Source organism: Stegodyphus dumicola, chromosome 6 (genome assembly GCF_044657685.1).
Source record: "Stegodyphus dumicola isolate Sdum_Otavi_A_Nest chromosome 6, ASM4465768v1".
NCBI lineage: Eukaryota > Metazoa > Arthropoda > Arachnida > Araneae > Eresidae > Stegodyphus > Stegodyphus dumicola.
In genome coordinates, this window is record NC_140773.1 from 16,379,553 (window position 1) to 16,523,731 (window position 144,179).

The following is a 144,179-nucleotide window of genomic DNA, read 5'->3' on the forward strand; positions in this document are numbered from 1 at the left end:
TCCATTCTATTTCATTTAGCAATCGTGCATAGAAACAAAATCCATACATTTCTAATGTTGTTTATATTTACATTTGAAATTGTCATTTTCTGAGATGTGATGATTAATGTCCTTTAGAAAAAAGGACATTAATTAGCTTCTTTTGTGGGTATGTCAGAGCGTTCTTATATACGCGTTACATATGTACTTTTGGCTGCGTACCAGAGCTATCTGCGAACTCAATTGGAATGTAAAGACTGCTGAAATATTTGCGAGTGCTTTCCTATTTTATTAATAAAGAATGGGTTAGATTTCGGCATATACGTTCCGTCAGCATTTAAGCCGACACTACGCAGCCATCCAACCACAGAACCAGGCTCAGGATCTCAACCCCTGTCTTCGCACCTTGGAGAGGATGGACACCATCGCCATATGGCGATACTGGTCGGCAGAATTTGCCACCTACTATTCGGACAGGCTGCCCGTCGCCCAAGGACATTACCTAAAAAACCCGGGACTCCACTCCGGGCTACTACACTGACTTACTGAGCAACTTCCGACCTAAGTTAGCCTAAAGGCAACAAACGGAATATGTTGCTCGGAGGTACTATCTACTGGCCACAACCTTAGGTCGGGGCCACGGGCATTAATTGTCAAAGTCAAAGAACCTTAAGCTCTCGGACAGTGATAGCCTAATCGTCGATCGCCAGCTACTAGTAGCTCGCGAGTACATTTTCGGTAGATCGCGTTAACGCTCCACTGAGCTGACGACGCTGACGACAACTGCTTGTCTCTCCCGCGCAACTGCCATTGTCAGCCTCATCTCATAGTTGATTGCATTCCCGTGAGGTTGTGCACGTTTTTCGTGTCTTTATTAGACATGTGCTAACTTGGATAGTTTGATTTACGAATCGGTACTAAGCTAGGTCTATTCTAGCAATGGCGTGTTCAAGCAAAAACAAAAAACTTATCACTTTCATTCGGAATAGAAAACCGATTACTTCTTTACCCAGGTAAAGGACAAATGTGTGCGTTTACTGTGCTACGCAAGTGCATTAGTTAGTAAGACAGTAGTGAATTCAAAAACCACTTCCATGATTTCAAAAGGATTTTAAGTGTTTGTCAAATTGCCTTTTGTAAAGATTAATGCTGAAGAGCTCTCTACTTGTGTTACGAGGCATTTTGATTTTCAAGAAGATAATGCTGTAGTGGAGTTGGAACTGATTGGTTTTCAAGATGACATATCCCAGGTTTCTTAGCATGCCTTCGTAGTGTAGTGGTCAGCACGTTCGGCGCCTATTTGAGTCCCGGCGAGGGCATTGCTCATTTTTCATTGCTCCTGCTTTCAAAAAATACTTAATGTTTCTTTATAGTTAGTAACTCACAGTAGGATTTTAAAATGGTACTGTAGCTCAGAAGGTACCAGGCTCGTTATTTGTATACCCCGTGGCCGGGACTGCTTAGGTTTAAATCCTATCCAGTAGCTTCTCAGAATTCTCTACATAGACTCCCAGGAGGGATGAATAACAATGAATTTTTGCTATATTGAAGTCTGTAAGCCCTTATAATATTATATTAATATTATATATATATATATATATACATACACATACTAATGTATTTACTAAAGAAATACGAGCCACATAGAATTGCTTCGGCGGCCATTAAAACGGCCAGTTAACAACAAACGAGTTTGTAGTTTCTGTCAAACGAGCATATTCAGGTATCTTCTCGATTTTTCCCGGAAAGTAAAAGCGTGCAATTACGAGATATCTATTTATTAAATGGGGAAATGAAACAATTTAATAACAATTCTATTAAAAATAGCAAACTAAATAAATCAATACAAAAACCGTAACAATATAATCTTTAAGCACTAATACACAACTGAAATGTACTGGCGGGCCACATAAAATTGGTTCGGTGGCCACTTTCGGCCGGCGGACCGCCAGTTTGAGATCACTGGCATAAATAACTAAGTAGATATCCCTGTTTCAACTATAATTTCCTTAATCTTATTTTAAACTTTAACCCAATTAGTGTCACAAGGACACACGGCTGAATAAAAAGCTGGCACAGTTGCAAGAAAGGAAAACGTGCAAGTGGTTAATGATCTTTCAGTAGAAGATGCTTGCCGTTTCCTCACCTTATGTCACCAAATAAGAGCAAGTTAATAGCTGGTTGATTTCCCATACAAGATGCAGATTCAGCTACTGTGATGTATATAAATAGTGGAACAAAGGCTACATCAGCAGAGCAATGAAAGTAACGATTAGTAACGCGAAACTGCAGATGCTAGACACAAATCAATTCCGGTATAGATATCGGAGGTCGGACTCACCTTACTTTATTAAGTGTCATGTGATTGACAGCACTAAGTATGCATTTACTCATTGTAAAAAGTATCATAGAACCAGAAGTATACCATAGTACCACCAGAAGTACCATGCTAGAGAAGATGACACTGGGAGATAATCGATATAATGGTGGAACTTTTGGTTCACTGCAATAAGAACCTCTGGAGATATCGAATCCTGGGAAATTTTATTACCAACTGCATTCAGAAGAATTTTTAAATGGTTTTAATTAAAGGACAAAGGTCATTACTGGACTGACGTTCCATTTAGAGAGGAGCGAATACGTCCTCATTTTTAATTTTTTGGAAGAACATTGCGCATGCGTAGGAGCACAAGGCACCAAAGAGAAGCTAAACTTCACAAGGTAGAAGAAGAAGACGATGATGTTACAATAGTATGTCCCTGTGTATTCATTACATCATCAGAAAAAAGAAACTGAGCTCAGAACTTTCTCATTTTCCTTCCTATTCAAGAACGGCGCGTAGTTCTTCCAGAGGTAATATGATATTAAAGTACCCTTCTTTTCCTCCTTCTGTATTCGTTGTCTTTGCTCCTATTCATGTCTTTTCAAATAAGACAAACAGAAAAATGTGTGACGATACTTGTTTGGGTTCGCAGTACAGAGCCGAATTCGTTGTGACTTTTCGGTCCGAGCACAAATTCAGTATGAGTGATTTCATTATACGAGGCATCACTGTACTATAATAAAAACAAGGGAATTTCATCTTTTGAATATTAAATAAATAGATATCTGAAGATAATAGATTTTCAAACTTGTGGAATAAAAGTCAATCATTGCATTTAATCATTGTTATTGAAAAGTATCAAACTACTGCCCAATCCCAGTGGCGTAGCGAAGGGGGGGCAAGGGGGTGTATGATGCTCCGGGCGCCGCTCGCAGAGGACCGCCAAATGGTCTTCAAACAAGATTTTCATCAAACAACTGTGTTTTTTTCGGGGAAGGAGGGCGCCAAAAAGGCATTTTACCCCGGGCGCCAGTTATGCTCGCTACTCCACTGCCCAATACTAGCAGTTCTGTAGCTAATATACGTACCTTTTTAATCCCATGCAACAAAATGTTCAGTCAAGACGCTAGTTATCTATGTTAATGACGGAACACACGCAATTTTTTGTATTATGTAAATATGTAATAAATAAAGCAAAAAATTTAGAAAAGAGAATTATTCTACATTGAAACACTTTGTCAGTAATGTCAGTAAAGCTACTTTATGTAATTTGGGATGATTACTTTTTCTAGATGTTTAGAAGTGTAGCAAATCTAAGAGGTAATGATTCAAATTCTGGTTTGGATTTTGGAATAGGATTATGTTGCATATGGATTAGGATTTTTCGTATAAATTCTAGTGGAAAATAATATTTAGTTATTTAAATACAAAAAACGATAAAATTATTACCCTAATTATAAACTGCGGTATGGAAATCGGTTACTCATCAGTAGAAATCATTACGCAATTATTCGCCGATGATCAATGAAAGAGTTAAAAGAAAATGGTAGAGGTAAACAATATAGTAAACTTCTGTGAAGAAAAGCATTTCGACGTGTTGGTAAAAAGGTTAAATTCTCGAGCAGTCACTTACGGGATTATGAGCACAAATTAAAAGTTCAATGCTAATTTCATTATAAAAGTTCAAACAAAAAACTCTTCTAAACAATGAAATTACCATAATTTCAGAAAACATAAAAAATAACTGCCATGATATTCATACGTAATATCAAAATCTGGATGACTGATTATCTCCCACTCTGTCATTAACAATCATAAAGATAGAATTAATGGGTCGGGTAAATGGGGTTTTGTGGCAACTATTTATAACATGAATATGATCCACTCTGTCTTAGAAAGTCTTTCATGAAGGAATCCTTCTTAACGCAAATAACCATAAGTATTCCGCTCCAAGCTCTCCTCAGGTTTAGAGCACATTAAATAGTGCTGTCTTAATCTACAGGTAGTGCTTAGAAGACTACATTTTGACACATTTTTTAATGTCATTCTTGAGACAAATTGCGTAGCCAAAGTACACCAGAACACTGCAAAAGCCCGGGAGGATTATGGTTCTGCTAAAGCATTTTTGGGGGGATTTTTAAGGAACCCAATCGCCAAATCTGGGTGCGGATAATCATCATCCACAACCCTTTTAGTTCGGGGACCACTGTAGAGACATTAGGATTTTTTTGGAAGCAGGAAAGATGAAAAATTAGCAAACGCCTTCGCCGGGAATCGAACCACGGACCTCTGGAATACCGGCCCAGCGTGCAGAACCACTACACCACGAAGGCGACAGAAATACCTTACAAGTCTTTCAGTGTTATATCTGAATTTCATGAGAATTTTATTAAATTTAAGCAAAGCATGAATGAGGAAAAAATTTAAAGCTTCAGAGTATAATAAATTTTAAGACTGTCATGAAACAAGAAATTTTATTTATTTTAGCTTTTGAAACACTTTAACAAAAATGCTGATGGATTAGAGTACAGTTAATGAAGAGTCAGATAGTTATATAGCCATCTGTCTCTCCTCTTCCCCCACCCTACGAGTAACTTTAAGCAGCTGAATACTGGGAGTTCGATCCCATGTGAACAGGATGGCTGCATAACTAGTTTTCGTGGGTTCCCCTAGAAAACCCTCCAGCAAAGCCTTTTTCCCCTTAGGCAGATAGTTCTTACGTTTTTCGCTATATTCAAATAGCCAACCCTGTCCACCCTCCCGCTCCCATATACAAAATCTGCCTTTTATTTTTATAATATACCATTAAGTTTAAAGTAGTTTGCGTTTGTAATTTCCTAAATGAAAAAATGTATATAGACACGTATAAGATTTAAAGCGTTCAGAGACATACCACTTACAATAGAACCCTCAATTATCCAGAATTTTATTTATCTCGGATGTTTATTGGTTTTCTTTTTTGAGTAATTAGAATCAAGCTAATTCTTAAATTATTTACAATTTTTTCACTATTTTTTATAAACAAAAAATAAAATTCCCTTATTTTTATAACACTAAATATATATTTGATGTATAGAAAAAACCCGACCTAATTATCCAGATTTTCGAATATCAGATGGGCTGCCGGTTGACTTAGGCCAAAGTTTCAGAATTCTCCATCACATTATTAAAAACATTACTTCCTTTTTATTAAATTAATTACTTTTATGATTAGCACACAAATATTTTCTTAAAAAAAAAAAAAGGGGGGGGGAGAGATTTTATTAATTCTTTTGAAGTACGCTTTCAGTAATTAAGGTTAAAAAAATAAAGATATTAACTTCAAAGAAATTTATCGAGGTTAAAAAAATATATAATAATTTCATTACGTCTACCACTTAGACATTATTAACAACTTCAGTGTTACCTGAAAAGCTTTTAAGTTTTCATAAAACATTGGGAGAAAAATAATAAAAGATATTACCTAGCAAAAAAAATATATATATAATTCCACAAACTATAATTAGATAATTTTTACATACATCTTAAAATCTAATTAAAATTCATTAAAATCTTAACTTATGAAACTTTTTCACTGCTTACTTAAATTGAATGAAATGCCATTACGCTCCAATATAATGCTGAAAAATTAATAATCGAAACAAAAATAATATGCACTGCTCTTGAAGTATATTAAAACGTCTTGTTTTTATTTTCTTTTAAATCTTTTCCAAAACAAACAAAAAAAATATTATTTTGGATTTAAAACTTCCAATAAAAATGACTGTTCATTCTTTACCTCTGTACCGGTACACTTATATTACATGCAGAGTAATCTCATTGCATCTAAAAATATTCTAATATGTTCAAACATTTTCAAAGATTCCTAATTAGGGTATTATCATATTTCTTTAATTCTGAAAACAAATCTTTTTTTTTTTTTTTTTTTCTGGTACCTTCTTTATTTTAAATTTCTGATTCTAAATATAAGCTATTATTCACTGCAAAGCTGCGTATTTCAAATAATCAGATTATACGATTTCATTAAAAAACAACAACTCCTCTTTCACAATTTTAAATTTTAAGTCATGTACCCCATGTTTAAGACAATGCAGCTTTTAAAACAAAACGAACTGGGCGCTACCATATCGCCTTTCTTTCTACCCAGAGACTACACCAGTTAACGAAATATTTTACACGGGCATATGGAACTTATTCCTTCGCCTCCTTTCCTTCCACTCAACGTGCCGGACTGGTGTAATTCGCGTAACTGCATGTGGTCTTTTTATCGTTGAAAGACAGCATTAGTTGCTTAACATTTAATTTCGTAGTTTATTGTTATTTTTTTTAAGACAAAGGCTAGTTTTCTGCTTCGAGATTTACACTGTACTGCACATTTAGTTAAGACTGGCTTATTTGAGTTTCTTTCATAGTTCCATATGATAACGTATTAAATCTTAAAATTAACTGGAGTACCTTTTCTAAAAAATCTGAAACACTGCTGAAATAAAACAGAGGTGCTTTCAAAAGACATATTCAACAGATGTTTAGTTATTTCTACGTCTCTGAAGAGGAAAACTGCTTACACTTTGCAAGGCATGAGTTGAAAATATAGAAAATCAGTACTTTATAATGCATATGGAAGTGTAATATTAACAGAAAATTCTGTTACTAGAACATCATTTTACTTAGCATTAGTAAAAGTGGTACTGAATGAATGCCTCAATTTCATTATGAAGAACAAAAAGGAAAAACTGGAGTAGTTAAGATAAAAATCCTTTCAGGAAGAGGAAATTTTAATGCCTGCTCAAAATGCCTTTAAACAGATTAAAAGCCAAAACAAAGATATAATTTCCTCTGAATGCAACTAAATATTGAACAAACTACTTACCTTTCTTATATCCTCGGTACCATGAGTCGTTTCTATTTATTTGTTTTATTATTTCACTTAATTTTTAGAACTTTTTAAAACTTTATTATTCACTTGCATTTTATGATAATTTAATTAACTTATTTATATACCATTCAATAATTTAATTCATTAAAATTTTTATCCCTTTATGATTTGCTTGGTTTCAATTATTCATTATTAGCCCAAAGGGGCAATTTGTCCAGAGGGGGGATTAATTTCACTTTTCGAATTGTTGCCGCGAAATATTAGAGCCCTGTGTTACATTTAAAGAAATTAAATAATGAAGAATCTGCATGAATGTATGTATGTTTCTTGCACTGTGATAAAACAACTGTATCTAGAGCCATCAAATTTTGAATAACGTACGTCTCCACCCGAATATGGGCATCTGGAAGCCCAAATTTGCAGTTTGTTTTATTATCTATTTCATATTTTGTTAAGCATTTATGAGTTTTTGATTAAGACACCCAACGTTTTCAAAGCCAGCAATGGCAACACTGCACGTGAAAAAAAAAAAACTATTATCTTCAGCACGAGAGATTGTGTATCAGAAATTCTAAAGATATGCTCTTCTCAATTTTTTGTGATATTGCTGTTGAATTGAATTTTATGCTTTAAGTGTGAAGAATATGATATTTAATAAAGGTAACGCACAAAACGTTAAAAAACACCCTTTGGGCATAATATAAAATCTGAAAGCTTTCATATTTTTTTTTATTTATTATTTAATTAATTTACTTTTGTTTACAGTTTCTGATGGCTTTCCATACAATTAGGGCATTTCTTATTTCACACATTAAGCGCTAGCTCTAATACTGGAGCAAGTTTAGACCTTTTAATATACAAGCCATCAAGAAAAGATCCTTAGTTTATAAGGTATTTCTCCCGCCTTCCCGCCCTAGCGTGCCTTCGTGGTGTAATGATTCTCCACCCTGGCCCAGTATTTCAGAGCTCCGTGGTTCGATTCCCGGCGAAGGCGATTGCTCATTTTTCATCTTGCCTGCTTCCAAAAAATACCTAATATCTCCTCTACAGTGGTGCCTGAACTAAAATGGTGCTGAATGATGATTCTCCTCACCCAGGATTTGGCGACTGGATCCCCTAAAAAAAAAAGTCGCCCTTTAAGAGGGGGAGTATATAAGGTATTTCTCCCACCTTCCTAGCATGCCTTTGTGGTGTAGTGGTTCTGCACGCTGGGCCAGTATTCCAGAAGTCTGTGGTTCAATTCCCAGCGAAGGCGATTGCTCATTTTTCATCTTGCCTACTTCCAAAAAATACCTAATATCTCTACAAGTTACATAAAATAAAATTTAAGAATAGAAAAAAAAGCAGAAACACCTTTAAATAGAAAATAAACTTGAGTGTGAACTTATACCCCGTACAAACACCAACAGTATTTGTAATATTAAGAGTGAAACTTAAAAACTCATTCACTATTTTTAATACATATAAAGCTAACTTAAATTCATTAATATAATTTAAAAAAAAATTAAACAGCACTACCATTACGAAAATGCAGGCTGCACCTGAAAGAAGTTATGTCTGGGTAGTAAGATAGATGAAATGGGTGTTTTCAGCCAAAGACTGTGATATTTTTGCTTCATAAAGAATAAGGAATCACTACAAAACAAGATTATTTTTCTGATGGCTTTGGTAGGTGGCTTATCCAATTTTTGCATACAGATAAGAGCAGTGAAAAAATATATATATACTTCTGAATTTATAGCTTTAGCACATTTGAACAGTTTTTAATGAATTACACTTTTATTCTCTAGCAAGTGCACAATTAAATTCTATTCCCATGAATATCTGATTTTTTAAAGGTAGGATTAGCACCTGATAGCCATTATTATACAAGACTGGATTTTTCACACAACAGTGTATTAGAAGTACAAATACGTCTCTGCGGTTTGACGAAAATGGTGCCACCGGTATGTTATGGTTAAAACTGTCTGATGCAAAACATCATAGTGTAAGGTTGGACATTTGCTAACTATATAACCTTGAAATATTAGTGACTGTGTATTAGCATCATATATTTTTTCATTTGGGGGGGGGGGGGGGGGAATGTTGAGTTTTGAGCTGAATGAGCATCATTTGCTGGAACTTTTTATTTACTTCTTTAATTTGAAGAAATCTGTCGCTGAGACACATCAATTGTTTACAAAAGTATATGGTGAAGCTGCATTAAGTGAGAGAAGCTATCATTAGTGGTTCCAGACGTTTAAGAATAGTGAATTTCAAGTCAAAGAACACAGCGGAAGGATAAAAGATGCAGGATTCGAAGCATTAGTGGATGAAGATTCTTTACAAACATAAGTAGAACTTGCACTAACACAAGGAGTGACTCAACAAGCAATTTAACATCATATAAAATCATTCAGAATGATTAATAAGCAAGGAAATTGGGTTCCATATGAACTGAAGTCGAGAAACGATGAAAAACAATTTTTTACATGTGAAATGCTGCTTGCCAGGCATAAACCAAGGGGTTTCTTGCATTGTATAACCACTGGTGATGAAAAATGGATCCACTATGAAAACCCAAAGAAGACGAAATCATGGGAACCACCTGGCTATGCTTCACTATCGACATTCGTGGGAAAAAATCCTACTGTGTATATGGTGGGATCAACTTGCTGTCATATAATTATGAGTTGCTCAAACTCAATGAAACTGTTACTGAGGCTCTCTACCAAACACAGTTGATGAGACTGAGCTGAGTACTCAAGAAAAGTGCACCCACTACTCTACTACTACAGACATGACAAAATTATTCTTGTCCACAATAGCACTCACCCACATGTTGTGGCACCAGTCAAAACTTACTTGGAAACACTCAAATGAGAAGTCCCCCCCCTTGTTTTGAGTGATGATGCATGGCCTATCAGAGCAGTGCTTCACATCATATGAAGATAGCAAAAACTGGATTCACTTGTGGATAGCCTTAAAGAATGAGGCATTCTTCCGACACCATATCTGTATACTGCCAGAAAGATGGGGAAAAATAGTGGTTAGTGATGGATAGAATTTTGAATTAAACATAACATACTGTTCTTTCATAATAAATGGCCAATTTTTGACAAAAATAACACAGACTTATTTGTACTCCCCGTATATTATTTTGGTACCTAAAAAGAAATGAAGAATACCAAACCGCAATTTACTACAATTCCTATACATCAAAAGGAATTCATGTTCCATTTTTGCTACACTTTTTTGCATTGCATACAGTTGACAGAAATCTTAGTAAGTCTAATATTCTGGTGATCTGATTCAGTATGTCCTGAAGATTTTTTCAGCTATAGCTTGAAGAAGCACATTATAAGCATGTAAAGATATTATGGACCTGTCTTTAGATTTTTCGGCTAAATAGTAAAACTCTTTTAAATGTTCATAAGCAAATTTCACTGAACATCAAAATTAATTATCTCTGCAAAATATCGCAAACATTATTGCGCAATGCAATTCTTCCTTACGTGATATTTCGAAATCGGAAATCAACAGCTGCCAGTATTCAGAGAATAAAAAATAAATAAAGGAAAAGAAAGAGACTTACTAATCTGGGGGATTTTTCATTCTAATTTTGAACAGACTGTGTTAAATTTCCAGAATAGAATCATTCTTCTCTTGGGTTGGTAGACTGCAGAACTTTTAATCCTATTCAATCCAAATTGGAAAGTGACCAAAAAAAAAAAAAAAAATCCGTTGCTTGTTTTGCAGCGAGCTGTAACGGTTTCAATATTCGTGATTTTGTGGAGAAAGGGGAGGACCTCCCAACTTCCATACTGTATAATGTATTGGAAAAAAAAAATTAAATTATTTTAACTATTCGATTACTTTCTCCTTAAACCATTCCGAATATTATTCCTTAGAAAGCTAACCTCTGTTAAAATACACTTACCCATTTCTGGAAGTTTATATACTTCAGCAGTTACTGCAACTATATTATTATAAATATTAATATAACGATCATAATAAATGTGAATATGTACCGACCACGTGGAAGAAAATTCAAATTATTAAAATCTTGATAGAAATCCAAACATGTGTAGTATTTTTGGGTGGGAGGAAAAGAATACGAATGTACCGGAATTTTCTACCGCTTTCGCAATTCTTTGACCAATAGAACGACATGCACCTGTCTGTACTCTCGCCCGCACCAAAGTTTACGTTAATGCAGAGAAAGGGGATAAAGCTATTTCCGGGAGTATGATTTACCATCTGAAGTTCCATCTAAGGAAGAAAAGTTGTTTATTTAGTTTCGGCTTTGGTGCGGAGAAAAAATGCACGTTCATAAAAAAGAGGGGGGGGGGGCTTTAAAGAAAAAGTAAGCACTTATAAGGGCCTTTATATTTTATTTTCATATATAAGGACTTATAAGAACTTGTAAGGACCGCTACAAACCCTCTTTCACCTATACAATTAGGTGGATCATAACTTAAAAAACAGACTTTACAGGAATTTAACTCATCAAAAGTAAGGACTCAACACCAGGGATTAATGAATTACAAGATCATTTTGTAACCAACAGCTATCCAAAAATTTCAATTTATTAATCATTTATTTACCTATCAAATAAAAATATCTGTATGCAATTTAATATGTGTTTCCATACATGTAATTTTTACAGCCATGAAAGGGAAATGTAGAAGTCAAACACTAATTTTTAACCAATGAAAATATAATTTATTTTCAGCGCACAGTTAAAAAACATGAATGAACATAAAAAAATGAACTACAAGAATTTTAATTTAGACACTTAAGCATAATAGTTCAAATTAGCTTTCTTTTTAGCTTGAACTTCCAGAATAGCATCCATAAAATCTTCATGTGTTACAACAGTAGCTCCCCTCCTCAGTGCAATCATTCCCTAGGAAATCAAAGAACAATTAACATATAATTGTGTTCTTCAACAAATTAGATGCATTACACATGCCTTCCTACAATAAATTTTTATGACCAAAAAGAATGTATCCTGTTTATGAATGACATTATGTGATACAATAAATAGTTATTTGCTCAGCATGATAAAAGAAACATTATGATTTCCACTAAAAAATTCATTAACATAAATTATATTTTTCTTCTGTGACTCTTGCTATGCAGTTCTGCACATTAGGAAATGCATCAAATGCATTTATCACTATCAATAACTAATATAACTGTTGTCATGATAGAAAATGATGACATCAATTGAGTATTCTGAAGGTAAACAAACTTATTAATACACATTTTTTGAAAAATATGTTAAAATAGAATATATACAGTAGTATCTCCATATCCATAGGTAATATCAGTGTACAGTGCATAACGTAACTGTTCTTTTTAAGCATACTGCCATAGCCCTAATTCAAAGTGTGATCGATGGATTATTACAGGAATGAAAGAAAATTATTGTTGTGAGATGATTATTGTAGTCTTTTATAATATGGATATAAGTGCAAATGAATTAGCGAAGAAAAGTAATGTTCTTGATTCACTGCATTTACTGAACATGCATTAGAAAAGGAAATAAAGAACTGCTTTAATCATGCCAACCTTTTAATGAATTATGAAATAAAGGAATCTAAAGAAGAAAAAGCAAAATCAATCTCCTACTAATATGAATTGTGAGGAATTTAACACATGTAAGGATAGAATTCAAGTTGCAACATTGACCATAGAAGAAAATATTGAAACACATCATGAGATAAACTTTTTGAAGATGAAATTGATGAATTTCCTATAAATACTAAGAAGTGGGATGCCCTATAAGTATTCAGATTAGAGGTATTGTCTACAGCATCAGTCAAATAATTTCCAGAAACATTATCAGCAGGTAATAAATTAAACTTTGAGTAAAAGATTTATAAACTTATTATAATAAAAAACTTACTATTTATATTTATGCATAAAAGGCACTATGACCAGTTCATAAATGAACCTTTGCATTTTCTAAATTAAAATGTTGTGAAAGTATTTATTTATATGTTTCTAGTTATATTTAGACCAAATTAGTCATACTGTACTACTATTTTTAAGATTTTTTTAATCGTTTGATACTATCACTTAGTTAATGTAAGGAAAATAGCCATGGATAAATGTGACCACATTAAATGGTGCTCACTGTACAATACGTGTTACACCACTTGGATATTCACATGATTTTCAGAGTGTAGAGACAATATTACAGTTTGCTTAATAAATTATGTTAAGGCATGCAAAAGCTTTCTTTCTAAGAGGAAGCCAGTGCTTTTGTATAGCACATTTTAAGGGAAGCTGGCTCGTATTCTCATTCACTCACAGCTGAGCGATTTGTATGAATTTCAGAAATGTATTATAAGTTATATTTTCAAACTTGCAAACAAGGCTGCAGAGTACAGATAAAATAAGCATGTGTTATAAGTTTTGTTGGTGCCTTTATGTCAGTTGCATTCAAGCTGAACTCCATATAAATTAAAATTTTAGTTACGTTACAAAAAAATTATACACCAAACAGTAACTATGGCAAACTTAATATAAACATATTACAAAAGGTTATAAAAATTAATGCAGCATAAACATACAGAAAACAAATTTCATTACTATGAATAAAAAAAGTAATAGTATGAATTTGAATCGAGAGATCTGAAACAAAGAAATTCAAGGCAATGTACACTATAAATTAATAACTATTAAAAGTGCAATAATTTAGTTCCTGGAATGTTTATACCCTAAATGTAACAAAATTACATAAATATACAGGTTTGAACATGTCTGAAGTAATATGTGGAAAAATTTCAAGTAACTGAAATCTGTGCTAGTTTAGTCATTAGACATAACATAGATATCTATATGCGCCATTTTGCATAAAAATAGATGACTGAAACCAAAAGTACTATATTAACATTAAATTTCGTCTGAAAATTGGGGAATGGGAAGATGTTGAAACATCAGACTTACTGAATACTGCATATGGTGAATATGCTATTGAAAAAAAACTAAGCACATTAGAGCATAAGAGATTAAAAGGTGGTAAGAAGATGTAAGACAAACAGCGAATATAAATTATGGACATTAAATATTAACAGACACTGAAATATTATATGACCTGACAAATAGTTATGCCTAGTATTGACAGCTAAAGAATTACAAGTTAATTAAGAAACAGTTAGGCTAATTTTAACTGAAGAAATGATTTGGAAATACAAAAAATTTCCAAAAGTTTGTGTCTCTAAAATACTCTTTGTGAGACAATTTTTGGTTAAGAAAAAAGAAAAGAGAGGGAGAGACACACAGAGAGAAAACATGCTATTATCAGATTAGCAAATCCTACATTTTCAACCGATTTAGCTCTGTAATTTCTCGCTATTTCTAAATTTGAAAGGTTTGTTGAAGGGGTAAAGATTTTCTCACAGAACCATCTATCAAGACTGTGAGACAAGTACTGGCAAAGTTAATCACTAATATATAATATTTTCATTCAGTTAAATTAATTATTAAATCTACAAATCTTTATTATGATTTTCCACGTAAAAGAAGGAAAACCCTATAACTGTATAACACTTTTTTTTATTTTACTAATACAATTATTTATAAGCATTTGTGCACTACTTCAAGTACTCATATCAACCTTTTCCACAATTTGTTTATTTTTATACTAAAATTTATAATCTTATTTGTTACTAAACATATATATTTTTTACTCTGAATGTTTTTGGCTGAAATTACTTTCATATATAAATATTATGCAAATTAACCAATAATATCATTATAAACGTTCACCGTTAAAGTGCCAATTTCTGTTTCTTTATGTTACAAATTTTAAAAGCCTGGAATATTATACATTTGCCTGCACACAGCTATTCTTGCTTTGAAATGAATTTCTTTCTTTCATTTAGTTCGTTATTGAATACATTAGCACTAAAAATAACAGGGGTGAGGAAAAGTCTTGTCACCTTTTTCATTCTTTCCCATTTTTTTTTATGCACGTATGGAGGGGGGTAGATTAATTACTAGCATAAATCTCTGTTAATTTATGCAGAATAGTAATGATGTTTCAAAATTAAACACTTTAAATCACTGATAGCAATATATTCATGTTCTTCCAAAACATATCTGAAATGCTAAACATGATCCAAATATGTTTGATATATTCACAAATGATTATAATTGATATTATTACAAAAATATGCATCCAAATATGTGGAAGCATCATTATCCTGAAAACTTGTGTTGTCTCCTCTAACTTTTTTTCACTTGTTTTACTAACAGTTTAACATTTAAGTTTCTGTAATGTACACTAAAGTCTTGTAATTTTACTAAATTACATTTTCTAATGAATTCTACTAAGTATAGAAGGGTACAAAAAATAAATCATTGACAAGATTTAAAAGTTCTACAAAATTCTACTAAAGTTTCTAAGTTGGACTTAGAAATCCAACTTATATTGGATTACTAAAGTTAATTCTAAGTTGGAAAAAGAAGTTAAGCTGTTGAATTACAAAAGGAAATGCACATTTCAGAACCAACATCTATAACTTAGAGTAATAATGAAAGACTTAAGAGGCTCGACTTATGATAAAAACAACTGTTTAAATTTGATTGGAGCAAATATAATGCAGACTTTTAAGAACTTCACATTCACTGCGGCAAAAAAAAAAAAAAAAAAAAAAAAAAAAAAAAAAAAAAAAAAAATTCAAAAGCATTTATTTAAACTAACCATAACTAACTTCCACAACAGCAATTTTAGATTTTCTGGTCTTCATATAAACCTATATTATTGTTTTGAGATGAAATTATCAGATATCTATTATACTAACTGTCTGATAATTTCATGTGCTGACAAGGCATTTCTAATTGTCTTTTGTGTACTTTTTATTACAATTTGTTGACATTTAGCCTCAATCATGGTTCAAATAAATGAATATGAAAAGTGCTTTTCCTGAATACAAATTTACTGCCCAAAACAAATAAGGTTCATTGCCACAATAGATTAAATATAATTTTTAAAAAAACTTAACAGCAGAATGTTTTTTCTGAAGATTGTAAGATTTGTACCATCTGCTAATTTACAGTTTATGAGGTAAATAATAATAAGAAAAAGAAGAAAGAAAGACGAAGCAGAAAGAAAAACTATTCAAGCACTTTTCAGATTATGATTTAAACAGCTGAGCATGTGAACCACTATTCAGGTTCTCCTATTTCAGCTATCATGCAATATGAATATGGTAACAACCTTCAGCTCCACGACATGCAAATCCACTCAGTTGCAATTTGTTTTTCATAAGCAGCATTGATGATTTTTCTGAAGACAAGATAGTATAAAATAAAAATATACTAATGATTGTAATAAAAATGTTGTTTGTAAATATTTAAAAAAAATTTTTTTTTAATTTTATTTGGTTTTCCTTTAAATTTGTGGTGAATTTGTATCAGATCAATGTACTGATTTATAGAACAAAGGTGTGGTGAGGTAGTTAATTAAGTATATTCTAACATATCAGTAATCCCCCCCCAAAAAATTTATCTGACCCCTTACAAGTCTGTAAGTGTTCAATTAGTGTGCTCAACTTATATTGGATACTGGAAATAAATTCTGCTTCTCCAAAGATGGAAATGTTTATTATACAAAAGATAAGATTTGAATATAAATTTTAGAAAAATGGAGAAACAGAAAACACTTATTAAGTGAATTTTTCATGCATTTTAACATCAGAGTTAACCACTGCAGAACAGAAACTATAACTTGATATTTGCTTAAATCTGTTAAGATTAACTGGAGAAGGTAGCTCGATATTTCATTTAATGCAAAAATTGAGTAGTTAAAATATTCAAAAAAAAAAAAAAAATGATATACTGAAGTAGCATGAAATTCACAAAGCAACTTTCATACATAAGGAACTATTTATCAACAAACTTACAGCTTCTACACAAACAGCTTTGCATTGCGCACCATTGAAGTCATCTGTGCACCTAGCCAATTCTTCAAAGTTTACATCAGGACTAGATTATAAAAAAATAAAATATTAAAAATTTTATAACATTAAAAAACACAAATGTTATTAAAAATCTGTGAAATGAAAAACAAAAACTAACACTAAAACAAAGTCGTAGAGTTACAAAGAGAGGCAAAAATTAAAAAAATTATATACATTACAATCATTAGTATTATAACAGCTTGCTAAGTTACTAAAACATTTTGCTAAACCGGAAAAGCCTAAAATCATTACAGTCTTAATAAGTTTAAAATTACAGAAAGAAAAAAATTATGATAAAGAATTAGAATTTTATGTGCTGATTTAATGTCATACATTAGATATTCAAAACAGAAATACACTAATATCTGCATCCTTAAAAAAGAACACATTACCTTTTAGGAAAATAAACCTAATTTATTAGAAAGCAAAACGAATTCAGAATTATTTAAAAAAGAATATATATTTTTCAAAAAAAAAAAAAAAATGTTTTTTTAACAGGCTGCTAGCTTGGTTCGTTGGCAAAAAAGCTATGAAAATCTGACACAATCATAACTCTTTACTTTAGACATCAAATTCTGGAAATTAGTTTTATTTAACTACCTAGCATCATTTTTTTTTTTTTTTTTTTTTTTTTTCAAAACTAAGTTGAAAACAATGTGCAATTATCCTATCTACATATGTCAAATTTAAGTACCAAAAATTAGATCAATACTTGTATTTAACCGCTTGCCTGATTATCCCAAGTTATCTCAGGTTCGTTTATATTGCAGTTAATTATTATACCGAGAAAACTCGGGCAAAGTAGAATTTGTTAGTACGATTTGTTTTATCATGGTTTTACTCGAGGGTTTGTACGCTTTTCTGCACACGGAAATTAAGTACTTTTAAGAACTTTTAAGGACCATTAATGAAAAAATTAAGGACCTATGAGCAAATGAGAACTGAACAAATTCAATTAAAAATACTATCCGTGCCTGAACTTCATTTTTGTAATACCATCCTAAACATAAAAGTAGGATGCATTACTATTAAACATAACTTAATTAACATAATTATTAAGAAGTTATAGAATAAAATAAAACTTATGAAATTTATCAAGTAGCATTAAATATTTTACACTTATAATAGTTGGACATATTAGAAAGAAGATAAGTGACATTTTATTTACGTTTTACTAACAGTTAGACTTATTAAGATTGTTGTTTTACTTCTAAATTAATAGTTAGCTTTATGTTGATTTTTTTATGTCTCATTTTGGACAGGAACTAATGCAGCAAGTATGTGGAGAACAGAAACACACTCTGTCTTACACTACATACACCTCAGTTTAAAAACTATCTAAGTGAATTGCATTCTGGTGAGAAAACAGAAATGGGAAATTATAGTAAAGGCTGAAATTATAAACAACTGGGTAATTTACATAATAATAACTGTACATACTAATAGCAGTCCATATCTTTGAAGAATCTTTCTTCAGCACGTTTCCTTTTCATTTTAGAATTTAAATTAAAGATTTCTGTTATTTTAAAAACACTAAATTTAGAAAGCATAGAAAAAGCTGCTAATTTTATATCTTTAGTAATATGAACATTCAGAAGCAATATGAAATATATATGGTAAGGGCTGGTTACAGAGACGGTGTGGCAGAATTTTTAGAATTTAGTGACACACCAAGCAACAAAATCTAGAAATGGCAAAACTTTTAGAATTCAGAGCAGGCATTGGAAGCAGAATTTAGGATCCGCAGAGATTGCATCAGGTGGGAAAATGCCTAGTGCCAGCCCTGAGTATGATGCATTCAGACATATAATATGAATCATTTAAATTTTCAGTTTTCAATTTCTATACTAAAAAAAAAAAATTCTTTCTATAATGCCTGTCCTTCTGATAAGAATAAAAGCATTTTTTATATTTTCCATGTCTGTGTCTAGTGAAAATTAGAGAAAATAAAGGGAAGATAAACGTGTTAAGAAAAAGATTCTAGTATCAGAAGTAAAACATTCAAATATTATGTTTTCTTTATTCTTCCAGACCTTCTCCAAAAAGTAAGAAATACATTGTAAACTTTCTGCAAAATACATTCGTTACGTGTTAATAGCATGGATACATGTTTCTGTAATTTTCTAGAATCTTGGGTCTATAAATTTTGCCTTCAAATCCTTCTAAACTTTCTAAGCTGCAATGTCTAAAATCCTAAAGAAAAATTCTGTAACAGTAAAAAGCCAGAAATATTTTGAGAAAAAATATCAGTGGGAAAAATGTAAAATTAATTTTATAGAGAAAACTGAATATTCTGATAATTTTGAATACTCTGAGACAATTACATTGGAAAAACTCTTACCATGAAAAAATTTAAAAAGACATTTTAAATTATTTACATAGCTATTTTGCTTTTGCTAAAACTGTTTCGTTAATTGTTTCGTATACCTTGCTTATTTTGCAGATTCAAAATATTGTATAATAAGTGGCCAAAATGAAACTTTATAATATGACAGCGAAAATTAAAAACTTTTTATTTTAATGTTATTTTTTAAACATAATTTCAATATTTTACCACTATTTTAATGAAAATTATCCATGTTACAATGGAAAAAAAAAATGTCAAAAAATTCCCAGATCTCAAAATTAAAAATTTTCTACAGAAACTGATCTTAAAATCGCCAAAATGCTGAGAAGTCACCGAATTCAGAGTCGTTTAATAAAAGAATTCACATCGCGAAAAGCCAAAAGTTGTTTAAGAGCTCTTCATTAGAAAAAATGAAATCATTTCAAAATACTTATGCTGCACTTCTTTTACTATAAAACTCGAAAATCCCACAATTTATATTAGAAATAGGAACGAATTATAACCCATTCATTCACCCATTCAAAAGATAACCATATCTGTCAGTTGAATCACCAAAAATATTCCTCCAAAATGCTAATTCACACTCAAAATGGCAGTCATAAAAAAACAGACAGCTATTTCCGATGATTAAAATTAAGGACCTTCTGCTGATTTTGGCCGAAATTAAGGACTTTTATGGACCAAAAATCGATTCCAAAAAACTTAAGGACTTTTAAGGACTCTTAAGGACTGTACGAACCCTATTGGCAGTTTGCCAAGTTTTGTTGGTTGTGCAGTTCTTTCGACGGGACTGGTCATGTGTTTCCCTGTTGTATAGTATGCATTAGTAATGTATAAAGAAGGATACCTGCGTTGTAAAAAAGTAAAATAATGGTGGTGATGCAAGACAGCAAAAGCGATGATTTTTCAGATAGTGATTATGAAGAGCTGGAAAAAAAAATTTAAATCCAACGAGGCAGTATACTCTGGCTCCTATAAAAGAGATTCCAGCACTAAGACAGTAAGAAAAGAGACCAGATACCAGTGTACAGAATGTCAGGTATCACTTTGTGTTCTCTCTTGTTTCAAAAACTATCATACAAAGACTAATATTTAATTTTTTTTCGTTTGCCCGAGATAACTCAGGATAGTAAACTAAAACTAAATGCTTTTTTACACCTTCAAAAAATTTTAAATTCAACTTAAAACCCTACATATTTTGATTTGTTTCGTTGTATTTAGTAATAAAATAAAAAACATGATGGTTTTTTGCAATCTTTTTCAAAAACATTTGTAAGGGAAGTGGTTAACACGTAACAACAAAAATTAGCAAAGCTAGTAACTAAAGAAAAAAATTACAATGAACTCTTGCATCTCAAAATTTCTAGAGATGAAAAAATATTTGAGATAATTCAGATAATATTTGAAGAGGGAACTCCTTTTCAAGTAATGCCTTATATGCTATATTATGGAAGGGATTATAATGAAAACCAGAACTCAAAATGCAAATAAAACTGCAAAGAATGTTGCTTATAATAGAGTTTAAGAAACAACCCCCTTTCATAATATATTTCAGTTTCCCGCTGATATACAATTTGCTTTTACAAAAAAATAAAGCTTAGGAAAAAACATGTAAAGTAATCAACTACCTAATATTTGTGAGTAGAATTAACTAGGTTGCGAGTTAGTAGGGTCTTGTCTAAAAAAAAGTTTAACCTTTACAGAATGACAAAAAAAAAAAGTATTATCACAGATTATCTGCAAAATAAAACCAAGTATAGAAAATGGAAAAAGAGAAAGAAAAATGTATACAGGCAAATAGCAACAATAACAGACAATGGCATAGTATTTGGATTTTGTTTTTATTCTCAACAATATATAATTTAATTGTACGTAATCCTGCATATAAAATTATTGTGAGATTATGCATTAAAAGTAACTTTCTTAATAGCAAGACTAAATCATGTGTAAAGCATTAATCTTCAGTTTCATATTGAATTCACAACTGAAATGCAACAGCAATGTACACAAAAACAAGCAGCATATGCACTGTGAATTAAGGAAGAAACACAGACATCATTTGTTATTGCTGCTTTCATTCAGCAGGCACAGAATGAAACCAAAAAATGAGGGAGCATGGATATGCCAAAGACAGAGAATTTTTATACTGATTTACTGACCACATGATTCTTATTCCCCAGCTTCATATGTTCAAAAATACAAGTAAATTTTTAATAGTGAATTTCTGTCAATAATAATATGGGTTACTTCTACTTCTCATTTTTTTTAAAACACATTCGCTGCCGAAACTGATGTGGTGCATCCGTTTCCATGTGCCAAGACTTTACTTGCATTTTTGTGGTTTTAAATATTTTCTGTTGTTTTATTATTTAATTATAAATACAACAGATTACTTTCAGCAGTAAATAAATTCACATGAGTGTACTCATAACTGGAAAATGAAATAATATTTTTGCTCCCTGTGCCAACTACCAGATAACTTGAAACTAGATAAACAATACTCGCACATTCTGTGCATTCGCACAAGATGCCTGCACATGTGATACGTTAATATTCCTTACTAAACTGTGGGAGCGTCACTGAACAAGAACTTGAGCAGTCCGTTTATAAAATTTCAAATGCAAATAAACCAATAAATAAATGAAACAAAATAAGAAATAGTTTTGCAATCTAAACATTTAGTTTTTGTATCTACTTTTTGAGAAATAAATGATCTATTTCAATATGTTAAGCATATTAACCCCTTCCTGCATGCCAAACACCTAAATACTGCATATATTTGTTACAGTAACACTTGTACTCAGTGATTTATACAAGGCGACAGTAACGAACTACCTTATCGCTGGCAAATAAACTCACTTTGCCAACAACGAGTATTCTCGTAACTGGCAGTGAACATGTTAACTGTCATTATAGATGTTCTCTCTGGCATAACTCCAGTTAATCAGGAGCTGCCAGTAGTTTATACATTGCTGTTTGTGAAAACTGCACCACCACGAAAATCGAGCCAAACTTACATAAAATATAAAAACATGCAAATGATTAGAATTACACAGCACCTGCACATGCGTGGAATGAGAAGCGGCTGCTTGCTCCATGTACATAAAGGAATGCCAAGCTGCATTGAAATCTGTTTATTGTTCTCTATCTGCTGTGAACATTTAATTAGTGCTCAATATGCCTCGCCAACTGTGAAGGGTGCCAACACCTAATGGAGTTCGAAAGAAGCTACATTACCAATAGTGAGAGGGAGGACTTTCATACCTAGCACTCACAGCCCCCACGCAGAGTAATGCCACAACAGTGATGCGTATTTGGAAGACATGGACAGAGGAGAACCAAACAAGACAAAATCCTAACAGTGAGGCATGCAACAGCATGGGACGACAGACACCTCATTCACCAAGCGGTGACGGATCGTACAGTATCCTTCACGTGTTGTCTTTTCTAGCTTCAAGGTTCATCTTAGTCTGCTGCAGCATGAACTGCGTGCAAGGTTTCCTCTACATAGGGTTCCCCTGTCAATGAATCAGATGCCTCTGACTTCAATTAGCACGGCAATACAATGCGTGGCATGCCATGTGGCAACAGTGTTTTTCTTGCTACAGACTGGAGTATACAATGATGGAAAAGTACACATCTGATGTTACAGAAAGGAACATCTGCTTCCACAGTCTATTATCCAACGCCATACTGCATAAACGCCTGGCATCATGGTGTTGGAAGCTATTGGGTATAATTGTCGATCTCGCCTAGTGCATATTGCAGGCAACCTCAACAATGATCGTTACATAAGGGAAGTTGTGGAGCCAGAGGACCTCCCAATTCTTTGACATATTCCGGACACTGTATTTCAGCAGGATAATGCCTGTGCACGTTTCTCAGACTGCATAGACCTTCTTTATGCCACAACAGGTTTCACTTCTTTCATGGCCTACTTACTTATTCCCTGGATATGTCACGCACTCAGCATGTTTGAAATTTCAGTGGTCGGCGACTCACTCACACAGCTGGTGGGGCACATACTAAGACTGAACCTTGGCATTAAGTCAAAGTCATATGTACATTTGACACTAGCCAGTATTAGATTCAGCACCTGTACTATTCAATGCTATGACATGTACAGGCTCTTAATTCTCAGCATGGCAGATACACAAAGTACTGATTTCCAATTTTTTTTTTTTTTTATCTTGTAAATTTGATTGTTTATTTGTACCACAGGTAACATGCAGTCTGACAATTCCTTCATGGTGTTGCATTTTTCACAAACATATGCTCTTCATCCCTTGTAAAAAGACATTCTGACCTACATGATTCCTATATCTACGTATGACTGTAACAGGAAACACATGAGCATAAGTTAATGCTTATTCATTTCAATATGGAAAAAAAAAAAAAAAAAGTATTTAAGCATGCTTTACAGGTAAGAAAAAGACTCCCTTTCTTTAAATTAAAATCGGGTGGTGGGGGGGGTGAATTCATCAAATTTTAAATTAACCACAACAAAATTCACAATTTCTATATATATATATTCTTCGTGTAAATTACCCTGTCAAAATTTAACTTATACAGAAAGCTTTAGTGGGATCAGTAATTTGAAACAAAGACCGAAGACATCAAAAGCTAATTTAAAAGTTTTACATATTGCATGTTTAACAATCACCCAGCAGTAACTCATAAGGCAACATACTTCAGTGATAACTGAAAATTTTCAACACAGAAAGGTTAAATTTTAAATGACACATACTCAACATTCATCTTTCTTGAATGGATTTGCATAATTCTTGCTCTAGCTTCTTCATTCGGATGAGGAAATTCTATCTTTCTATCTAATCTTCCTGATCGAAGAAGAGCAGGATCAAGGATATCAACCCTATTTGTAGCAGCTATAACCTACAGAACAATGAATGTACAAAGAGAAATCATTAAAGGGGGAAGGGAAGAATTTTTGTACTTTCTTATTAAAATGATCTAGTAAGCCTCTACAGAAAATTGAAATTTTCACATTAGAGACCAGGAGATTAAGTTTGCCAGTTTTGGCAACTAAGTGTAACAAGAAAGAATCTCAACAAGAAAGCACTAAAATTTAACAAGAGAGCACAAATTTATAACATTTTACTACTGCACATTGCAAAAGTATTTATGATGGGATAATTTTAATCGTCTGAAAGCAGAAATAATTAAGAAGTGTATGATGGATACAAGAGAAAATGTAATTGAAAATTTTTGCTAACTAAAAACTATTAAAAATCTGCTGGTTTAAGGTAAATTATAGTATAACATTACTTTTAGATTACATGATTATCTGCAATCTCTAAATGCCCTAAAAATAAAAGATTAAATACAATAAAGTTCTAAAAACCTGTATTAAAGAAGAAATTTTAAGGTTAGGTAAGCTTTATTTATTTATTTATTATTATTATTATTATTATTATTATTATTTTAATCTGAAGGAAGAAAACTATTTAAGGGGAAAATATTCTACTATTTTAAGAAGAAATCTAGGTCAGAATTCTTCAGAATAAAATAAATTTTTCATTAAAATGAATCCTTATCTAATGTTTAATTCTTCTTAATTTAAAAATAAATTAGATAAATGCACAAAAAATTGTTAATATCAAAAAAGTAATAAAGATCTATAGAGAAATATAGTTAGTAATCACATAAAAAATTATTAATTTTGATTCTACTTTAAACAAAATCTTAACTAGTTTTTTAATTTTCTTATCTTACAAATATACTGAAAATTATATTTTGTGGTATAGCAGAAAATATGAAATGTTTAAAATTTTTCAAACAAAAATAAATATTACCCTTAAAAATATGAATTAAAAATACCTTTATATCTGTACTGGAACTGAAACCATCTAGCTGATTTAAAAGCTCCAACATAGTCCTTTGCACTTCCCGATCACCAGCCTTTTCACTGTCAAAACGCTTAGTACCTAAACCAAAACAACTTTATGTTTCAATTTATTTTTGAACACATAAAAATTACACGTAAATTATGACTTTTATATTCCCAATATGTAAAAATAACCATTCATAAAGCAGCAATCATCATATGCTGAAAATAATATATACCAGAATTGTAATAAATGTGCATTCAATTATTCATAATTACTTTGACACATTCTAACATACAAAACTTAAATAACATCACTAAATATTGAAATCAATATATCAACACGTGTAACTTTTATACATTTCTTACCTGTTAATAAAATTGTATTAAATATTACAGAAGATAATTTTAATTTACAAATATTAAACACTTAACAAACTAGACAAAAACTTGGCATTTTTTTTACTAGAAATACACTACTTACATAAGCTATAACAAATCCTTCTACATATATTATAGAAGGTTAGGATTTTGCTATTTTGGTACCATCATGTTTTAAATATCACTTATGATAGTTATCTCATGACTAAACACATTAATTCAGTCAAGACAGCAATGTTGTCAATATATGCTGGAACACCACCGTGAAATTCACAGCATACTTACATGAACTCAGTCATTTAGCTCAATAATGATATGAGAAATGTTTACACTAATTTGTCTCTGAAGTAGTCATAAAGGAAATGATCAGCTACTACTAAATTTGGCGCAAGTGTGATGATCGGATAATGCTTCCTTAATATGATGACAAGTATGCGGGAGACAACCTCTGAAATATGGCCACAGAGGTCCTATTTGTTTGGGCCTTACTTCATTTATTTCAAACTATTAATCTTGATGGCATGCCCCTATGGTAACTTAAAGAGTTTTTGAGCATGACCATATACCAACACATATTAAAAATACAGCTACGTAAAAAGAAATTGCATCACATGCTGCAGTTGATGTTTGTTTAGGAAAACAATAATTAAGCTGCATAACACTTAAGTGGACTACTGTAAATAATAACACTACTAATGAATAAAACCAAGCATAACACTTTGATTCTGAAACTATTAACAAAAAGTAAAATGATTAAAAAGTAACGGAAAAGATTCAGTTTCAATAGCATACTTCATAAATGGCACATCTTTATTTAGAAACAATGATTATTCGACCTGCTTCATTTTTGTGCTTCATAAAAGGGCTTTTATCTATTTCTACTGTTTTGTTAGGTACTCCAATTTTATAGAAAGCTCTGTTTAAAACACTATGCATACAAACTTCCCACAGGTAACTGTTCCAATCTATCAATGTTTTTTTGCCATATTCAGCTGACCATTAAAACTCACACTTTTTTTACTCATTAAAACTCGTACTTTTTTTACAGTAGGATCTCATAATTTTGGAAACAATCCGCTGCTTATTGTTCTATAGAAGGCAGATCCTACGTTTTAATGATTTTTCTCAAAATGCAAAGACAAAAATACAACAGTAACAATTAATTTATATCTTTGTTCATAAAAACAAAATGCAGCCTATCGAGAATCAAACACGGTTCCTCACACAAAACTGCAAATATTATGAGTGTTATTAGGTACACCTGGAGCTAAATCGTACTGCTTGGTCACAATTTTATAGTCAATGGGATAATATGTCAATACCAATAAATAAGAAATTTATAGCAGAAGGTTTTCAGAAGTTAAAGTTTTCATGCAGATCTGGTAACGATCCACATTTCACTTCTTAAACTGTTTTCAAATAAATTCTTTTTTAGTGAATAAAGAAGAGAAAATATAATTGAACAAAACACAAGCATTAAATTTTGATTTTAAATGGAATTTCCACAATAAAAATCTGTGAAATGTTGAAAAAAGCCTTTGAAGACTTGTTATTAAAAAACTTTGTTATTAAAAAACGGGAGAGACCTTTTTGAATGATATAAGATATTTACAGAAGGTGGGAAATATATCGAAGATGAACAGTCCAATAGACCAGCTACTCCACCTAATGAGAAACACATTGAAGAAATCAGAGAACTAGTCAGAGAACTAGTGCTAAGCAATATCAGCTTAACAGTTAGGGATATTACTGAACAAGTTACTATATAAAAACTTGATTCTATCAAGCAATTTTGAAGATCATTTGAACTTGCAAAGCATGTCACTTCTCAAGTTATTCGAAAAATGGTGACTGGCACTCAAAAGGTGAAGCAAAACCAAGAAGACCATATTTGATAAAAATCAAGTGAATGTTGATGGGCATTGTCAATGTGGCTTCAAATCTATGCCACAGTTTACCATCGTACTGGATAGCAGGTATTGTTGTGCAGCTTATCTGCTATCACTGACCATATTTTAGTCGGAAGAATGTGTTAGCCAAGGCAGAAGATAAACACCCTAATGTGTTGACAAAACATAAGACAGCATAAAAAACAAAGGATTTCACACTGTTCTGCTGAAATGTGAGCCTCAATGATACAACATAATCATATGCATTAAAACCTCAGAAATATAATGGTGTCTGGTTAAAGATATGCAGACCAGAGGTGCGTGGGATGGCACTCTGTAATATCAATCGAGGTGTTGAGCCTGTATGATGATGAAGAATGCCAGCTCCTAGCATGCATTTCCCTTAGTGCCTCCACATACAGATCCAGGACTTGTCAGAAAAAGACACTGTGCTACTGCTATGTCCATACATTGTAGACGTCCCCACAGTAGGTCCTAATCCCTCAGCAACAGTGTCAAGGAAAATGAAAGCAATGGTGCCTGGCTGACAAACCAAGGTCTTGCAGACATTGTTGCACCATACTGCACGAATACTTTATGCTGTGTGCACATAAATGTCACTGTATGATCCTCAACAGCAATGTTAACAAGATATCCTTTGTCTTAGACATTGATGAGAGAGCACTGAGATCCCATTCTTCACTCTATGTGATCTTCCTAGATCTATCAAGTACAAATTTTTATAACAGCCACTGGATCTTAAACAACAGAAGCAACAATTAAATGGTACAATAATATGCAATCCTGATAAGATATAATTCTTCCATGATTTATCAAAAGAATCCTTCTGCTAAAAGTTCCAACTTGGATAAAACATAACATGACATCCAACAAAAACAAAAAAAGATAGACAGCATTTCTGCATGGTAGTTCAGAATTTTGATGTGCCGTTTTATACTGCTTAAAAATATCATCATTTTTGCCTGCAAACTGTGTATGCTATGAATTGCAAATTGTACACATATCTCAACATGTTTTATCTTTCATACATATTTCAGGTTTCTGATGCACTTCTTTCATTATGCAGCAATTTTGTTGGCTAACAATGTATAATAAATGAGAAAGTGAACAAGAAAGCCATCAACGAAACTTACCTATTGCATCTAATTCATCTATAAATATGATTGCAGGTGCCTTCTCTTTAGCCAAAGCAAATGCATCTCGAACAAGTTTTGCACCGTCACCAATGAACATTTGCACTAGCTGAGGCCCTGCTAACTTTAAAAATGTTGATTTTGTTTGTGCTGCACAAGCTCTGGCCATTAAAGTTTTTCCTGTTCCAGGTGGACCATACAGTAAAACACCTAAAAATAAAAGAAAATGAAATTTCTCTCTAGATGATATGTATTCAGATACATATTATAAAAACTACGAAGTAAATGGAAATATATGAAAGTACTGTCGTTTAACAGGTATATTATAGAACAAACAATATTTGCTAATTAGTTGCACATCTGCCCCAATTTAATCACAGATGTTTAAACTTAACTGAAAGATTTCTCCTTAATTAATTCATGCTTAATTTTGCAATAATTATTTTAATTTCATATAAAACAGTTACCTCTTTCAAGCATTAAAATTCAAAATAATTCAAAGTTTATGAGCTAAATAAATAAGCAAAAGATTTTTTAATGTGTTCTTATTCAAAAGTTTAAACGCAAAAGATTCAAGAAATGCCCAGGAAGGGTGAAATCATTAGGAAATTTTTAAAAGAAATATCTCTTACATGCATTACATATGGAGATCAATGTTAATATGACAATCTTTGGTGGTTAAGAAAAGTTATGATTTTTTTGGGGGGGAGGGGATTGCTACACTTAACTGGTGACCCTTGAGCTGCATGTGGATTGTAAGACCTTTCTGGGAGGGGGCCTGCAGATATGTGAACAAAATTTATTATGATTGACCAGATTTGCATATATTCTCATTTTTCTAATCATTTTAAGACTATCTTCATAGGAAGATTGTTTGGAATTAATATGACAAGAATCTCGAAATAAGAGGTATTTGTTAAGCTTAAAATATAATGCTAAACACAACTTAAATTGGACCTAAGATATAGATGTAAGCATAAGATCATAGAAATTACCATATATCGAAATGGAAATGCAAATTTCAACTCAGAATGCAATGGCAAATAACAACTGAGTCAAAATATATAAAATATCTTTAAGGTATATCACAAAAACATTGATTTCATACACACATGCAAAAAAGGAGGGGGTAATTCAAATTATGTTATTTTATGAAATCATATGTTAACAAAATAGAAATGTACCTTTTGGAGGCTGAATACCAAGATTTTCAAATTTCTCTTTGTGAGTCATGGGAAGAACAACAGCTTCAATCAACTGCAAAGATACCATAAATTGATACTGAAACACATCTGAACTGATAAATATTAGAATGACAAAGTCAAGTTTAGGTACAAACTGAATTTAAAGAATGAAACAAACAATTAAAGCTTTTAAGTCAAATGTGAGGAAGAGAGAAAATATATATTACTTTAACTAATTTTTTATTATAATGTCATTAACAATTTAATGCTTAGGTAATGAAAGGTTAACATTTAAAACATAGAAAATAATTTTTTTGATTTAAAAATACTCAATAATATTAAAAAATTAAAAGTTAAATAATCAATTGGAAACAATTCAATTAAAAATATTTCTATAAAAAAAAGCATGTCATCAATTTTATGTAATAATATTTTAACTATACGTCTCTGACAGAGATTCATCTCTTTTGGGAGAAAAATTGCTTGCTTCTCACAAGAAGGTATACAATGTTTAACAAAGGGTCTGAATCTGTTTTTTAACTCGAACTCCTTAAATCATCTTGAATTTAAGGGATGTTGATTTTAGATTTTCCTTAATATCTATCAGATATTTTTTACTAATTCTACTCACTTATTTAATCATTATGATGTTTATATACATGGTTCTAAATTATAGGCACTCTAAAAACCATGGTCCTCCATTGTTAAATTTAGTTCACCTTCTTTTCATATATGAAATATAAATACTACTGAGCTTAATTAGTCACCTATCTGCTATACCTAATTTTTTAATGACGTATTTATTTAATCATTACTATTCACTAATTCCCTCTAAAATCAACATGAGAAACATAATAGATACAAACTTCATGAAAACTAACAAAATACTGGAATTCCCTCTAAAATCAACATGAGAAACATAGATACAAACTTAATGAAAACTAACAAAATACTGGAACATCTAATATACAAGAATAAATTAGCAGCTGACAGTCTTTTCTTTAAGCACCTAAATATTTCTTCAGATGGAGAGTAAGAGTAGTTCTTTTTTTATTTGTATTTGTACTGGTTAGTAATAATTAGAATATATTTTAAAACTTTCCAGCATACAAGGAAAAATTCTATAATAGATAATCAGCAAAACCAACACTGAACACTGTTTGAGAGAGAGGGAAAAAAATTAACTAACCTCCTGAATTTGTTTATCTAAACCTCCAATATCACTGTACTGTTCAGTTGGTCTTTCGTCAACTTCCATAGCTTTCACACGAGAATCATACCTAGAAAATTAACAAGAGATAAATAAAATAATCTAGTGCAATTAACAATCTCAGGTTTTTTTTTTTTTTTCTTTTAAAGAAGAAATAAACTTACTCTTGAGGTAGTGTTTCAAGAATGAGATAAGAATCTTTATTCACACCCTGAAATAAGTAATTAATAGTATTTTATATGGATACACTTATATATAAAATTTTGCAAAAACTAGCAATGGACAACATATTGCGGTAGATTAAAATATTTTTTTCCCTGAATTAATACATATCAATACACCACCTTTTAAACTCCAGTACTAACAGAAATAGACTTTCCCTTTTGAGACTTTCCGCAAACACATCTATAATTTCAAGATACATTTTTTTAAAAAATATTTAGGTATATTCTCCGAAAATCATGCATCCAATTCTTCACGGAAAAACCTAAGGGATATGTGCAATGCTCGTATCTTTTAAGGTCACTCATTGGAAGATTTGCCCTAGCTTTCAAGCAGTGGTAAACAGCATTGACAAGTGATAAAGAGAACTACTACATGTGCATTGGTTAAATGCTTGAAGGATTAAATATTCTAGCAAAGATGGTGGATTGTATTCAATGCAAATGTCTACAAGAATGCTATTACAGAGCACTTCCAATCTGAAAGAATTTGTGGAATTAGATGTTTTCTTTTTGGTAGTCATTTGAAGCAGTGATTTTGAAGTGAAAATCAAAGGTTTTAGTAAATAGCATTTGCTTTAGTTGAAATCAGTTGATCCTGTGCTTTCTGCAATAAATATGGCTCCCGTGGAAAGAAACAAATACAGTGCTGGTTCCAAATGCAAAGCCATACATTTTGTGACAGAAAATGGAAATCGTGCTGCAGCAAGGATGTTTGGTGCTGGTAAAAGATGGAATCGATAATAATTAGTTATTTACGGATCAAAATAATGATGGTGAAGATGAAACAAAATTCCATAATAAGCATTTTAAATAAGCAGTATTATTTTCGTGCATGTAAAAAAATCTTAAATTTTTTCTTTATTTTTAAGCTATCATTTAAAATTCGGCGTATAATGCACACCCGTAAATTTTGATCCAATTTTTTTGTATTAAAAGTGTGTGTTATATGCCGGAATATATGGTACATAAATTTAATACTTGCATATGTATAAACTAAAATAACTGATAAATTTTAATATATGGATAAACATTAATTTATATAATTGATCTTCCTCCTCCGACCCCCCAAAAAATTTCCTGTTTATGTTTCAACTAAAAATTTTAACAAGATTACTGTCCAAATTAAATTCCCACTATAGTTCTCATTTTCTCAAAATTTCAAAATTATGCTAACAGTATTTCTTACAACAAAAATGAAATACTGTTTTATAGAACTATTTAAACTACTGTTTTTTTTATTTAGTGGCTGAAGTATCTCCTCTTATGATAACAGAAGAAAAAAAAAAATCTAAATGCTTATTAAGAACATCAAAATGAACACTTTTTATTTTACTGTTACAATGTATGAATCAAAGTCCATACAGGCAGGCTTACCAGATGTCCCATTTTGACCAGAATCGTCTGGGTTTGATGATGCGGTCCTCGCATCGCAGCCAATTTATCATTTTGTTCTGGTTTTTTGGTAAAAGTTTAAAAAATGCTGAATATACAAGTAGAAATAGTGCAGCCTTGGTTAAAATGGAGATTTGGAAATTAAAATATATTCTCTGTTACACTCATTGTTACCAGTATTTAGGTCTAAATACTTTTAATGTTATTTTGATCTTTGCCTCAAAATTATAGCATGTGGCCTAATGAATTTAGACACTTTATTTTTTCATCCAAATGTTTCTTCACAGAATTTTTAACAGCATATAACCCTATGGGATCCAAAAAATTTTATTTCATTTTTTGGCAATTTTGTTTCAGTTAAGAGTTGACTACACTTGGAATTTACACTGGCCAAGCACTATTGCTGAGCACTACATTGGCAAAACACACATATCCTATTTCCAGTGGCGTAGCTAGGGTGGGGCAAGGGGGGACATCTGTGCCCGAGCGCAGCATCCAAGGGGCATCAAATTGATGCTAGGAAATTTTTTAATGAAATGTTTTCCATTCTTGGCACACAGAAAAGGGGTGCAAATTCTTCAGTTGTCCCTGGGCTCTGGAAACTAGCATACTTGCCAACCTATGACACTCAAAAATCAGGAGATTTTTTTTAAGAAATCAGGAGATTTTTCACAATGTTAAAAGACTTTTTAAATGATAAAAATATAGTTTTTAATAATGAATTAACTTTAAACAGTAACTAATTCTTAAATGCAAGCAACAAAAAAATACCTTACACATAAAAAACATTTTTATTACTTGCATCGTTTAAGAAAAAAAGAAAAAAAAAAAAAGACACTTTAATCAGTTTTTGTACAAATGTTATAAACAGTGGCAGATTTTGCTTTCTTTAAGAAAGAAACTTCATAATTTTGTTCCCAGCAATTGCCACGTAGGCCTGCTTTCGCTAATAAGTTTTTCTAATGTGTCATCACTAATATTAGATCTAAATTTAGTCCTTGTTTTTGCAACAACATTGAGAATCCTCTCACACTCTGCATTACTATGCGGAACTGTCAAGATGGCCAACACAATTCTAGACAGTTCACTATATTTTAAAATTCCATCAGCACCTTTCAGTTTTCCAATTAAACTCCACTGGGTGTCAATCCTAGCTGATTTTATAATTTCATCCAAGTTTTCTAATTGTAAACTGTTGTTATGCAGCTGTTGGAACTGTTTCAATTTTTCCTTCCTTTTAGAACTCCTTTCAAGATAATAATAAATATCAACAATGTGTTCATCCACATTTATTGGTAAAGAAGCTGCCCCTTTTTCAGCTGCTAAATTTAAGAGGTGACAGGTGCACTTCATAATCTGAAAATCTGAATTTTCCTCTTAAGATGCCTGCAACACCAGTTTTCCAAGTCTACCATTACTGGTGCACAATCGGCACCAAGTGCTAAGCAATTATCCAGAGGGACTGCATTTTCTTTTAAAGTTTTAATAATTAGCTGTGCTATATTACAGCCTGTCAAAAGTCCTTCTAAAGTAGGAACATAAAGTAAACTGCACTCAATTTCTGAAGACTCTGGATCAAAAAAAAAGAAACAACAATTGAATACAGCTTTGAATCGGTATTATTGCTTCCATCCGTAGAGGCAGAATGGAGCTGTTTTAATGCAATCAATAACTGAAGATTTATATTTCAAACCCATTTCTTTAACAATTGCACCTGTTTTGATTCTGGCACCTTGAGTATTTCTTAGTGATTTCACTATCGGGAAACAATTTTCTAAATAAAGCTGCAGCATGATTCGATGCATTCAGTGGCAGGTGGTCCAGTAAAAAGGCAGAGAACAGACATTCTGCATTAATAACTTTCTGGTCCTTTGTTTCCGAAGAAAAATTTAATTCTTCGTTTTTTTAAAAACAACTTATGTTATCCTTGTGTTTTTGTGTACGCACATGTTTGAGAACATCCACCCTTCCACTATGCAAAATCGAAAAATCACAACGACAGGCAGTACACATCGCAAATTTATTACATTTCCTTGAGGAAATAATGGAAGGAAAGTCAACTGTGTACAATTTTTGAAACGTACACGAGTATTTCACCTTCTCGCAGATGTAACAAAACATGATAATTTCTAAAACTAGTTCCCTAAGGCACGTGTACTCACCCAACTCAGGACAAAATGAACGAAATAACTAAAGAACATCCAAATAACAACTTGCTTTGTTCTCATTGGCTAATATATGCCAGCTGACAAGCAGTGGAGCTCGAAGCCCATTGGAGAATTGGAGAACGACGTTTCTGGATACGTATAATGCTCTCACTCACAAAGCAGAAGCTACCTAATTCGCAAGGTTTTGTTTTAGATATAATTTAGAGAAAATTCAATTGCTTTCAGACGTCCAAAATCACTTTTTTTTTTCTTTTTTCACATAGCAAAGTATTAAGCCAAGTTGCATAAAAATCGTGAGAAATTTTAAGAATAAGAATAAGTAGGGAGAAATATATTGTAAATCGGGTTGGCGAGAGAGCGGTCGAAAATTGGGAGTCTCCCGCCTAAATCGGGAGAGTTGGCATCTCTGCTCTAGCTACGCCTCTGCCCATTTCAGTTGAGTTCAAATTGCGTGTCGGCATTTGCAATTATTTTGTTTTATACATTAAATTAATCTTCAAAATGACAGAACACAAACTGTGTTTAATGCTGAATTGAAAAGGAATCATTTGCTATTGAAAAATGCTTATGTCTGTACTAAAGTGAAATGTGAACTGTGCTTTTTTAATACTTAGTAGCTCGCAGTGAGTGTATGGACATTACAGATCACCCGAAATACACAAAACATATGGAAAGCCTAGCCAGCAGCAGAAATTTTCTTTAAACATAGTGATTTAAGTGTTGAAATTCTTAATAGGAGCTAAAGAAGCAACTTTTGCAATCCATGCTGCTATTCACAATTTCAGCTTTAAATCAGCTGCTTGTTCATCTAAATCAATTTTAAAGTTCTTTGAAACACATCTTAGGTTAGCCAAACAAAATGTGAAGCTGTTGTTACTGTGATTGAGCCACTGTTATTTCTGCCACTTTCCAAAGATTTAATTAAAACAAATTTTGTGACGTTATCAAGAGAGTTTTCTAACAAAAAAAGAAATTAAAACAAATTTTGTGACGTTATCAAGAGAGTTTTCTAGCAGAAAAGAAATTAAAACAATGTCAATTGTTGCCTGGTATCTGATACACTACATTAGCGAAACTTCTAAAACTTTCAATCAATTGCCAGTGAAACTGCAGAAACACTGACTGCGAAACATTTAATATCATTAGTGGCAGTTACAAAAGCCCCTCCCCAGCCCCCCAAAAAATCAGATTTTAAGATAATTGCAATATCAATTTTGGAGGTGTTAAACTTAGAGAAGAAAACAATATTTACAATAGATTGAAGAAGGAACTAGGAAGAAATATTGTAGAGTTTTATTAATTTGCAGATGTAGAATATAAAAGACTCTTCAACATGACAAACTGATTTTCTTTTAATACTTCCACCTATTGACAGAATACTTGAAATTTATAAAGGACAGAAATCTTACTTTATTTCATAACAACACTACACAGTAATGATAAAACAGCTTTTTTTTAAAAATAATAATAATGATTGTGACAAAATGGGGTTTAAGGAAGCTCAACTTATTTAACAAAGCTATTTTGATTATGGAAAGTATAAAAGCATGAGCAGCTGATATTATCAGTGAAACTGGAAAATTAAAAATAAACCTTGGCTGAAAGGACTAACAACAAATTGATACCTCACACAGAAAAAAGGAGAGGAATTTTTAAAATACTAGAAATAATGGAATTATAAACATTGCATTGCATAAAATGAGTTAATAAACATTGCATAATTGCTTTTTAATGTGCAAAAGTGTGCTCAGCAAATGCAAAAATAATAAAAAAGTTAAAGAACCTCCCTGATTTGATAGACTATAGGGTACTTTTCCATTTTGCCAGCGCAGGTGATAAAGTCACCAATAATGGTACAACCTATGCCAAACGGAATATCCTCACTGGTAACCTTTTATGCCTCATTTTCCAAACAAGTAGCAGCTATTTCTTATCAGATTGGTTGTTTCTTTCAATACTGGCATACAATTACATAGAATTTTTACCAGATAGTTCAATTTTATACCCTAAGCCCATTTGCAGTAATCAAGTCAATTAGGATGCAATTGCACCACTCAACCGAAGGCAAAAATATAGAAAAGGCAAAATTAAGGGTTAAATTCATCAATTTTAATGAGAATGCACTAGTGAAGTAAAGCACTGCGGTTTTACATAATTTCTGAGTAAGCTATTCGTACAAATTGAAATAATTCTTGCATTTAAACTTGTATTCCAAATTAAGATTTAACTTGAAATTTATGTAGATATTTACTGAGATTTTTGTAGCAGTGAGATGAGATTACTTGTGGTCATGTGATATGAACCGGCGAATCAGGATGTTGAACCATGAAAGCATAGTAAATTCTTAAATTGATGCCTTTTTACAAATTTATTGCCTTTTTACAAAATTTTAAACGATATTAAAATGTTTATGCCTTCAAAATAAAAAATTCTTACAACTAACATTTGATAACATTTTTTATGTGTATACTGTATGTTGTTACCAATAAAGTCTGCCTGGTAAGATTTGTGCAGGCGAAACGGAAAAGCACCAACTATAGTATGTATAATATAAACATGTTAAAAAAAATCAAATGACTCTTTTTATTATTACATTCACTTTCTTTCAATATTATGGAAGTGAACCTATAATAACTTGAAATAAGCCTGCATTAAAAATTTAGCACAGTTATTACAGAAATGTTAAATATTTTATTGGCATGTCTAAATCAGTTCAATTCATAATAAAACTTGGTTAACAGTAATAAGATTAATGACTTCAATGCAATTCAATACTTAAATAAATAATGCTGTATTTTTCTAATTCTTCTACATATTTTAGTCTTCCATAGCCTTCTTTTTAGTTTAACATATAATTCTTAGTGAATTCTTGCAATTAATCAAAATAACAAACAACTAAACTTTTCATAAACTGCTAAGATTAAGTAAGACATGTGGAATGTTACAAATCTATGGAAAAAAAATATTGTTGCACCTGAATTCTTGGGGGGGGGGGGGAGGGGAATACAAAAAAGAAATAACTCTATACTTACAACTAAGTCTGCTGGCTTTAACTTTTCAGCATCTATCAAACCAATAACTGGTAGAAAATATGTCTGAAAACAAAGAAACATGAAATTAATTTACAAAATAAAAAATAAATTAAAAAAAAAAAAACAAGAAGTTAAATATTTTAATTCAAACATAGCTATTCTTAAAGAATTTTAAGTTAAAAATGGATTTTGGCGGTAATCAAAATATAATTCATAGAGAATATGATTTTCTTAAAATGTTTAGGTTCACATTTTATTACACCTCGAATTTCAACACAAAATGATCATTAAAAATCATACTCATGTCAAGAAAAAATTATACATGGTGTAGCTTCTCTGAAACTCACTTAGAATATTTTATGATTTTCAGTACAATGAAAATTTGCTTGCAAAATTTTCATTGTATAAATATTCTTTGATCAGACATTATTTAGTTTTGCAATAAGCTACTATATTAATGTTCCAGTTTATTTTTGCATTCCACTGTTCCATTATTGATTACTATTACCTTTTAGTTATCTCCTACATTGCTTTACCATACTACATCTTGCTTATTTAAGGTTCTTACAGAAATTTAAGCTATCTTAGTAATCAAAGTGAATAATAAATATTCATTGGAAAACTAAAATAAAATCTTGATACAATTTAGAAAAAAACTTTTTACCTAAACTTGAATTCTACTCGTTTGATACTAATCTACTGCATTCACCACAGTGCTATTGGAATAACATGACTTAGCTTAAGTACAATAATGGCCTTAGCTTAAGTATAATAATGACTTAGCTTAAGTAATAATGGTGATAGGATTTCCTACAACATTGCAATCACTTGACCAGAAAAATGCATGGCAGTCAATTAGTAATGTGAAGTGCTTAAAAAGTTACAGAAAACAGCTTAAAACAGCTTTGTTAGCATCATTTAAAAAGAAAATGAAAGGTCAGCTTTTAAACCTGAGGAAGTTTCAAGACATTAAAAAGATTTTGGAATTTAAGAATACTAGACATAAAATCATTTAAAAAAATTGAATGATATGAAAAAATTCCCCTAGATCAAAATATTACACATTTTTAAGCTCCATAAAATACTAAGCATTTTCCTTTAAACTCTCTGTTCTCTTTATTGGGAGAACAAAGATTTCCTATGAAACCAAACTCTTGGAATGTTAAAACATCATTGTGTGTATCAACACAATTTGCTACTAAGCCTAACAGGCAAAAATATTTTTATCAAAATATTTGTACTTTTGCACATATTATTTAAATGCTATTTTTTATCATAAACAGAAAATCCTATTATTTATAATTAAAACAAAAATTTTGGTAATTTGGTATTACTACAACCACCTTGGAAGTCGCCAAATTTCCAGAAGTCGGCAAAATGTGGCAACCACGTGCATAAAAATGCTTCAAGTAACCATATCAATAACTGTAAGTTTGAATAAGCAACATCACCATTTTCATACATGCTGTTTTGATTACATTAGAAGCTAAAGGCAAATTACAATATTTTTGTCTCCAGCTGAATTTGAAATACACACTTGGGAGATTTGCCTGTAAACGTTAGAAAGTTCTGTGGAATTTTTGCAGGGATATAATATTTTGCCGCACAGTTAGGCATGTTCAAATTCACATTTGATATGATGTATTTTAGAAAAGAACCTTTTTTTGGAAATGCAAGATGAAACAGTGTAACGAAACACATCGTCATTTAAAGCGGTAATTGGTTTGAGAGTAGTCATCTGCCACTTACTACAGCAGTGAGATTTATATACTGCTAGAAGTAAAGAATTAATGGTAAGACTATGATGGTAGACTAGAATAATTACATGCAGGAGATACCATTTGTAAATAATTTTAGAAATTATTTTATATAGGCTCAGTATCTAATCCCAATAATCAATCATAATAATACTCAGTAATATTTCAGCAAATTTTGAAGTAAAAGGAACCTTGCACATCAGTTTTACGAATTTTTCTCATGACTCCAAAATCAACATTAGATATCGAAAAAAAAAAAAAAAAAAATTATAACAAAAACTGTTAACTTACCTGCCTAGTAGATGTCTTGATCACAGCACATTTTCCTTTCCGTTGCGAATCTAGATCAACATTTGCTCCATCTTCTTCCCCGAGCTCTTGCGGGTCAACATCTAAAAGCTTCAGGAAAAATGATATAGAAATGACAGCTTAATTGACAGGAAGATAACAGTATTATGGTTATTTTTATTAGATTTTTATATGGATTTCTTTTTCTCTTTCCTTTTTAAGAAGTTGAGAAATATGAAACAGTTCTCATATAATGCAGAATAACTATGGAATGTTTACTCCAACAAAAGATACTACTGCATGTAACAAAATGGGAAGATTAAACTTTTTAAGAATCACTACACAGTTATAAAATCAAAATGATATGAGATTTGACCCAACCAAAAATTAAAAAGAACCCACCTTTATGCTTCCACCATCAAATATACTGGGCATAAAGCTCCAGTGTTATCAGGTTTCAATATCACTCTGACATTTGGCAATGGCTGAGTTAATGTTTAGCTTATACACTGAAGACAGAGTTCGTACACATTTCTGCACATGGAAATTAAGTACTTTTAAGGACTTTTAAGGACCATTAATGACAAAAATTAAGGACCTATGCGCAAATGGGAACTGAATAAATTCAATTGAAGATATTAATCTATGCCTGAATTTCACTTTTGTAATACCATCCTAAAAATAAAATAGATCCCTAAGCATTACTACTAAACATGAATTAATTAACATAATTGTTAATAAGTTTGAGAATAAAAAAAAAACTTTATGCAATTTATCAAGTAGCATTAAATATTTTACACTTATGATAGTTGGTCATATTTGAAAGAAGTTAAGTGAAATTTACGTTTTACTAACAATTAGCGTTATGTTGATTTTTTTTATGTCTCATTTTGTCACATACTTGGTCAGTCTAGAGGTTTAGTAAATAAGCAGGTAGAATTTTATGTCAAACTGCATAGTTTAAAATACGAAGTAAGATCATAATCAGCATGATTTATAACAAAAGACTGAATGTTGTCACCACTGCTGCTTGTCTAGAGAGAGACCTGCTGATTAGAACAAACATTAAAAGCCTGATGTAGGCGAGGTTGACAAGTGTTGAAAGTTAGTCAGGCTCTGTTTGATGCAGTTGGTGTCGTAGCTTCGTGTACAGTTCCAGGGGTTGTAACCCAGTTAATATATTTTAAGGTTCCAATATGCCATTAAAGCACCAGATGTGATATGTCAGTAGATGCATTAGAATATGTTTTACTTGAATTTTTACATTTTTTTATTTTATCTTGTGACCACAGTGAGTATTAATGAAAGGCAATAACTCACTTTTATATGTAGAGATAATTTTTAAGGATAAGCAGTTGGTTATAAATAATTAAATTAGGTAGTTTGATAACCTTAGTCATTATGGATTTACACGACCACTATTAAATTTTATTTTTTAACAATATTTGTTAAAAAAAAGCCCTATTAAAATCAAAATCTAATAAAATTTCACAGTTTAAAATACATGTAATTTATGACACAGATTTTTAAACGATATTAAGATAATTACGCATTGAAACCTCGAAAACATTTATGTTTTGTAACGTTTATATCGATTTCCTTTTCTTTTAAGCATCTTTTCTAACAATTAGAGATTTGTCTCTCTTTGCAAACCAATGCTCTCGCTAGTTTCTGCATGCTTCATCTCCTAACTTGTCAACTTCTCCATAATGTACCAATGAGGGTTTAATTGATCGGGTAAAAGTTAAATAGTCCAAAACCCCCGACAGACATGAAGCATATTATCACTATGTCTAAAATTAACTAAAATATCAGACAAAGGTTTAAATAAGACTCTTATTTAAAAAGAACTTAGAACAAACATAAAAGCATGTTCTGATGCTAACAAAATCAATTACAGCTCACGGTGATGTAATTAAACAAGAACAGTCAAATTCAAACTAATAATGTGGACTAGTTGTCAAAGATTATACAATTTAATTTTAATTTAATCTGACTCAATAACTCTCTCATATGAGAAAATAGAAACAGGAAATTATAGTAATGGTTGAAATCATAAACAATTGGGTAATTTACATAATAATAACTGCACATATCTTTGAAGAATAATTTATTTTACATCAGAGATGTCAAACTCATAGGTACACTTGGGCCAAACAAACAAAGTTTAACTTTAGGCGGGCCGCATGCAATATTTCTTCAAAAATATTCTAACAATATCCCAAAATATCAAACGTTTAGCAAAAATCAATTCAAAACAGAGAAACTAATTCTATCTCACAGCGGAATCGCTACAAATCAATCACAGCATTAAGTAAACAAACAGTTCACTAGAACTACACCTACTACTGAGATGAGTTGTTTGTTCTCGGCTTTTATAAGCTTTATAATTAATTTCTCGAATATACTGGAAACATCTATAAATATCCGGATTTTTGAGGATGGCAACAGAAATTACGAGATATTTATTTATTAGGTATTAAATGCACGCACTGTTCTATTTTTAACCTTCCAACGCAGCTGTCTTTTCAAAAATCGTCTGCGTTGCTAAGGCAACATGAAGCAAATCTAATTACAATTCTAAATAAAAAAAACTAACTAACTAAATAACTATGAAATCCGTAACAATATGAATTAAGTAATAATTAATAATAAAGCAAAGTGCATGCACATGCATGCACCAATATATCGTACAAAACTATGATTGGAAAACTGAGACCATGAGTTCAGCCACATTCGGCTATCGGGGGATGCGTACAAGCTCTGAGTGCACGTGTCACACAAAAGCCGAAGGTAGCTGAACGCAAGCTAATCACACGCATTTGTAATTTAAGTAGTGTGTGTGTCAGCTCGCTGTGAGTAATCTAACAACACTGAATAAATTATCGTTAATTACTTAGCAGTAAACATTTCATTTTTTTCTTCATTGATATGTTATTTTATTATTATATATTATTATTTGCCGATATATTGGCCGGGCTGCAAAAATATTTGTTGTGGGCCGCGGGCCACGAGTTTGACATCCTTGCTTTACATACTCAGTTTCTTTTTTCAACACGTTTCCTTTTCATTTTAGAATTTTTGGATTTAATTAAGAATTTGTTTTTCTAAAAAACAGTAAATGGTAAATGCATTTAGAATGTACAGAAAAATCGGTTAATTTTTCTTCTTTAGTTATATGAACATTCAGAAACAATATGAAATATACATAGTAAAGGCCAGTTACAGAGCTGATGTGGCAGAATTTCTGGAATTTAGTGACACACCGAACAACAAAATGTAGAAATGGCAAAAGAATTTAGAGCAAGCATTGGAAGCAGAATTTAGAAAGGCAATAGGCAGCAGAATTTAGGATCCACAGAGATTGCATCAGGTGGGAAAATGCCTAGTGCCAGTTATGTGTATGATGCAATAAGAAATATTAGATGAATCTTTTAAATTGTAAGTTTTCAATTTCTTTATTAATAAAAAAAAGTCCTTTTTTATAATGCCTGCCCATTTAATAAGATCAGAAGCATTTTTGACATTTTCCATGCTTCTGTCTAGTGAAAAGTAGATAAAATAAAGAGAAGGTAAACATGTTAAGATTCTAGTATAAGAAGTAATACATTCAAATATTATGTTTTCATTGTTCTTCCAGATGTTCTCCAAAAATTAAGAAATTCATTGCAAACTTTCTGTAAAATACATCCAGTACGTGTTGATACCATGGATACATTTTTCATTTTGTCACATATTTCTCGAATCTTCTAGAATCGTGGGTCTATAAATCTTGCCTTCAAATCCTTCTAAACTTCCCAAGCTGTAATGTCTAAAATCCTAAAGAAAAATTATCCCTACCAATTCTGTAACAGCAAAGAGGCCAGAAATATTTTGAAAATAAAAAAGAAGGAAAAAAAGTGTAAAATTAATTTTATAGAGAAAACTCATGCATATTTTGAGAATTTTGAATACTCTGACTGAGACAATTACATGGGAAAAACGCTTACTTTGAAAAATATTAAAAAGAAGACATTTTTAATTAATTACATAGCTAATTTTGCTTTTGCTAAGAGCTGTTTCATAAATTGTGCTTTATAGCATTATACCTTGTTTATTTTTCAGATTTAAAATAGTGTATAAATTGCCAAAATGAAACTTTATAATATGACAGCAAAAAATAAAAATATTTTATTTTAATGTTATTTTCGAAATATAATTTTAATATATTACCATTATTTTAATAAAAATTATCAATGTTAAGATGTTTTTAAAAAAAATCATCGAAAAATTCTCATATTCTGGAATTAAAACGTTTCTATAAAAACTAATCTAAAAGTCGCCAAATTTAGAACCGCTTAATAAAAGAATTCACATCCCCAAAAGCGAAAAGTTGTTTAAGAGCTCTTTACTAGAAAAAATGAATCTCGAAATGCTTATGTTTCAGTTCTTGCTTAGAAACTCGAGTATCCCATCATTCATATTAGAAATAGAAACAAATTAGAACTCATGAACCCATTCAAAAGATAACCATATATACGGCAGTGAATCGCCAAAAATATTCCTCAAAATGCTAATTCACACTCAAAATGACAGGCGTAAAAACAGACAAAAATTTCAGATGATTAAAATTAAGGACCTTCTGCTGATTTTGGCCAAAATTAAGGACTTTTAAGGACTAAAAATCGATTCCAAAAAATCTAAGGACTTTTAAGGACTCTTAAGGACCGTACGAACCCTGTGAAGAGCAAATGAATTAGGAATATCTGTCTAGTAGCTTGTAGCATTACCTTTCACCATGAAGACAGCTGCAATTCATCTTGGCATGGACTTGATAAGACACTGTAAGTGATGGGAAGCCATACATATCCACGACTCCTGAACAACCTCCCGCAATTCATGAAGATTAGATGGAAGGTGGTCGGAGCCTTGAACATCTCTTTCAATTGCATCCCAAATGTACTCGATTGGATTCAGGTCAAGTAAGCTTGATGGCAAGGAAAGCACATACAGGTCTGTGGAATGTTCATCCAACCATTTATATAATTTGAAAGCGATGTCCTGGTGTATTGTCTTGTTGAAAGATAATCTCTGTTGCGGGCTGTCAAAAACAAACATATGGGAGCAGCTGGTCATCAAGCATATCCCAGTAATGTTCACCTATAATAGATATCACATATGCCAGCGGTCCCATTTCAGTCCATGTGAACACTCCCCAGACAAGAATGCCATTTCCACCAGTTTGAAGAGCCCCTGCTGGCAGGAAGGTTCCATTGCTTCATATGGTTTTATGCCATACATGTACTCTGCCATCGGCATATACCAAAGCAAATCTATACTCATCACTCCAAGGAACACTTTTTCGCATGTCAACGGTCCACTGGCAATGTTCCCATGCCCATCCATGCTAATCATTGTGCTACATTTTGTGCAGTCAGCAGAGGGACAGTCCTAGGATGTTGACTCCTGTATACCATTGAGAGGAGATGGTTTTTTATGTTGTGGCAACTTACACATTGCTGTGCACCACTGTTAAATTGGCAGATGATCTGTTGCACTGCAGCCCATTTATCTGCTGTTACTAATGCGGGCTAGCCGATGGCTACTCAGTCATCCACACAATGATGCGTCCATTGGCCCTGACAGGGATGATTTTACTGGAATCAACGCACTTACCATAATCCGAAGATTCACCCTAATTTCTAACATATAAATATTTTGGCGATTATTTTTGCTTTGAATTTTTTGCCAAATCACTAGCTTTTGGCGATATCTGAATTTGGTCCCAATAACAAAACAGTACCAAGATGTGTATGCATGTATGTGTACGTACACACATGCATACAAACACGTTTCTGAATCCAGTCCCGATAACAAAACAGCATAAATTTATATGATACTTTCCGACTGACTGCAACGAAAACATATTCATGAGGCAATGCTGTAAGTCACCAAAATAGTTATATGGCAACTTAGGATGTCAGAAAAAAGTATCTGTGTGACAATCCATATGGGTGAGTAGCACCTGCCTCTGAATTTGCACTTTTGAAATTCAATGACCATTTTTCTGATTAGTTTTTCTTTTTGCATTGAGTGTGTTTGTTTTTCTTGTAATGAGTCGTAATAGGACTGTGAAGTTTGCCAGCAGATGAAAAAGAAAGTATTGCATTTCTTCAGAAAAATGGCATATTGCCTAGCAACAGAGAATGTAAAAATTCTCATTCTATAAAGTTACCCTATAAATTCTTTAAACAACCAAATTTTATGAAAATGGCAATGTGAAAAATTGCATGCAAAATGTTAGAATATGGGTCAAAAACCGGTATAAAGATTGCCATATGTCATTTACAATAACTATTCATTCCTGTCGGCCAGTGCACAATGCCAACATTGTGAAATTCTCCCTCTCTCTTTAACCCTTTGAGTGTTGTGACCGGCTTTATCTGGTCATCAGAAGTTCAGCTACTTGGCATATATTAGCTTATAATTTAAGACATTTTGCTTTCTTATTTTCTTTAATAATGTAAATATCATCTTAATGAATGTAAGCTTATGAAAATAGAGACTAAAATAAATAATTATACAAACTCAATTAATAATAAATGCTATTTTAAATACCGGTCTTCATGACGGACCTAAAATCCTGCGGCGCTCAAAGGGTTAAAAAAGAAAAAGCAATAACAGATTGTGGAACACACATATAGAACAAAAGCACAAAAAAATTACAGAAAATGTTTTTCCAAGAAAAATGACCGATTCAATTTCTTACCAATGTTTCTCCCCTTTTAATTTTATTGTTGACGCTCTTTTATGGAATTCTTATGTGCCACCATTTGGAAAATAGCTCTTGCTTTTAGCATATTACCTCAGCACAAATTTAGCTATGAACGAGTTCACAAATACTCTTCAGAATCACTGAGTTTGCGAATTTTTAGTGGGGCTGTAGATGATCAGGATGTACGGTTTATATTTCACTTAAAAAATATTCAACTTAACCACTTCCGAAAAAAATTCATGTTAAAGCATTTGCTACATATTCCTAAAGATATAAAACAAGATAACTACATTTTTATGGAACTCTAAACAAAGAATTTGAAGAAAACACTGAAAGGTTAAAACTAATCTTAAGTTCCTAGCAATTAACACGTCGACTGCCACACACATTTTACATAATTTGCCCAAGGTGACAACATAAATTTATTATGTGATGTATATTATGTTGAAATATTATCTACAGAGATAAGGTGAGTTATATAATCGTGCTTAACACATTTTTCGTGGTTGGGAAGGGGCTCACTTCCCTGACGCACTGCAGACCATTCGAGGAATTTATTATTCAAATTTTTGTGATTTATTATTCTTCAGACCATTATGGTAACAAGGGTATTATTTAAAAACAGTATTGATTTTTACTCTTATTATGTACTCCTACTATTGGTTACATCACCAGTCACCCCCACTGTCAACGTAGGGGAAATGCCAATTTTAACACACAATGATTGATCAAGCGTTATTTACATCATCATCAACTTGCATGTTAAAAACTACCTTTCTTTGGACTTAAATTCAATAAAATGAAGTTCAGAATGCCTTAAATGATAACAGATTTCAGGTTTTGCTTTGTTTCTAAAGATTAATTAACCATGTTAACAATATATACTAAGTTTTCCATATTGATATTTATACAAAACAGTAATTTTAATTTTTCAGATTAGTTAAATACTAAAATACAAAAGGTTTTGGATTAACTTCTATCACAAAAGTATAAAATTTTAAGTGCATTTTCATAATTATTAACTTTTAATTTTTATGGAGTTGTTTAAAATGAATAATTGGTAAAAACTTACTTCTATAACATTTGATACCAAATATGGAAGGGTCTTATTAACTTTAATTTTTTCATTATTTTCCTTGATCTTCTCTTTCTGAGCTTGAAGTTCATGAGAAATCCTCATAACTTCACTTTTCATTATCTAGGGAGATAAGTAAAATAATGTAAATACATTATGAAGAATTACTGTGTCCTTTCACATTAAATAAAACCATAAAATTAAATTAAAAATTAATCTTTAAGACAGATAACACTACTGAAAATATAATATTTAAGATTTTAAAATGTGAAAATTACTTTTATCTCATTATCCATGAGTCTGGTTCGGCTAATGATTTCATCTGTAGACATTCGTAAAACTTCTTCTGCAACTGCATCTTGTTGCTATAAATTAATTAAATTTATTAAAATAAATATGACTTAATAACAACTTTTATTTGAAAATTAATTAAGTTTGATTATGATTCTAATGCATTAAATACCAGACTGAGACTTTCATAGCATGCTGGTGTAACCACAGCTTGTGGGAAAAAATGACATTTAAAATCTGCATTACCTCACAAAATAGAATATACGTAGCGTATTCGGAAACTAGGTACCGTTTCATTCTAGTGCCTTCGCAGCGCTGTGGTAGGCGTCCCGCACATGCGCACTAGGGTTTCTTGTTCACTGACTTTCAATTGTCGCCATTTTGGTTGCTCTATGTTGTGTTTTCAGTTTGCTGTGCACATTCAAAATATTTAAGACAATTAGTTCTCCCGCTGACTGTAAGATTAGTGCCGTGATTAAATTTCTGAACGCGAGCAATGTTAAACCGGCCGAAATTTATCGTCAAGTGACAAAAGTTTACGGTGAATACGCGATAAGTGATGGAATGGTGAGAAAGTGGGTAAGAATGTTTAATGCAGTTCGAACAAATGTCCACGCCAAGGCTCATAGTGGTCGGCCTTCTGTTATCACCAATGATTTGGTAAGGAAAGTTGATGAAGCAATTCATGAGAACAGACGCATCACAATGGCAATTCTTTCAGAGGCATTTCCACAAATTTCACGTACTGTTTTGTTCGAAATTGTGTCTGACCGCTTGAATTATCGCAAACTGTGTTCCCGAAGGGTTCCAAAAATGCTCACTGATGTTCACAAAACAAAGCGATTTGGTAGTGCCCTGACATTTCTCACGCGGTACAGTGATGAGGAAGAAAACTTTTTAAACCAAATTGTGACAGGTGATGAAACTTGGGTGTGTCATTTCACACCAGAATCGAAACAACAATCGGTGGAGTGGAGACACACTCATTCTCCGAAAAAACAAAAGTTCAAAGTGACAATGTCATCACAAAAAATCATGTGCACTGTCTTCTGGGATAGGAAAGGCATTTTGCTTACTGAATTTCTTCCCAGAGGTGAAACCATTAATGCGGCACGATATTGTGAGACTTTAACAAAACTAAGGCGTGCCATTCAAAACAAACGAAGAGCAATGCTCAGTAAAGGAATTGTGTTGCTCCATGACAATGCTCGGCCCCATACTGCTGGTGTCACTCAATCGTTAATTCGACAGTTTCATTGGGAGCAGTTCGATCACCCGCCATACAGCCCGGACTTGGTGCCGTCCGACTATCACTTGTTCCTGCACATGAAGCGCGAGCTTGGTGGCAAGCGCTTTGGATCTGACGATGACACGAAAAATGCTGTGGAGTCGTGGTTATCGAAACTGGCGGGAAGTTTCTTTGACGATGGCATACAAAAACTGGTCACCCGCTATGACAAGTGTTTGATCATTGGCGGAAACTATGATGAAAAATAGTTTAAGACATGTATTTTCATGTAAAAATAAAATTGGATTCGAAAAAATTGTTTTACCATTTTTTTTTTTTTTTTTAAACGGTACTTAGTTTCCGAATACACCTCGTATTTGGGAGAAGGGAAAGATTTCATGTGCTTTCTTGAAATCATTAAGAATGTGTGATCATCTAAATAAACTACAGCAATTCAGGCAAAATATACAAATTTTAATATAATCTTATAAAAAAATTAAATGCTACAAATGCAGCTATTAGTATAGATTAATTAACTTTTATTAGTTAAATTCATTTTTTGGCCAATGTAACAAAAGTGTAAAAACAGCAGATTCAATAAAATCCGAACATGCGGAAATGTTACTAAATGCTATAAAAGGCATGAAATAAAATAACTTTTTCAGTATCAATACATATTATTATTCATTACTTTTTATTGTGATTTTTTACCTTGTTTATTTAACTTTCACACTCATCTAATCCTATTCTGGCACATATTCAAAAATACAGTACCTCACATTTGTACCAATTCAACTTGAAATTTATTTACATAGATCTTACAGTGAATATGAAACTTAAATTTCAGGTTTTTTCCTAATATATTATTTTTCTCTACTTTACATCTTGCTTTTTGCAAAATAAATATCATCAAAATATGCCCTGTATTAAATTCATTTATTCAGAAAATGTTAATCGGTAACTCATATTAATAACACAGACATTCAATTTTTATTGAGATATTTTGGAAGACCATATTTCTTTGAATAATTTTTTATTAAATGAAAATAACACAAAAATTATCATCTGGATTTGGAAATTATAACTTACTTAGTTTCATATCTGAAGTGAACATGGTAAAATGCTATAAACTAATTTAATTATTAATCATTTTTAAAAATAACAAAAATATTAAAAATATTAAAAAAAATTCTTGACGTAAAGTATTTAACTACATCTTGATGCTATAAAATGACAGCAAACGTGTAGAGCTACTGATAATGCACAAAGTCTAGATCACATTTCAAGCTAAAACCAAGAAATCGGAGATTTATACTATAGAAAAACAAATAACATTAAAAACTTAGTGATGTAAAAATTGCAGCAGATTTAGTAGAATGGTTTAAAGTTAATCCTGAAGCTATTAGACAAGTCATTACAAAACACGGAATGAGGAAGATATTCTTCATCGGAAAGAAAACTAGGAAAATATGTCTGGCATTCACAAAAATCTGCAGTAAGCAAAGATTTATCATACTGCAGACAAAACAAAATTTAAGGTATTCTTCTGTTATTGGGGCTGGATTCAGAAATATATGTTCAGACGTTTCCATTCATATATGCATGCATTTACAGACATATACATACATACAATTTCTGAATCTGATCCCGATAAGAGTACCAAACTTAATATATTTGGGATTAATAAATGAATTACCTGTGTGACAAAAGCTGAATGACTAATTGTATATGAAAAACCTACAGCTAAGCATGGGACTGGAGACATAACTGTTTAAGGATGTTTCAATACCTCTAGGATAGGATATTTTGTTCTGATCATGGTTCTGGAATTTGTTCACAGAAATCATTTGCCCAAATTGTTCATGAGAGTAATTTTTAGTGAATGGTAGAGATTTTCATTTCCAAGAGTTTGCTATTTGGTGGAGTTGTCATTGAGGTGGTTGAAAATTTCAATGTTTAAGTAAAGTACTTGTTCCTTAAAAATGAAAATTTTCTTAATGAAAATCTGAAAGCATCTGCTAGAAAACTTGGAAAGCCAAATACAATCAAATGGTATCAGGATAACAATCCTTAATACACGACCCAAAATTTTCACTTGCATTGTCCTGAAGTTATCAAATCTTGAATTCTATCAGACATATATACAGTTAGATGAAGAAATGAATAAGGAAACATGATATTTCTTCGAAAGCTCTTTGAAAAGAAATTTGTGGAAAGAAATGGTTAAAAAACTGAAAATTTTTACACGAAAAAAATTTATTGAATCCATGCTAACGAGAATGAAGAGCATAATTTTAACTAAAGAATATTCATACACTTACTGATTACCCTAAACAAACTGTTTTAAGTGCCTAATTGTTTACGTAATTCATTTTCAGAACTTTTTAAATAAACTCTTTTATTATTATTATTTTTTAAATGAAAGCATTTTAAACAACTTTTTTTCAAAACAAATGTGAGCCTCTGTATAAGCAACTTAATCAAAATTGCAAAGTCATTCACGAAATTTATATTGCGATCTATACATCAATTTGCTAATAACTTCATAATAATTACAGTAGAAACTTAAGTACGCTTTTTTAATTGTAAGTGATGTTTTATTAATAATTTTAAAAGGAAAAATACTTCATTTTCTTCCATCGGAACGCTAGCCGCCGTCGTAGCCATGTTTATTAATTTCAAGAAATGATGATGCCAAACGCACAAAAATTCAATGAATTTTTTTTTATTTGGCAACAATTTTCTCAGTTTTGCTCTGTAAACAGTTAATTTTAATTTAAAATTACTCAGAGAATTTAAAAACTATCCAGAAAATTAACAGTGGATAGCTGTCAATAATTATGCAACAAAACTTTACACATACTGCATGTAAAGAGAAAACCTTGTTTTATTAATTATTTAGTTGAAGTATATGGCAACAATATTCTTACCGGCGTTTGTAAACAAATAAATAATCACGCCGTGATATGGTGTATCAAATCTTAACTTTTGATCTTTCCAGGTTAAATAATTAAAGCAATGGCAGAATTTCTTGAAGCGATATTTAACTGTGATATAAAGTAAAGAGACAGTATATTTTATTTTTATAAAATATGATGCATATTAACTCTCGAAATTAATCTTTGATATTAAATGTTTTCTTAAATTAAAAGCTATGAACAATCTGATTTTAATTACGAATTAACTTAAACTGAACATGAAATGAGATACCACATAACATGATAATACTGTTTGCGAAATACCATAGCCATGTAATTTTTTATTTTATTTTATTTATTTATTTTTTTTTAATATGTAACAGATGAACATAAGTAAACAGTTATAGTGTACTACGGAGATAAAATGTATGCATGATTTGTATATGAATTATCATGAAATTAATCAAATGGTGGGAAATTGAGCAAATTATTTTTTAACATGTAGGGAAATATTTGGTCAGCCTTCCCCCCCCCCCCAGCTATCAGAGTAAGGTTTTATAAAACTAAAATATATATATATAAAGAAACTTTGAACCCTTTAATTTTCAGTATCAGACTTGCATATTTATTTAATGGGAATAATTATTTATTATGAAAAATTTATATGTGAATATAAATTTATTTGGGGGGAAGTCCACACACATTCTTGGGTGATAAATTTCTACAAAACAACATTGGCATTAATTTCTACATACTTTTGAAAAACCCTTATCATTTACAAAGTTTTAATTTCTTTCTTTTAGTTTCGTTTCAACAGTAAAATATCATAATTATTAAAAGTTAAAGTAAGATTTTCTTCTATTACATTAAAATTTTTTTTTCAAGTGCGTGCCAAACTATGCTCTATCTTTATGACATATTTTTTAATCACTGGTTTTATTTATACTCTGTGGCAGATTTATAAAGATTTCTAAAGTGACACATCTTTTGGAGGCTTCTAATATTAGAACACAAGATAAAATTAATTCTTGTTTTGAAGAGAACTCACAACTGTAAATTGCAGAACCTCATACAAGTAACTCTGTTGCAATTAATAATTGAAAAATAAAACATTTTTACTCACAAAACAATGAAGTAAAATTTACTTTTATGAAGGAAGATGACAAATTCCAAAGATTTCAACATTTTTTCTATGCTTTGTAATGGAAAAATGATATACATATATAATAATTTTTGTGTTCATATATCTGCAATAATTTTTATGGAGTACTCTTTCCATGGCAGAAAACTAAAGAACCTCTTTGACAATGGTTATGACATTAACTGCACAATACCTGGTACAGATGGTTGTACACCTTTACACATTGCAGTTGGCATTGAAATTCCTCAAGGGAAAGAACAGATGCTTTCTTATTTGTTAGAAATGGGAGCAGATCCCAATGCCAGGTATGATATTTTCTGTCAATTTATTTCAAAAAATTGAAAAGTACATTTTATTAACACTTTTTTTATTTAAATTTATTTCTGAAATTCATTAAAATTTTTATGAATACCCTGTAACTGATTTTAATGCTTGAAAAAGAGTTTGCTTTTAACTGAGGAGATATCTGTCTTGCTTAGTTATAATTCTTAAATGAAAATTACAATGGAATCTTAGTCTCTTGTTTTTCATTGGAATAAAGGGAAAAACAATGAATGTGAGAAAATGATTAACCTAATAAAATATCCATGCAAACAGTTGAAATGGCCCATGACTGAACATGCTTGTATGGTTTAGGTGGAGTGTGTTGGAACACCCACCATACAGACGAGACCTTCTACAATGTGACTTTCTTTGGTTCAAAAGGTATTGCAGGGTCAAAGCTTTCACTCAGACAGTGAATTGACAGACAAAGTTCGAAACTCAGCCAAACTCTTTTTACGAATGAGGTATGCACCACTTGGTGCAACAGTGGAACAATTGCTTGTGTAATTTTGATGATTACATTTAAAAATAAATAATACCTTTTCATTTTGTTGCTACAGTTCCGTTTTCATTTGACTATGTAATTTCTTATTTAAAAATTTTTTCTTAGTGTATTTTATGTACATTTTCTATTTTTATATATTTATGCATGAGGAATTGTCTTGATGGGTATATCTTATGAGAATGGTCATGACAGAGCTTTTTCTTCTGTGTGGAAATTTTACTTGATTACCATAGATGCATTACCTGGTTAATGTTGGAGTGCAGTAAGAAATGGTGAAGCAATTTTTTCCTTGTGTTTGAAGTCATTTTGGAAACTTCTTTACGAGGAACTGTGATATACTGTTACATAAGTGCTCATTAAAAAATCTAGTTTTTTAAAGACTTTATTTTTCTTTTTTTATAATACAGTACAAAGTCCGTAATCCGGACTCGTCAGGACTTCGGCAATTCCAGATTAGGGGTTTTTCCGGATTATAGATCATCAATTTAAATCTGGTAAGATGGCATGCAGAAATTATACAATTAAAAATATGAAACCGTAATTTATGAAATAAAGAGCAATTATGATCTAAAGGGTATGAAAATTCACAAAAAAAAAAGCTTAATATTTATTTGTTTACTTTATTAAACATTTCTTTCAATGTAAGTTATTTAAGTTTCTTCATTTTTTGTGCTAATACTTTCTCTTTAATTCTCTCTTCTATAAACAGTCTCTATATAAACAGTATCTCTTCTTTTTACGTGCATGCATAGTGGACGCGCGCATTAAACGCGCATGAGTAAACGTATTATGCGCATGCATAACCGCATAATGCATTTACACATGCGCATAAAGTTTGTAGCTTTGAGGTCCAGATTATGGATGTCCAGATTAAAAACTTTGTACTGTATATACAAACTAGAAAGATAAATAAGATAATCCACTATTTGGGGGAAAGGAAAAGTGGCCTACCCATGCCCTTCAATACTGACCAAAATGAAATTCTAATTTTTGTGCGATTTTATTTTAAAAAATTAGCCATTGGTAAAAGTATATTTTAGGGTACCCCTTAGCAAAAATTGGTGATTTTTGGCGGTACATGGATACCGAATTTGTGCAAGTCTTGTTGTTTTGGCTACACAAAGCTAAAATAACAAGACAATGAATTGCACAAACTTGGTATCCATGTACACATTGACCTATTTTCACTTAAAAAAAACATTCCAGAATTGCACAAAATAGCATTGCGTTCTCCCTTGACTTTATCCATGTGCACATCGGCCTATTTTCACTTCAAAAAACATCAGAGAATTGCACAAACTAGGCTTTGCGCACTCCCTTGAATTTGTCCATGTACACATCAATATATTTTCACTTAAAAAGTCAAAGGAGCACCCAGTTCTACAGTAGTGGCAAACAAAAAATACATAATCTCAATAAACTACATTTTAAACCAAACAATAAAATAACATAAAAAAAGATTATGCAGCAATATTATGTATTTAAGCATTACACAAAGCAAATATCCACTTACCTCTGTGGCACACAAAATTTCTTAACAGTATCCAAAAACTTCCTAAAATTATCTGAACTAGAATATCAGCATTGCTACATAAATTCACAAAAATAAGAGTAAACAATATCCTACATATTCCGGACTGTCCCGAAAATGGCTACTAAGTAAACCTTCATTTACACACCAGTCAAATAATGCACTTTTCCCTTTTTGTTCCAAATTGTACAGAAACTTCAAATTAATCTTACTACATACAACCATTCTATCATCTAAACAATGAAACAAGCAATGTATTTTCTAACCACACACACCACAAAAGCTCTTACAAAACATTCCATGATTCAAAATTTCCCGGAATAATGCAAATGATTATGTCATAATAGGGTTTCCATAACATTCAACTACTCAGGTTACCATAAATGAAACAACAAATTGGTAATAAATGGAACAACAAAATCTCGATAATACAAGGGGTATCCTAAAGTCAACTCTAACCTAGTCAATACTTTTTGTGTGAAAAAAAAAAATGTTTTTTTTTTTTTACATGTAAGAACTATAAATTTCCTCATATCTCTAATCACTGGATAAAAATTAAAAATATTGGCAGGGAAGGTTAGTTTAATATGAGTATGAACCAGTTTCCATAAAAACCTTTTTTTATAAAGGTATCAGTTTGCTTAGTTCTCACATGCTTTATCAAAATCAATCAAATAGACAAGCATTATGTTAAATCAGAAGTCAAACAACAAATATATATATATAATATATATATATAAATATATATATATAAATATTTGCGGTTTTGCAGCTGAAGATGGTGGTTCGGTAAAACCATCGAAACTAGTCCTGTGAAAATTTGGTAAATATAATGCTGATTTTTGTTGTTGACTTCTGATTTAGTATTTATTCGGCGTGTTATTTTGTCTTAAGCATTATGTTACTGTATAGTTTTAAAAAAATATCTTGTGTACCAACACTCTACAAGCATATTTTTAACACGTTTTCAATTACAGTTTCATACATTTTGTAAAACAGCATAGTTGAACATGGACATTTCATGGTTGAATTGCTTCATATTACATGTACTTTTCTAACTCAATTTACAGTTTTTACCGGATATCTTTAAGTTGAGGCTCAAGAAGTATTTAAGCAATCTATACAATATAATAGTTTACTATTTTGCTGAAAACATCTTCATTTGTTAATATACAACTATACTGTGAATACTTTTCTCATCACCAGCATTAGAACTACAGTATCAGCTCACATCACACTATAATATTATACCAGATTGCTATAATTGGAATATTTCTACCAATGCTTTATATGACTTTCCATTTTTAACGATTTTTTTTTTTTTTTTTTTTTTTTTTTTTTTTTGTACTAATTTCAATACTGCTGTAGAAATCCTTTGGCAATCAACATAATGGTTTTTGACAAATTTACATTAATTTCACTCCTTTAAACATTTGGCCCACCAATGATTGAATGATTACTGGAAGTTCAACCTAAGTTCATATACTGGCAAATAAGTGGGCTTCATGGGTATTATCCCCATATGTAATGTGGATATGTGCCAATTCCTCCCTTCGGCAGATAGCCATCATGTGCACTGTCATACTAAAATAAACCAAACCTTTCACAATTGCAGAATAAGAGAACAACTAGGCCTAGTAGCAGTATTTTAGGTACTTACATAGGAATCCAGCCACCTCAGTCCTCCTTTCAGTTCAGTTCTACCTCAGTACCACCTCAGTCCTTCAGCCAAGCAATGTCAACATTCTTGTATCCGTTCTTTTTTTTTTTTTTTTTTATTTCAAGTTACAAAGGTTTTTATGGACAAAACCATTAATAATCAAAATTTGTATTTTTAATTGCTATAGAGTAATTTAAAATGAATATTGATCGTTCAGCATTTTTTTTTTTTTTTTTTTTTTTTTTTTTTTTTTTTTAATGTCATAAAAATAGCCAACTTGCACCTAGTAAGTAACTTCTACCTTTTTCTACCTTTTTAGCTGTAAAAATATTACCATATGCATTAAGGTGGTTGCCCTAATACATAAGTACCATATTTTATTTATATAATTTCATGAACTTAAAATTCATTACCACTAAACAAAGAATAGTAAACTGTTTTGGTTCATTGATGAGAAAGAATTCTTTTTCATTTCTCTTAATATTTCAATTAAGATTTGTTTTCTTTATGCCATTTCTAGTTGATACTACACTAAAAGAAACCAAGGCCCTTTGTATATTGCTAAATGCCAAGCTGCGATGAGATAGCTTCCCGCAAAGCAGGATTTGGGTTACCAGAAAGTGGCAGGGATGCCAGATTTGGCATGAAATCACCCAATTAGCAATATGCCATAAACAGAGTGAGAACATTCTAGAAGGCATTCTTAGTGGTTTACCTCAGGAATTTCTTGAAAGTAGGTTAAAGTTACATATACCCTGCCTGTACATGGATAAAGGAATAGTGTTGCATTCTGCGGGTTTGTGGATTTGGAGTGATTGACAACAACACTTGACAAAGAATCAAAACATGATTTATTCATCAGTATTACACAGGGGAGTTCCAAAGACATGTTAACAGTCGTCAAAAAACTACGATAAGCACGCTGAAACAATCAGCAACACAGCCTTCAGACTATGAGGCTATAACGGTAAAGACAGCAAAACACAAAATACAGCTCCCGACTCGGTTCAAGAACATTCTGGGGCACACTGGTAAAAATTCATTCTAGAATGTTCTGGCTCCGTCTATGGCATATCACCAATTTCATTGCCAAATAGGTGATTTTGCAGCAAATCTAGCAACCTTGCCATTTTCTGGCAACCTTAAATACACTTGACGGGAAGCTATCTTACTGCACAACAGTAACAGTATCTTGATTCAGTAACAGTATCTTGTATTCAGTAGCAGTATTTTGAGTTCAAAGATTAGCTAGGAGCGATTGAACAAGTCGGAAGCTGTACTTTAGTGCTTTGCCTTGAAGCCGTCTTCAGTGATATAACCTGAAGGTTGTGTTGTTAATTGTTTCAGCTTGTTTATCATAGTTTTTCAACAATTGTAAGTGGAACTTTCCTGTGTAATACTGGCAAATAAATTGTTTTTTGATTCTTTATCAAATGTTACCACCAATTACTCCAAATCCATAAACTTGTATATCAGACAACAAAGAAACAATACAAAAAGGCAATGTCTTCACCTATTTGTCCAGAATAGACAATTTTATTTAGAAAAATAAAATATAAAAATTAACAGTTCATCCAAAGGTAATTAGTTATTATATTTTATTTGTCAAATATATTAATATATTTTGTGCAGTTTTTTACTTGGTTATTTTCTGTAATAATTATAAATGCTGTCATTGTCAGAACTCTTTCTTGTTCAATTTTATCATTTTGTTCAGAAAACAAAAAAATTCCTTTTTAATATGTATGAAAAGTCTTCTATACATCTATTGCAAGTGTATTAATATTTCAAGCATTATATAAACTATCAGTAAAACCTTCATTCAGAATACTTCATGCCTTTGACGAGAAAAATATTTTTTATTTCTCTGCTTTCTAGGCAGTATTTATATGTATTCAAAATATTAGATGTAATGTTTTGAAATATATAGTATATTTCGAAATATTACATCTAGTTTGTATATTAACTGCTACCAAGAAGAGTGGAACTGTTTCTGCAACCACTTAATACTTTTTTACAGAAGAAAAATAATGATAGTTTGCGATTGCAGAAAATTATTAATTACATACAATATTTTATGTTTTCAATTATGCTTTATCCCAAAAATTTACTTACATGTGGGTTTTTGTTTCTTTCATTCTAGTAGAAATTTTGTGGCAGTTGCTTAAGAAAGGAGACTCAAACAATTCTGGGGCATCAAAATAACAGTATACCTGCAGAAATCTTACTATAATTACTTTCATTACAAGCAAACCTCACAAGTGTATATTTTGAATTAGTGTTTAAGTCAATATCACAATTTATCTATAAAAACTTATCCTTAAAATGCAACCAAAGAAAATCCTGTTGATGTTACATGGAAAAAAACAAAAATGTTTTATGCACATGGTTTTCAGAATGTGCCAATTTCTTTTTGGGTTGTGCTAATATATATGTACTGCAGGAATTCTGTTGCTGCCATGAGGTAATACCATGTCAATAACTGTCTGCCTTTTTTGCATCACGCTTGTACTCAGTTTCATTTCTGTTAATTTGTTACAATCTTAAAAGAATGACAGCAGGAAATTGGTTTGAAGGAAACTAGATCACATCAACAGCATATTATTAATAATTTATCACTCTTGCAAAGAAGTAACATCAGTCAAATTTGACCAAGAATGACTGACTGCTGTAGTTAAAGCAGGTATAGATGGAAGCAATTACCTTTTGTAATACCAAATTAGATGGAGAATCAGAATCCAAATACCCATATTGCTGCTATAGTTTCCTTAATACCAACCAAAGTTAGCTATAGCAATTTATTTTTCCACCTTTTCTATTAAAGATAAATCTGTAATTTTAAGAACATTGTGAATTATGTGCTAATTAATAGTTATAACAAAATACTAATATTACAAACTTAAATGATAAAAAATACAATAATAAATATGTGACGAAATCTGTTTGTTTGAAGACAGGAAAATATAAACAAGAGATATAATAAAATACCTATATAAAAAATAAAATACCAGTATTTCACTATGTATAATTTCGAATATTATAAATTACTCTTCACTTAACAGATTTATAGAATACTACTTTTACAAAAAAAAAATTTTATTGGCAATATAGGAGTGTATAAGTCCTATCCAAACTGCAGTTTAAAGAGATATACTTGTTATGAAGCGAGATACTATAGGTGATGCTGATACGCCAAAAGAGTTAAATCTTGTAACTCATCGTGAGCAGGCGCATATCTTGAAGCGTCGAAAGGGCTAAAATCCTGTAGCCCCACTCTTGAATATGAATATAGTATTAGTGTAGTATATTGTATTATCATTATAATAAATGTTGTGTATGAACTTCGCTTAATCCTTGGATATATGCTGACCACAAACAGCATCTTGCAACTACATCTCTGGATACTTGGAGTTTTCATGATCGGTCAGCTGCAATACTTTTTAACTTAAATAATTTATTTAAAACTTTTATACAGTGCTTGTAATTTCTACAAAAGCTTATTTCAAAATATTACATCTAATCTGCATTTATACACATGTGTATTTAAATGCTTTTAAACAAAAATATCTTCATTTAAAAAAAGAAGTTACAATTATTTGCTCAATTAAAATTTAACATTAATTGTTAAAGTATTAAGTATTTTTGTTCTGAAATAAATTTATTATATTATCTAGGTCACATGATGCACTAACTCCAGTGCATATAGCAGCAATGTGGAACAATTGCCAAGAGTTAGAACTGCTGTTGAAAAGAAGAGGAAATCCATGGTTAACAGATAATGAAAACAAAAATTCATTTGATTTAGCAATAGATAATAATGCTTATGAAGCGTATCAATTATTAAACAAGTATCTTTCAGAAGATAAGTTAAATTTCAACACCAAAAAGAATTCAAATAATAATGCTGTGCCACCACATTTTAACAAAAGTTTAAGAAATGAAAAAGTGGAATGTAAATCAAAGGGTCCTTATTTTTGTACAGCTAATGATAACTTTCCCTTGTTATTGAGTTCAACTGAAGATGACAGTGACTTTGCAATTAATGTCAGTAAATTCTTAAAACGAAAAACAATGGTAAAGTTAGGAAGTGAAGGTAATAAGTTAGGACACAAAGAGACTGAAAAAATAGATAGTCTAGAAAATCATACTTCAGACATTAGAAACAAAATTAATACTTCACTGGGTAGTTATGGAAAATTAAGTGAAGCCTCATGTATGGAGATTGAAAATTCAGATACCTCAGTAATAAATGACTTTGAAGCTTCACTTGTGGAAATTGAAAATTCAGATACTTCAGTAATAAATTACTTTTCTGAAAATGATTCCTCTGAAACAATTATTCCAAGTGACTGTGAAAGTGATATAGTTTTAGTTGAAAAATATGTGGATATTTCTTCTCTGAGAGATTCCATTAAAAATGCAGATGTCTCTACTTGTAGTATGGCAAGTGATTGGAAAGCCTGCCAAACTAGTAGCAGTAAAATTTTATCTCAAAGTAACTGTTTATCACATTCTACATCAGCATTTCAAATAGCTCCTGAACTTGAAAAATATAGCAATTCAAAAATATTCCAAGAACTGAAAATCCTAGGTGATGACCCTGGTCCAGTGTTGGATCACACGAGACAAGTATATCTACGTCGACTGACTATGCTTAAATCTGGTTGTAAAGAGAAATGCAATTTACCTAAACCAAGTACGTATGCATTATCTTATCTTGAACACACATTAAATAAAATTCAAATTTATTTTGAATATAAATTTCTTAAATATCAGCAGAGTTTGAAAAGATAACAAATAGTTATGTTTTAGATCAACAAATGTCAGTAAAGTGGATAAGATAACAAATAGATAAGTTTTATCTCATATCTTTCTGAAACATTGAGATTAGAATGCTAAAACAAGTTAAAAATAAAATCATAAAACCAGTTTCTGGTTTTGTTATATATCAAGTGATTTGGTAATTACAATGAAATATGACTTCATTATTGTGGTATTGCATTAATAGGACAATTACAAGACACTCAATTCAAAGTAAGAATTTACTCTAAACTGTGTTAAATAATTATTTAAAATCATATTTGTTTTCTTAATAAATGTTTTGATTTACAGAATACTGCCCAGAGATGTATTTTTTTATGGAAGGCACACTTGATATAATTCGAATTCAAAACATGGAAAATATTCTGGCACAAGAATTTGATGATTCTCATTCAGAAAAGAAATGGCGAGAAGGAAATCAAAGATGCTGTTTCAATTATTTTTTACTGGATCCTCGAGTAACACAAAATCTTCCAAACAGATCACTTCATCTACCACCTGAGAAATCTTTTCTCATTTTTATTGACTCACTATTTTATGTTGGAAAAGGTACTAGAGGAAGACCTTATAGCCATCTCTTTGAAGCAGCTAAAGCAATGACTAATCCAAGTTTGGTAAGGAAAAATAAAGTACTTATTGCAATATAAATAAGAAAAGCAATTAAATTTGCTTTAAAAATATATACTATCTAATGTGGAACTGTAAGTTATTTTATGTTAATTCGCCAATTATTATGATTTAAGACTAAATTTTATAACTTCTCCTTTCTGTAGTCCTCAGCAGAATGCAAATTAGTTGCTTTTGTATATTTAAGCTGAGGGTTTTGAATGTTAGATTAGAGCTTTTGGAAACAGCATCTGCTACTTATTATTGCCAGCTTTGTGTAAGTTGTATTCCATTTTTAGCATTTTGCTAGCCAACATTTTAAAAAATGTGTGGTTAAATATCTGAGCCAGCTTGAGTAGTCTATTTTATGTGCATTCTCAGACTGCATTCCTACATTTAAAAGTTAACTCTCTGTTATGTTAATAAATAAAAAGGCTATTTTAACATTCTTTAGACTCTGATTTGATTCAGACTAAGTGATAAACTCGCTGTCAACCCGGAAGGATCTACAGGACAACTTTGACACAAGCTTCTATCTATAGTAGAACCCTACAGGGTTATGTAATACTTCTGTTTCACCCATAATTTCACAATCAAATTTTTATCCTACAAACACATACATACATACACACACACATACTATATATGTACAGGGTGTCCATAATTAAACTTGAAATTTGCAAGTAGTCTGTAGCAAAAATTACACAGCGGAATTGCCTGAAAATTGGGTAATGGCAAAATGAAATGATGGTAATTTTATTGAGGGGGAAAAAACAATGAGTTTCAGAAACCAGTTTTATTGAAAACATATAAATAATCTACAAAAGTTTACGAAACATGCTCGATATGATGTCCACCGTTTTCAGCTACCATCTGGAAGCGTAAAATTGCATGTTTGACTGTTGAAAGCAGCATGAACTGGGGAATGTTACGCACATGGCGTTCTATGCTTTCTTACGTCAGATAGAGATGGGATGGGACCACAGTAGACCATGGCCTGGACGTATCCCACAGCCAAAAGTCGTAAGGATTCAAGTTAGGGGATCTAGGAGGCCAAGCTGTAGGAAATTGTCGGCTGATGATTCTATTATCACCAAAATGGCGGTGGAGCACTTGTTTCACACAACAGGCGATGTGTGAAGGAGCACCATCCTGCATAAACACTGTGGTTGTATCACATCGCCTTGCCTGAAGAGCTGGAATAATGGATTGCTCTAATAATGAAACCTATCGTTTACCGGTGATGGTGCATGTCATAGGACGAGTAAAATATTCACAGGGGAGCAACAAATTTTTCATCCATGAGAACAGGGAAGTTTTCATCCCAGTGATGATGGGGAACATTCTAGGGACAGATTCAAGAACACGATGCTTTCATCTATTAAACCATAATGTTAACTCTGACCTAATGATATGCTAACCACTATCAGGGTAGTATTAAATAAAAAGCACCAAATTTATGCTAGTTGTGACTTAGCAATATGCAACACACAGTTTATTAATTGATCAGATATGAATACTTACTTAATTCTCAGAGTGCTGACCAAATAAGGGATATTTCCTAAATGACCTACAACAGTAACTGATATGAAATGTGATGAGCTGATTGATTAATAAACTCAAAAATAGTTCTAAAAGGAAGAAAAGTTAGGTAATATTTTTTTTTGATACAAATCAGTTAAAAATGTTACACTTAATTCAATCTAATATAAGAAAGAGAAAATGATTACAGAAACTATAGTGCCTGATAAAAGTTCAATTCAATAGATGATTTTATATACTATCAGTTAAACAAAGTTGAAGATTTTTTAAAAATCTGTTTTTGTAACACTCAAAACAAACGACTATGGAGATTTACTGTAGCTTATGTTAAAAATGACTTATACTTTTGGAAATCAAATTAAAAAGTTATGCAATGTTTTTATTTGTAAATGTTATGAATATGTTTTAAGTTCATATTTCTGACATTAATTTTTTTTAACTTTTATTTATATGAGACAAACATATAATTAACAGCTATTATTTTTCCAGAAAAATGACAAAATCAACCATATATTAGACATCTGGAATTCAGGTTTAGGAGTTATTTCTCTTCATTGTTTTCAAAATTCCATACCTGTTGAAGCATACACTCGAGAAGCGTGTATAATTGAAGCTATGGGTAAGTTAAATTTACTTTAACAATGTTTTTTCTCAGAGGAATTTAATAATTCTATATATCAATTTACATATATTGAAAAAAAAAAAGGTTTAGGGCCTAATTTTATGCTTTTCTGCTGCTTTTTTAAATTATAAAATTTGAAGGAAAATGTTCCAATATAATAATTATGTATACTTTTGTTTACCTGTTTCATTAAGTTCACAATTATACCTGTATTTTTACAGTTTCATATAGTAATACTGGTTTAAAATTAAAACTTTCAATTCATAATAATAATTATTGAATGAAAAAATATATTTCATTCACTTTTTAACATTCTATGATATTAAAGTTAATAAAAGTACTTTGTAGCATTCTAAAAGACAATTTAAATATATACATAAATAACTTCAAAATTTACAGTTATTTTAATCCCTGCAACAATTTGGTTTTAAATTGTTATATTTATATCGCATCATAACATCAATGTCATTTTATATCTACATAAAATTTGCATATATTTTCATTTATTTTATTAATTAAACTATCTCCAGAAAGAAAGTTAAAAAAATTAATTCTTTCATTCTTTTAAGAACACTGAAAGCAATTAAATACTTAATCTGTAAATATCACAAATAAGAGAAGTATATTATACCATATATGAGATTGCATAAAAATATAATAAAGTAATTAAAATATACACTAAATATAGATTTGCTTTCTTCTTATATTTGTATTTCATTTAAAACTGTATTTCTAAAACAGGATTAGAAAATCTCACAAATATTAAAAGTGGTGACTTTTATGGTGCTGCTGCACGATGGACAAAATCACGCAAACGTCAGCTAGGAATTTCGTTACTACATAGAGCACTGCAGATATTTTTGCTAGAAGGCGAAAGGCAGATTCGACCAAAAGACATCAAGAAAAATGTGTAAATGAAAAATACCTTTTCCTGTATATTTTTATAAATATTAACCATAATCATATTTTATTAAAAAATCTGTAAAAAACCATTATCATACTTATTCGTTAATCTGTACAAGATAACAAACATACCCTACTATACATATTACCTGAATGCAAATGATGAATGTTTTCTTTGTAAATAAAACTTACTACAGTCTTTAAAAATAAATGTATTTCATTCCTTATTGATATACAAATATATATGCTACAAAATTGTCTAAGCTTGCGAGAAAAATAATTCTTTTCCCAATTCCTTTCACTTATGTTGTAAATGCAGAATATCAGATATAACTATTCGGTGTTGATTTGGTAGGTGTAGATGGATCAAGGCCCATTGTCTGGCATACCCAACCAGCAAAATCTATATGTTCAGACTCAGAATTCTTTATAAAAGGATGATTCTAAAAAATAAATATGAATTAATATTTCAGATAAATAGAAGCTCCTTATAATATAAAAATTAACAAAAATAAAAACTTACAAAGAGAGTTTTTAGATCAGCTCTTTCAGCAGGGTTCTTTTTCAAGCTGAAATATATAATACAATGAAAATTACACAGAGTAGTTTATAGCCTTTTAAGTAATTTTTGATAGCTGATTGTAAAAATCCACTTTTTAGGATGGAAATTTTTCCTGTATATAATCAAAAGTCTTTAATCCAGATGTCCATAATATGGAATGATCTATAATCCGGACCTCAAAGCTATGCGCATTTAATGTATAACGGACGGTGTAAGCTAAGCTAATTTTCTATTTCAGTTAATGTTGCAGATTGCGTTGTTCCTTAATCTTCTAATTGGATCCGGCTTATTATTTTTTTGCAGACTGTTAGAGCAATTTTATAAAAAAGTAAGCTTGAACTTTCGATTATGTCAAAAAGAATTTCGATTCTGGAGATACCAAAGGATCTACAAAACGAAAGCATGTTTCAATGTCCATCAAACAAAAAGTGGAATTGCTGCAAAAAAATGGATAAAGGCATATCCTTTGTTTCTCTAACCATTCCAAAATCTGTTTATAAATTTCACGCTGCTCTGCGGGGGAGGGGGGGTACGTCGCGGCGTGCAATGAACTGGAAGTTGATCTGTCAACACTATCCTTATCTTCAGGGCAGATGGGGATGTTTTTATTTTATTCGCCTTATAATTCCTTACTAAATGTAGTATTTCATCTCCATGTACTCCGTCTTTGATATGATTTAAATCAAATTCCTCGTCATTATAAATATCACGAATACGCATCAAATAGTTTTCTGGTTGCAATTTTTTAATTTCGACTATGTGTAATGTATGCTTTATGCATGCACGCGTTGAAAGAAATGTTTAATAAAGTAAACAAATAAATATTAAGCCTTTTTTTTTTTTTTTTTTTTTTTTTGTAAATTCTGATGGCCTTTAGATCATAATTGTTCTTTATTTCATAAATATTACGGTTTCATATTTTTAATTTTATAATTTCTGAATGCCATCTTACCAGATTTAAACTGATGATCTGTAATCCGGAATCACCGAAGTCCCGACGAGTCCATATTAAAGACTTTTGACTGTATTTACTTGTAAGAAGCCAGTGTTTTGTGTTCTGCTTCATAATATAAGTGCCTAGAAATGATTGCTAGGCATGCAACAGTTTATAGTAATTTTTATGGGCAATGAGTTTGATATGCTGATATGCAAAGTTATTCCTTCATTAAGTTCATTTTTCATTTAATACATATTTATAAATAATATGCTTATTATTTTATAGCACTGCTTTAAATTATTTGCTTATTTAATTGATAAAGCAAAACACACAAGGGTTATCTACTTAGATGTCAGAAATTTTGTGGAGAACTTTTCTAGAGAAAGCTAGATCTTATTTATATTACACATGGGAATGATTATGAATGCTCCCATATGTATATGCTACAGGTACATATATGATAAAAACAGTAAATAAATCTATTTTAAAATTGCAAATAAAAAATAATAATAATGAAATTTGAAAAATACAAATAAGGAATAGTTAGAGAATTTTGAGGAAAAATTTTAATATCAGCCTTAAACCTGAAATTTATAATTAATATAAGGTACTCGCATATTAGCACAACCACCTTGAAGTAGTTTGACAATTTTTTATGGATGTAAACAAAAGATGACTTTTAATTGCAAAAAATTATTTATAACATATAAATTTTACATTTTAATTAGGTATGTAATTAAAAGAAATCAATTAATAAACTTACAAATAGTTTAATTTCTTTTCCTCTGATAAATTTTATCGCAATTGCTTAAGCGAACAGATGACAAAAAGCTGCATTCATGCAGAAATTTGTTGGCAATTTCTTCCAATGCAGGCAAATGCCACAAGCGGATATTTTAAAATTTAAGACAAAAAAAAAGGTAACTTGTCTGTTAGAACTTTCAATACACCAAAAACGAATGCATGTGATGGTGACATTGCTTGATAGAACTGAAGAATTGTTATGTAGTATATATTTGTCTGAAGAACTGTTATGTGCATGGTTACCACAATTTGGAGCATTCTGAAAATTTAATGACTTCTACTAGGGTGGCAGCTAATACATAAGTATTTTAAATAACTTTAGCACCCTCACAAATAAATAAATAAAATAATGCTGGGGGATATAGAATTCCCATAACATTTACTTGCTTATCCACTAGAATGTAGAGAAAGTTGCTATATTTGTTTGTAAAATTGAATATCTCATTTTACTTCCACGTAAAATACACAGGTGAAATAAATTAAAAGAATTTGCATATTTTATCGAATTGCATGAAAAGAACTGAACTAAAGGAAAAACCACTGCTTCTAGATAAAAATGCAAATCTTGTATGGCAAATACATAAGTGTACACGTGTGTGTAGGCAAAGCCAGCAGAAAAACAGGCTTAATAAGCACGTGGAGGGTAAGACGAATTGTGTTCGCTAGCACACCTTGGCAAATTTCTTGGTGTTATCCCGCAGCAATTGGTAAAATTCACATCGGAATAGTAAAAATGAGTAACCACCAACGTTTAGATGATGGAATGAGGGTGGGAGGCTAGAGGCAGGCCAGTCACAAGTCCAGCCAAAGTTTAATTTAATGTCCAGCGTCGTCTGTAACCTATGGAAACAGTTCCAGGATACTGGATCCATCGAGAGAAAGCCTGGGCAAGGTCGACCAAGAGCCACGACGGCCAGAGAAGATCGCTATTTGTCCATTTTAACAAGGCATAACAGAGCGGCTACAGCTTCTCAGCTCTCTCGGGACCTGTATGCAGCCACAGGAACCTGTGTAACAAGGGTGACTGTTTCCAAGAGACTGAATGAGAGAGGGTTGTTTGTCAGAAGACCGGCTGTTTGCATCCCACTCACGTCTACGGACAGAAGAGTCTGATTAGCATGGTGCAGCAGCATAGTGATTGGATTATGGAGCAATGGGCGGCCGTTCTGTTCAATGATGAGTCCCGTTTTAGCCTAAACACCGATTCTCGCCTTACTTTCATATGGAGAGAGCCAGGGACCCACTACTAACACTCCAATGTCCGTGAAATCAACAATTATGGTGGTAGCGGGGTAATGGTCTGGGCAGGCATCATGTTGGATGGCCGCACACCTCTCCATGTCTTTGACAGAGGCTCTGTGACTGGTGTGAGGTATAGGGATGAGGTCTTGGAGCCCTATGTTCACCTTTTTCAGGCTGCAGTGGGCCCCGAGTTCATCTTACAGGAAGATAACGTGAGGCCACATAGAGCTCTTCTGGTCGACAAATTTCTTGAGAGTGAGGATATTCGCCGGATGGATTGGCCAGTCAGGCCTCCAGACCTCAACCCTATATAGCATGTCCGGGACGCTGTGGAGAGGGCAATTGCAACTCGCAACTCCCCCTCCATGAACCATCCAGGAACTGAAAACTGCATTGCTGAATGAGTGGGACCAATTACCACAGGCACCAATAAACTGCCTTATTTCCAGTATGACATCACACTGTGAGGCCTGTATGGCTGTAAGAGGGGACCATACCCCCTATTAACCCATTTATTTTGTCTTCTGCAACTGCTGTTTCAGACCTTCAGACTCCCATGAGTGTTACACACGAACATGTGTTCTTATTATATCTGTTGAATGTTTATTTTGTTTGTATTATATCCACCTATGTTCACACCAAATTTTATTAAAATCTGTCCAGTAGTTCTGGAGATCGTAGATCAAATATGAAAATTCTCTTTAATTTATTTCACCAGTGTATATGCTTCTTGTTGATTTATTGGTATGTTTTTAACTACCAAATTTATTCAAATATTTCTGTCCTTCAGAGCATTTTCAGCATACTGTCAATGCTGGCAAATGCTAAAGTGGTTTTTTTTTTTTTTTTTTTTTTTTTTCTTTTTTTTTTCAATTTTTTGACGATGCCAACTTTGGTTAAACATCTGAATCAGTTGGAAAATAACGATACATCTCAAGAATAAAATAATTTTCACTTACAACATTTAAAATATAAAAAAAGAAACAACTACTGTAATGAGAAATAACACCATAATCTGAAACCAATTTAAACACACAGGAATGCTTGTAATACACACAAACAGAGATAAAATAATAAAAGCATGTTTCTCTTAATTTAGTAAGAAGACAAACGGTTTTAATATCATTATAATTTTTTGAAATAGACCATCTAACTCCCTTCTCCACTTGAATTCAGATAAGTGAGATTCTATGCTATAAATGTCCTATTCCCCATTGTTTTTTTTTATCACCATTTTGTACTTCCATGCAAATGCTCTTTTCATTGTGAAATTCTATTACCATTTGATGTAGTCTCCATAATACTAATTTATTTCATGATTTCTCACAAAAATAGCATTAATAGGTGAAAAGTTTTTTTTCTTTAGAAACAGCTTATTATTCCATTGTGGGCAAGTCTGAAATTTTTATTACAATTAAGCATATTCAATCCTGGCAAAATAATAAAGAATCAATTACTAAAAATTCACGCAAAGAATGACAGGAAATGGTTGCAATGTCAATAACAAGTGAAAAAATGTTTCCTGATCCCAACTCAAAACATAAAATTAGAAACTTTTGATTAATGATAGCAGCATACAAGATACGAGTAAATAATTAAGAACATTTGAGTAAATGAGTAAGGAAAAAAGGGAGGGTTAAAAGTAATTGCCTTTTTTTAGTAGTTTTTTGTATGCAATTTTCCCTGTCAATTTTCAAAAAATAAAATTAGTAAAAATGTAGGAAAGAGAGGTTACGAAAAAAGAACTACGACTTTTTAATAGAATAGAAAATGGTTATACAGTTCATTCTACTCACAGAAGAGAGAGAAACAGATAAGTATACAATTTCTTTGTGTAAATGCAATGGAGTTTGCCAGTTAATGAAAAAGAAAGTATTGCATTTCTTCAGAAATACGGCATGCTGTTTAATGGTACAGAATGCAAAAATTATCATTCCATGAAGTTGTACTTCTTGAATTTTAGGGATCAAAATTTGTGCGCTGGAGCGAAATGTTTTTTTAAGCAAAAACAGCTGTGTAATTGGGAAGAACGATAGGGTGCACATTGTTAAGTTGTGCATGAGGGCAGGTTTCTGCAATTCTCTGGTGTTTTTTAGACTAAAACAGATCATTGTATTCTTGGGGACATCAGCATGAAAAAAGTAGGTCTTTTATTAATAATGTTTTTTGCATTTTTAATTTTGTTAATTGGTCACTGTGTTATGCAATTCTTAGTACGCTACCATTTTTGAAAATGGCCCTTATCTTACATCTCAACTTGGCAAAAAATTAGTTGCCAAAACTTAGCAACTTTTCAGAAAGGGGAATTGGATAATCAAAGACTACCTTTAATTTCATTGCTTTTAGTTGAAATAGAAAGCAGTTAAGTGTTTATATAAATAAATAATTCCATTGTTTAGTAATGTAAAAAAAAGTTTTTTGTTTTATGGAGATAAAAATACTGTATTCTTTTTAATTATATAAACAGATGTAATAAGCAAAAAAATAACATTGCCTTACGTTACAGTAAATACGTACTTTGGTCTGCAAAAATGAAAAAAGTGAAAAAAAAATACATGCGATTACACAAAACTATAACAATGTCTTAGTAAAACACAAACACCTGAGGCACATGCAATTCAAATATTTAAATACTAATGCATATTACCATCTATCCACAAGATCTTTAAATTCACTAGAAAACACTCCTTCTGGTACAGTTGGTGGAGGCTGAGTAGAAAATTAAAAAAAAAAAAAATCATTAAATTTATATAATAATTTAATCATGTATCATCAATCATCTTTTATTTTATTTATGAAAAATGTTTCTGATAAATATAAAAATGTATTTCATGGGCAAAACTTACCTCATTTACAATATAGTCCAGAAGTTCAAATATTGACAGTATTATGGGACTATCACCAGTAGGAACATTTAAATTGTCTGGAAAAAAATATACACATATATGAATTATTTTTAAAGATTCATAATTTACATTTCCCCCACCCCCCATAAAAAAAGAAAAGTCAAAGAATTGCAAAAGCCAGAAATTTGCTCATTCTAAATTCAAATAAATGAAAATTTCTGTTAAGTTCTTCAGGGCTGTCTGTCTAAAGAAAGAAAGAACTTTCGAAGTCCAGTTTTTCAAATCCCATTTGAATAAGTGCATTGGCTCATACTTGCACTGTGATCATTTTTTACTAAATCGTTGTCATCCATCTAATTTTGGTTAACAAAAATGAATTTAGTATCCATCTCAAAACTTTGCTCCTTTTTCCCGTGGTAAAATAATTCTGAAATGCTATTTTCATTCGGTAATTGAAGGTAAAATGCTATTTTCAGCAACAATTATTATTTTCTCATTTTCCAGAGCAACTGAATCCAGCAAAGGAATATTTACAAAATTCCCATTTTCAACATTTCCAAATTTTAAGTTGTTCAATAAATGAAAGTAATTTTTCAGTAGCTCTTATTTTGATTTTAAGAGATCCTTGCACTGATGCATCTAACTCAGTCAAGAGGCTAAATATATCTGTTAATAAGACTAGTCAAAATATTAGTTCTTTTCCAAAAACTTTTAACTAAATCAAAGTTTTGGTTAGTAAGAAATTGTACAGTTTCTTCGTGCAATTCAAAACTCTGCTCAGCGTGCAGCCCTTGGAAAGCCACAGTACTTTAGTGTGATAAAGTAGGATAGTACGAAAGTACTTATTTCTTCCCATAAAGTACGAAACATAAAAATCAAATGCTCATCCTCTGATATATTTTTTTATATTAACTACAGTAGTTAATTGTTATTTTAAATTATTTGAAATTTTTTTCAGTGCAAATGCATGATAGCACAACATGCAGTGAATTATTATAATATGCAGTATTTTTGTCTTGATGTACAGAAAAAATCCAGAATTCTTGCCCAACATTGCTGGAGCACAGTCAGTGCAAAGTGAGCTATCACATTCATGGGTATTTGAAATTTTGAAAAGTTTCCAGCAAATACTTCAGATTTCTCTTACACCCCAGATTAAGAACCACTGGTGTAGGACATATAATTATTAATATTATAATTTAAAGTAATCCTTTAATGCTTATCAATATTATGTGAAATTTCAAGAACATACAACTGAACTCCTAAACAACGTGGGAGTTAGAAATGATGAATACATGGTGTTTTGAAAATTTGTTGATAGCTTTTGATTTCTCAGAATGTTAAGTACTTGCCTATTGCTGACAGGAAACTGTACTGATATATTGTAATCTTACAATAAAAAATGTTAGCAAAAAGAAAATGTTATATTAAGAAAATTACAGGTACGAGAAAATACATTTACGATATTATACTATATTTATAGATACTTAAGTTTATGTCCTCTACTTACAAGATACAGATTCTGGCTGTCAGTGCTAACAGCAAGTGCACTTTTATATGATGCTTAACAATATGAATGTTATATATTTTGATAGCTCCAGTTATAATATACATTAGGTTATTTCATATGGCAAAGTACTTAAGAAATATCTGCCTCAGATAGAATGCTTTCGTGAAGGATTTTAGAAGAGAAGCTTGCTTAAATCATATTGCATGGATAAGATCATGAAAAACCCATGCTTCAAGCCATTCAGTTCCTGAGAGTGTTCATTGGTATTACTCTGATAAGCTTCTAGCATGCATAAAAAATGAAATGTTTTGCCAAAATTCCATGCTTGTAAAACACAGGAAAAAAAGGGGGAACTACATGTATTTTTATGCATTTACAAAATAGCCCAACATTTTAATATACACTATATTTACTTGCATATTTCCCTCCTGGCACAAGGTTCCAAAATTTGTTTTCAATATTCTCATAATTTTCACTTTCCTTAAGATGTTCAGATAGCAAGCTGTCCTAAATTTTAAAATGGATTTGTCCACAAAGTGATTGTTCTCATCTTAGTAATTGATTTGCTCATGGACTGTGGTGCACGGACTCTGAGCTTCAAGAAAATAGAGATAACTGACATGCGTGATGGTTCTGCATATGGGAAAACAAACTGAAAAGTAATAAAGACGATGGTGACAACTTGCAAGCTGCAGCAAAGACATAGACAGCACTTCCACTGGCTTTAAATTATTTGAGGCCTAGGGATTAATACTAGACAACAGTAAGAGGAGGCAAGATTCAAGATACAGGGAAATAGAAATGAAGATATCTTATTAGATAATTTGATGTTAATATTACTATGTATTCTTATATGTAAGTTCTCATAGTTACAAGATGTTTATTCATGAATACTTTCATTTGTTTAATTTTTACTGTAACTGTGTCCTTCGGATGTTAATCACATAATTTGCTCTCTTGATTTTCGTGACAAAATTAGTAAAAAAAAAAAGGGAGAAATACGTGAGTAAATACGGTGTACATTTTTTTATATACTTACAAATGTAACATATATTTATATGGTACATTTGAAATTTTTTCAAAATTTTAATTCTCCAAACCATTTTCCATTTACTTTGTCAAAAAAATTCAAATAAAATGAAACCACATATTTCAAATCCACATTGTTCATGGGTCAACCATACTTACATTTTACAGAAAATGAACTGATGCCATACAGATAAGAAAACTAAAATAAAATAACTTTTCAAAGTCATTTTGATTCTTCCAAATATTTTAAATTAATATTCAACAATTCATTCACTTTAAACAGCTGAAAGAAATAAAAAAATATATTGAAAATTTTACAGATGCAGTACAGTGATAGAACCGTACAAGATGCAGTGATAGAAACATACAAAATGATTGAAACTGTATATTCAGACAATGTCTTATTCAATGTCATATGTTTTACATACTTGATTTATTGAAAGAAGGGACGACCCAATGAATGCATGCTGTTCTAAGAAAACTATTTGTGTCTTATAACTGGAAATTACCAATCACCTGCAGAAGAAAATTAATCATGTTGTGCTACACCTGTGAGAATGCAATAGTTGCTTCCTCCTCCAAAACATATTGGCATACTCAGCACCAAATGGAACAGAGATCTCAGCCAATTGCAAGATTCCAAATTTCAACCATCCATTTTGCTTTCCAGATCCTGTCTTGTTTCCCAAACTGAAAATGGCATTGAAGGGCAATGTTTCATGAATGCTTAAGACATGAAGAAAACAATGATAATCAGACTTAACAATATTTCAGTGTATAATTTCAAAATAATTTTGAACATTTTATGAAGCATTCAAAATTGTGCATCAAGAAGGAGAATTATTTTGAATAACCATGATCTCAGTTTGCTAAAGTGGCTTTTACTATCTCATAATAGCAGCAATCCTTGAATTTTTCTTTCAAACCTTGCATATTGTCTTATAACAACATAAAACAGCACAATGAAAAAGATATTTAAATTTTTACGTGGCCTGTTCTTTGAGCTTGGTGAAGGACAAGGACATTCCTGATCTGCAGTGTACCTGGAACCAAATATTGCAGCAAGTTCTTTGCTATCAGGTGGTGGAATAGGATACCTTCCGATAGCCATTTCCACAAGTGAAAGTCCTAAACTCCAGATATCAGACTGAACAGTATAATGAGTCCCTTGCAATCGTTCAGGCTATATATACGTTAAAAAAAAAAAAAAAAAAAAAAAGGATTTAGAGGTTAAAACATATTGCATTTTTTCCATGCACTGATATTAAATAAGTAAGAATGAAATACTTAAACTATTGTTATATCTTATACTAATTTATTATGAATATTTAACAACATATTTATCTTAAAAAATCTCATAATATTGTTACCATACTTTCAAGTTTTCAGCTCCAAATTAATATTAGAGATTGTACTTGATGTGTAAATAAAGCTGAACATTTCAGAAAAATTATTTTCCATTTGAAAAGCATTAGAACTAAACTAAAACATCAATGTTTAGAAAGATCTAAAGGGCACTAGGTATTAAATTAGAAACAATATTTCTAATACAGTCGAATTCAGTTATAATAAGTAACAAAGGATGAGAAAATTTCCTCTTATATATTTTTCCCCTGTATCAATGATATTTAAATATCCATGCAACTGTATGACCCATTTTATGATAAAAATCTACAAATTCCAGTCTGACTCACTGAGAGGTGGCAGGTGGCATGCTTGATATTAAAAAAATAGTAACTTTACCAATAATATCCTTCCTTGACATTATAAAAGTTGTAACTTCACAAATGATGTCATAGCAGCCAACAGCTTTCGGTGTCAATTTCTCTGTCACCAAAATATATCAACTTCAGAAAATCATCAACCTATAAGACCCCTCCTGTAATGTCTGATACTCTCCTCCCTCTTGTGTTCGAGGGAAAACTACACAGCTCCCTCTGGCAACTGATTGCCACTGGGAAGATTCAGTGATGGTTTGGACAATGACTGGATAACGGCATGATTCCCGCAGGCATATATTCATCGAAAATATATACCAGAGCTGCACAGTATCCTGCAGATGTACACTTTTGTCATTTACGACTGGCATCTTAAGTTTTATTATATATTAAATCCTATACGTTTTATTCCTAAATAAATAAATAATTTGTGAAAAAGAAGTGCCTTCTTGAATTACTGCCTTTATCACAATGACAGAAACCCATCACGCCGTCTGAAAAAAATTAAAAAGGATTTGCATAAAATTCATTTGGCAAAACATATTAGTTTGAGCAAGAGAAAACACTCAGTTACACAGAACTTTTAAAAACTACAGCTAGCAAGAACTCGGCCCTTGGACATGAATCCTAAGAAATCTGTTTCATCTGTATTGTCACTGCTCTCCCCTATTACGACTGCAATTTTCTTTCTGCCATTAATAACTATCCCTTTTGCAGAACACTACCATATATGTACATTTAATACTGCATTTATGATCTAGAACACAAAACTATTGCAATTATCACAACTCAATATCAATTGCCACAATGCTGATTAATTATAACCATCACAGAATTCTGCTTATTGAAATTAAATTATTTTCAAATATACCAATATAGAAATTAGATTAAAAATATATTTCATATTTAAAAAATAGTCTCGATACAAAAATAAGTCTTGGAATTTTCATATCTCAAACAAAATAAGTTAATCAAACTATAAGAATACGGATAGCTATTATGATTGTTTAAACAGATAACCTTGTAGAGACATTAGGTTAATTGGAAAAGCTGGAGAGATGAAAAATTAGCAATGCCTTCGCCAGGAATCAAACCACAGACCTCTGAAATACCGGCCCAGTGTGCAGACCACCACACCACGAAGGCATGCCAAGAAGGTGGGAGAAATACCTTATATACTCCCCCTTTTAAAGGGCGACTGGGGTTTTTAAGGGACCCAATCACCACATCCTGGGTAAGGAGAATCATCATACAACACCCTTTTAGTTTGGGCACCACTGTAGAGACATTAGGTAATTTTTGGAAGCAGAAGAGATGAAAAATTAGCAACCACCTTCGCCGGGACTCGAACCACCGACCTCTGAAATACCGGCCCAGCGTGCAGAACCACTACACTACGAAGGCACACTAGGAAAGCGGGAGATACACCTTACAACCTCATCCAAAGATTATTTTTAATATTGAATACATACATGGGAAACATCTTATGGTACTTCAAAAATGTAACATGTATTTATAATTAATGTGCATAATAATTAAACATACATATGAATAATTATTTATGGTCTCATTACTTTTTGTGTTTTGGACTTTTCAATTTTTTCAAGCACATTTCAAATCTTCTTGCAGGACTGTATATTTATCAATTTTTAATTTGAATGTCAGAAGTTTAAGGGATAATTTCAACCAAAACCCTTCAGAATTTACATGCTTTTCTTTTCCCCTTTTCTAACAGCCAATTCAGTAATGATGCATATAAGAACTACTGTATTAGAGGAAATTAAAAGTCATACCTACTTGCTACTCCCAGAGATAAAAACAGTCAGTAAAACATAAAGAGAAAACACTTTCAGCTCTTAAAGCAAAACAGCACATCAAAGAAAAACATTGTACTAAGAAAACTACACAGTTTTATAAAATAAATTACAGCTTGTTAGATCCCTTGACATATTTATTCCTATCTTTTGTCTCACAACTCACCAATTATCACATAAATATACAATAAATCTCTGATTTCATACAACACTTTTTGAAAATGGTTTAAATTTAATAATTTTCTAGTACAACTTATTTCAGAATATGCTTATTTAATTGAGTTTGCTACATATTTTGTGAAATCAATATTTGGAAAAAGAATTTTTCTTATCTAATCTTAGAATGATAAAAATAAATAAATATTTTTTTTTACATAATCTGGAGCAAAATTTTATTTGTTAAAATAGTATTCATTTTTAATTAATTTATGTATTGCATAGATAGACTACACTAGCACTTTAAAAAAAAATATGGTTTTGTTAAAAAAAGTTTTGAAAACTTTCTTATTACTTACTGACATATAAGATCTAGTCCCAACAAATGAGTTAGCCATTGAATCAATTAACTGGCCACTAACACCAAAATCACAAATTTTTATTTCTCCCCTTGAATTAACAAGAATGTTTGATGGCTTCACATCTATAAATAATTTTATTGCATTAAACGAAAAAAATGAATCTGAATATTATTTGCAAAATAATTATTTTAAATAATAAAAAAAATGATAAAGTGAAAATGCATATTCATACCTCTGTGCATGATTTGGTGTTTTTCTCGCAAATAATTTAAACCTTTTAAAACCTAAAACAAGAAATTCATTTTGAGGCATATAATTTGATATAAAAAAAATAATATTGCAAAGCATTCTAAACAAGTTTTTAAAGAATGTATGAAACATAAAATTTCATTAACAAATTTATATTTTCCTAATTTACCTAAATTAACAAGAAAAAAAACTTACAGCAATAGTTACTTTTCCTAAAATCTTTTCAGGTATCCTGCCAGCTCTTTTCAAGACTAGATCAAGTGAACCTCCATTCTAAAATAGCAAGAGAATAACTAATGTAATAAGTAATCACACAAAATGTTGATATCTTCTAATTAACAAGTATAACTTTTCTAATTTGCAAGATGAAAAGTCATTTCAAATTTTGACCACCTTTCAACTCAGCATCTTCAAAGCCAAATATTGGGGTGTGTGCAAAAGTTCATACAGGTGAAGCGCATTTACTGACTTTCAGTCTACAATATATTCTCAATTATTTATTCGCAGCCTACGAACTGTCTTTAAATAAAATTTCCACCTTCTTGATGAAGAATTTTTCTCCTCTGATATCCCAGAAGTTCAGGATTTATTGTGAAAATCGTCTACATTATGGTGCTGTATCTCTAAATCAGTTGTGAAATGAACAAAAGAGATGGTAATATATTGTAGCAATATCTAGTAAATACAGAAACATAGTAAGAGCTTCAGTTCAGATAACTACTTAGAGATGTATAGGGTGCATTGTCATGATGAAAAACAGTTCTCTGAAAACTCATCAGTGATAGGCATTCCTTCAAGGTACTGCAAAAATGATCTTATTACTAGTAATGCATTTCAATATTGGATCACTTCTGTGAATGAATTCAATGAAATGAAATTCAATGAATGTTCAATGAAAATTTACTCGGCCTTTTATAATTCTGTGCCATTTGATATTCTTTTAAAGAATCTATTTTTCATCAGTTACCACTTGACACAAAAATTCAGATTTATGATGCTGAGAAAATTTTAAAACACAATTCACTATTCTCACCCTGTTTCTTTTTAATCATTTATGTGATATCAAAGTTTCAATTTTAGCATAGATCTTCAGGCATGAGTTAGCCTCTTTACTGTTATCTTATGTATCTTTCATTGTTCTTAGTTGTTTCTAATGGAGCCCTGTTTTTTTTTTTTTTTTTTTTTTTTTTTTTCCCCCCCACCTGATACTGATTAGTCTTTTAGCTGTTTCTAAAGCCAATTTGACATGTCTATTCTGATACAGCATCACTGCCATATGAGCCACATATTCTTTAATATACTTCCGCTGCACTGTGTCCAGCTTTAGACTCTATAAGAAAATATTAGACGTGCTTCATCAGGACTCTCATTTTTCTCACATACTTGTCACTTGGAAATAATGTGAAATATGCATTTGAGCTCTTTTGCGAAATATGACAATGAATAATCTTATTCTGTCCTGCTGTCACCTAGTGAATGGAAAAAAAGAAGTTTCCAAGGTTAAAACAATTATCGCAATAAAACAGTAAATCTTTTGCACATACCCAATAGGTTTGCTTTGATTTAAAATACAACCACTATTTCTTGGGAGGAAAATACATCTGTTTGTATTCTGCTTCTTACAACTAACTGCACTGCAATTCAATTTTATTCCAAGTTTTTAGTACCACAAATAAAGTAATTGCCTTCATTAATACAAAAAGTATTTTATAGGTTCAGTTTTTCTTTAAAAATTACAGCAAAATCTCTCACAGTGAACACATCTAAAAGTGCCAGTATTTCTAATAATATAACTGAATAATGGTACTGAATGCCATTAGGCCTAGCTCCAGCATTTCTGCTCTTTTTAGGCAATTTTTAGGCAGTTAATACCCCATGTAAATTAAACATATAATAATTCAAAGCAAAAGAGACTTCTGTTTGTCTATAGCTTTACAATTAATACAGGCACATTTGAAATGGACTCTATGCAACAGCTGTCTATGTCACCATACTATCAGCCAGCCCTGAATGCCACCAGTAGTTATATATTTTCTAAGTCAGTAATTCTCAACCCTTGTTCTGTCAAAATTTGACACCACAATAATGATAAATTTAAAAGAATTGATGTAACTGTAATATATTTTGTAAAAGTAGCATACAATAATAATTTTCAATAAAATATGAAATAAAATTGCATTATAAAGTAAATAAAATATTTGTTTACTGATAAAGTACAAATGACATTTAATGCGAAATTTGAGATAGGTGTTTTTTGATAACTTCAATTATGTTTGGTTGTAAGATATAAGATCGTAAGTTTGATGGGATACCTGCCAACTTTCATGGTCAATGGGATTTCATGATCAGTCAGTGGGATTTCATGATTTCATCACGATGTTTTATTTTCCCATGTTTAAGCCTATAAAAAATACGTCAGATTTATGTTTCCCTCTCTCTCTCTCTCTTTTTCTTCCCCCCCCTTTTTTTTAAGTCTTAGGTAATTTTAAATGTAGGCTTTGGATATTGAAGTTAATAATGAAAAAAATGACTGCTTTTATAATTTTAGAGAAATAGCTTATCTACCATGAAATGCACTTTTTATATGCTCACCTATCTGAAATTTTCCTGAGCTTTTATTATAATTACTACACAGGGGCTAAATATACCCATCACATGATGGTTTATCATTAAAATAAATTATAGGTAACAAATTATATCCCAACTATATTAAAATTAGCAGACAGATTCATTACTGTTTATTCTTTGGTTTTGTTTTTCTTTTATTTTTAGAGATACGTGTTTTTTCATTTTAGCAAGTTCAACCCATTATTGATCCATAACAAAATTTACCTTTGCAGACTTAATATATTCATTATTAAATATACAATGAAATAATTTTTTAATTTTATGAATGCAGATAACCCTAGATTTATACAGCATTTGATTTACATGATTTTGGTTTAGCATGGTTGAAAAGCAGAACTTGCATTTACATGGCCTTGAATTTTACTTCAGGCATGTTTTCAAAAAGATTTTAAATTAACTAAACTCTGATAATACATTAGCATTAACCATGTTTGGAAAAAATATTATATTCTAGCATGTGTGATTTGTTAAATTTATTACACATGTATTTCTTTTCAATGTGAACTGCAGACTCAAATTGCATGACTTTAATTTACATAACTTTCTGTGGAGATCAATCTATCATGTAAATTGAGGTTTAACATGTACATCAAAGGCCATTATAAATGCTACAATAAAACTGCATAATAATCATAATTATATTAATTAACCAAAAAATTACCATGTATTCCATACAAATATTGATTTCTCCATCGCTATAAAAAGCACCATAAAAGCCAACAATATGTGGAGAATTACATTCATGAAGAACTTTTAATTCTCTTATTATTTGGTTTCTTATTGCAGGCTTTACTTCTAAATGAATGAGCTAAAAGAAATACAATAAATTCCATATTTATATATCATTTTAAAATTCACTTAAAAAAATACATAAATAAAATTACATAAGTAATGAATTATAAAATAATTTAACAAATAAAATATAAATAATATTATAAGAATTTAAAATATGACTATACTTAATTAATTAAGTTTCTACATTGACAGACTGGAATTAACACAAATAAAAGGAAAGAGTTTTTATAGACAACCTGTCTGCTTTGTCAACTACAGCTGGAATGAATGGTTTGATCAAGTTCATCACCTATTATGGGTTGCTGTACTCAGAATTCACATCTAAATATACAGAAAGATTGAAGGTTGTCTCTGTCACAACACATTATATTATGGTGGTGATTTCAGTCACTTCTGTAATTTTGAGGCTGTTTTTATGCTGGGGTTTGTGGAGGATTTTGGCCTTGTCCCATTCAGTTATTGAGTGGGACAAAGCCAAAATCATCTCACACTCCATAACTGAATGGGTAAAGGCCATAATCAATGAGAAACCAAACATAAAAACAGCCTCAAAATTAGAGAAATCATTGAAATCACCACCAAACTGCATTGTAACAGAAACCTTACCTTCAAACTTCCATATGGCTAGACATCAAATCACAGTACACCAACCCTATAGAAAACGATAAAACACGGTAAATGTGATCTAACCATCCATTCCAGTTCCAAGTGATAAAGCAGATAGGTCATCTGCAAAAGATCCTTCATTTTTATTCATGTTTAAATGTGGTTGTGGTCAACCTAGTGTATTTTTCAATTAGTCATTTGAATAAAACATTATAAGAAATAGTAATAATAATATGCTACATCATTTATCTGACAGCAATTTGTAATTGCATAAATAAAAATTATGAAGTATATCTACATGATTTAAAAAAATTAATTACATCTGAAATTTATTATGCATGTACGGAACTCTAAAGGAAAGCTTAATGCATTATGCTGAAATAGTATAAACAAAACATATTGGTTACAATAAATACAGATATATCTCAAGATGCTAGAAATTTCGTACCAGACTACCAAAATAAATCAAGAAATGGAAATGCTTTGGCTTTCAACAGTAAATACAATAGGCATAGTGGTCTTTACTAGGTACTAAGTTTTGATGGTACAATTTGTCTTTCTTTTCATTTTATACTTTCTTTTGTAACTAGCAGAAGCATTTTATTCATACCGGTAAAAATCTTTGCTTATCTACATTCCACATGTCATGAATAAAACATACTACAAGTTTCCAAAACCAAGTTATATTAATTAGATAAATTACCAAAGAATAAAATAAATTTTTAAATTGCTCTGTTTGTTAAACAATTATAGATTTATTAAATCTGAGAGATAAATTATATCCCTTGTGAAAGGACAACATTATGTATTATCGCAAAGTTGTTGTTTCATTTATGGTAACTTGAGTAGTTGAATGTTATGGAAACTATTATTACGACCCTATTATGATGTAATCGGTTGCATGACTGCGGTAAATTTTGAATAGGAAAAGATTTGTAAGGGCTTGTGGTGTGTGTTGGTTAAGAATTACATTGTTTGTTTTGTGATTTAGATGGTGGAATGGCTGAATGTGGTATGATTAATTCGAAGTTTCTGAACGATTTGGAATGAAAGGGGAAAAGAGCATTAATTGACTGGTGCATAAACGGTGGTTTACATAGTAGCCATGATAAATGTCCTGTTTGTAGAAAGGAAATGCGTATGGTCGAACGTAAAGATCGTTCAGATGGCTTTGAATGGGTTTGTCGAAAGAAAGGTTCATGCAAGAAATGTCACCGATAGTCTGACACTTCAGAGGATATTTTTGACTCTTATTTTTTTTTTTTATTTATCTAGTGACGCTGATATACAGATTCTGGTTCAGATAATTTTAGGAAGTTTTTGGATGCTGTTAAGAAATTTTGTTTGTGTTCCACAGACTGAAGACGCAGAAATTTCTAAATAAGGCAAGTGGGTGTTTGCTTTGTGTAGTGCTTAGATGCATAAGATGAATTTTCCTTTTTATGTTATTTTATTGTTTGATTTAAAATGTAGTTTATTGAGATTATGTATATTTTGTTTGGCTCTCTGTAGAATTGGGTGCATTTTGACTTTTTAAGTGAAAATAGATCAATGTGTACATGAATAATATCAAGGGAGTGCAATTCTCTGATGTTTTTTTAAGTGAAAATAGGTCGATACCGAGTTTGTGCAATTCTTTGACTTGTTATTTCGTCTTCGTGTAGCAACAATTTTTGCACCTCCAAAAATCACCAATTTTCGCGATGGGGCACCGATAAATATATTTCTACCCATGAAATAGAGGAAAATAGAAGAAATTGATGAATGTCTTTTTATAAAGTAGGTTGAATATTGATTGTTTATTAAATAAAGCCAGTTCCTTCAGAATTCTGCAGGAATGATGGCTGCAACTTTGACGGGATCTCTGTCAACTTTCTCATTCAACAGGATCATACATAGTTAGAGAAAATCTACAGAGTCAACAGTATATCCCCATAGTTAGAGGGAAAATACAGTAAAATATATGTCTATATTATGAAAACAGGATACTTTCTGATTATGCCCAAAGAAAATTTGCAAAAAAGTATTCATGAGGCAAAACAGTTATCATCATAATATTTATGTGGTAGTCCACGATGTTGCCAACAAATATTTATGTGGCAACCCAGGTACAAGAGTAGCACACGTCTGTTTTGGCCTTAGGCACAATGCCAAATTGCACAGGTGTAAAGTTGGTACACTTATCTGATTTTTTAAAGTGAAAACAGATTGCTGTGTGTATGGAGAGAACTATGATGCAAAAATAAAGAAAGATTTCTTGAAAAAGCAAATGTTTTATTAAAAGCTTGGCTTTTTTTTATTATTTATTTGTTGCTCCCGTATGAAATTCTCAATGCACTGCCACTTTAAAAAGGGCTGTTGCCTTTCCTGCGTTAGCTTGGTGAAAAATTAGTCACCAACAAGTTTGTGAATGCTCTCCAAAGTAGACAGTGAGTTCACAACATTTCGGTGGGAGTGAGGATAATCAAAAAGTATTCAAAAAAATACAGTCTACTATCATATAAGTCTGTTTAATAAGGTGCTGAAATCAAGCAATTTAAAAATCTTGTTTGACTTCAAACAAAATTTTCAGATAATAAATTACTTTACCTTTCTTGCCAATACAAGATTACTTCTTTTGTGCAAAACTTTTGTGACAACTCCCCCATTTCCAGCACCAAGTTCCCCTAAATTTTCTAAATCATCAACACTAAGTTCTCCAACTCTCTGTTTCTGAGAAAGGAAATTTTCAAGCCTTTTTCGCTGCTGGTCATCAAGATCTAAGCCATCTAAAGTTTTCTGAAGAGCTTCAATACTTGTATCGAATGACCTAAATTATGAAAGGAAAAAAAAAAATTGTAAATCAAATTCTCTTTTTATTCTTAATAGAAAAAAATTATACACAATTGACAGGTACGTAAAAGAAAATTAACAAAATATGAAATTCTTCACAGTTTTCTGAGCTTGCGGACTGTAATTCTGAAAACTATTTTCTAATTATATTCTGAAGAACATAGAAGATTTTAATTCTTCCAGTATTTCTTCAATCCATCAATTCCTCATACTCTTCACTCCTGTCACTAATGTACAGGTTCTCAATTGGGATGGGATGGGGATTTTAATAGTTTCAGGGAGGGATGTGGTCAGCCTTTTATTACCTGTTAAAGATTTAGTTTTAATTTATGAACATAAAAAACTACTTTTATTCAAGGTTTGGTATTTATCAACATTTCCCATACTTTTTTCTTATTTAATTTATAAAACACATTTAAAAAATATAAATTTAAATAAATGTATGTTTGCTACACTGACGACCAATAAGTATTTGGACACCTATGCAAATGACGATATCTGCGGTTCTAAGGTACGTCACGGACTCCGCCGGTATATATCGTGTAGGAAACAGCATGGGCTTTAGTCATATGCAAAATGCCTCGCAGTTCGGAGCTCTCTGATTTCGAGAAAGGTATAATTATCGGGTATCACAAATGTGGCCAATCCTTAAGGGACATATCTAGCAATCTGAAGTACCCAAAATCGACAGTGGCCTATGTGATTAAGAAGTGAAAGGTGAGAGGTGATTGTCGGAATGTGCCCCGAGTCAGCAGACCAACAAAACTGGGAGATAGAGACCGGCGAGTGCTGTCCAGAGAAATTCAGAAGAACCGCACCCAACCCATGGTCCTCATATGCGAGGAGTTTCAACAGGCATCCGGGAGTATTGTTTCAATGAATACCATCCGTAAGGAAGCACATCTGCTTGGTTTTCATGGTCGTGCTGCTGCCCATAAGCCTTTGATCACAAAGTCCAACCACGCTGCTCGGTTAATGTGGTGCAAAGCACATCGAAATTGGACCATAGATCAGTGGAAACGGGTTCTTTGGAGTGACGAATCAAGGTTCACCCTTTACCGTTCGGATGGCAGGGTCTCGGTCTGGCGTTTACCTGGAGAACGTCTCCTGCCAGAATGCATTGTGCCAACAGTCAAGTTCGGCAGAGGTGGAATTATGGTCTGGGGGTGTTTCTCCTGGTATGGGCTGGGACCCTTGGTCCCCATTCATGGTAAGCTCAACTCCGATGCCTACTGCACTATTTTGGATGACGATGTGCTTCCTACATTGTGGCAGGTTTACGGGTTGGACCACTGTTACTTTCAGGACGACAATGCCAGTTGTCATGTTTCGATGTTAACCAAGGCTTGGTATGGTGCCAATGGAGTTCATCGAATGGACTGGCCTGCCCAGAGTCCAGACCTGAACCCTATCGAGAACCTTTGGGAAGAGTTGCATCGCCGAATTCAGGGGTGCATTACCCATGCAAAATCGGTGAAGGAACTTCTATGTCTTCTCCAAACCGAGTGGAAGAAAATACCACTAGCTGTCATACAAAGACTTGTGGAAAGTATGCCCCGGAGGTTCCATGCTGTAATTTACCTCTCGTGGAGGCTCTACCAACTATTGATTTTGAATAAAGTTAGTTTTTCTTTTCTATCACAGGTGCCCAAATACTTATTGGTAGTCAGTGTATATAGAGTGATCATCAAGCAATGGTGAAAAGGGTGCATGGGTCAGAAAAGGTTGAGAACCACTGCACTAACATCTTTAGTGTGTTTTCAGCTCTACAGATTTTATGTGTCCCCATGCCACAAAGGCAATGCTCAAGATCAAAAATTCCATGCCTTACTTGAAATTCAAGTATGAAACTAACAGTGTCAGAATTGTGGTCAAATTTCACTGACCAACACTTTTCAGAAGGTGAAATTTTGATACTGAAAAATAAATTAAGTGAAATATTTTTAACCTTAATATTATGTAAAACTTTTATACTTACATTACAGATCTATAGACATTACTATCCATATTCTGTCCATTAATGCCATATTACTATTCCCATTCTATTAATGTTACCATCCTTCTATTTGGTTATTAAATTATTTACTGATGCTTGTTAATTAGCAATCTCAGTCTGTCAAAAGGAACAAAGCAGAAACTTAGCTTATCTTGATCAATAACACATGCCTGTTTATATGAATTTTGAGTTTGCTTATGCATATGGGTCTTACCCAAATCCTTGCTTTTAAATGCATCATAATTTGGCATTATAGCTAATATTTTTTTTTTTTTTTTTTTTTTGTACTATTTCGTTTCGAGGGCCGTAAAAAATCGCCAAACTATTGTTGACGCCAGTGTTGCCAAAAGTAATTGCGGCAACCCTAACCCAAGAAAGGAAGTATAATAGTAAATAACTACGTAAATATTGATGTTTTAATTTAGATGAAAGGTTAATTTCATATAATATTTTGTATCGAGTTATCGCTAAAGCATAATGTCATCTCGTTGATTGTTCAAACATAATTTTCTATAATGAATGATGCCTTTTCTTTGAAAACATTTTCGGTAAAGTGCTGAATCGCCCGCTTAAAAAACAATTGGAATTGTGTCAATTTTCTTTTACTTTTTAAGTGACAATAAGTTGATGTGTACATAGATAAAGTAAAGGGTGTGCGCAGTGTCATTTTTGTGCAATTCTAGGATTTTTTTAAAGTGAAAATAGGTTGATGTGCACATGGATACCGAGTATGTGCAATTCTTAAAAACGCATCAAGCAGTGGGTGATTCTGCACTTTACCCAAAATTCTATCACAGACTTTTCATCATAGGCAATTCCCAAATTGTTAAATCCATAGGATATAAAAAAAAAAAAAAGAATTAAAAATTAAACTAGTATTTCAATGGCGTCTTAAGAAATATAGAACTATATAAACTTACACAATCTGAAATCAGGGCGTACGCGAGATTCGGCACGCTGTTAAATGGCCGTGTTTGCTAGATTTGGTGCTCTTGCGCAAACATTTTTGCTGCAATTTTTTTGCGGCCCTCAAAACGGAATAGTACCAAAATTATTTACTATTTGTTTTGCTTTACTCGGCTTTTTGTTTCTAATTTTTAAGCTTTCATAGATCTTAGATCTAAATCAAAATGATCAGTTATCCCAGCTTATACAATTCAGTGCTGGCTATTAGTATAATTTTCCCTTTCAGTTTTAGTCTATAAAAATATCATGAATTTTGTAAGCATTCCCATATTTTGTAAACAGTATGACTAAGCTAGTTTCTTTCTATATATTCATGCAGGTATGTTGGTAAAAAGTATACTTTGCAGCCGAGTCACAGGACAGTTAGGTTTTCAGACACATTTCAAATTTCTAAAGAAATGCTCAACAAAATATTATGTAACCGCAGTCAAGTAACATTCACAACTACATATAGGAGAACAACAAAATGATTAACCCTTACGTGTTGTGTGCAATAATTGTACACATTTTCATAAAAGTAGGCATATATTGATGAAAATATAAAAAGTTCTTTTTAAAAACCCCACTCCCCCCCCTTTTTTTAAGCTGGAAAGGGCTATTAATTTCAAAGCACAATTTTGAGTTGTCTCACTTTTCATTACAGAATGTTATTTGGAAAAAATGCAAGATATACTTTCAGATTTAATCTGTCTGTTATTAATTAATAAACTACACTAGTGTAGTTTATTAATTAATTGTTATTAATTTAAATTGTATAATTTAATATTGTTATTAATTAATAAACTACACTAGTGTAGTTTATTAATTAATAACAGCCAGTGCTGCTGCAACTGTTTCAAATGCCGGGTAACAGAATTTAGGGGGGATAAAATTTGTAAAATTTAGAAAGTTATTGGGTGGCAAGGAATCGAAGTGATTGCACGAAGTACTGTCCATTGGCTTTTGGATTGATTGCAATCCAAAAGCCAATGGACAGTACTGAACCCAGGTCCGACAATATGGCAGTCGGCAATGCTAGTGTCTATACTGATCAGAGTAACATAATAAGAACTGTTCCTTTAACATTTTGAAATATTATGCTTCAAAACAAAATTTTACCCTATTAAAATTGTCTTGCTTCAGATTGATTTGATTTTTGAAAGTTTGGTCTTTTTAATCTAGGTTAAAACTGTAACTTTACATAAGGAAAAAAAGAAAAACGAGGAGAATAACTAAAGAACATTTAAAAATGATTAGTTTCTAAACAAATTCCGTACTAGCTATCAGTAATCTAACAAAATTTCTGTTTGATGATTAAAAACTTGATAAACGGTACAATAAAAAGTCTGGTTTGTTTAATCAAAATTCAGAAAGCCCATTTTAATCCAAACATTCAACATGAAATTTTAGTTAAAATTCCTAAGGGAGGACAATACGCAGAAGTGGCCTTGAAAAAAAAACTACTCTGTTTAGGTTAAAAAAATTATACACCAAAAAATATTCTTATTGAAGAACTTATCTGAAATCAAATAGAAACATTACAATTCTTAAAAAAATATACTGAAATAAACACATAGAAAAAGTATTCGGAAACATTAATTACACATTTGTTTAAATTACGTACTCATTATTGGGATCAGATACTGAAGACGGATCATATGGCTCAATGGATCCCGGCGGAAGTTTAAGGTTTAGTTTATTTTTACCAGAATATTTACTCATTTTTTCTCGATTTAAATTTACGAACTCATCGGAAACTCCAATGTAATTAAAACCGTCATGGAAACAATAAACAAACAAGCAAGGGTTACGGTTAGTTTGTCTTTCAGTTGACTGATAAATACTATTTATATATTTTAGCATAGTTAAAGGAAATAATCGCTTCTTTCCTTAATTTTTAAACTACGTATATAAGTTGGTGTCCTTAAGATTAAAAATTATAATTATTATTTTTGAATTTGAATCTTATACCAGACTTTCGTCTCAAAATTTTGCTTTAACATTTCTTAAATTTCATCTTAAATAATCGCATTGTTTACTTTAATAACATCTTCTTAAATTAATGCATCTTAATAAATTTCTAACATCAATTATTGCTAGTACCCTCAGGCATGTTACTTTTTGATGGGGATTAGATTTCCGGATCTGGTTATTCCCTGGTGCTAATCTCTTGGACTTCGAAAATTATTGGTTTTGGTTTTGGACTCATTTTTGCTAACCTTTTCAGAAGTATTTGTGTAATATGTCCGTTATAAAATTCAGAAAATTTATTTAGGTTAATTTCTGTGAAAACCATGTTCTTGAGAAAAAAAAAATTTGTCACAAATTAATTTGAAAGAACTTTAGTAACTTCAAAACGAAACGCGGGCGAAACTTCCTCAACTCTCTCGCAATTGAAGATAATTCTCTTTTCGACATTGCAAAGAAATTCTTCAAGCAAATTCCGCCATTTCATGGTACCAACGGAATAATTTATTCAGACGAACACCTTTGCAGATATACTAGAAGATACGTTTACTCCCAATACACCCCCTACGACAACAATCATATCTCCAAAGTTCATGATACTGTTAATACCTTCCTAAAAGTCCCAGGTCCTTTGAACTTTACATTCCTTGCCTCGCCTAAGCTGGTTATCGATTATATTAGCTCCTTAAAACCCAGAAAGCTCGTGGTGTCGATGGTATTTCTACCAAAGCGTTGAAACATCTTCCTATCAATGGCATCACTTGTCTTACTAAGATAATCAACTCTATCATCAAATTCTCTTACTTTCCTAATATATGGAAACATGCCATCATCGTCGTCTTTCCCAAACCGCATCAAAATTCAACGTTTCCCCAGAACTACCGCCCAATCAGCCTTCTCAGTCAACTTTCTAAAATAGCTGAAAAAGTTATTCTTTATCATCTTAACCAATTATTCCACAGAGCTCCTACATTCCAGAAGAACAGTGTGGCTTCCGTCATCTTCACAGTACGAATCACCAGCTGCTTCGTGTCATCAATTATATTACTGACGGTTTCAATTGTAAGTTCCCTACCGGAGGCATTTTCCTTGATATTGTGAAAGCTTTTGATAGGTATGGCACCGAGGACTTATTTCCAAACTATCAAGTTAAACTTCCCCGATCATTGTATTAGACTTATTGCTTCCTATCTCCAAAACAGAATCTTTGCAGTGAAAATTGGCAGTTCCGTTTCTTCCACGAGAAACATTTTCGCTGGAGTGCCCCAAGGATCTATAACTTTCTCAGTATTTATATAACATTTACATTTATGATATTCCTAAGGACCCACAAATTACCATTGCTCTTTTCGCTGATGATACTGCAATTACGACCCAGGCTTCTAATGTTACTGTTGTCCAGCTCCTTCTTCAACATTACATCAATCATCTAGAAACTTGGCTCACTCTTTAGAGGATTGCAGTTAATACCGAAAAATCAAAAGCAATAATTTTTCACAAAGGCCAAACAAATTTCACTCCACGAAGACCTCTTCTGTTTGATGAAGAAATTGACTGGGTTGCCAAAGTTAAATATCTAGGAGTCCTTCTTGATAAAAAATTGACTTTTCAGAAACATCTCAAAACTGTGAAAAAAATCAATATCACGCTTGCAACTATGTGCCCACTTCTTGGCAGAAGAAGTCATATATATATATCCGTTTCTAATAAACTCATCTTATATAAATCTATACTTCGACCAGCATTACTCTATGCTAGTCATGTCTGGGGCCACGCTGCCAAAACTCGCCTTCAACACATCCAAGTTCTTCAAAACAAAGCACTCAGAGAGATTATCAACGCGTCATGGTTCATTCCAAATTCGTATATTCACCGTGATCTCAAAGTAGATACAATTCAAGATTATATTAAAAAACTTGCCAGAAATTTCTTCTATTCAGTTCTCACTCATCCTAACAAATGCATCAACTCTCTTAGATGCTCTCCATTTCCCACAGAAAAGCAAAAATATCCATCTGACATTCTCCATCCTTAACATTTTTTACTTATACTAGATTCTTCAGTTCACTGATTTGGACCTTCGACCAGACACTAACCTTTTTCGTCGACTGATGGCGGCCACCTGACTTTTACTTTCATCTTTTTGGTTTACTGATATTCTTCAAGTGATACAGAGTAAAAGGAGGCTCTGCTTTCTGAAACTCAAGTTCACTATATGTTCTTAGTTGTCTTAGTTAAACACTTCTCGCTGGTTCACAGCATTTAGAAATTGCTTTTGAAATTGCATTTAGAAATTCTTGTTGTAAATATTTTGATGTATGATTTTGGTGTTTTTTATTCAGCCTTAAAAATGAGTAGAAATAAGAATAAGATTATGTATTGTACTTTCTTTAATTGCATTTGTTAATAGGTGCATTTACAGGTATACTTTTTTTTATATACAGCAAGACCCCGTTTAACGCTGTTTCGGTTTAGCGCTCTTTTATTTCAACCCGGGGATTCCACGAAACGCTCGCAGCATACGGGGATTCCCCGAAATATTATGCAGCGATAGGTTTCAAATACATATCCGAAAGAGTGTACTTGTATTTCTTGTTTGGTGCGGTATTGTACAGACATATTTTTAAGGGGTAAATGTGGAAGATGTCGAAGAAATAATTCAAGAAGCAGCGGTTAGTCTTTCTAATGATGAGCTCAAGGAATTAACTGAACAAGAAGAAAACAAAAATGTTGACAGCAGTGATTCAGAAGAAGAGCAAAAAGAACTTTCGATGGCGTTTGTAAAAAGGAGTTTGTCTACCATAACTGAAATAATAGATCAATTCATTGAAAATGATCCGAATTTTGACAGGAGCTCAAAAGTAAGGCGTGGTGTTAGAGATGCTCTATCCGTTTAGGAAGAACTTTTAAGAGAACAACGCAAAAGAAAAAGGCAAACAACATTAGATGCTTTTGTCACAAAAAGGCAGAACACTGAAAACGCGGAAGGCTAACTAAATATGACTGACTTAGAATTTTATTTGTTTTTTTAAGAATATTCGTTTTGTTATTTATATTTTGTTTTTATTTTTGCAAGAAATAATAATGTGGTATTAATTTGGGCTTTAAGAAATAAATGTTTGGTTTTATTTTTATTAAAAAAACATACTTTTTAAATTTAATACCTAACCAATTTCCTAGCCATCTTTCCCTAATCCCAATATTTACATGTAAAGATAGCCTCGTTTAGCGCTGTTTCGCATTACGCTCTACTTTGATGGAACATATCCCCCGCGTTAAGCGCGGTCTTACTGTATATTTAAAACAGTTTCTGCGTTTTATTCACACAGGTCCGATGATAGGTTGATAAAATTTATTTTTTAAAGAATTATTTCAGAATGCTGGAACTTTCCTCAGAAATACTCGTACAAGTGTTTACAGTATCACAGGGTACAACCAATAGTTACACTTCAAACTACTAATAACATTAAACACAATGCAATGCAAAGCGCATTTAAAGAGGAAGTTAACTCGGAGATATCTTAGTACTCCGAACTCACGCTGTACTAATAACTCACATCAGCAACTGAGCGTAGAAGTTCTTTCCGGCCTTACATAAATTTCACCTGGCCGCTGATGTATTTCTAGTACTTTCTGTTTCTCGAAATTGTAGTTTTATGCTTCTTTTCAAAGATATGTTTGTAACAACAGATATAGAGTGTTTCAAAATGAATCATCCGATTAAAAACAAATTATAACTATTTAGCTTATAATCCACTTAGAAAGGTAATAAAAGCATATCTCGATGAATAATGTATAGGTAAAATGAGCGAAATCTTGATGTTCATCCTGATTTGGGTGGACAATACCCTAATCTTCAATAACTTACTGCTCACAGCATTAGGCGATGGTATAAAGAATTCCAGAGCATGGGTTACCTATGTAAATGCAAATCAACTGTCTGCCCCCCCCCACATGTCAGACGAAAATATGGAGCGCATCCGACAGAATTTCTCATATAAACTCGAGAAATCGACTCACCGTGTCGGTAGGGAACTTGACATTCCTGCAACATCTGTCTGGCGTGCTTTGTGGCAAGGTTTGTTTTTCAAACTATACAGGATTCAGTTGCTACAAGCTTTTCATACAGGTGACAAAGAGCGACGTGTAGAGTTTTGTTAATTCATCTTTCAGAATGTTAACCCGGAGAACATCCTTCAGAATGTTACAAGGTGCCAATTTTATCACGCTTCTTGTTTAGTGGTGGGGCTAGTTTTCATTTAAGTGGCAGGGTCAATTGCCACAGTATTAGAATGTGGAGTATGAAGAAGCCACATCAAATTGTTCAGAATAAAAGAGACTCGTCCAAAACTAATGTTTTTTGCTCTATTATTCAGAAACAGGTGTATGATGCATTTTTTTTTTTTTTTTTTTTTTTTATCAAAGAGGCCACTGTTACGGGAATCACATATCTCGATATTTTGAAAACTTGCTTTACCTATATTTGGTGGTCGGGTGCTTAATGCATGATATAATTAAAGAAAATAAGAGTAGACAATCTCCTATAACAAAAGAATATATTAAGTACTAAATTAATATTTAAATTACATTGCAGAGATCAATGCAGAGCTCGGGACACAGTTCATGCTACCGTCGCGTACAGTTGTCTGACGAGAAGTCTGAGTGAGTAATGACGTCGCTTTGCTGCTCCGATTAAGAACTGGATTTTACACGTGGCGCCATCTCATGAATAGAAGTTGAAGTATCTGTCGGAACGCCACATATACGTAGAAACCAATCTGGAATAAGAAACCGACTCGGATCACAAGATGGGGCACCATCACTCTGGAGTTTTGGCACTCGAGAATTTTTGCGCAGTCACATTCCTCAACGATGGGTTGGTTTATTAAATTACGACAAAGCACTCGAGGGCCATCTGCCTTTTAAGGGAGGGATGCCTTCGTGGAGGACCTTTTTAAGGGAAACTGGCTCGTATATACGTTACACACCACAAAAACACCCATGCAGCCAGCCCGTTCGCGAGATTTGAACCTCGGACCGAACTACCAGTGTTCAGCGACGTTACCGCTCGGCCGCCGGTGGGCTTGGCCATTTGGGACTTAACATATGGAAATTTCCTGTTATCTTTTTACCACCAATCCTTGAATTCCATATCACAGATTATGTTCTTACTGCATTAATATAATATTAACAAGACATAGTGCACAATAAAAATTAAGCTTTATTTAGGAACTTCGCGCACACTGCCCGACAGCCTGCCTGTTTCGCTCTGCTCGCTACTCGTAAGAAACTTCTCCTCTAGGGTTGCCACACTTATCGGAGGGCGCAAGGCGCGCTCCTTATCGCCATCACCACAGAGTTTCCCCCCAGTTCCTTTAATGGCTATTCAAAGGAACGACATAGGTTATGAAATTATCTCAGAGTATCCGTGCTGTCGGGTATTTTTTTTATGATTACAAAATTAGAATATAAAATTAGAAAAGATCAAAATGCAATTCAATATATAACAAGGTATTGACACATATAATAAACATGAAATAACAAGAAATATGTTAAGATATGAATTTTAAAAAAGTGTTTTAAATTGTTATGTAAGAAGCAAGTTTCTTAGGGAAGTGAACATATCTTCCCGATCTGGTGACAGTTTGTGTCTTAGAGAGTTCGTTTGCAGATTTATTCTGCTGAACTGTCTTTAAGTCTTTATTTGTTTTCAGTTCAGGCAAATTAGAGTGCGAAAGCAAATAGGCTGGTTTCACACGGTCTATAGACACAGTAGATTTCAGACCGTTAACATCAATTGTGAAAGTTTTGTCTGTTCTAGAAAGAACTTTATGCGGACCTGTATATGGTTGGCACAGAGGTGGCTTTACTCGATCGACACGTAAGTATACATGCGTACACGACTTTAAGGTAGCACTTACGTAACATTTTTCTTGGCAATGTGCAGATGTTGCTATTGGATTCAACTGTTGCATTCTATGCCGAAGATTCGTGATAAATTGTGTGTCATACGGAGATATCTTAGATGACGTTATCATATCACTAGGCAGCTTGAGAGTTGTGCCGTACACCAGTTCAGCACAAGATGACTGTAGATCTTCCTTTACGGCTGTCCGAATACCAAGCATAACAACTGGTAGTGTTTCAGTCCAGTTATTGGTCTCGTGAGCCTTGAGAGAAGATTTTAAATGTCGATGAAATCGTTCAACAATGCCGTTTGACATTGGATGATAGGCTGTTGTTGTGATTCTGTTCGTACCCAAAATGCGCGTGAATTCTGCAAAAAGTGCGGATCTCATTTGAGAACCTTGGTCTGTTGTTATGATCGATGGGCAGCCAAAACGAGATATCCAACAGTTGAAGATGGCTCTGCAAATGGTTTCCGTTTTCATATCCGGGATGGGAATGGCTTCAGGCCATCTGGAGTATCTATCTATTAGAGTCAAAAGGTACACGTTGCCTTCTGATGGAGGTAACGGTCCGACGATATCCATATGGATTTCTGAAAAACGTGCATCAGGAAGAGAGAATGTGCCCAGTGGTGCTTTAGTATGCCTAGTAATTTTCGATTTTTGGCAAGATTCACAGGATTTCACCCAATTTTTGATATGACGTTTCATATCGGGCCATACATAACGAGAACAAATAAGCTTCGTAGTAGCTGCAATTCCTGGATGTGACAGATTATGCAGATGATTAAAGATGAGTCTGCGAAAGGAATTCGGAACAAATGGGCGAGGAATGTCTGTTGATATGTCACAAAGAATATTATCATCAGAATATTGGCACGGTTTAAATTCCAGTTTCAAAGATGATGTGTTGTTTTTGAGAAGGTCTTGTACCTCCGGATCATGCCGTTGAGCTTCCGAAAATTTTTTAAAATCCAAAAATGGAGATTTTGTTATGGAATCAATTTCGATTCTTGAAAGAGCGTCAGCAACGACGTTTTTTGAACCTTGCACATGCCTAATATCAGTAGAGTACTGAGAAATAAAATCTAAATGGCGCAATTGTCGAGGTGAACATTTATGAGGGTTCTGTTTAAAAGCGTATATTAACGGTTTTTGATCCGTACAAATTATAAAATTTCTGCCCTCTAACATGTGTCGGAATTTCTTAATTGCAGAATAAATAGAAAATAATTCCCTATCGTACGCGGACCATTTCTGTTGACTTTTATTGAGTTTCATAGAGAAAAATGCTATAGGTTCCCATGTTTGTTGAGACAACTGCATAAGTGTGCCGCCGATTGCGACGTCTGAGGCATCTACCCAGATGCTTAGCTGGGCTCCGGGAATAGGGTGTCTCAAAAGGGTAGCCTGAGCAATGGCATTTTTGGCAGCAATAAAGGCTTGTTCAGCATTCTCGTTCCAATTTAATTGTGGGGATGAATCCTGAACACGAGAACGAGATTTCTTTTTATTAATATAGCCTTCTAACAATTTTATTAAAGGAGAAAGAATATGTGCTGCTTTAGGTATGAAACATCTATAAAAGTTAAACATGCCTAAAAATCGGCGAAGCTGAGTGAGAGTGGTAGGTTGAGGAAAATCTAAAATACATTTGACTTTGTCAGGAAGAGGTTCAATTCCGTTTTCACTAAGGTGAAAACCTAAGAAATCAATAGACGTTTGACCAAAGGTGCATTTTGAAACATTTATGCAAAGTCCATATTCCTGAAGTTTGGAAAATAAAGCTTTCAAATGCCTGCAATGTTCCTCAGAATCTTTAGAGGCTATGAGCAAGTCATCGACGAAAGCGTAAACACCTTCTAAATCCCGCGTGACTTCATCTATAAAACGTTGAAAAGTCGCGGATGCATTGCATAAGCCGAATTGCATACGGGTACTTTCGAATAAACCGAATGGTGTGCATATGGCGGTTTTGTGGATGTCGGCTGGGTTAATTGGTATTTGATGGTATGCCTTAATCAGGTCGACATGACTAAAAATTTTAGTACCGTGCAATGCAGCAGTAAAATCGGCTAAACATGGAATAGGGTATTTGTCTTTTATTGTTTGAGCGTTCAATGCTCGATAATCTCCTACAGGTCTCCATTCCAGACTTCCCTTTTTTGGAACCATGTGAAGTGGGGATGCATAATTGCTGCTCGAAGGTCTCAAATGCCCCAATTGCATCATAGTTTGAAATTCTTGTTTTGCTATTTTTAAGCGATCTGGAGCTAACCGACGAGGTTTTGCAACCACAGGTGGACCTTTAGTTATGATATAATGAACGGTGTTGTGTTTAACAGGTTGGTTAGGATCTGGTAATCTAGTAACTGAAGGAAATTCTTTTAAAATTTTGTGATATGGTGTATCATTAAATACAGTTTTTACTGAATAAATGCTTGCATTTTTCACGCAACCGACGGTTTTAAAATGCGTTTTTAAATCTTTGAGACATTTGTTTCTGAGATCAGGCACCAATTCAAAGAAATGGAGAAAATCTGCTCCAAGAATGGGTGTACTAACATTTGCTATAAGAAAAGTCCATGTAAACTGTCGTCTTAATTTGAAATCCAAAGAAAGTGTTTTTTGACCATAAACATGAATAGTAGAAGAATTAGCAGCGAAAAGTGTTTGTTGGGACGAATTCCGTTTTTGAGAATTATTTGCTGGAAGTAAGGACACGTCAGAGCCGGTACCGACCAAGAATGAAAGGTTTGTTCTACGGTCACGAACGAACAGGCGACGTGAAACTTGAGGCAAAGAATAAGTCGCCTCTATTCTTTGCTGGTTTCGTTTCCCTGCCATGAACAAGGTTTTGTACATTTGTCATCTCTACACTTTTTCCCAAAACGTCTATGATACCAGCAAACAGAATAATCTCTCCTTTTGGAATTGCTTCTTTCCTTATTGCGATCTCCGCGATTTGGCGAGCGACCACGAGAAAGAGAAATGCGATCAATACGTTTGTTTAATTTTTCTATTTGTTTAAATAATTTATCCTCAAGAGACTGATCGACTGTGCGAGAAACGGCACAAGTCCCTGGGGTTGGATTTACTTCTAAAATTCTGTCGGCAATTTCTGCAGCTTTATCTACAGTTAAATTGGACACCGCTGCCAAAATAGACTGAACAGTCGAAGGCAAACGTTGAAGGAATAATTCTAACATTAAGTTATCAGGAACATTTAAAGATTCTGCTCGACGTTTCATATTTCTAAGCAAATCGGAAGGTTTTCGAGAACCTAATTCTTCTCCAGATAATAATTGGCGAATTTCTTGCTGAGAAGATTCTCCTGAACGATTTATTAACTCAGTTTTAAGCTTTGCATATGGATCAATAGGGTCTGGTTTCATAAGTAAATCCCGTACTAGTGATGGAGGATATCTGGAGGAAGATGAGAAACTACATAATTATATTTAGTAATGGATTCTGTGATAGGTTTGGGGGTGGCAAGAGCAAAAGTATTTTCACACATAATAAACCATAAAGATGGGTCTGATCGGTTATAAACCGGAATTTGGACGGCATGAACATCAGACATTGTGCAAGGTTTTTAAGCCAAAATAAAAGCAAAAATTTAACTAAAGAAAATGAAATTAAATGATAAGTAGTAAACAGAATTATAAAATGATCTATAATTACTACTCATCTGTGATTCGGAGGATGAAAACCGATGTAATCCATTACTTCTGGTTTGGAGATCTTGAGTGATGGCTGGTAGTCAAAACCGAAAGTGCTTGAGAACTGTTCATACGATTTAACACAGTCCGGGTTACCATTATGGAGATTTCCGGTTATGTTTTTACCACCAATCCTCGAATTCCATATCACAGATTATGTTCTTACTGCATTAATATAATATTAACAAGACATAATGCACAATAAAAATTAAGCTTTATTTAGGAACTTCGCGCACACTGCCCGACAGCCTGCCTGTTTCGCTCTGCTCGCTACTCGTAAGAAACTTCTCCTCTAGGGTTGCCACACTTATCGGAGGGCGCAAGGCGCGCTCCTTATCGCCATCACCACAAACAACTCAGTTAAACATCACTGCTCTCCAAGATTACTGTAATGGGCTGAGCCAGAAATGTATCACTTAGAGTACCTAATGAAGCCACAGATGTTCATTGTTCTTTTACCAAATCGACAAAATTTCCACCGAGTACTTTCAAATTAGGGTTCAGCCAAAAAATTCAATTTTTCCTGGTGGCTTTGGTACTGCAAATAATACCTAGATACAAATAACTCCTACTGACACTGACTGAATACTAATGGTTCGTTTCCAAAGAGAAATTCTTTCCATTCATTTAATGTGCAGCTGCTATGTGACTTTTTGTGCATTTTATGTATATTATATGTGTCTGTGTGTGTATGCAAAATAAAAGTTTTTGTAATACGATAACCTACAGTTTACCAAGAAATACGTATACGAAAAGTACCTGCATTAGAAGAGTTCATTCAACTGAAATGATCATTAGGAAAGAATTTGAAACAGAAATTAAGAAGAAAACTATAAAAACGGTGGAAAAAAGATACGATTTTCAGAGTAAAATTAAATAGTGATACGAAAATGATCCACGATAAATAAAATGCATACTTAAATCAAATAACAAGTCTGGATTCAAATAGGAAGGACGAAAGAGCGAAGTATACAACATAAAAACATGGAACAGAAATGATGGCAAAATAGGGTCATATGTCATTATGATGCAGTACGTATTTAGGCATAAGAATCCATGGACACGAGCCGCCATCTAGCGACTGCACAAGGCTTTAACAGTAAACATGAATTATAAAACAAGCTGGGAACTCAGTCAGCATATCTAAACATGTTTCTATGACAGTTTCATTTCCGACTGAAATGAATATACTTTACTAAACATCTGAACATTTTATAAACCGTTTGCAGTTTGAATATGATAATCTCAGGATGTATATACATACCTAAGCACTAACTCCAAAACCTGCTTTTCAAGTAAATGCAAAGTTGACTACTCGCTTTATTGGGTAAATAAAACACATAAACTTAATACATACTGTGATAATGAAGATATAATAAATGAAAATCAAAGCATAAACATACTTTTTTGAAATGGCAAATGATTGCTTGATTGATCGAAAGGATGGTGCAGTAGGCATATTAGCAATTACTGCTATTAGCCTACATTAGAAAATTTTGCTCTAAGACCATGATGTTAATTTTAGTTTAAGTACACTATCCGCTGTCGATAAAGCGATATCACAAACATGCGGTTTAAAACTCGAATTCAGAACATTCGATGCAAAGTCGGATTCTCCGATTGAGAAAATTGTTTCTTAAAGCAAGCCTTGCAAGTCATTTATTTTATTTCATCTCTGAAATGTGAAAAATGTATGTAAATACTTCATGTATGATTGTGAAAGATTTTAATATGCATACTTAAATTACAAAAAGCGACCATGAAATGTCTGAATTCTGCAAAATATTTCAAATAATTCCATAATTTAATGTTTCAAGTCATAAAACTTTTAACTGATTTTTCTACCAACAGAGACCGCCACCGGCTCGAGCAGCTTCACTTCTATTTTTGCGGATCTATTCGCTACAAACGACCTTGCATCGAATGTTATTTTTATTTCGTGTTTTGAAACACGTTTGTGATATTCTTTTATTGGCGTCGCATTAGTGTGCTTAAACTAAAATTAGCGTCCATAGATGGGCCGAAGGCTTAGGGTACCTATGAATGTCCTGCTGAAATACATTTATGTATTTAAACTTAAAACACGTATAAAAATCATGTATTCGAGTAGTTTAATGTACCAAAAAGTTTTCTTAAAAGAAAGGGGGGGAAATTTTACCATACATATTTTCTACACAAATTGTATGTTCAAATAGTTTTCTTTATGAAATTTATGATAAATTGTTTTATATTTATCATTTACATTATAAAAGTTCTTACTTATGACTTGTATATTATTGCATAAGTCGTGTTCGTAAGCTCAGTTGATCACAGAGCTCTATATATTAGTGCAATTTCTTTTTTGTGCGTTTACCTATCATGTTGTCTGTCACTTTATAACATAAAAAGTTATTTACTAACTTGCTAAATTAAGCGGAAAAAACTTGGATTGGCGCAGATTTTATATAGAAACTCGAAATATACTTGCATGTAAAACTTAGTGGATTTTATTTAAAAATCTCCGCAAATCTAGATTTTCTTCCCCCCCCTTTTTTTAAGCATAGCAAATTTATTGGAGGGGGCAAGAAAATTTTTTGCGCAAGGGCCCAAGAGTTCTAGCTACGCTACTTCTGAGAGTTTTTACCTATCAGTGGGCTGGCTTTAGACCAACGACTTAAATTGTAAAATAAGAGCAAATGCGCCGCAAGAAATTTAAAATTTCATACGAAGCAACAAAACTGTTTCAGAAGCGGCACGAAGTGAATGTATTGGACCCCAGTGCCAATGATTAAGTATTTCGGAATGCGTATGTTTCTAAACCATGTACCTCCACATCAGAAAAATATCTAAGTAGTGAGCAGAAATAGGAAAGATTGCATAAATAGTTAGTTTGATGGGCTAATCTTTGGAATATGGTAACAGGTAGTTTGGCGACATTTTGGTAAGGCGATAAAGGTTACTAGCTAGGACTTTAGCAGTGTACATGGATAAAGTCAAGAGTGTGCGCAATGCCATTTTTGTGCAATTCTGGGATGTTTTTTAAGTGAAAATAGGTTGACGTGTACATGGATGATACCATGTATGTGCAATTCTTAAAAACGCGACAAGCAGTGGGCGATTCTGCACTTTCTCTCAATTTCGCACCTAATCTTCGTCATGATTAAGCACTTCTGTTCCATAAAAGTTCTAGCATAGGCGTAATTCGGCTAGCCGATTGTTGGAAAAAAATGTTGAGTTAAAAAAAAAAAAAAAAAAAAAAAAAAAAAAATTTTTTTTTTGCTTCCTTAAAACAAAATGGCGTCTAAAACAAAACTAGCGGGTTGCTGTAACAGGGTTGGTCGCCAAATTTTCGCCAAAAAATCGCCAAGTTACCATAATCCAAGGATTAACCGTTTGATGCAAGCTAGAGGGAACCACATTAGCTCGAGAGAGTTTAGGTATAGGAAAAAATAATTTCGTTTTGATTTTTTATTTGTATTTTGTAAATTTTTTGGTAGTTTATATTTGCATAAAATAAATAAAACACAAACGAAGAAAAGCGTAGAGGAAAGATTTTACAGATTAAGAGGCTCATTGTACTTTGGCTCAGCGTCTCCCTATATAGGCCTTGGCCAGGCCAAATGAGAGCCAATTTTAACTAGAACATTCTCAAAGGGAACATACACTGGTGTGCAAAAATTAAGGACGAGACGGTTTTTTCAATATAACTTTGTACAAAAGCTTTCCAAATCAACACATTTAATACCGTAAGATCCCCAATACGTAAGGACATGAGTAATGTAAGCAACATTTACTAAAAGAGAAATCAGAGGGATAAAAAGAAACTTTATTGAAAAAGTAGCATGGAGCGCAATGCGACTGAAGGCCGAAACATCCCTGTGATGGGTGTCCAGCAAGAAACATCCGGTCTTTAATAGGGGATATGATCTCCCCTGACTGCTAGGCAGGTTTCACAGCGTGCTGAGAATGAGGGTGTCAATGAGTTGTCGAGGCATTGCTGCCCATTCGTCTTGCAGCGCCAATCGAAGCTCCGGAATCGTTACTGGTGGTAAGGTACGAGCTGCCAAGCGTCTGCCTAGAAAATCCCATACATGCTCGATGGGACTGAGATCCGGAGATCATGCCGGCCAATCCATACGTTCAATATACTCAGTTTCTAAGAGCTGTTCGGCAGCTACTGTGCGATGACATGGCGCATTGTCGTCCATGAAAAGGAACTGCGGACCCATAGCGCCTCTAAAAAGACGCACATATGGAAGAAGAATCTCGTTACAATAACGGGTCCCGTTGACTGGATCTGCGTCGAAGATGTGAAGGTCTGTACGACTACCAAGCATGATACCTCCCCAAACGAGAACACCGCCACCTCCATACCTGTCCCTTTCAATGATGTTCGAGGGGTGATGTCTTCCCCGCTCTCTCCAGATGAATATGCGATGAGAATCGCTACTCAGACTGAATCTGCTCTCATCTGTAAAGAGTACTCGTCTCCATTCATTGTCTCTCCAATACCGGTGTTCCCGGTACCACAGAGAACGCCTTCTCCGATGGGCAGGCGTTAGAGGTACACACCGTACAGGGCGTCGTGCAAACAGACCACCACCGTGCAGTCTTCTGGCCACGGTAAAACGGGATATCGGTCGTCCAGTCGCCTGTGTCGTGTGTCTAGCGATTTCTCCCGCTGTCTGCCGCCTGTTTCTTCTGGCCTGTAAGGCAATATACCGGTCATCTGCGGGTGTGGTTCCTCGTGGACGACCACTACTAAACCCCCGGATAGCTCTTCCTGTAGTTTGAAATTGTCTCCAAAGTCGTGAAACGATGCTGTGAGCAATTCCGAACTCTGCAGCCACACTTGTCACACTGCGGCCTTCCTCCAACTTCCCAATGATTCGACCTCGGGTAAAAGCATCCAGATGTCGTCTAACAGATTGATTATTTGTCATTTCTCGCTGAGGCAGCAACTCGGTGTGATTTTAACTGCTATACGGCGTGCAATCTCTTTGCCAGAAATACTGATCTTACACCGACTACATGCTTTATACTACTCAGACACTCCCCCATTACGTCTACCTGCATATCTGCGCATGTGCTACCGTACATCACCTTACTTAATCTCCTGATTGGTCTTTCTGTCCGCTCTGCCTCTTCGTTCAGCTGATATGCTAATTTTTCGACTTCGTCCTTAATTTTTGCACACCAGTGTATATCGGCGTGTTGCAATCACGTTACGGATTTGGTATGACGTCAGAGCAGCTTTCACCTGCAACAAAACAATGAAACAAAACAATATAATAAACACATAATGTTGTGCGTCAGTAGTGCAAGATAAGCATGGAATCTGAATCGACACCACAATAACAAGCGATCAAAAGGCTGACACGCTCCATTTGTTGTATGCTTCAACGCCTCATGGCGTAGAACCAATATATTCTACCTACTATCTTATATCAAACAAAAAAGTTTTCCGCCCAAGCAGGGGGAATACCAAGTTGGACGTATTTCAAAGCGGAAAGTATCCTGCCTGATATTAAGAAGAGTACAGCGTGAAAGAAGTTACTCCGTTTAAATTTATGAACTAGTTTAGTTAAATTTTACAGTTTTCAAACTTTTATATTTTATAAGATTTTGTGATATTGTATGACAACAACATGCAATACTGTATTTGCTGTTAGAAACTGTTGTTGTAAGTTTTTTCTGTCACACGCACACACACACACACACACAAACAAAAAAAAAAAAAAAAAAAAAAAAAAAAATTTTTTTAGTTATTAGTAATGGAAAATTTCCAGTTGCTAAAAACAATTTTACTATGAAGACAATTCTTCTAGTCCATCAGCGTTTGAACTTGTGATTATTAAGTGGTTATAAGAAAAGTTGTCTTTTAGCTTGAGCTTTTCACATGAGGAAGCTACGCATATAAATTTAAATCACCTGCAAGCGAGTTTATGGATGCAGTTTTCAACTGCAACTCTTGTTGTTGCAGAATGTGGAGATGTTTGTTGTTTTTGTTTAATTGACCTGAAAACCTGAAACATACAAAAGCAATGTTAGTTTTTTTTTTTTCTTTTGCTTATTGTTTGGATTTAAATTTAATCTTTTTTTCCCTCCTTTTGATGTATGGTTCTTCAATTTAGATTTCTTTGATTTAACGCTAATATATTGCAAAAAATATTTTCCTCTAAAGCCACATTTGACTTTTAGACCGCACTACAGGACGTGATCCATTTTTCTTCCTTATTTCCAACCTTTCCTTAAGAAAACATGATTTTACAAGCTAAAATTTCTGTGCCTCAGAAATTTAACAAAATTTTAGTAAACATGGAACCAAAAATATCCCTTAAAAAAAGATAATACATTTGTCCTTTACTTTACATTTTAAAACTTTAAGCTACTCTTTTATTGATAGTAGCGAATCATTTAAAAAAATAGTACAATTGTCTTTATTTCACATTTTAAATCTTAGCTACACTTTTATGAACAGTAGCAAAAGTATTAAAAAACAATCTGGTCTAAGTTAATCATAAGCATTGTTTCACAAGTTGTAGAATCTTATTTACTTCTATAGAAATAGCATTATTACGTTTTCACCGTTTTCTTCTTTGTTCGATAAAATCGAATCGAAAATTGAATCGAATGTTTCCGCATCTTTTTTTCCATTCATATAAATTTCTACAATAATTTGAGGCATAGAAATTTTCCATGAAATAAAAATGGAAAGGTCTGAAATTATTTTAATTCAGTCCTAGATGATCGGGAGTTAATTTATCCAAGCATGAAGCTTCCCTCTCCCCCCCCAAGAAAAAGTACAGACACTTTATTATATTTTTAATCACTTAAAATTCAAAACTCCTAAGTTTAGGATTTCTGTTCTACATTCTTCATAGCGGAAAACAAATACATAGCGAATAATGCAATTAGAATGCTAGAAGTTGGGAGTATTCATCATAAGAAATATAAAAGAATTAGATGTTTAACAATTACAAACACAAATTGTAGAGTTATATAACATGCATTAGGTTTAAATTAAAATGGGACCTCAATTAAACAGTATGCTCAATCTAAAGAACAACTAAACTTAACAGTCACTAAATTATGGTATGATTATATTTTATTTCTATTCCATCCCCCCCCGCTCTATTCCATCCCCCCCCGCTCTGTTGCCCAAACGATACATTATTTGAAATGGAATAAAATACGTAAATTTCACTAGACTGGAATATGTAAAATCACATCACAGGTTTCTCAAATACTTTAAGAGAATTAGATGTTAAGTAATTACAAAAAATAATTGTAGCTTTTTATATGTATTAGAAACAAGTCCTCGATTAAACAATGTAGTCAATTTAAAGATTAACAGCATCAAAATTACAATCACTAAAATGGAGTATGATTATATCTTCTTTTTAGAATCTATCCCCCTACCCTCTCTGTTGTGCAAACGATAACTAATTTGGAATGAAATAAAATAAATTTCACTAGACTAGAACCTGTAATGTTACATCTCAGGTAATTTTTTAAAAAAATAATTTATAAATAAACCTTTAAGGTATTTATTGTTTTTAGTTAACAAATTACTTTAGCTTCCTTCGAAATCACAGATCGAAGGCACGCGATAAATAGACGCTTTTGCCATTCGAAGATATTTTCCTTTAGAAACACTAGTAAATGGGGATATTTCATTCATTCATTTATTTCCATTATAAAAGGGCTTTGGTAAATACAGCTTAAGTTAATCATTTAAGAAGTCATTTTACTTGGATTTCTAATGTTATGGAAATTAAGAAATGATAATTTCCTTAATAAATTTAAGATATGTTATTTTATATTAGGATCATTATAAATAAGAATCTAATATCCATCCTGCAGTCTGAAAAATTAATTCTGAAATTTGCTGAATACATTTCTTTTCTTTTCCTTCAATTTCTTTCTTCACCCCCCTTTTTTTTTTTTTTTTTTTTTTTTTTTATCCCTTCTGTTTTCTTTCTTCAGGAGAGTTAATAACGACTGTAATAACAAAAACAATAATACTAATATGAGATTTTTTTAATTATTATTTCACAAAGCTGGTAAATCGTCAGCACTATGAAATAAATGACTGTAAGAATTACATCATATGGCTAATTTAATTAAGACTATTTTTGAAATAAAATTATGTTCCAGAAAGGTTTCCTCTAACCTGCTCGCGTGCACTGACTAAGTTGCACAGTTGCTTTTATCTTTTGCAGATTGAGTATACCGATGGAAGTCGATTTACAAACCATTCCCATTATACAGCAATTTAATTTAGTTTACTTATTTATAAACGCTACATAGCTGCAAGAAAACTGAGTGCAAGAACTGCCAATAAAAGACAGAATTAAAAGTAATGTTTAAATTTCATCTGGAACTTCCCCCCCCCCTGAGTTTAATCAATATTAATCTTTGTAATAAATTTTTCTTTTCTTTTCTTTTTTTTTTTTTTTTTTTTGTTTGTTTTCAAAATTAACTTTGATTAAAAAAATGTGTGTGGATTCTCTTTCGAAAAGTTTCAATCATGTCCAACAGATGGCGCTAAATGGCTGATTCGCTGGAATAGTATCAAACGTTGCTCAAATACCAGAGCTCACCAGAGCTGTCTAACTCGCGTGATTTGTGACTGGGGTTTATTGTAAAGCCATGACGAGACATTTGTCCTTTGATTTATCCGCCAACAAAGTGTCAGGGCATAAAAACATTCAGTCGCACAAAAGATCAGGAAACAGAAGCGTTTAAAGAGGCGGGTATCACAAGTCACAAAATCGTTTTTATTGCGCATGCTCATAAATTGAACTTCTCCATTAATCTGACTTAAAAAAGTGATTAAAAGCGGTTTAGCTCGGAGTTTTACGATTTTTCGAAGGGTATACGTACCTTTCCGAATTCGCCCTTAGCTATTGCATTCGACTTTTATTGGCTGGAAAAGATAGAGCTATTTAAGGCTGTATATGCTAAAATTGCAACAGCTTTTCTAACTCAGGAAAGTACTTCGTTTTCTGTTTCTTTTGTATAGAAACAAAGCAGAAGGGTATTTGGTCTTTCGTTCAAGCTGCTAAGGGAATTTTATAACATAGATTTTACTATGGAAAACTGAAATGAAAAATTAAATGCAGTTTACATTTAACATTTAGGTTTCCAATGAACAAGAATTAATATTTTTATGGTCAGACATCTTTTTCTCATTATTTTGCAATTGCGCTGATTGCAAAATGATGTCAAATTTCCTATTAAAATCAATAAGGATATTTATTGCGTTTCTGGTATCATATTTTGTGTTGCCGTAACGGAAATATTCTAGTATTTTTGATAAATTGAAATTAACTTTCTTCCATGATCAGTTAGTTGAATTCAAATTATTTAAAGCATTTTGAGAAAGTATACAAACATGCAGATTTTAAGCATGGCGTTGAGGGGGGAAAAAAAAAGGAAATTTTTATATTTTGTTAAATTTAATTAAAAACATTTGTAATATGAAAACAATCAGCAATCATCTATAAAGATCTATAATCTCAAAGAAAAATTTATCGTTAAAAAATTTATATAATAGTTAAAATTTGCAATCTGATTACAGTCTAACGTCTCGAGGAACTAATAATTAAAGTTTAAAAAGATAAAGCAATAATAAACAGAAATTAATTAAAGAATTAAGAAATACGGAAGATCATAAAGTTAAAAAGAAATTTCAATCTGAACTTCGTAAGCGGATTTCGGTTTAATATTTGAAATATTTTAAAGCCAATTTTTTTCTCCCATTTCTGGTAGACTAAGAATTAGACCCACACAATCAAAAGATATAGAACATAAAATCTCATATTTAAAATGAGCTATTCAAAATAGCATTGTGAAATGACAGGGCAAAGCATTATTTTGATATTACCATGTGGAGTTTTGTGAATTTATTTGATGAAGAAAATACAAAATTGTTCAAGATGTAACTACGCGTTATTTCGCTGGATCTTGAGGCTTGCAATAGATACTTCCTTCAAGTAGTAATGCTTTTTGTTTTGCCATGGAACGAAATACGCGAGATGAAAACAATAAATCCCTCGAAGAGGTTTCCTTTGATGCATTTCAGCTATTCAAACATATCCACTTTGTAAGTTTTTTCGACTATTCTCATCTTCGTACGATTTTAATTAGCAGAGATATTAATTAAAAAAATCCAAAAACGGTAATTTTCGCCCTCATTCTTCCGAGTGGCAACAATCTCGCACGCTGGCGATAAAAAACTGCTTTATTTCGAAAAGTGTTACCACTTCTCGTTTTCAAATCGGAGAGTTTGATAATAAAAAATTTGAAAATACAGTTATTTGAAAATAAAGTTTTACAAAATGTGAAATAAAAATATATCATAGGTTATAGTTTATTTAAGTGGTTTTCGACTGATTTCGTCTTTACCATTGTATGTTGCCATTCTATGTTTTAATTATTTTGATGAAATTAAGTTATTACAAACATAGAGAAACTTCTATTGATTTTTTTTTTTTTTTTTTTTGTAAACGTAAATTTCTTTCATCAAATTCCATTTAATTATTATTTATTAGTCTAAAAAGGAGTAATCATAAATGTCCTATTTATTAGTCTCGAAACGGGATTTTGCGTTGAATCATTATAAATGGTTGTACCACTTTTAAAATTGTTGCCAGCAAATATTATTGCCCTATATTGTTTTTAACAAAATTAAATAATGAAGAATCTGCATGCATGTATGTATGTATATGTTACCGTGAAAGACCGAAATTGGAGAATGTCGACTTTCACCGGAGAATGTCAACATTCACCAAATACGTCGGTGAAAGACCGAATATTTCACTACATTCTTGTATATTCGGACCCTCACCGGTGTATGTCGACAATCACAGATATGCTCTGGTGAAAGTCGAAAAGAGAGGTCATAAAATGCCATAACAGTTTAAGTTGTTGCAATAAATAAGATTTGAATCACATAATTTAGTAAGTTTTTTATTAGTGTTATTTTATTTTCTCATTTAGAACGTACTGTATAATTAAGTAAGTTTTTAACTTCTATTATTTTCCTTTCTCATTTTGAATGTATTGTGTGTTTTAGGTTCTCATGTTCTTAAGTTCTTATTTCATGTTTCAAGTGCGTTTATTCGCGACTGAATTACGGAGAAGAAAATATAATATTGTTATATGTTCAACATTCACCATTAGTACATGGTGAATGTCGACATTGACCGGTGTAAGTCAGAAATAAGCGTATTTGGAAAATATTTCGGACATACACCAAGAGACTATGTGAATGTTGACATTCACCGGTGAAAGTCGACATTCTCCAGATTTCGGTGTTTCACCGTAACATATATATTTATTGCACCATTATAAAATGACAGTGCTCAGAGTCATTAAATTTTGTACAATGAAGTTCTCCACTCGAACATGTGCACCTGAAAGTTCGAATTTTAAATTTCGATTTTAATATTTCATATTTTGTAAAATTCTGAATTTTTGATTAACATACTCAACGATGTGAAAGAGAGCAGCGGGAGCATTGTATGGAATAAAACATTTTTTTTTTTTAATCTCCAGAACGCGAGACTATATGAAATGCTAATGATATGCTGTTTTTAAAGGGCGAGTCAAATGAAAGTGAGCCAATGCGAATATATGACAAACAGAGAACTTTATTTAAAGGTAGTCTCCATGAACATTGAGACATTTATCCCATTGACAAATGAGCCGCGTGATCCCCGTCTCATAAAACTCCTTGGGCTGTCGATTCAAAAAGTCTGTAGCCGACTCCTTCACGGCGGCGTCCGACACGAATCTGGTACCCTTGAGATGTTTTTTCAGTTTCCCGAAAATGTGAAAGTCGCATGGCGACAAATCTGGGCTGTATGGAGGATGTTGCAGCGTGTCCCACTTGAACTTTGCCAGTCTTAACCACATCAGCGACGTGGGGACGAGCATTGTCGTGTAGCAAGATCACACCCTTCGTCAATCTTCCAGGTCGTTTGTTCTTGATTGCGACACGCAGCCGATCCAGCGCTGCACAATATCGCGAACTATTGATAGTCTCTCCACGTTTAGCAAATTCAGTCAGTAATGGCCCCTGACGATCGAAAAAAAAAGTTAATAGCACCTTTCCCGAGGAAATGACAGCCTTGCTTTCTTCGGGGGTGGTGAATTCAAATGTTTCCAGCTTTGCCGGCGTGTTTCAGGTTCGTAGTGGTGGCACCATGATTCGTCTCCGGTCACAATTGCAGACAAGAAGTCGTCACCCTCATTGTGATACCGGATGAGATGAGTCAAAGCAGCGCCGAACCTCTCCGTCTTCTGGCGGTCGTTCAAAATCTTAGGCATCCATTGAGCACACAAAAGCCGATAACCGAGATGATCATCAATTATGATGTGAACTGAACCGGGACTGATGTTCACACGCTCTGCCAGTTCATCGATGCTTATCCTCCGTTCTTGTCTAATCAGCTCATCAACCTGTGCAATTGTGTCGGGGGTGATTGCAAGGTGGTTTTGGCCCGGTCTTGGATCGTCTTTGCAACTTTCACGTCCTTCTCTGAACCGTTTGCTCCAACGCTTCACAGTGGCCAATGGGATGCAATGTTCACCGTACACAGCAGTCATACGGCGACTAATTTCATGTTGGGAAACACCTTCAGCTGTCAAAAACCTGACCACACCACGCTGTTCCTCTTTTGGAGCGTCCATTATGTCACGCTACCGTCTTCAACCCAGTGTAAGAGCGCCTTAAAGAACTTTAACCTCACACTTTCGCGCCACTTTCGTAAATGAAGGCTGTCTCTGTGCTACGCGCATGCGCCGCAGATGATGGACCGAACCATTCTTGCTGAGGAGGGGTTGGCTCACTTTCATTTGACTCGCCCTTATATTATGGGATTTGCTTGCTGGATTTAATTTTGTGTGGCATAAGCGGGAAAAACGGGATATTTAAGAAATAAAGTCAACACACAAAACGCTAATAATAAAAACAACAACAACAAATGCGAACCATCTCTCTAAGAAACCTGAACAGTGATACGGTGAACTGAGAAAAGACTGAAATTAATAGAAAAATGTATGGCCACACTTAACACTGCATTGGGAATTCTAAACATAAGCTGCTATGGTGTTCTTAAAATTTCTGTCATTTTGCTGCTGAGCTTCACATGGCGTTAGTGCGAAGATAATGGCGCTTCATAATAAAGCTAAAAAGACAAAAAGAACTGGGTTAGCAGAAGTGAGGGTGAAAGCAGTCTGGTAGACTGCGAGATAAGCTATTCATACAGGATTGCGCCTCGAATAAATGCCGAACGCGATCTTCTAAAATAGTAAATAATGTTACCATATTTGTAGAATCTATTCATGCATGGTACATTGAGCAAGGCTGCATTTGAGAATTATGAATGATTTTCTGTAATGTTCGTATTTTTTAAAATAGACATATTGGAAAGATCATTACTTTCACATCAATTTATTACTGGCTTATACTCATATTTAGGATTGACGTATGCTACTCTTATATTTTGTACTTTACATTGACAAAAGCAAAATGCGAAGATATCCTGATTTAGGCATTTTAATCCGTCTATATTCGATCATAAACACCTAAATAAGGAAAAACGCTTTGTAATGTATGTCAGTGATCACTAACCTTAAATCTTAATTCCGATTTTGAGAGCATTCTAATCCTTTCGATCACAGAAGGAAAAGTTTCTCGCTAATTTCGTCAAATAATAATAATAATAATAATAATAATAAATCTGAAAGGTTTCAGATTTTAAATTACGTCCAAAGGGGCGTTTTTTAAACGTTTTGTATGTTACCTTTATTTATTAAATATCATGTTCTTTGCACTTAAAACATAAAATTCTGTTCAGTAGCAATGTCGCAAAATAATTTTAAAATGAGCATATGTTTAGAATTTCCGATGCACAGTTCCCCGCGCTGGAAATAAAAAAAGGTTTTCCGTAGAGTGTTGCCATTGCTCGCTTTTAAATCGTTGAGTTTGTTACTCAAAAATTCGTTATAGTTTTGCAAAATATGAAATAAAACAAATTCCAAATTTCAAATTTGGTCTTCCACATGCCCATATTCGTAGGAGGATTACGTCATTCAAAATTGGATGGCTCTAGGTACCGCGAGAAATATAATATACATACATTTATGCACATTTTTCATTATTTAATTTCTTCAAATATAATGCAGGATTCTAATATTTGGTGGCAACAGTTTGAAAAGTGATTTCCCGTTTATAGTGATTCAACGCAAAATCGCAAAACGGAAAGAATAGTCCTTCAGGGACAAAGCCCCTTTGAACTAATAATAATAATAATAATAAAATAAAAAATCTGAAAGCTTTCAGATCTTACATTACTCCCAAAGGAGGATTTTCTTTAATATTTTGTGTGTTACCTTTATTTATTTATTCTTCGCACTTAAACGAAAAAATTCACTTTAACAGTAATATCACAAAATAATTTAAAAAGATCATATCTTTAGAATTTCGGATACACAAGCTCGCACCTTGGAGATTAAAATGCTTTTTTTTTTTTTTTTTTTTTTTTTTTTTTTTTGTATAGTTTAGCCATTGCCTGCTTCGAACTTGTTGAGTTTGCTAATCAAAGATTCTTTAAAAGTTTTACAAAATATGTAATGTATATATGTTACGGTAAACACCGAAATCTGGAGAACGTCGACTTTCACAGGTGAATGTCAACATTCACATAGTCTCTTGGTGTATGTCCGAAATACTTTCCAAATACTCTTATTTCTGACTTACACCGGTCAATGTCGACATTCACCATGTACTAATGGTGAGTGTTGAACATGTAACAATATTATATTTCCTTCTCCGTAATTCAGTCGCGAATAAACGCACTTGAGACTTGAAATAAGAACTTAAGAACATGAGAACCTAAAGCACACAATACATTCAAAATGAGAAAGGAAAATAATAGAAGTTAAAAACTTACTTAATTATACAGTACGTTCTAAATGAGAAAATAAAATAACACTAATAAAAAACTTACTAAATTATGTGATTCAAATCTTATTTATTGCAACAACTTAAACTGTTATGGCATTTTATGACCTCTCTTTTCGACTTTCACCAGAGCATATCTGTGATTGTCGACATACACCGGTGAGAGTTCGAATATACAAGAATGTAGTGAAATATTCGGTCTCTCACCGACGTATTTGATGAATGTTGATATTCTCCGGTGAAAGTCAACATTCTCCAATTTCGGTCTTTCACGGTAACATATATATATATATATAAAAGGTTATATATATATATAAAAGGAAGCGTCTGTTTCTCTGTGTGTCTTTTGTTTGTTCTGCTCGGAAGCTATTAGAACCAGGGCCACGAAATTTGGTACATAGAGGTGCATCTAGACAAGAGCCAGTGCACCTGGAAGCGATTTTTTAAAAATCCTAATGAGGTTTTTCTTATTTTATGTTTCTTGATGAAATTGCACCAAATGGATATCTCGCAGCAACTATGGCACGCTGCCATTGTTGCTCATGTATTACTGTTGCCATTGTTGCTGATATAAGCACTGTTGACACTCGGAAAAATGAGGGCGATTTTTAAATTTAATGTTTCTCTTAGATACTGGACGTTTGTCGAGAGGTACTTAGATACGACGTTTGTCGAAACGCCGTTCGTCGAGAGGACGTTTGTTTTCCGGTACATTTAAAAGCCAGACGAAGGCTGGCCGCATAGCGGCTGGTAGGTAATAAAAAAATTCCGAATTCCAAATCTCGGCTTCCAGATGCCCTTATTTGAGTGGAGGACTACGTTATTCAGAACATGATGTCCCTAGGTACATTTTTATTTTCATTGTGCGAGAAACATACATACATTCATGCAGATTCTTCATTATTTAATTTCTTTAAATATAATGCAGGGCTGTAATATTTGGTGGCAACATTTTGAAAAGCGAATCGCCGTTTGTGGTGAACCAACGCAAAATGTCAAAACGACATTAGTAGCCCTTCTGGGCAAATTGACCCTTTGGGCTAAAAATATACCAATATGTATATCATATGCTCTCACAGTTTTGCATCATGGATTTAAAAGTTACATGTACATCGAAGTACCTCATGCACGTTTTTCATTAATTCATATTGTTACGGCTTTTGTATTTAGTTAGCTATTTTTAGTAGAACTGTAATCAAAATTCTTTTATTTCTCCCGTCCAATGCAGCGATTGACGAGTTTCAAGAGAAAGCTACGCCGGAAAAGTAAACATACAGGGGCACGCGCATTTAACATTTAATAAATAGATAGCTCGTAACTGTACTCTTCTGCTTTCCAGAAACATCAAGAAAATACCAGAATGTTCTTGTGCACGATTAAAAAGCTTATAAAAGCCAGAACAAAATATCTCAGTTTAGTTGTTTATTAGTTGTTTAGATAGCTGTTGTTGTTTACTGTAGCGAATTTGCGGTGAGATTGGATTAGCGTTTTCTGCACTTTGAATCGTGTTCTATTTAACGTTTTAGTAGTTTATAACTAGTGTGCGATATTGTGATATTGTACGAATGTCTGTGAGGATAAATTTCAGCATTTTGTTTTATTTCTTGTGATAAGAATAAATTTTATTAAATTTTCATCAGACTTGTGCATTCATTCTATTACGAAACCTTACTCACGCAACAATATTTTACACTTTTAAGTCCTTTACCTCTGTTCCGGATTTCTTTCGATTCGTGTTAATAGTAAAATATTTCCTTTTTAAAACTCATAGCTTCGTTATATTCGTTATTTTATGATTTCTTATTCATGGATCTTTCTTTTTGCAGATGAAACTCTCTCCCGAAAAATGTCATTTGGAAGTGTAGAACAGACAATGAAGTTTGCTGGCCAGATAGGTTCGTTGAAAACAGGCGTTTCATGTGATAAGCATGTGTTGGCCTTTTCACCCTTTACTCCCATGTTCTGCCATTAAAGCACAAACTGCACATCAAGACACACTTGGAGATAAATTCTCTGGAAAATATTTAAATGTGTCTATGTGATGAAATTTCCATGGAAAATACGGTTACTGAAATTAAGAAACCAAATTAAAGATAAAACCCTTCTTCTTTTCCTCTCTAATACAGTAGTGTACAGTTTTAATTTTTATGATTTTAAAAATCTGATGTCTACACTCATGACTTCCTTGTATTGGAATGTTAAATTGGAATATTAAATTATACGCATTTTTTCTTGCATTTCATATAAACTTATTGGACTGAATTAAATCTACTTCTCCGACAGCGCATAAACCACAATAGAATAAATGCATTCTTTAAAATTCACTGTAGTATTTGTTTACCATAGCTACACTCTGGCGCTAGATTCATTTAACAGTATTAATAATTATATAACAGTTAACTTATATAATAATTTTATAACGGAAACTAAGTTAACTGTTATATAATCCAATAATTATATAACAGTTAACTTATATATTTCGTTCATATTATAACTCATAATGCACAAAATTTATATCATTTAAAGAATAGAATTATCTAATCGTTGCCACATGTTCTATTCAAATACTATAATAAAGTTAGAATGATGCATAAAAGAAATTAAGCAAACAGAACAAAAAAGAAACAGCTTTTCACAGACGATTGAGTATTTCTCACTTAATTAATTCAGTTCTCACTTCGCGAGAAGGCAAAAATACATAAAAACTCAAAATATCTATATTAAAAATTGCGAAGTAAATCTTAAACGCTTATTTGCTCGAAAAAATTCCAGAAAGGATAAAGCATGATTTAAATAATAAATGAAGGCGTTATCTTTGTTGTTGCGAAGCTAAGTTTCTCCAGATTGGCAACAAATCCACTAGTCTTCTGTTTCAAATGTAAACATCAATGGCCGCCATTAAAAAAGGCTTAGCGGCAATTAAACAACTTTAAAATTGCTGATAATTCTAAAAATATTGCACACAGATTTACTAAAGGCATAAAATCCTTAACCCGAAGATAAAAACAACATAATTCAATCATTTTTAAAGCAAAAAATGTACAATTTACCAACATATAAGAGTAGTAAAGAAACTGAGATCACTGAGCCGGGTAACAGAATGGATATATATATAAATATATTTATGTACGTTTGGTGCGGCCGATTGCGACCAAAATACGAGGTGCACATCTACATGTTATAGCAGTCCTATATACAAAATTTCAACGTTCTGAGGCTACTCGTTTTTGAGTTATGCGCGATACGTACGTACGTACATACGTTCGTACAGACGTGACGAAAAATTCTCTTCAGAATTAATTTTAAAGCAGTTTTATAATTTTTTTTGAAGGAAAAGAGTATTTTATTCTGTTCTTACGTACAGATATCACGCAAAAACATCGTTAAATTGCATTCGATAGCGGTCAAAATGGATATTTTCGTTGAAATATGCTGCCTGAAAATTTTCGCGATTACAATACTTCCTTTTTACTTCGTACAAGGAAGTAAAAAAGAAATACATTTATACCTCGTTATACGTCGACTATAACTCGTTATACTCGTAATACGACCGACTTATTATGCGCTCTGTTTGGAAGAGAAGATTTTTGTTTAGTGTACGACATTTATCTGGAATATAACTCAAGCTCGATGAGTCACAACTGCGCACAATATTCTTGTTTATCTCTTTTGAGACAATGTTATGACTGCCCATGGGAGTCAATATGCCTGTCTCTATCATTTATTAAACAACCAGCTCTGAATTTTAAAGTGATTTTGTGTCTCTACGAGTAAAGTTTTTGTAAATTTATTAGCAATAAGTTTTATGGAAGTTAATGAGAAGAGTGAAGCAACGACGAAAATTGTTAGGATCAGCATGGAGGTGAAAAAAGACATTGCTGAGAAATATGAAGACGGCATACATATCGAAGACCTGGCTGCCGATTAGGTTACAGCCGAAAACATCGCAGACGAAAACGTCGCGTAGAAAACAACGCATGGGGAAAACGTCGTGCTACAAAACATCGTGGGAGAAAACATCGCAGTTCTAAAACATCGTTGTACAAAACACCGTCGTCGAAAATAAAGCGGTTCAAAAACTTCGCAGTTTAAAAACATCGTCGTCGAAAATATCGTGGTAAAAAATAAAGTATCTACAAATCATCGCATGACGATAGCATCGCAGACATGCTTTTTTCAGGCATGCTTTAATAAGTCTAAATGGATATTCCCATAATGATTTGTGAGCGCAAGATGGAAAGAAGGATAATTTTTACTTAATTTTTATTAATTAATAAATTTTTGCTGAAAAAATAAAAAGGAAACTTAAGCATAGAAAATAATGCAACTTATGACACTTAATAGAATTTTAAACCGACATAGTTAACTAACAAAGGCCATTAATAAATCATTTTTATAAAGTTTTTACTGGTAATATTTCATGAAAAGTATTATCTATAAGTTACATTTAATTTTCTATGCTTAAGTTTCCTTCTTACGTTTTCAGCAAAAATTTATTAGTTAATAAAAAATGTGAAAGTAAAATTTATCCTTCTTTACACCTTGCGCTCACAAATCATTATGGGAATATCCATTTACAATTATTAAAACCTGAAAAAAGCATGTCTGCGATGTTATCGTCATGCGATGATTTGTAGATACTGTATTTTTTACCACGATATTTTCGACGACAATGTTTTTAAACTGCGATGTTTTTGAACCGCTTTATTTTCGACGACGATGTTTTGTGCCACGATGTTTTAGAACTGCGATGTTTTCTCCCACGGTGTTTTGTAGCACGACGTTTTTCCCATGCGTTGTTTTCTCCGCGACGTTTTCGTCTGCGATGTTTTTGCCGCGATGTTATCGGCGGACACCGCTGATTACCATGATGGTACGCTGGTGTCTGTATAGTTTAATAGGTGGGTTAAGGACGCCATGTGGTTCCCACATCAGTTATTTTAGTTATGAAGGAAATTCGAAGAAAGGGTTGGCTTTTACGGAGAAGGGGGGCCAAAAGTGCCTAAGGGAACGCCTTTCAACATTTGTTTTATACAATGATTTCAGAAAAGTATAATTTTAATTGTTAAAATACACGCAAACTTAGGAGTTTAGAAGCATTAGGTTTACATGATGCCTATTAAAAGCACTACATAGCGGTGAAAAAAATGTTGTCGACCTAAGCAACGACCTCTCGTATTTCAAACCCTTCACAAGAACTAAAGCACAAACAGTACTTTTCATCTTCGTTTCTGTGGTAGGCAAGCACATATCTACATATTAGTGATCTGAGGGATACAAACAACGATGGTATACAACAATGGACAAAGACAGTCTATTATTGTCTTCTTTTGCTAGCCTGGATAGCGAAAAACATCGACCAATTCTCTTGATAATCGCGGCATACGAAGATGGCTGAAAGTTTTAGTTTCTCTTTAGTTCAGTGTATACAGAGTTCAGAATAATGAGAGATCACCGCTCGAACTTTCGATTTTTGATGTGCCTTGCATTCTCTTAGCCACAATGTTCTTAGTAGTTTGAAGTGGCTTGTGCTGTGTCATACCGACAAGAACTGTAAAAGTACTTTTATCTGAAAAGTTCCAGAACTATGCAGTGTTTTTCAAAAATAACATTATTTAAGCTTTCATCGGTTCTATGTGTATTCAGTTCATTATATCGTTATATCGCAATCCATTATATCGTTATATCGCAAAATATATCGTTACGTGGGTAAGGGTTAACTTATCCACGTAACGATATATTTTGCTTTGAAAAAAAAAAAAAAAAAGGGTCGTTCATGATGTTTAGGGGCCCTTTTCAAACGTAAACAAAAGTTTATTTAAGATATTTACTATGCAGTAAAGGCTACAAAATAGCTTTGGACATAACGCATCTTCAAAATCATTTTTATATTTGTTGCCTTTATTACACATAGTAAAGAAGATACAAAATTCATATTCAAGTACATTTTGCAGCTATGAAATACTTCTGTAGTAGAAGACAGCATGTTTTATTTACACTGCTCGACAATGAAAATGCAACACCAAGAAGAAGTGGTCAGAAAGTGATGAAATTTGGAAAAAAGACAGAGACAGCAAGCAGCAATAAGTGATCTTTATTTCAAAATGATACTCAGAATACAGAGCGAGAACGGCGTCGGCTCAGTGGGATGTAGGACCACCGCGGACAGCGATGCACGAAGAAACACGTCTAGGCATAGAGCCAATAAGAGAGCGGATGGTGTCCTGAGGAATGGCTCTCTATTCCCTTTCAATCATTTGCCACAGTTCGTCTTCTGAACGAGGCAGAGGCGGAGTCTGAAAACGGCGTCCAATCACATCCCACACATGTTCGATTGGTGACAGGTCAGGAGAGTACGGTGGCCAGAGAAGCACCTGTATACCTTGCAGAGCATGTTGGCAGATGCGAGCACTGTGTGGTCGGGCGTTTTCCTGCTGAAAAATTGCGTTAGGCAGCCCCTGAAGGTAGGGGATTGCCACGGGCCGCAGTACATTCTCTACCATCGTTGGGCCGTCATAATGCCCTGAATACGAACTAGAGGTGACCTGGAATCGTATGCAATAGCGCCCTAAACCATTATGCCACGTTGTCGCGCGGTGGGGCGTTCCGTAGTTACTGCCGGATTAGATCTGTCTCCACGTCGACGCCACACACGTATGCGGTGACTGTCACTGGATAAACAGAAGTGTGACTCATCTGAGAACACGACGTTTCGCCATTCTGTTATCCACATCGCTCCAGTCCGGCACCATTCTAAACGTTGGCGTCTGTGGTGTGGGGTCAATGGCAGTTTTCTTAACGGACGCCGTGAGTTCAGGGCACGTTCAACCAATCGACGGGAAATGGTTCTGGTCGACACGGGAACATCCAGGGTATCTTGCACATGCTGCAGAATCGCGGTACAAGACTTGCGGGACCGCCACAGCTTGTCGGCGGATGCGTCGATCCACGCGTGCTGACGTCACTCTGGTTGCACCTGCACCCCTCCTTCTTCCCACATTTTCTTGTTCCAACCATGTCCGCCATAGCCGATGCACCGTGCTCACATCCATGTGGGTATCAGCTGCGATTTGACGTAAGGACCAACCCGCCCTTCTGAGTCCGATTCTGCTGGAAGTGCCTTCGTTGACGGCGGCCTGGCATTCTCTCCTATTACAAACTTCCTCCGGAACAAAAACCAACTTACTTCGATAATTCGTCTGGTAGAAATAATGACACGAATACTGCCCATTCTGCACGTTCCTTCCCTTATATCTTACTTCATGTGCGTCGGAGAGCTGCGCATTTCACATCATTCGCGTAACTCAGTAACGTGCGTCTACTCTAAAATTTGCATAAATTTCTGACCACTCCTTCTTGGTGTAGCATTTTCAATGTCGAGCAGGTTTTTGAGGTACTGTTTGCAGTCAAAAGTATTGAATACGTATACGATGCACAGTTTTGAAATTAGCAGAATAAATTTTGTCTCATAGAAAATGAAGTTAAGTAAAACAATGGACGATAAAATGGCGAACGTAAAAATTTACTCTTATGAAAGCAAACAAAATCATTAAACTTTTGATTAATACTCTTTAAAAATTTATAAAGTAGTTTTTACGTATTATAAATAAAATAAGCATTATTAAATAAAAATGAAAACAAAGAAATTCCCCATGAATAGTCCTCAGCGAAAGTTTATTTGCCAATTTAAGATTCAATATATGTGTTGCGATTCATTGAAAATTATAACAGAGTTCGTAAATTACATTTGGCGTTATTATCCCTTAGAACAAGCATGTCAAACTTTAAAACGGGTCAAAAAATAAATTCACGTCGTACGGTTGCTCACTCTTTTTGTGTGAGGTAAACGTCGAGGAACCTAGTGAACTATTTAGCCATTTACTGCTGAGTTCAAATAACTAAAGATAGAGACTCAAGAAGGGTTAAACTACCCTTTATTTCACTCAAATAAGATTAACAGTTGGCCTCTTTCTCGGGCTTACAACAAAGCCTCCACTCGAACTTAAACTCAGATCAAGAAATAAGAACTAAACTATAACTACTAAGAGAGATTTAGCCGAAGCTAAACACAAGTATCTAACGTATTTGGCCCTTAACTTAAAACTAGCCGGCGGATATCAAAAGGCACGTAATATACGAAGGAGCGTAGCAGCTTCAAAAAAGACTTAGCCCGTAGGCAAACACGTGCTACTCAGGATTCCTAGCTCTCTCATGACGTATGTTTAAATTTCCTTAAATACTGCTTCAAACTCATTTGCATTCAACGCAATTCTAAAAGCTCACTTTGGTAGGAAGTTGTAAGTGGAAGCAAAAATGGATCGGAAAAGGACTTTAAAATTAAAATAACTCTTACAAAATTAAAATAGACATTAACACAAAGTACATTTTAAAGTATTTTCTATCTTCTTTCCGTATGCTTTCGTGTTGCAATTGGAAGTATACTCGACGCGTATTCGAGAAGTCCAGGGTTCGAGTTCTTGCGAGGGCACTGCACATTTTTCACCTATCCTGCTTCAGTTAAACCTAATGACTCTACAGTGGCACCCAAACTAAAAGGTAATGAACAATAATTCGTCATTACCAGGATTTGGCTATTGGGTCTCCTCAAAAGAGGGAATATATAACGTATTTTCTCCCTGCTTTCCGCCTGCCTTCGTGGTGTTATTGGAAGCACACTTGACACGTATGCGAGAGGTCCAGGACTCGAGTCCTGGCGAGGGCATTCCGCATTTTTCACCTCTCCTGCATTAAACAAAAAACCTAATGACTCTACAACACATTGCGGGAAATTTCGAATAAAAATCTTCTTAATTTTTTTCAGGTGTGCCTAGAAATACGTGTACTTTAAAATGATGGTAAATATTTTATAATTCAATATTTTTTCCAAAAATTTATAAAATTTATTTAAAAATACTAATTTTAAATCATAAAAACTGTGCGAATTTTATTTGGATTGAACCTAAATTTTGAATATATATATACCAGATTTAAGTAGCACTGAGGAACTAAAAATTTCGGATCTAGGTTTTAAAAAACTATTCTGGCAATTTTTACGAAACTTGGCACTCTTGGTATAATTTGAGGCATAGGATCAAAATATGAAAAAAAAAAAAAAAATAAAATAAATAAATAAATAAAAAAAAAAGGATATGTCATTTCAGAAAAGTTTGATTTCGTGTCGAAATACTTAAATTAGAATAATGCTATATATAAATCGAATATATATCCTAAATCACGCTTTCCAGACATGAAATATACAAGTTGAATTTCGTCAATCGGCCAAGTAGAACGGGAAATATAGAATTGTTCCCTTCTTTTTACTTCCTTGTACGAAGTAAAAAGGAAGTATTGTAATCGCGAAACGTTTCAGGCAGCATATTTCAACGAAAATATCCATTTGACTGCTATCGAATGCAATTTAACAATGTTTTTGCGCGATATCTGTACGTAAGGACAGAATAAAATACTCTTTTCCTTCAAAAAAAAAAAAAAAAAAAATATATATATATATATATATATATATATATAAAACTGCTTTAAAATTAATTCTGAAGAGAATTTTTCGTGACTTCTGTACGAACGTATGTACGTACGTATCTCGCATAACTCAAAAACGAGTAGCCTCAGAACGTTGAAATTTTGTACATCGGACTGCTATAACATGTAGATGTGAACCTCGTATTTTGGTTGCAATAGGCCGCACCAAACGTATATAAATATATTTATATATATATCCACTCTGTTACCCGGCTCAGTGATCTCAGTTTCTTTACTCTTATATGTTTGTAAATTGTACATTTTTTGCTTTAAAAATGATTGTATTATATTGTTTTTATCTTCCGGTTAAGGTTTTTATGCCTTTAGTAAATCTGTATGCAATATTTTTAGAATTATCAACAATTTTAAAGTTGTCTAAGTGCCGCTAAGCCATTTTTTTTATGGCGGTCATTGATGTTTACATTTGAAACAGGAGACTAGTGGATTTGTTGCCAATCTAGAGAAACTTAGCTTCGCAACAACAAAGATAACGCATTCATTTATTATTGCCAATTAAATCGTGCTTAATCCTTTCTGGAATTTTTTCGAGTTTAAGATTTACTTCGAAATTTTTAATATGGATATTTTGAGTTTTTATGTATTTTAGCCTTCTCGCGAAGTGAGAACTGAATTAATTGAATGAGGAATATTCAATCGACTGTGAAAAACTGTTTCTTTTTTGTTTTGCTTGCTTAATTTCTTTTATACATCATTCTAGCTTTATTATAGTATTTGAGTAGAACATGTGGCAACGATTAGGTAAATCTATTCTTTAAATGATATAAATTTTGTGCATTCTGAGTTATAATATGAACAAAATATATACGTTAACTGTTATATAATTATTGGATTATATAACAGTTAACTTAGTTTCAGTTATATAATTATTATACAAGTGAACTGTTATATAATTATTAATACTGTTAAGTGAATCTAGCGCCAGAGTGTCGCTATGGTAAACAAATACTAGAGCGAATTTTAAAGAATGCATTTATTCTATTGTGGTTTATGCGCTGTCGGCGAAGTAGATTTAATTCAATCCAATAAGTTTAAATGAAATGCAAGAAAAAATGCGTATAATTTAATATTCCAATACAAGGAAGTCATGTTTTGTACACATCAGATTTTTTTTTCTTTTTAGTCCAAAGAGGCTTTGTCCCTGAGGGACTGTTGTTGTCGTTTTGCGATTTTGCATTGAATCTCTCTGAATGTCCGTTTCACTTTTCAAACTGTTGCTACCCAATCTTATCGTCCTGTATTATATTTCAAGAAATTAAATAATGAAGATCCTGCATAAATATATCTATGTTTCTCGCATTGTGATAAAACAACGGTACCTAGAGCCATCCAGTTTTGAATGACGTAATCCTACTGCGAATACGGGCATCTGAAAGCCCAGATTTGAAATTTGAAATTTGTTTTATGATCGATTTCCTATTTTTTAAAACTTTGACGAATTTTTGATTAACAAACTCAAGGATTTCAAAGCGAGCAATTGCAACGTTGTGCAGAAAAAACATTTTTATCTCCAGCGCGTGAGTCTCTGTATCGGAAATTCTAAAGATATGCTCGTTTTAAAACTATTTTGCGATATTGCTGTTGAACTGAATTTTATGGTTTAAGTGCGAGGAACATGATATTTAATAAAGAAAGGTAACACACAAAATGTTTAGAAAACGCCCCTTTGGACTTAATTTAAAATCTGAAACCTTTCAAATTCCCCCCTCCCCCTATTTTCTTTTTTTTTTTCTTTTGACTCGGTGTACATTATTCCGATACAGTACGACTAAAAGCTTTGTTGTTAGAAAGTTCTTTAGAATACAGAGGAGAACTTCTCATTCTGTGGCGAGATGACAGCCCATTGGCTACAAAATTATAACTTCTATGAAACAGTTCACTGATATCACCATTAAAATCTTTCCTATCGAAGCATCTTCCTTTCTAACTCGTTTACGTCCATTAGACAATAGAATTTTAACATCTTCTGTATTATGTTGGTCTTAAAAATATATTCTTTAACTACAAAAACTGCTTGATTTTTAAGTCGTCATCCACTCTTTGAATCTTTCAATTTCGCTTCATTATAAGTGCAAATACTATGAGTATTCGAGAACTTGCATTAACAGTACAGTTCGGTATCGAGAGAGCTTGGAGGCTGCATATGTTTTCCCGGTACTATTCCGTTTTGAAGACCGTAAAAAAAGTCAGCGAAAATATATGCGCAAAAGCGCCAAATCTAGCAAACGCGCCGATTTAACAGCGCGCCAAATCTAGCGTACGCGCTGATTTCAGATTGCGTAATGCGTAAGTTTATATAGTTCTATATTTCTTAACACGCCATTGGAATACTAGTTTAACTTTTAAATCCTTTTTTGATATCCTTGAATTTAACAATTTGGGAATTAAGTCTGCAATAGAATTTGCGGTAAAGTGCACTGCTTGACGCGTGTTTAAGAATTGCACATACTCGGTATCCATGTACACATCAACCTATTTTCACTTTAAAAAAAAAATCCCAGAATTGCACACAAATGGCACTACGCATACACTTGACTTTATCTATGTACACAATGACCTATTTTCACTTAAAAAGTAAAAGAAAATTGACAAAAATTCAATTGTTACCCTTGTAAAAAGCGGCAAACAAATAAGTCAACGATTTTGCACTTTAGAAAACTATGTTTGAACAACCAACGAGATGAAATTATGCTTTAGACATAACTCGATAGCGAAATAGCGATGCAGGCATCCATTCAGTTATGTTTAGCAATCTTTATATAAATTATAAAAATGATCTGAAATAGTTATTTATTCTTATGCTTCCATTCAGTCATGTTTAGCCTTTTTTACATAAATTATACTAATAAAAAAGTACTATATAAAATTAACTTTTCATCTAAATTAAAACATCAATCTTAAACAGTTATTTACTATTATACTTCCTTTCTTGCGTTAGGGTTGCCGCAATTATTTTTGTCAGCACTGGCATCAACAATAGTTTGGCGATTTTTTACGGCCCTCAAAACCGAATAGTACCGTTTTCCCTTTAGATGTTGCAATAAAGTGAAATTCATTTTATATAAATTTCTTAAAAATGAAAGCCGGAAAAACCAAAAACATACGGTTACTACTGAGAGCAACTGCCCGAATAAGAATAGACATTATTAAAAGCATCACGTGAGTGATGACAGATTGATTGATTGTTTTTGATTGGCTGCACGGGAATGTAGCTCGTTGTTCTAGATTAGTTATGGCTGTTATAAACTTTCAGGCACTCCGACCTCTGTGGAAATGTCATACGCGGAAATGTCACATCACTGTGTGGATTAGTTAGAATCTCATCCTTGAATATGCAACAAAAAACTGAAGAAAATCTTTATGTTAAAGATGAAACAATGTCCACTTTTATCATTAAATAGCAATTAATCTTACGAAAAAGCCCAACTCGCTCGAGTTTGATTAAAAATTCCAGTTACTAATAAACAATTTTTAGATGCTTTTTCAGACCGTGTAAGACCATTTCAAGTTTTTATGACAAAGCGTAATTTAATTTATTAATTCATAAGAAATACTTAAAATGAATTACCAACAAATGTTGTTACGAATTTTGTATATATGCGGATAATTTTAGTGAAATTATATGTAAAATTGTTGTATTTCTTATGTATAAAGTAACATGAAGAAGCGAGGCTTGCTGGAAAAGTAAGAATACAGGGGTAAGTTTATTTAACATTGAGTAAATGGCAATCTCGCTAATTTGGCGAGATATCCAAACAGGCAACGGTTTTGGCGACAAATTTTTGTCTCCAAATTTAGCAAGAAAAACGCCAAAAGTCTACAAACTTGGCGAGCATTTGGCGACATTTTGGTCCAGTCCTTGTATCTCCATAATAAGTATTGTAATTGAATAAAATGTTATTAGTCACAGTATTAACTACACTGACTACCAATAAGCATTTGGACACCTATGCAAATGACGATATGCGCGAGGAGTTTCAATAGGCATCCGGGAGTATTGTTTCAATGAATATCATCTGTAAGGAAGCACATCTGCTTGGTTTTCATGGTCCGTGCTGCTGCCCATAAGCCTTTGATCACAAAGTCCAACCGCGCTGCTCGGTTAATGCGGTGCAAAGCACATCGAAATTGGACCGTAGATCAGTGGAAACGGGTTCTTTGGAGTGACGAATCAAGGTTCACCCTTTACCGTTCGGATGGCAGGGTCTGGGTCTGGCGTCTATCTGGAGAACGTCTCCTGCCAGAATGCATTGTGCCAACAGTTCGGCGGAGGTGGAATTATGGTCTGGGGTGGTTCTCCTGGTATGGGCTGGGACCCTTGGTCCCCATTCATGGTAACCTCAACTCCGATGCCTACTGCACTATTCTGGATGACAATGTGCTTCCTACGTTGTGGCAGTTTTACGGGTTGGACCCCTGTTACTTTCAGGACGACAATACCAGTTGTCATGTTTCGACGTTAACCAAGACTTGGTATGGTGCCAATGGAGTTCATCGAATGGACTTTTCTGCCCAGAGTCCAAACCTGAACCCTATCGAGAACCTCTGAGACGAGTTGCATCGCCGAATTCAGGGGTGCACTACCCGTGCAAAATCGGTGAAGGAACTTCTATGTCTTCTCCAAGCCGAGTGAAAGAAAATACCACTAGCTGTCATATAAAGACTTGTGGAAAGTATGCTCCGGAGGGTCCACGCTGTAATTACCTCTCGTGGAGGCTCTACCAACTTGATTTTGAATAAAGTTAGTTTTTCTTTTCTATCACGGGTTTTCAAATACTTATTGGTAGTCAGTGTATAATCGTTTTTGGCCCTCTTAATGCCTTCCAGTAAATTCGAGAAGCAGAAAGTAGTAGAAATATCTCGGCGTACCGATTAAAGTATATGAAGCCTGAGAAAGGATCTGCCTTCAGTATGCGCTTTGCGTTTCGCCGTGTTTAACATAGTTAGTAGTTTGAAGTATAACTACTGACTGTACTCTGTGATATTGTGAAGAGCTGTACGACTATTTATGTGGAAAGTTCCAGAGCTCTGAAGTGTTTCATTTGATAAAATTTTATCAACTTGTCATCGGAGATGGGTGCATTCAATCTTTACGAACCCGTATGCACGCAACAATATTTTTAAAAATTGTGATTTTTTAGTATGCATTTTCTTTTTCAGACCTTATTTGTTTATGTGTTTATTTTTCTTTTTAAAGTTACGTTTTAGACGTTCAGTCTTTTGAACCATCTCTCTCATAACACAAAAATATTCTGCAATAATTTCAAGCAAAATTATCTTCATATAATTTACTGTGTTCAAAATTTATGATGTTATTAAAATTTAATAATTTATTTTATTCAATAATTTATTATGTTATTAAAAACTATGTTCAAATAATTTTTCTACCAGAAATTATTTCAGGCTGCTATAAAAGTAATGAAGCGGGAAAGAAAATCAAGAATACGACTGAATGAGAATTGAATGAAATTAGGTAAATAATGCTTATAACTGAACTTAAGGAATAACGGTATTTGAGTCTGTTCACTACAATAAATTACTCTTCTCACTGGAAGGGGGAAGGAATTTGAGAATTATTTTGACTTGTCATTGCTTTGATAAAATTTTTAACGTCTTTTTGGGCGGAAAACATTTATAAACAACATAGCTTTAGAATTTCTGATAGACAGTCCCTCGCGCTGAAGATAAAAATTTTATATGTGTTTCCTTTCGATAAGAGAGAAACTAGAGAATAATGCAATCCAAAAAAAACCTCCTTTAAAAAAAAAAAAAAAAAAAAAAAAAAAAAAAAAATTCCACCTTCAGTTTTTATGAATTTTTTATGAAGCAGTTGGGGGTGCATATTGCCCATTACAAATTTCCTTCCCGGCTACCCCACTGGCTTAGCCTTAAATCCCGAAGAAGGCTTGGAAGTTTGTAAGCATATGTCCTTGCAGCAGGGTCCTAAAAATTTCGGCTAGCCGTAGGTCCTTTCAAATGGTTTGTTGATACGGCAAAAGGGATGAGGGTCACTTAGACCCACCCTCACGGGAGATTCTCCATCAAAATTGGGGTGGAATTGGGCAGAGCCAATCTGATCCCAAAGAGAAACCAACGACAAACGCATTACTGCTCTCCTCTTCAGGATAAAATTCGTGGACTTGTTCTGATTTTGCCATCAAATTAGTGAGATAAGTTACAACAATGAAAAATATAAAAGAAGATGTGGGCTGTTATACGATTTAAATGCCAGAAAAAAAAAAAGGCTACAGTGAATTATGAAGATTATCATTTTCTAAATATTATGAGCAGATGGTCTGTTAAGCAAGATACTTGTATACACTGAGTTGTGCCAACGAAGGAGGAAAAAAAATAACCAGTAAAAAGTTAATTAAGCTTGAAAGATAAAATAAACTTGCGATAAATAAACCCAAAAGATCGCTCGAATAATACACTCTTAGACAACAACAACAAAAAAAAAAAAAAAAAAAAAAAAAAAAAAAAAAAAAAAAAAATCAACGCACCACGACGCATCGAGATCATATAAAGCAAATTGGACACAAATTGATATGCATACAGGTTTTCGACAGAAAATGCAAAATTTTATGTTTTGGCTGTCAATGAATGAACGGTTGTCTCTACATTGCATGCGATTTGCGCAACTGGCAGGATATTTAGAGGAGAAATTACGATTTCAGATCATAAATTCTTCACGAATTTCATTCCGTGTACTCTATTAGACAGTAACTATGCCTCGCATAAGGTGCGCGAACGATATGCGCAGATGTCAGAATTTGAGAGAGGTCGTGTATTTGGGTTCAAAGAAGCCGGTTGGTCTTATCGGCGAATAGCTCGACATTTGAGCAGGAGCGATGCCACTATTAGACGATGTCGGCAGGAATGGGTGAACCACAGCGTCAAGAAGGAAGCGGTAGGCCTAGAGAAACGACAGAACGTGAAGACGGAGCAATCGTCGGAGCGGCACTCACAGCCCCAGATGCATCATTATCATCGATTGTATGTGCAACTAGTGCTTCAGTGACCGCAAGGACCATTCATAGACGGCTGTTTGCAGTGGTGTCCGGCTCATTCGCACTGGAATATCACTGACTGGAGTAGAATAGTCTTCAGTGATGAGTTTCGCTTTGAACTGAGTCCCGATGACCGGCGAAGGCGAGTCTGGAGACGGACAGCGGTGGGATACCAACCTGACTGTCTTCCGGCAGATAGGCCGACAACCAGGAGTGATGGTCTGGGGTGCCATTTCATTTCATAGTAGGACCCCTTTGGTTGTCATCCGTCGCAACCTTACAGGACAGCGGTACGTCGACGACGTTCTAAGAGCCGTTGTGTTGCCCTTCATGTCACACCACCCTGAGTTTACATTTCAGCAAGATAATGCCCGCTCCCACACTGCACATGTTTTTGCTGCTTGCCTTAGTGCTTGCAGAACATTACCTTGGCTAGCAAGGTCGCGGGATCTCTCTCCTATTGAGCAAGTTTGGAGCATTATGGGCAGGGCCTTCCAACCAGCTCGGGATGTTGACGATCTAACGCGCCAGTTGGACAGAATTCGCCCCGATATCCTTCAGGAGGACATTCGCAACCTCTATCAATCGATGCCAAGCCGAATAACTGCTTGCATAAGGGCAGAGGTGGACAAACGCGTTACTAACTTTTTCACTTTGTAAAGCTCTATCACTTCAATAAATCATTCAATTTTTCTCAAACTGTAATCATTTGTTTTTCTGTACATGTATATATATCTTCTACCGATTTTCGTCCCATTCGGATAACTCCTTCTTGGTGCATCTTTTTTTTTTTTTTTTGTCTAAGAGTGTATATACAATATATTCGAACATATATATATATATATATATATATATATTATTACGAATTTCGTTACATATGTAAATAATTTTAGTGAAATAATATGTGAAATTTTAATATTTTTTGTATAAAGTAAAATGAAATGATAGAAAGACAAGACGTTCTGACGGAAAGTAAGAATACAGGGCAGACGTCTTTAACACTGAAGTAAATAGCCATCTCGCTAAATTAGCAAGATGCGGCCAATCTGGCGACTGTTTTGGCGACTCCTTTTTTTCTCCACATTTGGTAAGAAATCGCCATTTGGCGACGTTTTGTCCGGTCCCTGTGTAACTGTAATTGGTATAGTGATTGAATAAATACATAATTGATCCCTGTATGTTACTGAAGCTGTAACCGGCCCCCATATGCCTTCCAGTAAATTTGAGAAGTGGAAGGTACTAGAGATTTCTTGACGACCTGAGGAAACTGTATAAGATAGGAAGAGCACCAACTTCTCAGAAGTAGTTGTTGTTAGCTTAAAGTTGAATTCGAAGCATTGAGCTAGTTATTCGGGAGAGCTTTGCCTTTTAGATCCGCTTTGCATTGCGTTGTGTTTAACGATCTTAGCAGTACAGATGTAGCTATTGATGGTGCTCTGGTACTATTGATGGAGCTATTGATGGTGCTATTGATACTGAGAAGACCTGTATGAGTATTTTTTGTGGAAAGTTTTAACTGTAAAGTGTTCTTTTTGGTCAAATAAATTTATCAAGCTATCATCGGTTCTGTGTGCATTCAGTCTATATATATATATGTAATGATATTTTTAAATCAATTGATTAAATTAAATTCTAATAATATTGCTTAATAATGTGTTGGCGATTCTCTACCTAAATTGCGTCCCTGTTCCTAAATTTTGGCGAAATCCTTTCTTTAGTATAAAATATATTAACCTGTTGGCGCCCGCCAAATCGCCAAACTCATAAATCTGTCATATTACATAAAGTCCTTAAGAACACTCCTGATGAGAAGATAGCGTCACCTCGTGATTTCAATTAATATCGCTGATTGGATGAGCCTCGTGACGCACACATATGTATAAATAGGGCTTCTGCTCAAGGTACGAAAAGAAACGCTTGTGAGATGGATGCTGAAATAAACCTACCACTTTATATTCCAAAATTTGTCTCATTCCTGTTGCCCCGGCTGCACAAAACAAATAATGTATGAGAAATTACATTTCATATATATATACTTCTCTTTAAAAACACTTTTGCAGACCCCAGCGCTCATATAGTAGGTAAGTTAGAATTAAAACTTATTATTTACTTGCTTTAAGTATTTTTAAAATTTTTTTATGTAGTATTTAAGTATTTTCTAGATACGAAATTATATTTTTAAGTATATATTTGCTTTTTTTAAAAATTGTGAATTAGTTCTTTTTGTTTCTTATTGGTTTATGTGGATTATGTCTAGTTCTTTTTTAGTTTCTTTTTATTGATATGCATATTCGTGTCGGGGAGGTTTCTGTAGACAAGGGTTTCTAAAATACATTGGTTTCTAGATTATTTTTTATAAAAAATTATTTTTTTTAAAATTTAATTTAAAAAAAAAAGTTTAATTTAATACTTGACTTTACTTGCTTGTTTCTCAAAAGACTTCATTAAAAAAATTAACTTTTTATAAAAAAAGTTTAATTTAATACTTGACTTTACTTGCTTGTTTCTCAAAAGACTTCATTAGTATTTTCCTTTTAGAACTTTAATTCTTAAATGCTAATTTCTAAGGGTACCACTTTATTGGTATTTCTTTTTGGACATTCTTCACTTTTTACTTTTGGTTTTGACTTTTACCCTTGCCTGCATGAATGACGAAACACGAATTGAATGATTGGAGAGTTAGGTTTGGAGGCAACTTCCCCTTGATAAGATCTGTCTCCTGCCTGCTCAACAGTCATTCAATTATGCATTTAAAAAAAAATGTTTGGATTAATTTTAATTTGCTAAATTAGTGAATTTATTTTCATGGGTTGGTTTTGCACTTGATTTGCTTATGCTTCTGAATTTAAATGATATTGTAGATTAGTTCGAGAATTAAATATTTTATATGTTTGCACATTTTTAAAATTTTAAAAAAAATTATTTTGGCTTCAAATTTGCTTTTTTTTTGGCTTTAAATTTGCTTTTTTACTTTTATACATGTTTGTTAAAATTTAAATTTAAATTTGTTTAAATATACATACATATATATGTATGTATACATATAAGGTAAGCAATAGTCTTTTAGCTCGTCATTTAATTTACATATTTCCTCTCTCTATTATAAAAAAAAAAAAAAAAATAAAAAATAAAAAAAATAAAAAAATAACATTTCTGGATTGCGTCATTTCTAGGTAAATCTATGGCACATGGCATGCGTAACGCTGATAACGTAGTTAATTCGGAACCTGAACTCTGAGAGCTGACACCTTTGTAACCTAAACCAAAACGTTCTCTTAATAGATTGCCATATTGGATAAATGCGCATTTTATGTTCTCTCTATGTACTGGTTGGACGCAGTTTCGCTGTGTCCTCTTCCTATTGCAACAGTTTCAAAAACGTAAATGTTTTAGAAATAGGCACGTTTAAAGTGCCAAGCGAGTTGTGATCACAAATGTCAATTTAAATAAAAATGGGATTTAATTAGCCTCGACTGCCATGTTTCCTAATCATTAAGAATTTAACATTCCACGTAATCAAAATTCTTGCTGTTCAGTTTTGATCTATTATTATAATATATATTCAAATATAATGCGTTATGAATCCGTATGTAATGCGTTCTTTTTATGCATTTATTCATTTTTACTTCGTTCGTAGTATTACTAAAAGAGATCAAGCAAGAGAGGGCAAAATACTGAAAATTTGCGTTTAAATGCAGAAGTTTTACATATTGGGGGGGTGGAGGGGGGGGAATACAAAAGAATTCTCAAAGTTTTCAGATTTTTTATTACGTCCAGAGGGGCGTTTTACACCCACAACACATTTCGACAGTAGTTGCCTTGAACTAAAAAGCATCAGCTTTGTGTAAAAACTTTATTGATATTCTAAAACAACATGAAATATTTAAGAGATAAAATTGCCTGCAGCTCAGTGCGGCTAAGAACGCTGTTCCACTGAAACATAAACATGAACAACTGTTGCCATTCACACAAACTTAATAGTAAGGTTGCCAGTAACAAGATTATTGTAAATCATAACATAAAATTAAACAGTGAGAAAATAAATAAGGCAAAAGAAAAACGAAAATGCAAATATGCATCCAACATTAAGTTGCCTTGAACTAAAAAGCATTAGCTTTGTATAAAAACTTTATTGATATTCTAAAACATGAAATATTTAAGAGAAAAAATTGCCTGCAGCGCAGTGCGACTAAGAACGCCATTCCACTGAAACATAAACATGAACAACTGTTGCCATTCACACAAACTTAATAGTAAGGTTGCCAGTAACAAGATTATTGTAAATAATAACATAAAATTAAACAGTGAGAAAATAAATAAGGCAAAAGGAAAACGAAATGCAAATATTAAGTATGCATCCAACAGAGAGCATTTAGGCTAATGTCCGTTTGAGCTAAAAATATTCAAAAACAACATATCTTTAGAATTTCCGATAGAGAGTCTCGAGCTCTGGAGATTTTTTTTTTTTTTTTTTTTTTTTTTTTTTTTTTTTTTTTTTTTTTTTCCGTACAGTTTTGACATTGCTCGGTTTGAAATCGTTGAGTTTGTTAGTCAAAAATTCCTTAAAAATCTTACAAAATATGAAGTAGTCTGTAAAACAAATTCCAAATTCGTGCTTCCAGGTGCTCATATTCTCGTGGAGGACTACGCTATTCAAAATTTGAGGGCTCTAGTTATAATGCAGATTCTTCAGTATTTAATTTCTTTAAATATAAGACAGTGAGATATTATTTGGTGGCAAAAATTTGAAAAGTAAAACGTACATTTATAGTGAACTGACGCGGAACGCCGTTTCGCGACTAACAGCCTTTCTGAGCTTTTGGGCTAATAAATGTTTATACCTGGCCCTCAAAAATCCCTTTCTCTCCCTTATTTTGTTTTTTAAATATTAATGGATTAGACTACAAAGAAATGGCATCAGAAGTATTAGCTAAATTACAAATGCAGCAATTTATTTAAGCAAAAAATTCTTAATGTGGTTTATTCAGTCGTATGCGTAAGTTGGAGCTGGCCCTCAAAAGACCAAAGCGTAACGAACTCTCATTCATCACCCCGCCTTAGCAGACATCCCGCTAAAAGTTACTTAAGAAGTCAGCATTAAGCGCGATAATTAATAATAAGCTTGTGATAAAAAATTAATATTAGGCCAAGTAAGGGGTCTTAGAAATTTATTAAATGATTTCAAATACTTGCTCACATATTATGAATCTTGAAAACTTTTCCCTTGACAGCTTGTACGCAGACTACAAATATTTTTGGAGGCATGAATTACAAAAGAACAAAAAATGCAGTTTTGGGGAGGAAGGGAAAAAAAAGGGGGGGGGAATTTATCACGGAAACTAGCAAGAAAGCGAAATGTATGAGAAAAGGAAAATTAATGTTCATTTTCGGGGAACAATGCTGAAAGCCCTCTCGGCTGGTTGAACAAAAACCTGACAAAAGTTCCACCCCCATGTGACAAAAAAGGAACGGAGGACGTATCATCAAAAAACATAAAATGAGTGGTAAAAAAGTAAGACGAGAGAAAAACTTTCTTCCAGACCATTTGCCCCACCCCCTAAATGGCGCCTGAAAGTCGACGGTACACTCGAGTGGGCCTGTTCTTCAGATTCACTTTTCATATTTTTTAAGACACAGGGACATTTAAAAAGTACGAAGCAGTTGCAGATTATACTTTTTTATGAGTGATTCTTTATAATGGGTCTCGTATAAAAAAGAGAATTTTAATTTTAAACCTCTTAGTGACAGTGATCCTCTCGGTGACTTCTTAGAGTCTTAGTGACATTATTACCCGGGACTATAATTTTACCCGGGGCTAATATATATAGTTTACCTTTCGATGTTACCACTTACGAAAAATCATAAAAGATGTTTAAATTAATTATTTTTAAGATGCGGATTAGTAGTTTATTTATTTCATTGTGGGGAAAGACATGTTTCTAATTTCTTTTAAATTTCTTGGAATAGAAGTCACAGAAATTAAAACAATTGTATTGTGAATCCAAAATGTCTTACTTGTCTTAGTGACATTTCTAGTGATTTCATTTATGAATGTAAAGTACAAGTTGTAGAGACATTAGGTAATTTTGGGAGGCAGAAGAGATGAAAAATAAGCAAACGCCTTCGCCGGGAATCGAACCACGGACCTCTGAAATACCGGCTCAGTCTACTGACCACTACACCACAAAGACACGTTAGGAAGGTGGGAGAAAGATCTTACATACTTCCCCTTTTAAAGGGCGACTGGGGTTTTTAGGAGACCCAATCGCCAAATCTGGGGTGTGGAGAGTCATTCACAACCCTTTTAGTTCGGGCGCCACTGTAGAGTCATTAGAATTTTTCGGAAGCCAGAGAGATGAAAAATTAGCAACCGCCTTCGCCGGGAATCGAACCACGGACCTCTGGAATACCGGCCCAACGTGCTACCGTTACACCACGAAGGCACCCCAGGGAAGTGGAAGAAAGACCTTACAAAGTGAATTGATTAGAAAAGTACAGGACGCCCTTATTCTGAGTGTTCTTGAGGGTAAACATGGAAAAAATATTGCAGGCTGAAAATGCCATAATATAATCCAACATCTTAAAAATTTACCATTCACAAGTAACATAAAAAAAAAAAAATTCTTTCTTAGGTCAACAAAGAAAAATTTTATTTTAGTTGCTTTTTATTAACATTATTAAAATTTTTTCGTTTTTTTTATTTAAGAAGCTGATGGTGGTCTATAATTTCTCATTCGATCCATCTCTTGCAATGCTTCATTATTGCAGGGAACCTTTCCAGTGAGTTTCGAGCAGTGTTCAATTAATATTCCATCTAATGATTTCATACAACTCAAGGCGACATATCCAACTCAAGGAATTAAAGTGAAAAAACTGTGAAATGTGAAAAAAATTAAAGTGAAAAAACTGTGAAATGTGAAAAAAATTAAAGTGAAAAAAAAATGTGAAAAAACTGTATGAACATCAAGTGTCATCCACTGCAAATTAAAAAAAAATGTACGAGAACTTGAGTGGATGAATAAAAAGTATTTTATTAACTACTGAAAATTTGAACAACATATAAGGCGAGTGTGAGCTAATAGTAGAAATTTAAAAATTTCAAAAAAAAAAAAAAAAAAAAAAATGTAAAACATTTGTAGGGTTTATATTTATTTTAACTAACATTTATTTTAAGTTTAAACTATCTTTCCTGTCAAGCCTTACTTTCCCCTGGAATTGCCAATGCAAGAGTATGTAAATTTTAGTAGAACGCGCAAGGATTCAAATTGTCAGCTTAAGTAATCTGAGTTAAATAGAAGGGAAACGAGTTCGAAAGTGTGCTTTCTTGCTTCACGAGCGTGGAGGTGGCTAGTTAGAAATGGAAGAACCACGCGTTTCGACCTGTGTGCTTGCCCGTAACCATCGAGACTGTATTGTCTATTGTAATGCATTTGAATATTGCTATTTCATTTTGAGAATTTAATAGTAAGGAAATTCTTAAACCTAGGAAAAATTCTGTACATTTTCGCCTTTGCTATTTTTCTCCTCAAATATTTATTCAAGTAATTTTTTTGTTCATTTTTATAAATAATATGCATAACCTAAACAACATGAGTGAATTTTATTTATGATTAATTATCTGTGTATATGATTTGTATTTAATCTATTTAAAATAAAAAGGGAATTTTGAATAAAGTCTTTTTTGAATGAAATTTGTTTGTTTATTTCTGTTTAAACCTTTACTTTTCCTTCTATGTTTGCTTAAGGTAATTCTCATGTTATTTTTCAATTTTCTTGTTTATGAAATAATCATCAAGTGCCACAAAAATTTATTTGGAAATCATAAAATATAAAAATATTTATTGCAATTGAAATATCACTGCTAATTTATTCTTTGACTAGCATCGGAATGAAACGTATATATAAAAACAAAGTTTAGGGAAATACGGGAGGGAGCACAGTTCTTATCGGGCGATGTTCGCTTTTAGAGGATCGACGACTGTGACGTCATAAAGTAGTGCGGAGGCCTTGAGTCTCGATGGTTACAGATTGTTAATCTTTCGACGTAATATTCAGAAGTTTGCTGAATTATCAGCGGTATCTTAGAACGCGGCGAGGTTAGTTACGTTTAGAGAGCCTCGTAGTTAGTCACTTGTTACTATTCCTTTTTTAGTTTCTTATTTTTATTTTACCGCCGGGTCGGCGTAGTTTGTGAGCGTCAAGAGCACGCATTTGTAATTTCTAAAGTTGAATAAAAAGGGATTTAAACCCTTCTCAAGACTTTGTCTACTTTACAGTTCTTAGCAGTCACCACTATTGTTGCGTGCAGGTTGGAAGCGCGCAACATTACACATTAAAAAAATTTAATACTTTAAAAATTTAAAATGTGAATGATTGTGCACCGCTTAATAACTTACGGAATTGCAGATGTTTGCTATTTATTGCAACAGGTATAAATATTCATAAAAATTATCAGTTGGATATATTATAAACTAAATATATTTTAATTTACGTGAAATAAATACGCTTATTACTAAATTTTAAAGAAAATTTATAAAAATACATTTCTGTTTCTTAGTCTCAGATTAGTTAATCGGTAATAGACGTATTAAATTTGAAAGATAAATTAAAGATCTTATGTTTTGTTGAGCGGCAATATTTTGAGAATCCTTCATTCACTTTCGAGGCATGATCGTGTCTACGGATTTTAATTTGCCTGAAAAGGTTTAAAAAATAATCGAAAAGAGTACCGCTCCTTCAAAGCACAGGGAGCAGAATTATGCAAAATTTCACCCTTCATAATACGATAATTCTTATATTTGTCCTCTTGATGTATTTTTGTCCCTGTCTGTTTCGTAAATAAAATTTAAAACTTCTGATTTACGGTGGCAGCATACAAGATATGAATGGATAACGAAGCCTAATGTGTCTATGATAGAGTGGTCGCTAGGGTTTTCAGCGCCCAGGGACAGCTGAAGATTTCGCGCCCCCTACTGCTTGCCAAGGGTGGAAAACATTTAATTCTAAAATGTCGTAACATCAGTTTGGCGCCCCTTGGATTCTGCGCCCGGGGACAGATGCCCCCCTTGCCCCCCTCTAGCTACGCCCCTGGTCTATGACAATTGCACTAAAAGCAATAAATTTAAATGCAAATGACCTGTTCAAAATGTATTATCGGAAGCAAACATAATACTTGCTTTAAGCAAAACATGAAAAAGGATCCCTAAATTAAAAGCATCATAAATTAAATACTAATGTGAATATGATAAATACAACGCGTAGTTTTGAAATTTGTGTCACGTGTTAAAATCTGTCAGCATGATCGTGTATAAAGCATAATAATATTAGTAGTTCTGTTTGAATGCTCTTTTTAATCTGCTAATTTCTTTGTTAACGTTTTCCTTCGGAAAAGCGTCCGCTCAAAGCATCATAGGCGGAAACGTAGCAGAAGAAAACATTTGCGTAAAAAACATCTTGATGGTCGGGTGTGTGTATTTAATTATGGCAAAGCACACTAGGGCTATCTGCCTAAGAGGAGGGATGCCTTCGTGGAGGACTTTCTAAGGGAAACTGGCTCGTATACACGTTACACATGGGGAAAACCACGAAAACACCCATGCAGCCAGCCCGTTCGCGGGATTCGAACCTCGGACCGAACTACCAGTGTTCAGCGACTTTACCGCTCGGCCGCTGGTGGGCTCTTGAGGGTCGGAAGCAAGGAGGAAATATAGTAGCTCTTGGAAAATCGTGCTGTAAAATAGCGTAGTAGAAAAGTAAGTAAAGAAAATATTCCGCAGTTTTAAGACATTGTTATGCGTAAAATTGTGTTAAAAATAAAGCAGTTTACAAAATTTCACATAACCGCAGCATTGCAAATAGGCGTTTCCAGATTTTAAAATGATCAGATGTATTTTCGTTATTGTAACATGCAATGATTGGCAAGCAGAAAAAATGCGGAATAATTATATATGTAGTATTTCAAGTTGATTGGCTAAACATTTTGAACCGAAAGGAAATTCAAAACCGATGAAATTTGTTCATAAAACAAACATATATTTCGAACTTCTAAGATATGAAATAATGTCTTCAGTGCCTTAATACAGTATTTTGTAAGAGGGTTTTTTCCCCCTCCCCTACATGTTTTGTAAGGCAATACTTTAACTACAAAGTTTTTTCTGCTTTATCTCCTACCAACTAGTTTTATGTAACAATGTTTTAAAACTGCAATATATTCCTCTTGCTTTTCCTTTAGCACAAAGAGCCCACCAGCGGCCGAGCGGTAACGTCGCTGAACACTGGTAGTTCGGTCCGAGGTTCAAATCCCGCGAACGGGCTGGCTGCATGGGCGTTTTCGTGGTTTTCCCCATGTGTAACGTGTATACGAGCCAGTTTCCCTCGGAAAGTCCTCCACGAAAGGCATCCCTCCCCTTAGGCAGACAGCCCTAGTGTGCTTTGCCATAATTAAATACACCACACCTTTAGCCCAAAGGGGCAATTTGCCTAGAAGCACTATTAATTTCGTTTTGGCAATTTGCGTTGATTCATTATAAACGGCGAATTACTTTTTAAATCGTTGCCACCAAATATTAGAGCCCTGTATTATATTTAAAGAAGGCCCACCAGCGGCCGAGCGGTAACGTCGCTGAACACTGGTAGTTCGGTCCGAGGTTCGAATCCCGCGAACGGGCTGGCTGCATGGGTGTTTTCATGGTTTTCCCCATGTGTAACGTGTATACGAGCCAGTTTCCCTTAAAAAGTCCTCCACGAAGGCATTCCACCCTTAAGGCAGATAGTCCTCGAGAGCTTTGCCATAATCTAATATATCATATCATACCATACTATATTTAAAGAAATTAAATAATGAAGAATCTGCATAAATATATGCATGTTTCTCGCACTGTAAAGAAAAAAAAAAAAAAAAAAAAAGACGATACCTGGAGCCATTTAATTTTGAATAACGTACGTTTCCACCCAAATATGGGCATCTGAAAACCCAAATTTGGAATCTGGAATTTGTTTTATTATCTATTTCATATTCTGTAAAGTATTTATGAGTTTTTGATTAAGAGACTCAGCGATTTCAAAGCGAGCAATGGCAAAACTGTACGGGGGGGGGGATTATCTCCAGCGCGCGAGACTGTGTATATCCAAAATTCTAAAGATATGCACTTTTAAATATATGTGATATTGCTGTTGAATTGAATATTATTGTTTAAGTGCGAAGAACATGAAGTTTAGTAAGTAAAGTAACACACAAAGCTTTAAAAAAAGAGCCCTTTTAGGGGTAACATAAAATCTGAAATCTTGCAGGTGTTTTTTTTTTTTTTTTTTTTTTTTTTCCCATTATTTCTGCTTCTACCACGATGTTTATATGATATTGCCGCTATGCTTTCACTGGTAAACCTTCATATATGGCACTTAACTGTCCCATCTCGAATTTTAACAATTAATATAAGGAAGAAAAGAAAGTGGGAATGTGCCACTAAGCACGGTGTTTATACTTTGATAACAAGGTTACATTTCCACAAAAGGATTTTTATTCTGAATATGTATAGGATTATCGTACAATGTTCAACCGAATTTCAATGAGTGAATTTCGAAACGATACCATTGTAGAGACATCAAGTATTTTTGGAAGCAGACAAGATGAAAAATTAGCAACGCCTTGGAATCGAACCGCGGACCTCTGGAATACACCCCCAGCGTGCAAACCACCACACCACGAAGGCATGTCAAGAAGGAAGGGGAAATACCTTATACCATCATCTCCCTCTATTAGATTAATTAAAATTTGCTTGTATATCTTAATTCTGAAATACATGCAAATAAAGGGAGTGTAAGTTTTGTTTGTTGTTGTTCAAGATGGATATTGATAAATTAAAAAAGAAGAAATCCACGTAATAACTAAGCTTATTAAAAGTATTGACAATTTTAAGGAATAATATAAAAAATGCGAATTTTAAGAACTAATATATAAGTAAGAAAAGCGAGGGGTGTATGTGCCACTACAAATAGAGTTTATAATGGTCTGGGAAATGTATCAAAATCAACAACAACAATAATAAAAATGATAAAATAATAACTGCAGCTATATCTAACTGATAAACAACAAAATGTTAGTGG

The 144,179-nt window shown here is 33.0% G+C and overlaps 4 protein-coding genes across 4 annotated transcripts; 1 reads left to right on the forward strand and 3 right to left on the reverse strand.

Moving 5' to 3' along the window:
• Positions 1-11,859: 11,859 nt before the first annotated feature.
• Positions 11,860-52,045, reverse strand: Rpt5 (26S proteasome regulatory subunit Rpt5). The gene is made up of 13 exons (XM_035378166.2): positions 51,979-52,045; positions 48,113-48,199; positions 47,832-47,957; positions 40,009-40,116; positions 37,961-38,023; positions 31,309-31,355; positions 31,124-31,214; positions 29,935-30,007; positions 28,751-28,960; positions 25,320-25,426; positions 24,229-24,374; positions 17,078-17,159; positions 11,860-12,066 (listed from the first exon to the last, which is right to left on the reverse strand). Exons 1-13 carry the CDS (start codon positions 52,018-52,020, stop codon positions 11,956-11,958), a joined length of 1,293 nt encoding a protein of 430 aa, XP_035234057.1. The 5' UTR covers positions 52,021-52,045; the 3' UTR covers positions 11,860-11,955.
• A 236-nt stretch (positions 52,046-52,281) lies between these two features.
• Positions 52,282-66,018, forward strand: LOC118205882 (uncharacterized). The gene is made up of 6 exons (XM_085818139.1): positions 52,282-52,412; positions 53,556-53,717; positions 61,107-62,128; positions 62,545-62,867; positions 64,891-65,020; positions 65,765-66,018. The coding sequence occupies exons 1-6, from the start codon at positions 52,372-52,374 to the stop codon at positions 65,935-65,937; spliced, it is 1,851 nt and encodes a 616-aa protein (XP_085674265.1). The 5' UTR covers positions 52,282-52,371; the 3' UTR covers positions 65,938-66,018.
• Positions 66,019-66,122: 104 nt separating this feature from the next.
• LOC118191248 (dual specificity mitogen-activated protein kinase kinase 1-like) lies at positions 66,123-90,762 on the reverse strand. Its single transcript, XM_085818140.1, has 11 exons — positions 90,582-90,762; positions 85,774-85,993; positions 82,445-82,591; positions 79,351-79,428; positions 79,139-79,190; positions 78,904-79,028; positions 75,844-76,039; positions 72,318-72,394; positions 72,119-72,180; positions 66,450-66,495; positions 66,123-66,369 (listed from the first exon to the last, which is right to left on the reverse strand). Exons 1-11 carry the CDS (start codon positions 90,677-90,679, stop codon positions 66,250-66,252), a joined length of 1,221 nt encoding a protein of 406 aa, XP_085674266.1. The 5' UTR covers positions 90,680-90,762; the 3' UTR covers positions 66,123-66,249.
• Positions 90,763-110,122: 19,360 nt separating this feature from the next.
• Positions 110,123-113,153, reverse strand: LOC146996675 (protein GVQW3-like). Its single transcript, XM_085817967.1, has 2 exons — positions 112,720-113,153; positions 110,123-110,138 (listed from the first exon to the last, which is right to left on the reverse strand). The coding sequence occupies exons 1-2, from the start codon at positions 113,151-113,153 to the stop codon at positions 110,123-110,125; spliced, it is 450 nt and encodes a 149-aa protein (XP_085674093.1).
• Positions 113,154-144,179: the final 31,026 nt, after the last annotated feature.

Bases quoted from the DNA above. Each gene is read 5' to 3' on its own strand.
- Rpt5 (XM_035378166.2), bottom strand. From the start codon at position 52,020: ATGGCTACGACGGCGGCTAGCGTTCCGATGGAAGAAAATGAA. The intron at 47,958-48,112 runs GTAATTTTCACA...TTATCTCCCTAG, and splicing joins TCATGGATAATGAGATAAAA to ATAATGAAAAGTGAAGTTAT. The intron at 28,961-29,934 runs GTACATTTCTAT...TTTTATTTTTAG, and splicing joins TGGTATTCAGCCTCCAAAAG to GTGTTTTACTGTATGGTCCA.
- LOC118205882 (XM_085818139.1), top strand. From the start codon at position 52,372: ATGGCAGAATTTCTTGAAGCGATATTTAACTGTGATATAAA. The intron at 53,718-61,106 runs GTATGATATTTT...TATATTATCTAG, and splicing joins GGAGCAGATCCCAATGCCAG to GTCACATGATGCACTAACTC. The intron at 62,129-62,544 runs GTACGTATGCAT...TTTGATTTACAG, and splicing joins ATGCAATTTACCTAAACCAA to AATACTGCCCAGAGATGTAT.
- LOC118191248 (XM_085818140.1), bottom strand. From the start codon at position 90,679: ATGAGTAAATATTCTGGTAAAAATAAACTAAACCTTAAACTTCCGCCG. The intron at 79,029-79,138 runs GTATGAATATGC...AATTATTTATAG, and splicing joins ACACCAAATCATGCACAGAG to ATGTGAAGCCATCAAACATT. The intron at 72,395-75,843 runs GTAAAAATTTAA...ATTTTTTTCCAG, and splicing joins AAGCTCAAAGAACAGGCCAC to ACAATTTAAATGTTCCTACT.
- LOC146996675 (XM_085817967.1), bottom strand. From the start codon at position 113,153: ATGACTGCTGTGTACGGTGAACATTGCATCCCATTGGCCACTGTGAAG.